This window comes from Cetorhinus maximus, chromosome 1 (genome assembly GCF_964194155.1).
Source record: "Cetorhinus maximus chromosome 1, sCetMax3.hap1.1, whole genome shotgun sequence".
NCBI classification, from domain to species: domain Eukaryota; kingdom Metazoa; phylum Chordata; class Chondrichthyes; order Lamniformes; family Cetorhinidae; genus Cetorhinus; species Cetorhinus maximus.
In genome coordinates, this window is record NC_135879.1 from 31,526,200 (window position 1) to 31,639,901 (window position 113,702).

The 113,702-nt window shown below is 41.9% G+C and overlaps 1 protein-coding gene across 1 annotated transcript; it reads right to left on the bottom strand.

Annotated features, from left to right (window-relative positions):
• Window positions 1–9,262: 9,262 nt before the first annotated feature.
• hspa4l (heat shock protein 4 like) lies at window positions 9,263–88,256 on the bottom strand. Its single transcript, XM_078539664.1, has 19 exons — window positions 87,995–88,256; window positions 80,663–80,720; window positions 72,799–72,939; window positions 71,878–72,000; window positions 65,647–65,746; window positions 55,158–55,291; window positions 49,836–50,080; window positions 49,144–49,220; window positions 46,219–46,370; window positions 44,398–44,501; window positions 42,083–42,216; window positions 28,405–28,613; window positions 20,964–21,041; window positions 20,721–20,858; window positions 19,762–19,887; window positions 17,277–17,384; window positions 16,104–16,223; window positions 11,363–11,524; window positions 9,263–9,618 (listed from the first exon to the last, which is right to left on the bottom strand). The coding sequence occupies exons 1-19, from the start codon at window positions 88,099–88,101 to the stop codon at window positions 9,418–9,420; spliced, it is 2,517 nt and encodes an 838-aa protein (XP_078395790.1). The 5' UTR covers window positions 88,102–88,256; the 3' UTR covers window positions 9,263–9,417.
• Between the last annotated feature and the right edge of the window lie 25,446 nt (window positions 88,257–113,702).

Genomic DNA, 113,702 nt, shown 5'->3' on the forward strand with positions numbered 1-113,702 from the left:
GATATGATAATTATGCATGTACCACCCTATGTCACATGATGTTTTGTAAAGACAGAGTGAAAAGCACTTTAGTTTTTAGATTGCATAGAATATACAGAAAAAGGCCATTCAGCACAACTTCTGGTGTTTATGCTTCACGTTATTTCTACCTCATCTCAGCCTTTAAGCATATTCCCTTTTCTCTTGTGCATGTTTAGTTTCTTTCTGGAAGCACCTAAACTATTTTCTGCCAAGTTGGTAATTTCTGCCAAGTTGTAATCAATGAGTTAAAAAAAAACATTTCCCTGTTGGATTTTTAATACTTATGGGCCTCTATTTTTGGATTCTCCCACAAGTACTTGCATCACAAAAACAGGCCATTTGGCCCAGCAGGTCCATGTTGGTGTTGCTCCAAATGAGCACCCTTCCACCTTTCTTCGCTTAACCCAATCAACATATTTTTATATTCCTTTCACCCTCCTGTTTATCTAGTTGCCCCTTAAATGGATCAATGTTAGATCAGCTGAAAGGATTCTAGTTCACTTCCACCCCATACCACCTTCCACCTTGCCCAGGAAAGTTGCTGTGCCATCTGCAGAACATTTTTCACTACCTGGCTGAAACAAACACACTGCACAACGGTGATAGTGGAAACATTCTCTCTGCATGTATCCTGTCTAATCCATTCATAATTTTAAAGAGCTCTATCAAGACACCACTAAGTACTCTAAAGAAAAAAGCCTCAACGTTCAAAATTTCCTGTAAACTGTAATCTCTCACTACTTCTACCATCTTTGTAAATCTTTTTACACTTCTCCAGTGCTTCTACACCCTTTATATAGTATGGCGATCAGAACTATGCGCCATAGTCTAAATGAGGCCTAACTAGGTCCTACACAAGTTTAAATTAACCTCAGTACTTTTGATTTCTGTACCCCTAGAAATAAAGTTGTTACTTTTAATGATCTGTTTACTTATACCCCTGGATGATGAGCCAGAAGCTCTGGGTTTGAGTCCCACCCCAGGACTTGATGGCCAAGGAAGATGTGTTCATAACATGGCTAAACAGGTTGAGTATCAACCTTCAACACATACCAGTAATAGTTGATAAGTGCAGGAGAGATTTCTGGTCAGCCATGTGATGGAAAGAACATTGGAGCCTCTACCATCACTATCCATAACTCCAGACTACTACATACATGTAAAAGTGCATGTTGTCACAGCAACTCACACTGCAAGTTAACTGTATTACATTACCTACCTTTGCTCTTCTTATATACAACTTATTTTCTAAGGTGTAGGTGATGTGTTCCTACTATGCAGCACCTCACATTTATCTAAAATTAATTTGCCATTTCACTGGCCAGCCCACACATTCTCTAATATTATGATGTTGCATTACACTCTTCCTTAGTGTTAACTGTACTCCCAAGATTGGCATGATTTGTAAATTCTGATATTGAGCTCCTTGTTTCCAATTCACTTATGTGAATTATGAATAATAATGGTCCAAGCTCTGATCCTTGTGGAACATTTCTTTCTACCTTCCCCAACCTGAATAACTACCTTTATTTCTTCTCTCTGGCTAAAAGAAAATAGAAAGCAATGTGCTATCCCATTAGCTATTTGCCCCAACCTTCAGCTTAATGTATGGAACGTTATCAGAGGCTTTTTAAAAATCCAAGTATATGATATCTACTACATTAACCTTGTCTACCCTTTCCATTACCTCTTCAAAGTTTTATCAAATCAGAAATAAAAACAGAAAATGCTGGAAATACTTAGCAGGGCAGGCAGTATCTGTGGCGAGAAAAAGTTAATGTTTCAGGTCAACAACCTTTCAGAATTGGGAAAAGTTAGACATGTAATTGGTTTTCAGCATGTGAGAAGGGAGATGGCAAAAAAAGAACATAAGATCTGTGATGGGTGGAAGACAGGACAGGTTAAATGACAAGAGTTGGTTGTGCATGGCCAAAGATTAGTCAGTTTATTTGGAAAATTATATATATTGTCTCCAGCTGCTCTTCTATTGCATCTTTAGATATTGATTCCAGTACTTTTCCTATCTCTGGCCTGTAACATTAGCTGTCTGGCACTCTTCTGCCACTACCAACACTTCATTGGAATTTGTATATAATTAAAATAAACTAATGCCTCTTCCAGCTCCTCCCTGGTCACGTTGGCCTTGCATATCATTTGGACCTGGGATTTTATCCTCATTTAGTTTTGCTAGTTTGTCTATTATTTTTTCCTGTTCTATCCCACCTGTATTAATATTCATTTTTTATCTTTCTCTAGTAAAGTGTCCATTTCACTATCTTTAGTGGAAACTGAGTCAAAGTATTTATTCAATACTTCTCATTATCTTGAGTTTATCTCAATCATCCTTTAGTGACTATATACTTTAAATTTCCTTTCGTTATATGTGGCTATTGAACACTTTTTAAAATCATTGATGATTTAACGTCATAATTTTCTTTTTTTTTTAAGCTTCTCCAAGTTCTTTATTTTCCCTTTGGTATCCAAGCACTTGCATCGTTTAGATTCAGATTTCCCTTTTATGCCTCGTCATCTGTGGTGCTCTACAATTAGCTTGTTTCCTTTTAGCTTTGTGTGAACTTTTTAATTACCCTTTTAAAGATTTTTCATTGCTTTTTTTCAATTTTCTCCCAGTTTACCTTTCATTCCACCCTCAATTTGCTTTCTTCAATCCCTTAATCTTTATCCCAATTAAGTCACTTGATCCTAGTCTTGTAACTTTCTGTATTAAGATGTTCTTCTACTCTTAACAACTTTGGTTCCTGGTTCATTACCCATTACAAGATCCAGCAGTATTTCTTTTCTTGCTGGACTTACATATTGAGTGAGAATGGAATTCCGAATACACCAAACTCGGTTCCCTTCTCTCTACCAGCTGACTTGGAGGCAGTTGAAATCTTCCATGATTATTAATATGCCTACTATTCACCTCTTAGATTTGCCTACATATTTCATCCTCTAATTCCTGCCCATTGCTTGGTGATCTGTAGTATAACCCACTTGATAAAAAACCTCATCTAATTCAATCCATATAAATTCTGCAGGTTAATATTAGTTACATCCTTGTTTTTCCATTGGTGCAGGCATTCACTCCTCTCTCCATCCTAACTGCGTTATTTTTCAGTACAAGATCTACCTATTTACTAATTGTTCCACACAATGATGTTTACTCTTTATTATAGAATAATTTCACTGCACAAGACACTGGTATCTGAGCTACCTGGTGCTAAATTTAGAACATGGCAACTTCTCACCTCATTTGTACAGGTCCAAACCAATTTAGTCTGGATGTTTTCCTAAAGGGGGAAGAAATACTTACATCTCCCTTCGAACTTGTATTCTGTTTAAGTGTCTTTTTGGTCATACCTCTCCCTAGCTGTGACCTCCTCCAGCCCAACCATTCTCTATATTGAGTTGTGGTCTCTCTGCCTTCCTAATTTCCATCTTTTCCCTCCATTTGCAGTTGTGCCTTCAGGTGCTTAGGCCTCAAGCTCTGGTATTCCCCTATCCACCCCTAAACCCCTTTGTCCCTCTCTCCACATTAATATGGTTCAGTGTCAAATTTTGTTACAATGCTCCTGTGAAGCACCGTGGGAAGTTTTACTTGGTTAAAGGTGCTATGTAAATGCAAGTTGTTAATGTCAAGCAACGCCAACACCTAGGCTAAGAAACCACCCACCACCCTGGAACAATTCTCTTTGAACGTTTTCATACTTCCTGGGCATACGGTGTGAAGATTGCTCCAAAATCAAACAGCTCCAGAATATACACCATCCGTAAACTAATATGGATAATCATGTTCAGCATCTACAGAATTTTAAATATTATAAATGTATGCTAGAACTCTTGGTTTGGGCGGTGGAAAAAAATAACTTTTCAAACCTAAACCTGCCTATGTCAAATTGAAAATTTGATTCAAATTTAGATTCTATGCTCTACTTCTCAAATCACAAATAGCACATCCCCCAAATCCATACTCATTGTACTTAAGCCTAAATATTCCATATGCATTTGGAATATTATGTAATTTTAAACATTAAAAGTCCACGCAACTCCCTTAACCTGTATTGAACTCCTGTTTCCGAATGTTGAAGCAGTGGTTCACACAAAGCATCACTCTTTATTCTAGCTTCCTTCACCATTCAAATGTTGCAGGTGAAACTGACCAGACTACTGCATACTTTAGTATTACTGAGGCGGTCCCTCAATTCAAGGATGATGTCTACTCAGGATTGCGAATTTTTACCATTGGTCTTCATGTGACTGAACAGGTCACTTCTTGGTCTGCAATCTTTGGGCACATGGGGCACACCCCACGAGGTAAAGGGAACCTGGAGTGCAGGATTTGCTTAGTTTTCTTTCCTTCTCTGTGCCTGCCTCATTAATACTTTGGGACTCAGTATGCTGCAGCTTGGAGAAGTTGTTACCATTCTGAAGGATTGGTAGCAAGCTCCTCCCAATAATTAAGGTTAGTGCCTTTGTGCTTCAAGGAGAGCTTCAGTGTCTTTACAGAGTTGAGAACAGGACCTGGCAGGGGAGGTGGTTTTTAGCTATCTGAACACAGTGCCCAGTCCAAAGTTGATTTTATAAAGCTTTGCCTGAATGCTTGTGGAGCTGGCTTCACGGACACTGGCATTTGTTGGATGGCCCTCCCATTGAATCTGGAGGATGTGGTGAAGGCATTACTGTTGGAATTTCTCTAGCTTTGTGTATCACTGACACAGTACAGGTCTCACTGCAGTACACGACTGTAGTGACAACTGCTCTGTACACAAGAATTTTTCTCGACTTGCCGAGGTCTTGTTCTCAAATACTTGCAGTGGTTTGCAGAAGGCTGAACTGATGCAGCTGATCCGGTGTTGGAATCCTCATCAATGCTGGCCTTTTGAGACAGGTAGCCAATTAATGGGAACTACTCAACATATTCCAGAGTCTCTCCTTCAACACCAGGCGAAATATGTGGCTGACCAGGTGTGGGTTGATATGAGTTTCATTTTGGCAACATTCAAGTCGTGCAAGTTTCTTGTATGCGGAATTGAGATGAAGTATGGTTTGCAAATCTGGTGCAGAGTAGGCAACAACACTGCAATCATCTGCAAACTATAAATCTTGTATATTTATGGTGGTCAGCTTAACCCCTTGTCACCTCTGTGCCAAATGCCATCTACATTGATACCAGAAGACAGTTGATCTTTAATGAGGTTGCTAGCCACTGTCGGGTAGTATTGGGGTTATCTCATAGCCTTGCTTGACCCCATTCCAGATTTAGAAGGCATCAGTTTCAGATCTTTCACTCAAGACAGTTGCAGTCATATCATCATTAAGCAATTGTAGGATTTTATTGAGGTTTCTTGGGACATCCATAAATTTAACGCACAATCCAGTCTTGCGATTTTAAAAAAATCATTCATGGCATGTGGGGTTTGCTGGCTGAGCCAGCATTTATTGCCCATCCCTAGTTCCCCTTGAGGTGGTGGCAAGCTGTCTTCTTGAACTGCTGCAGTCCATGTGGTGTAGGTACACCCACAGTGGTGTTAGGGAGTTCCAGGATTTTGACCCAGCGACAGTGAAGGAACGGCAATATATTTCCAAGTCAGGATGGCGAGTGACTTGGAGGGGAACTTCCAGGTGGTGGTGTTCCCATCTATCTCCTGCCCTTGCCCTTCTAGATAGTAGTGATTGAGAGTTTGGAAGGTTCTGTCAAAGGAGCCTTGGTGAATTCCTGCAGTGCATCTTGTAGATGGTACACTGCTACCACTGTGCGTCGGTGGTGGAGGGAGTGAATGTTGTGGATATGGAACCAATCAAGCGGGCTGCTTTGTCCTGGACAGTGTTGAGCTGCTTGAGTGTTGTGGCAGTTGCACTCATCCAGGCAAGTGGGGAGTATTCCATCACCCTCCTGACTTATGCCTTGTAGATGGTGGACAGGCTTTGGGGAGTCAGGAGGTGAGTTACTCATCGCAGGATTCCTAGCCTCTAACCTGCTCTTGTAGCCACAGTATTTATATGGCTAGTCTAGTTCAGTTTCTGGTCAATGGTAACTCGCAGGATGTTGATAGTGGGGGATTCAGTGATGGTAATGCCATTGAACATCAAGGGGTGATAGTTGGATTCTCTCGTTAGACGGTCACTGCCTGGCACGAATATTACTTGCCACTTGTCAGCCCAAGCCTGGATATTGTCCAGGTCTTGCTGCATTTGGACATGGACTGCATCAGTATCTGAGTCGTCGTGAATGGTGAACATTGTGCAATCATCAGCGAACATGCCCACTTCTGACCTTATGTTGGAAGGAAGGTCATTGATGAGGCAGCTGAAGATGGCCAAACTAGTCTGAAAACACCCGATCTTGTTCGATATACTGAGTCAAATGCTTTGGTCAGGTTGATGAATTCAGGAGTTCCTGGTGTTCAACATTTTTCTTGGGTTTGTCTGGCAAAAACCACCACGTCGGAGATGGAAGATCTAAAGCCACATTGTCTCTGGAAGCATTTCCTCAGCCACAGGGAGTAGGCAATTCAGGAGAATGTGTTTCAGAATTTTCTCACTATGGACAAGAGGGAAAATACCTCAGCAGCTTCTACAACATGATTTATCTCCTTTCTTGACAATAGTTACCATTGTTGCATTCCTGGGGGAGTTCTGTTTCCTCCCAAACCTGTACGGATTAATGCACGGATTCTTAATATAAGCAAAAGTCTGTCAGTTTTAAGGACCTCAGCTAGAATACTATAGGGACCGCAGGCTTTGTTAACACCTGTTTCCTATCAATGGTAGTGCACCAATATATTCTACCACAGAGTACTGAGGGATAGCCTGGAGAGTATCAGCTACCACTGTGGATTCATGGTTGAGAAGTTGTTCATAATGTTCTTTCCAGCATTTGACCAATGGCATTGTCATCCTTAAGAGGAGAAATACCATCTTATGAATGAAGGGGATTTTGTCTACTTAACCTTGGTACACTTCAAAAAAGCTTTGCATGCAATGATGATCAGCATTTTGTTGGATCTCTCAGGCCGTCTTCCCATCACATGTCTTTTATCTTCCAGATTGTTCTTTGGCGTCAGACTTTAGCTGAGGAATGCTGCCTTCTTGAGTTGCGACTTTGGGTTTTCTGACAGGCAATGAAGGCTGCTCATTTTTGTTCCAGGAAGTCACATATTCGAGCATCATTTTCATTGAACCAGCCCTGGCGATGACGATGCTTGAACCCAGTGGTCTGGGCATAGGAGTCTAGTACAACTTTTTTTTTGATCTTACTGTTCTGAACCACAGCTTTCGCTACAATTACATGGGATCTAAAAATACTAATGCACCAAGGCCTTCTTTGGGGTGATGTACATTTATTGAAATCCTGAAATATTTATATCTACTTCCTCTACTCCCATGTGTTAGTTAAAAGGATCTGGTTTGTGGATATTCACCCCACAATGCTGCTCCCTCACCACACTACAGAAAGCATGTTTCCTTGGGGTGCAGTTGGTCTCAATAACCATGTGGGGAGGGGCAGCAATCGCTCAAGCTGCTGGACCTTACTGCAGGAGAGGAGAGAGAAAAAAAGCTTTAGAATTTTAAACCACTGATTCTCTCCATATCAGAATTTGGAATAATGAAATTTGAGCTCTAAACCAGTGAAATTTCCCTGCACAAGTGCCATATGGATAAAGTTGACCATGTTTATGATTTCAGTAAATTAATTGATAAACCGAAACTAAAAGCTTCCAAAGAAGATTTTCTATTTCTGTTATTATGAATTGGGATTTGTCTAGCACTTTTTCATATTCAGCATTTGTGTTGGCCTATAATGCAAATTATCCAGCCGTAATTATTATATCCATCTTTCAATTTTACAGTGCTGGTGACCTAAATTAGAGGACTAAATTAAAGGGTTACATCTGCACACAAGCCCAACACAACTTGCGTAGAACCTGAATGAGCCCGATGAAACTGATTAACTACAAACAAGCATTTTAAACATGTTTAAAATGAGAATATTGCCCATAGTTTTCTATTAGGGTCTATTTAAAACCAGATTAAGTTAACTCTCAAGACAATAGCATTTATACTTGGACAATACTCAAAGGCCACATCCACCTCTAATTACTTCAAAAAAAACCCCCAAAAATTCAGTACATCTTTCTAAATGTTTAATTCTCCATAGGCATTTAATTTTCATACCTGCTGAGCTGAATTGTAGAATCTGACGATTTCATTTGGAGTGTTGCAGTACTTGTCTTGGACACTGTCCACTGACATTACTTAGATACACTGTCAGCCACATACACATCAAAACCAATCGTAATGATTACCACATAGAATGCCCCTCACTTAGGATTTACATTCATGGGTAACAGAACAATTGCATTCCAGGAGTGCTAAAGTATCACAAACTTCAAAGCACAACCAATTTAGCAAAAGTATCAAGCTTAATAACAGATCACATCAATGGTTTCTGTCAGTTATGAAAATAACACCTATCAGTAAATTCAAGGAGCAAAAAAAATTATAAGCAACCAATGTCCTGAGCATAAGCAGATTTTTTTTCGTGTTGTCTCTGCAAAGTTAGACATTTTCCAACAGCATTATTTGAAAGAACAAGTTTATCATTCTGCCTTTATCATTTTTTAAACCATCTGTTTGACAGAATAGACTTCACACTACTAATCATTTAAAATGCTCCCATTAACTTGCATTGTGATTTTCTGGCCATTTTATGCAACAGTATTGCTAAGCAGAGCTGAAAATGACTCAGTTACATGTATTTTTCTTTATTACAGCTCAATATTTTATAGTTTTCCGAGGGTGGGCAGTATGGATGTCCCAGTAGTTCTTCAGAAACATGTACTTAAATATGTTTACTGGAAGGTATGATTCACCAGCGCTATGAAAAGGATGCTTGATTGCACAGATTCTTGCATGTTAGAAGGTTAGAAGGGGAAGGTTATCAAATGAAACAATTCATTCCGTAGACCCAAAAAAACACTCCCTGGTGTTTTTGTAATAAAACAGCTATGTTCAAACACTACAGTTTTCTTAGCTGTTACTTTTCACTTAATATTGTGTATATGACCTATCATGTGATGCCAATTCAAAGAAGAAATAATTTAAGGCATGGAGTTACAGAAAAGCTAGTGATTGTTCAAGTGCTTGTAAATTGGATAGAAAAAAACACTCCCAGAAAGATTGTAGAATATAGATCTGCATCTAACAGCACTGCTACATTCAAACAAATTTTGCAGGATTCCTGTTTCCACCATTTTAATACTAATGACACTGAACTAGGTACATTTGAGAATAATTGAATATGTGCCACGTAAGCTAGACATACAACAGAAACTGTAGTCTTGGATGATGGGCACAAAGGACTTTTTTTTAAATATATAAAAGAGGCTGTATTCAATCCACTTCCATTTCTGTGCCCTGGTTTTCTGCTGGCTTTTGCTGTTTGGTATTGTCTCCAGCTGCAGCATTAGATTCAGACTTTGGATCAATCCCTTCCCTATTAAATGGTCCATTGGCTTTCTCCTCCTTTTCAGGAAGTGGTTCCACTTTGGGCTTTGTTTGGTTAACAATCGGGTCACAAGCTGTCTCCAGTTCCTAGATGAATGGGTAAATGGTGAATTTAAAAACATTTTAAAAACTCCTCAAATCCAGTTATTAGGACAGATGCAATTAATGGATTCTCACTGTGCTATTAATTTTCTGTACCTAGAAAACACCATTTATGAATTTCAAAGTCTTTTTAAAAGAACATTTTGTAAATTTTAGCTCAAATCAAAATCATAGAATACAGCATGTTACTCAGACCATTGTTCCTGTGCCAGCTCTTCGAATGAGCTATCCAAAACCAGTCTGACTACAGCCTGCAATTTTCCCTTTTGAAGGATTTATTCAATACCTTTTTAATCTTGTCATTTAATTTGCTTCCAGCACCCTGTCAGTGCATTCCAGATCATAACTCAATGTACAAAAAATATTTTCATTTCTTAGTTCCTTTGCAAATTACCTTGAAATTGCATCCTCTATTTACAGATCTCTCAGCCACTGCAAACCTTTTCAACTCATTTATTCTATCAGAACCTTTCATGATTTTGAACATCCCTATTAAATCTCCCTTTAACCTTTTTCGCTTTAAGGAGAGTAACCCAAGCTTTGTTACTCTTCACATAAATCCCTGCTCCATTCCAGAAAACCTCCTCTGCACCCTCTCTAAGATCTTAACATCCTTCCTAAAGCATAATGCCCAGAATTGGCCACAATATTCCACCCGAGACCTAATCAGTGTTTTTAAATGTTTAACATTTAATCCGTGGTTTGTACTCTATGTCCCCATCTATAAAGTCGAAAATCCTGTACGCTTTACCAGCCATCTTAACTTGTCCTACCAGTTTCAAAGGTTTGCGTCTATACACTTCTAAGTCTCTTCAATTCTGCACTTAATTTAAAATTGTACCATTTAGTTTGTATTTTCTCCCTAGCAAAATGCATAACTTCACACTTTGTTCAATTTCACCTCCCAAAGCTAAAAGTCCTGGATGGGTGAAGATGTAGAGGTTATATGAAACCAGTAAAGAAGTACATGATATGGATGTCTGGCTTGTAATACAGGTCCTCTTTCACATAAAAATTAGCCATCCTCCATTTGAGTATTTTTCGCATTTGATTGCTCCTTGTCCTTTTTCAGAACCACTCTAAATGTAATGATATTTTGATCACTTCTTCCCAAACGGTCAACTTAAGTTCCCGGAACCAAATCCTGTGCTGCTACCTTCCTCATTGGGGCAGAAACATACTGGTCAATTTCTCCCCTTTTCCCATGATAACTGTTATGTTCCCAATAATTGAGTCTATCTCTTTTCATTACTGTTTTTCCATCTGACAATTACTCCTTTCCTTCCAATAAATGGTGGCCCATAGTATACAACCGGCAGCATTAATAGTTCCTCTACTATTCCAAATATCTTTGAACCCTGAAGGACATCATCCTTTTTCAGTGCTGCAACTATTTTTGAGCATTATTATCTGCCACTCCCATTCTTTTTCTTTCCTAAATACTTTGTAACCTGAAATATTAGGATCCCAAACTTCACCTTGCTTCAGCCAAGCTTCCATGATTGCCAAAATATCATAATCCAATGTAGCAACTTGCACCTGCAGCTGACCAACCTTACTTATCACACAAACACAAATTACGATCACTTCTTTTGATGACAAACTGTGCCCTTAAGCTATAAGACATACGTGATTCTATGGAAAGTCAAACTTGCTAATACTTGGGATCCAATGTAGTTTCAAGACAATTTTGATTAGAGTCAAAAGTAGATTATTTCTTTCTGCTTACCTTTAATTTATTCCTTATCTCAGCTGCCTTCACAATAGGGTCCTGGAATAGCATCTGCTTGTTTTGTGCAATCATTCTGCTGTTCATCCAATCCATGGCACTACTGGCACTTTTTTCAACTTTTGCCATCTCTGCTGCATCGATATGTTCATAGTTTTCATCCTAAACATAAAAGATGCATAGTTATGCCCTAAAAATAGACAGCTTCAGGATATTAGAATTACAATCCACTCAATCAAATTACTAGATAATTCAAATATTAGGCATAAAAACAGCTGAATTATCACTAGAATGTTATACACAGCTGCTTAGGAACATTACTCATTGTAAAAATTTTCCATGACAGTATATTTGGCTTATACAGGTAGAGTACCTCAAGTCTGGCTACCCGAAAACCAGTGGTGTCCAGACATTGTTTCTCCCTGCATTCCAGTGAACCTTGACCCCACCTGACCCAGCTTAGAAAAGTTAAAGGAATTGCCGAGTACTGATCGACTTTGCGCGCCTGATGTTTCCCACGCTGCAGCGAACCTTGACCTCATGCAACCCAGTGCTGATGTGGTAGAGACAGTTGAACTCACCCAGGAAGAGCAAAAGACTCTTGCAGAATCCAATGAGGTAGAATATTTTGTTATATATTTGGGATTAGGACATATGCCTGTTCCTGCTACAGTACAGGATACCTATATTGAGTTTTGATGTCATTAAGGCCACCCAAATGGAAGCCCACAGGCCTAAATTCAAATATTGCACCTGGATTCCCAAAAGCCTTTAAGCTCCATGGGCACTGGTTGTGGTCTTGCAGATGGCCCAAGTTAGCTCAAAGAGAGTTATTAAAGAGTACAGTATAATCTTACTTAAAAAAAAAAGTTCAGTTACAACTGCAGGGTGTTATAACATTTCAGCCTGATTGCTCTTTTCTCATTTTAAACAGAGTGCACTGATGTAGGGAAGTGGGAGAGGCATGAAACAGTCATTTACTCCAATGGCTCAGAAGTAAATTGATATCCGCAGCAACGTGGCCAATAACCTAAAGTGCTTTGCAATTAAATCAGTTGCTTTTCCCACCCAATCCCCTCAAGTCCCCATTCACTGAATTAAGATGTCTGATTTTCTCCCACCCAAAAACTAGGAAGTTCCCAAATCCGGCATGGGCTCGGTCCCAAGGTTGCCAGATTTGTGACAGTTTACAAGTACTTTGAGTGATGTTTAATGATTCCTTAATGTTGCTAATGTGTAAATTTTCACTTTTCTGCAGAGGCTTTAAAAAATTCATTTACAAGATGTGGGCAATATTATTAAGCCCAGCATTTGTTGCCCATCCTCAATTGCCTGAGGTGATGGTGAGTCACCTTCTTGAACCACTGTGGTCTGTATGGTGCAGGTTTGCCCATTGCTGTTAGGGAGGCAGCTCCAGGACTCTGAATGAGGAATAAAGGAAGGAACATTTGTGATAAATCAGGCTGATGTGCAACTTGAAGGTGATGGCATTCCCATGCTCCTGCTATTCTTGTCCTTGTAGATGGCACAGATCAAGTGTTTGGGAAGTTCTATCGAAAAAACCTTGCCAAGCTGCTGTCATGCATGTTGTATATGGTACATACTGTAGCCATGGTGCCTGGGTGGCAGTGTAAGTGAATGCTTAAGGGTAGATGGGATCCAGGCTGTTTCTGACTTACATCTTGTAAAATGGTAGGAAGGCTTTGGGGAGTCTGAAGGTGAGTCACTCTCAGCCTCTGACCTCCGATCTCCTCGTAGTCACAGTATTTGTGCTAATTACAGTTAAGGTTTGATCAATGATTGAGGGGATTTGACAATGGTTATGCCATTGAATGTCAAGGAGAGGTGGTTAGGCTGCCTTTTTGGAGATAATCACTGCCTGGTGTTTGTGCCATGTGAATATTACTTGCCACTTTAGTTGTCCAGGACTTGCTGCATGCGAGTACACAGCCATTGAGGGATAGCAAATGGAACTGCACACTGCAGTCATTTAACATCCTCACTTCAGACCTGATAAGCTCATTAATGTTGGATTCAGGGCATTTGTTTGAGGAACACCTATGGCAATATAAAAATACCTGGAAAAACTCAGCAGGTCTGATAGCATCTGCGGAGAGGAACACAGTTAACGTTTCGAGTCCGTATGACTCTTCAACAGAACTGTTCTGTTGAAGAGTCATACGGACTCGAAACATTAACTGTGTTCCTCTCCGCAGATGCTGCCAAACCTGCCGAATTTTTCCAGGTATTTTTATTTTTGTTTTGGATTTCCAGCATCCGCAGTTTTTTGCTTTTACGTATAGCAATATGTTGTGGCTGAGATGATTGACCAACAACTGCAGCCATCTTCCTTTGTGCTAGGTATGACTCTAACCAGTGGAGTTTATCCCCTGATTTTCATTGACTTCAATTCTACTAGGGCTCCTTGATGCCACACTTGGTGAAATGCTGCCTTGGTGTCAAGGGCAGTCATTCTCACCTCACCTGTGTAACACAGCTGTTTTGACCATGTTTAGAGCAAAGCTGTAATGAAGTCTGAGGCCAAGTGACCCTGGCAGAATCCAAACTGAACATTATTGGTTGTTACTGGTGATTAAATACCACTTGATAGTACTATCCATGGCACCTTCCATCACTTTGATGATTGAGTGGGCTGATGGGACAGTAATTGCCCAGTTTGGATTTGTTCTGCTTTTTGTGGACTGGGCATACAGGGGCCTTTCTCCAGTGTTGGTGGATGCCAGCACTGTATCTGCACTGGAATAGCTTGGTTAGAGGTGCGACTAGCTTTGGAACACAAGCCTTCAGCACTAAAGTCAGGATGTTGTCAATGCCCTTCACCTTTCCTATATCCACTGTGCTCAGTTGTTTTGATAATTGTGAATTGCATTGGTTGAAGAATGGTTTTTCAGAGTAAGCCAGGCTATATCATACACTTGGTTACTTCAGGCCAAGAAGGTTGCAAGTGCTTCAGCCTTTTGTCCTTGGTACTCAAGTGCTGGGGTCTGCCATCATTGAGGATGGGATGTTCATGACCTCTTCTTTTCCCCCTGTTTAACTGTGCATCACCATTTACATCTGCATGTTGCAGGACTGCAAAGCTTTGATCTCATCCATTGGTTGTGGGAACACTTAGCTCTGCATATAGCAGACTACTTCTACTGTCTAGTATGCATGCAGTCATGTGTTATAGCTTCATTAGCTGGGCATCTCATTATTAGGCACACCTCATGCTGCTCCCAGCATGCTAATCTACATTTCACATTGGATCCCTTGCTTGAAGGCATTGGTAAAGTGAGATCAAAGATTTGATGTAATACAAGTCTGTTGTTGCTGATGATAAATGGTGCCTCACGGAGGTACTGTTTTGAGCTTCTAAATATTTCTGAATCTATCCAATTTAGCATTGTGGTAGTGCAAAACACAGTGGAAGGTATCTTCAGTGTAAAGGTGGGACTGCATCTTCGCATGGAGAATGCAGTGCTAACTCCTATCAATAGACTGCCATGGACAAATGCATTTGGAACAGGTAGAATCGAGGGGACAAGGCCAAATACGTTTTTCCTTCATGTTGGTGTTCTCAACATCTGCTGTAAGCCTGAAAGCTATGCCCATCAGGACTTGGCCAGTAGTGATGCAACCAGACCACTTTTGGTGATGGACATTGAAGTCTCCACCCAGAATCCTTTCTGTGCCCTTGCTGTTTCTTCCTTGTGGTATTTCAAATGAAAAAATGCAGATTCATCAGCTGAGGAAGGGCAGTAGGTGGTAATTAGTAGAAGGTTTCATTACCATCCTTGTCTATGTTTAACCTGATGTCATAAGACTTCATCAGGTCTGGAGTCAAAGTTGAGACTCCCAGGGCCACTCCTTCCCAACTGCATACCACTGTTCCACCACCTTTGGTGGATCTGTCTTGCCAGCAAGATAGGACAAAATCAGGGATGATGATGGAGCAGTTGGTGAAGTTTGCTGAAAGGTACAAATCTTGAGTTTAACTGTCTGCCTGTTGCTTGACTAGTCTGATACAGCTCTTCCAATTTTGGCCCAAGTTTCTAAATGTCAGTGGGGAGGACTTTGCAGGGTTGACTGGACCTTGTGCGTCTTTGTCATGTCCAAATTTGATGTCCAGGTTGACGTCAGGTGGTCCATCCAGTTTTCTTATACGAAAACACTACACAAGGTGTAAAGGATTGGCTTATTAGGTCATTTCAGAGGGCAATTAAGAGACAAGGACTTTGCTATGAGTCTAGGGTATCATATAGGCAAGTCTGGGTAAGGACATCAGATTACATTCCCTAAAGGATATTAGTGAATCATATGGGTTTGTTTTTAGGAAAATCTGGTAGTTACATGGTCACCATTACTGATTTCAAGTTTATTTCATAACGGAATTTAAGTTTCCCCCAGTTACCATGGTGGGAATTGCCTAATGTCTCCAAACCATTAGTCCATGCCTCGGAATTACTGGTCCAATGAAAACCACAATGTTACCGGTCCTGGTGGTGTTTTTACTTGCAGAAATTGGATCCATAAATGCATTTTCGGTCTGCTAGACTTAACAAGGAAAGTTCATCTCCTTTTACCAAGTCATCCAAGGAATTTTGAACCTCTAACTATTTCTACATTTGGTGAGAATCTTGCAAGGCAAAATGCAATATTCTCCTCCAATGTTTTATTTATAAATAAAAATTGTTAGTGGCATATTTAGGACAAAATATCACTTGAACATAGTCCTTACCTTATTTTTATATGCTTCTACAGTCTTCATGAAAAGCTGAATCTTTTTACCCAGCTCATCAAATGCTTTTGGTCTCTCCTCATGCTCCTTGTATCGGTTCTGAACTGGCTGACCAAGTTTCTACGGAAAAGGAATCCAGCTTTTATTCTCTGAAGGGGGCCCATTAATCATACCTGACCTCATCCAGCTTCATTGGCTCAGTTGCACAAACAAAATCAACATAAAATCCCTGCCCTCTTTTGACACCCTACATGGCCTCACACCATGTCACCTTATTTAGGAAATCTTCAAGTAAACCATTCCTGCACATTGTTATTTTTCCTTACCCACCCTATATCTCTTCCTCTGTGCCTTCAGTCTTTTCACTACAAGAAATTCCATACGTCTTCCTCAGTGTCACAAGCAATCATTTTCTCGTGGAGCACTAAATAAATCTCTGACTTTGAAGTAATTGTAACCTGAATCCAAAATGCTTTCTTTAAATAGAAAGTGAAGTTGGCATTAGATCTTCAATAGATATATGTAGAGTAGATACAATACAACAGATTTTCACACAAGTAATTAAAAGTTCTCCAAACTAATAAACTATCTCGGATGAATCTTTGGTTAAGGCTACAAATATCATTGCTGAGGAAAAGCATGCTTTTTAGAACCGAGTGAGCAGCATTATCATGAATAGTGTGTCCAGTGTAGCAAAATGTTTTCAATGGTCAAAAATGCACCTTACTTTCAACTTTAAAGCAATATCTCATATTACATCAATGTGAACTTTTCCATTTCTAAACCTCAGAGGTAATATTGTGATGCTGTACATTGGGAGCAGCCACAGATCTGTTCAACTGCCAGTCTAAAGCCATTCTGTGCAGGGGAACAGACATTAGAAAGAGAACATTTCCCACGTCCTCCCAGGCAGAAAATTGATTACCATTGACAGTGCTCCAGGAATATGCCACTTATCAACTGTCACTGATGAGGTGAGCATGTGACAAGTAGATAAACATGAAAGTACTATAGCATCCACGAAATTTCGGATACCATGGATGCTGACCTCTATATAATTACCAATACACAAAATTAGACAAGTTTGAGTTGTGGTTTGTTTAATCAAGAACCATTGTGAACAACTTACAAGCATTATCAGAAATACTTTGTATGGAGGGTCAGTAGCTGTACCTTTAGGTCATTCAGTTTATCAAGATATATTTGTTTAGGCTGGTCCTCTCCATCTTCATACAACCAGTTTTCTGTTTCTTCCAACAACAATGTGAACTTTTTTTTGTCCTGAAAGGGAAAGATGCATTGAACTTAATGATATTTTGCGTTAGGTGCCCCAATATAGCAATGGCATGAAATTACAAATGAACATTATGATTCATGAAAGCTCTCCTGGTGTAGTGGTTAACATTTATCCCCCAACCAGCATTAAATACTGATGATCTGGTCATTTTTTGTTTCATTGCTATCTGTAGAGCCTTGCTGTGCACTGCAACAGATGACTACATTTCAGAAGTGCTGTTTAGAAGTCATGAGGTTGGGAAAGGTGCTAGAAAATGCAAGTTCTTTCTTTCATTAAACCACTTTACATAACTATCAGGCTCTTGCATAACATCTATATTAGATATATAGAATGCTGGTAACATTGACTTTAACTTTCTCATATCAACTTATATCTTGCATAGCACTCACTACACTTCAAGGAATATGTGACATTCTTTGACATTACTCAAAGACAGAAGTGTTACATTTAAAAACATATAGGATATATACTTCAGCTATTTTTCACCTCATTTTATTCCAAATTCATCCCCATATTCAGTAGGTAGAATATCTTTAGAACTTTCTATGTTGAAAATTTTTTTCACTGATGAATTCTACAATTTGCATTTCTGTACTATTCCTCATATGCAGGGACATATATAGAAAGGTTGTACATTGAATGAAACCACAGGCATAATTTTAGGAATCATTTTTACCACCTCTAATAGGGCTGGAGCTACAAGTGCAACATCCACAAAGTGTTGTACATTCTCAGGATATCACAAACCAATGGATTACTAGTAAAATTAAATCACCATAATGTATGCAAATGTGGCAGCCAATTTGCACACAGCCAAGTATCAAAGACAGCATTTAAGGTCACCAACCAGTCCTCCCTCTGTTTTGGCTGTGTTGGTTGAAGGATAAATTTTAGCAGGCCAGAACTTTCCTGCCCATCTTCCAATAGTGCCAAGGAATATTATATCCATGAGAGGTGTACAATAACCAACTTGCATTTAAATTGCACCTTCAGCGTAGAAAAACATCCAAAAGCACTTCAGAGGTATAATGAAAAAAAATAATTGTGCAAAAGATTCAAATGGTGACTAAAATATTAGTAGGAGATGTCAGGACTTTATCCAAAAGATGTCACCTCTTCAGCACAGCACTGGTTATGCAATTACAGTGAGACTTGAGCCCACAACTAAAGTTCTGTGTCCTGCTAAAATTTATCCCTCAACTAACATAGCCAAAACAGAGGGAGGCAAGAATATTATCACTGAGCTTAATGGACAATAAACTTAAGAATTAGCAGATCCCCTGAATGCAATCAACAAAAGCAATTTCAAAACAAAACAATCTAAATGTATGATCTTTAGTAACAGACTTTTGGGGTGGAAAGAACAAATACTTAAATGTTATACTTGCAGGAAGTATTGTCCTGGAATGGAAGTATAGACTTTTTCTCCTTTTGCATTTGTACCATCTACCTGTTACAGTATTAGCTAAAGCAGATTTTCTCTTGTAACATGCTTTTCAGCAGTTTTAGAAAAGCACCACCTATATTGCACCAGAATGATATTCATTTCCCACCTCGGACATCAAAACCTCCAGTAAAGTGGCATGTCTGCTTAGTGCCATCCTGTATGAAGTAAAGAACTCCTATGTGGGAAATTACAAGCTATGTTGATTTTACAATTCCACAATATCTAGTAATACCTCCAACTACCACAATCACAAGAACATTTAGAAAGCCAGTTGAGCTACCCTTGTGGCTCAGTGATTTTACCAAGCAAGAAGAAAGCAACAGGCTAGGAAACCTCAGATTTACTCCCCAATAAGTACTAAGTTAGCAGACTTCAGTGGTCTCTGGCTGGGATGGTGAAAAGGTGGTTCACTTCCTGCTTAATCACTATCCAATAATCTATGCTGCGAGTGGAAGTCTGAATGTCATGCAAGGAAAAAATTAATTTGACTCTTGCATTACAATAATGACTACTTGAATGAGAAACAGAAGGATGCTGTTATTTATTTTTTGGAAACTGCTCTGAGGAAAGAAATAATACCTTCAGCACGGAAGCAGGGAATTGTCAGGAAGAAAAAAATCCAGTTCTGTATGAATTTATGCAAAAGATTTTGCATTTTAATTCTGTCCTTTGATTTAGGTTACCACCTTATCACACTATAGAGAAACCAAAAAGGCAAACCATTCCCAGATATCTGCTAGTATTTCCCGGAGGCCACTCGTATGCATACTTGAAGGATTGACAGACTATTCTTCAGCTCATTTGCCAGGCCAAGATCAGCTTTATGTAAAATAACATATGAACCATTCTTGCCACTCTGGTGCACCAATGCTGCACATTAACTTACTGACCAGCTGATGGAATAAACTACTTACTGCCTCACTGATGAATTTTTCATAAATTCCACACAACTGGTCTCTGATCTCATACACATATTCTTCTACAGCATTTTTGGCATCATTTCTCTCTTTTTCCAGCTTGTCCTGCATAATCATTTTCCCCTGGAGAAATAAAACAAGACGTTAAGATTCATACCTTTATTCTTAAACTAGTACCAAAAATCACATCCTGTACAAAACTGTTCCCCTAAATGTCAAGCAAGTCATTTTACTGGTACTGTGTTTACATAAAACCCTAGTCAAAAAAATAAAAGGCTGGACTGCTTTCTCTACATTCACTGGCTAGTACAAACCTGCGTACAGTTTGCCCGTCTACCACTTCCAAAGACAAAACTAATTACTGCGATACTCTCTCGTTCCCCCCCACCCCATCACTCCAATCACATGCATTCCTCCAACTCCACCCCCTGGCCTGTGTCGCCTCTCTCTTGGGGTGCACACTCCTTGACCACTCCCCCACCCCCCCTTTACCCCCTCTCTCCCAGCACATGCTCCTCTCCCCTCCACACCCCTCGCTGTATGTGCCTGCCTTTGCGTTGGGGCCAGCAGTACTGAGCCAGAGTGAACATGAAACTGTCAAGATTGTCATAAAACCCAAACTAGTTCACAACTATCCCTAATGGAAGAAAGCTGTTATTCTTACTGTTTTTATGTGACTCCAATCCTACATTAACATGGTTGACACAGTTATCTTCTGAACTGGTCCAACACACTTAGTTTCATTTAACCTGCAGCAGTTCAAGATACTCCATCAACCTTTGAGGATGGAGATTAGAAGATGATCTATCTACAGCCAGAGAACAAATTTAAAAAAGTACCAGACCATCATCTTATAACCCACATTCAACAAGTATTAAGTAGTAAAAGGGTTAATGTAGGAATCTGGATAATCCATTTCTTCTTAATGATGGTGAAACACTTGACAGGGCACGTACCTCAATTTCAACATAGTTGTTGAGAAGGTCCTGAGCAAGATGTTGGGGCAGATCACTTTGGATTACCAAATCCACACTTTTCACTTTTATTTTGGGTTTTGTGCTATTGTCGTCTTTATTTTCTGCAGCTGGATCATTCTGTAGAGTATTAAAGTTATGAAATACAAATCTCAAACTGAAGCTTTTTTGGTAAAATATATGGCTTTGCCAACTTTTCTTTAATCCAGTATCAATGCTCAATACCTGAGAAACTTCATTCTGCTCTTCAGATTGGTCTTTTTGCTGTGAATGTACTTCCTCCTGATCAACTTGCATATTGCCCTTAAAAACGAAAACGTATCATTTTTTTATTGATACGGCAAAATGAAGTACTGCATATACACAGGTATATCTGTACCAATGTTTCAATGGTTTTGAGTACATTGGTAAAAAGGTCCCTCCGGTGAAGGGACGAACTTTTCATTTCTGGAAGCCAGTACAAATAAATATAATTTGAAAAATAAGATGTCAATGTTATCACCTAACATGAACTATAATACCTAAATATGAATCTCAATTTATTTTTTAAAAATTCTTGGATAAATTTTAAATGCAAAGACAAGGAATAGAAGGCACGCACTATGATCGTCAGAAATTTTTAATTTGGATTAAACCAATTTAAATGATCCTGCAAGTGCCTATTTTGTTTCCTAAAATGGTTTATTAACTGAACTGTATGTTTTAGTTTCATGTTAAAATGTGCAACAAATTCAAAAGGCGGCTAAATAGAACTGTGGATTAGAATACTGCCTTTTTATCCCTCTTCAAATTCTAATGGGGTAAAGTTTTTTTTTAGCAAAGATTGAATGTGAAATAAGCACAGATAATTTAAAATGAATTAAGTGCTCACAATCCTTACTTTGCAAATTTCAGCTTATGTACTAAAAATGCTATTGCAATCAGACTACACAATTGTGAGAATATCTTAGAAATACTTCCTTCGCCATTTCTTACTTTCCAACTTCTATTGCTCACTATCTAATCTTTTCTATGCTATTTCTAATTTTTTTCTTCGAATTTTACAATATTTCCGGCCATTGTGAAACTTGCAAAGTGTGTTTCCTTTAGTTAATAATTGGTTTTAAAATCCCATTCAAGCAGAAAAAAACCCTGAATTTGAATATCAATGTAAGAGACATGATAGTATCAGCAAGCAAGTCAAACACAGATGGGACCACTGAATAAGCATGGTAGCTGCCAGAGCCTTAACGATTAAACTAATTAATGTTGTTAAAAGTATTAACAGTTACAATCTCCTAATAGTTTCAATTTAGAGAAGGAAGATTATTTTAACTTCTAATTGGTTCAGAGGACATCTGATCATGTGGCAGATACCATACTGCACATAAAACCATTTTCAAACTACTCTGAGGCAACTGAACTATAAGGGAGTTCAAGAAAAGACTGGCTCGTTTCAAAAGTAAATGACTTAACCAATTGAATAAGAGATATGCTCTAAAATGTTTGTTGCATATATAGACAAAACAAGAATTCCTAGACCTCGATAACTGTTGGTATCAGGAAACAGTACCCATATGATATCAGCTAGTTATTCTTATGAAACCACTGGTCAATCAAAATGAGTCAATCTTCTTTATACTTCTATTTCTGATTCCCTGATGCACTTCCTCGTTCCCTCCAGATTGTCCACCTTCAGCCAAGATGGTTTGGCTCCCAATTCCATCATATTTGAGTGCTGGATAGGTATTTGATCAATGTCAGAATAGCTTTCTCTGCCTCAAGAGATGGAGTACCAGGCATCTTGTTACCAACTTTTCCATTTGGAGAATCAGGTTTGAAATCTCGACCTATAAGTTCAAAGGCAAAACGGCATCGCCTGCTCTACCAACTACTGAGTCATCCTCATTTTAACCTTTCCAATAACATTTTTTAAAAATCGTAATTAGATGTGAATTAATTACATCACCTGACAATGAATTTACTTTTATGAAACACCTTTTACGAACTCAGGATATAGAGTGCTTCCAAGTGTAGTTATGCCAGAAGGCATTCAATAAGGTGCCGCACAAGAGATTTGTTAGAAAAAAGGGGAAGCACACTGAATCGGGGGTAACCTTTAGACAAGGTTGATGTGACGTGTGGCGTGCCATGGGGATCAGTACTGGGGCTTAAATTTTTTACAATTTATATAAATGACATGGATGAAGGGACCAAAGGAATGGTTGCTAAATTTGCTGACGACACTAAGAAGAGGACATAAGGGGGCTACAAAGTGACATAGATAGGTTAGGTGAGTGGGCAGAAATCTGTCAAATGGAGTATAATGTGAGCAAATGTGAAATTGTTCATTTTAGCAGGAAGAATAAAAATGATCTAAATGGTGAGAGATTGTAGAGCTCTGAGATTCAGAGGGATCTGGGTGTCCTAGTGTATGAATCACAAAAGGCTAGTATGCAGGTACAGCAAGTAATTAGGAAAGTTAATCGAATGTTATCATTTACTGAAAGGGGAATTGATTACAAAAGTAGGGAGGTTATGCTTCAATTGTACAGGGCACCGGTGAGACCACATCTGGAGTATTGTGTGCAGTACTAGTCTCCTTATTTAAGGAAATATGCAAACGCATTAGAGGCAGTTCAGAGAAGGTTTACTAGACTAAGGCCAGGAATCAGCAGGTTGTCTTATGAGGAAAGGTTGGACAGGTTAGGCTTGTATCCACTGGAATTTAGAAGAGTAAGAGGTGATTTGATTGAAACTTTTAAAATCCTGAGGGGTCTTGACAGGGTGGATGCGGAGAGGATGTTTCCTCTTGCGGGAGAATCTAAAATCAGTGGTCACTGTTTTAAAATAAGAGGTCGCTCATTTAAAACAGAGATGAGGAGAAATTTTTTCTGAGGGTCGTGAGTCTTTGGAACTCTCTTCCTTAAAAGGTGTGGAAGCAGAGTCTTTGAATATTTTCAAGGCAGAGCTAGATAGATTCTTGATTAACAAGAAGGTGACAGGTTATCAGCAGTAGGTAGGAATGTGGGGTTGAGGTTACAATCAGATCAGCCATGATCTTTTGAATGGTGCAGCAGGCTTGAGTGGCCTACTCTTGCTCCTAATTCATATGTTCCTATTCAAGGGTAGGGAATTGGTTAAGAAGTACAGAGTAGAGATAATGGTGGGTATGTACTGAAATTGAGATATGACCAGTGATATCTCCTAGGTATCTTGCTTTATAAGTGATAGAAATGAAGCAGAAAGGCAGCTGTATATCCAAGCTTGCTGACAACACCAAGTTACATGGTACAATAACTAACATAGATGGGTACTAGAAGTTACAAATGGATATTGATAAGTTTAGGATTTAAAAGGATATGAAGGAATTGGAATGGAAGCAGAGAAGACTCACGAGAAAGGTTCTAGGGATAAGGAACTTCAGTTATGAAGATAGACTGGAGAAGTTAGCACTGTTTTCCTTAGAGAAAAGGTTGAGAGGAAATTTGATAGCAATATTCAAAATCATGAGGGGTCTGGGCAGATTAGATAGGAGAAACTGAAAGAAGATTCGAGAGTGGGAGGGCACAGATTTAAAGAAATTAATAAAAGCAGCAAAAGTGATATATGAGGAGGAACTTTTTTTAAAGCAAGTGGTTAGGGTTTGCAGTGCACTGCCTGACAGTATGGAGGAGGCAGGGTCAAATGAAGCATTCAAAAGTGAATTAGACTGTTATCTGAAAAGGAAGAATGTGCAGAGTTATGGCCTGTGGGGGGAGGGAGAGAGAGAAAGGGGAATGGTACCAAGTGAGTTGCTCATTCGGAGAGCTGGTGCAGACATGGGCCAAATGGCCTCCTTCTGCGCTGTAACAATTCAGTGATTGTGTAGAGAGTGGGCAAAATTGAGGCAGATGGGAGTTCAAGATAGGAAAGTGTGAGGTCACCCACTTTGGATCCAAGAAGTAAAGATCAGAGCATTATCTAAATAGCAAGAAGCTAGGAACTGAAGAGAAGAGGGATACACGTACAGAAATTACTGTCATAAATGACAGATGAAGGGACCAAAGGAATGGTTGCTAAGTTTGTTGACGACGCTAAGAAGAGGACATAAGGGGGCTACAAAGTGACATAGATAGGTTAGGTGAGTGGGCAGATATCTGTCAAATGGAGTATAATGTGGGCAAATGTGAAATTGTTCATTTTAGCAGAAAGAATAAAAAAGATGATCTAACTGGTGAGAGATTGCAGAGCTCTGAGATTCAGAGGGATCTGGGTGTCCTAGTGTATGAATCACAAAAGGCTAGCATGCAGGTACAGCAAGCAATTAGGAAAGTGGGCAGTTAAATAGAATTTAAAAAGCTAATGAAATGTTGGCCATAATCTCAAGAGTACTGGAATGTAAAAGGGTGGAAGTTGTGTTACAGTTGTATAAAGCTGTTTAGACTGCTTCTGGAGAATTTGATCAGTTCTAGGCACTGTACCTAATTCTACCAGGGCTAAACTGGATTGAAATATGAAGACAGGTTGCATAGACAAGGCTTGTGTTCCCTTGAGCATAGAAAAGGGGAGGGGTGCTCCAATAGAGGTGTTTAAAAGGATTGAATGATTTGATAGGCTAGAGGGGGACATAAAAAAAACTATTTCCTCCCATGGAAAGTCCAGATCAAGGAGATATAACCTTAAAATTAGACAAAGGCCATTCAGGGGTGGTATCAGAAGGCACAAAGGGTAGTGGAAATCTGGAACTCTTTCTCCCAAAAAGCTGCTGAGGCTGGGTCAATTTTTGAGAATGAGATTGAAAGAATGTACGTCTGGCAAGGTCATTAAGGGATTATGGAACCAAGGTGGGTAAATGGTGTTGAGATACAGATCAGGCATGATCTATTTTAATAGGCTCAAGGTGCTGAAAGGCCTACTCCTGTTCCGATGAAACACAGTAGCCAATTTGCGCACACAGCAAAATCCTACAAACAATTAATCAAAATCAGTTATGGATTAGGTTTATGGCACAAATATGTTCATTCTCCAATGGATTAGTGTTACTGGAAGTGGCAATACCATAGCAGAATGAGGTTATTACATTAAATCTGAGACTTATTAGTGTTAAACTGCTAAAATGCTTAGAATATTTTAATTGTACAGTTTAGGCAAAGACAGTAACTAAGAAAAATCAAGCTTCAATGTTATATGATCAACACAAACCTCCTCCGAACTAAAGATGTCATCTATTAGCAAACAGCAAGGCTGGCATACAGCAAAAGAGGAAACAAAGTTATTGGAAATTTTAATAAAAGTTAGCACAATACTCAAAATAAATAAGCAGAAAAATCAAAACATGAAACTAGCCATCTTGCAGGTTAATTTCTCCAGAAAATGCTGTGTTTTTATATAACAGTTGTTGCAACAAATTTACTAAAATAAGATTGGTTCTTCAAAACTTATGTACGTACGAATTAGGAGCAGGAGTAGGCCACTCGGCCCGTTAATCCTGCTCCGCCATTCAATAAGATCATGGCTGATCTGAGTGCAACTTCAACCTCACATTCGGAGGTGTCAGCTGTGGCTCAGTTCATAGCACCCTCGCCTTTGAATCAGAGGGTTGTGGGTTCATGTCCCACTCCCGGAAACCAAGAACTGTGATTGTACTCGAAAGAGTTGCAATCTGTGACTGTTGATAACTCGAAAAGAGTTTCAACCTCACATTCCTACTTATCCCTGATAACCATTCACCCCCTTGTTAATCAAGAATCTATTTAGCTCTGCCTTAGAAATATTCAAAGACTCTCTTCCACTGCCTTTTGAGGATGAGTTCCAAAGACTCAGAACCCTCAGAATAAATTTCTCATCTGTCTTAAATGAGTGGCCCCCTATTTTTAAACAGTAACCCCTAGTTCTAGATTCTCCCACAAGAGGAAACATCCTCTCCACATGCACCGTCAAGACCCCACAGGATCTTAAAGGTTTCAATCAAGTTGCCTCTTACTCTCCTAAACTCCAGTGAATACAAGCCTAACACGTCCAGCCTTTTCTCATACGATAACCCGTCCATTTCTGGTATTAGTCTAGTAAACCTTCTCTGAGCTGCTTCTAACGCAGTTACATCTTTCTTTAAATAAGGAGACTAGTACTGTACACGATACTCCAGATGTGGTCAATGCCCTGTCCAACTGAAGCATAACCTCCCTACTTTTGTAATCAATTCCCCTCACAACAAATGATAACATTCTATTAGCTTTCCTAATTACCTGCTGCACCTGCATACTAACCTTTAGTGATTCATGCACTAGGACACCCAAATCCCACTGAATCTCAGAGCTCTGCAATCTCTCACCATTTAGATAATCTTTTTTATTCTTCCTGCCAAAATGAATAATTTCACATTATACTCCATTTTCTAGAACGTTGCCTACTCATTTACATTGTCTTCGCAATTTACTTTCCTACCTATCTTTGCGTCATCAGCAAATTTAACCACCATTCCTTCAGCCCCTTCATCCAAGTCATTTATATAAATTGTAAGAAGTTGAGGCCCCAGCACTGATCCCTGTGGCACACCACTCATCACATCCTGCCAACCAGAAAATGACCCATTTATGCCAACTCTCTGCTTCCTGTTAGCGAGCCAATCTTCTATCCATGCCAATATGTTACCCCCTACATCGAACTTTTATTTCTGCAATAACCTTTGATGTGGAACTTTATCAAATGACTTCTGGGAATCAAAGTACAGTACATCCACTGGTTTCCCTTTATCCACAGCACATGTGACTCCTTCAAAGAACTCCAAAAACCTGGTTAAACATGATTTCCCTTTTACAAAACCATGTTGACTCTGCTTGATTGCCTTAAATTTTTTGAAGTGCCCTGCTATAAAAACTTTAATAATAGCTTCTAACATTTTCCCTATGACAGATGTTAGGCTAACTGGCCTATAGGTTCCTTCTTTCTGTCTCCCTCCCTTTTTGAATAAAGGAGTTATATTTGCTATTTTCTAAACTAATGGAACCTTCCCCGAATCTAGGGAATTTTGGAAAATTAAAATCAGTGCATCAACTATCTCACTAGCCACTTCTTTCAAGACCTTAGGGTGAAATCCCCCTAGACCTGGGGATTTGTCGGCCTGCAGCCCCAACAATTGTTCAAACATGTTGCTATTGTTTCATGCACAATATACTACAATAGATATCCAAATGCATCAGCTTAGAACTGGAGACTATGTCCATTCTCCTGGTCTGTGCTGTGGTTGGAAGTAGGGGCACAATTGGCTTCAATGCTTCTGAATTAGGGAAAAGGAGGAAAATACAGCCCATCACTATCCAAGCGATCTGTACTAGAGCTGAACTTGCGCATCAGATGATGACAGCAGAACCAAATCAAGTTTGCTATGATACCCCCCTATTGGGAATATGCTGCTGCCAAATATTTGGGAAGTAACTGAGGCATAACCTAGAGAAAGAGACAGATATTCAAGTGAGACTGAGTAACCTATTAGTGCAGATAATTTTAACTTTAAAGTATGTAACACCAAAAAAGTGCAAGGGTCACTGCAACAATTTGTTTAAATGGGTTTCTACTTGATCGAGAGATTCCAGGGAACAAAACACCAAAATGACAGCAAAGAGTGCCTCAGAATTTGGAAAGTTTATAAAGCTTCAAAAAAGATACACCTTTGGCCTTGACATATCAACTATTTTGTATACTATACCTGATCATCCATTTTTGCATTTGCTGTGCCCCGAGATGAGTGGCCTGTTTCCATTGGAACATCTTCCTGACCAATCTCTGGTCTCGGTTTCTCAATCAGTGATGCACTGGACACATTGAAAATACTATGGATATTGACTCTAACTTTGACTTTGATTTTTGAACTTTCACCATCATTTTGAGGAACCACATTTTGAATAGTAAACCGACCTGATTCAAAACACAAGTTGTATTTTAATTAAATAAAGCACTACAGAGGTTATTTATTGAATAATCCATTTTCATTCTCCAAAATATTTGTCCCAGAATTGGCTGAAAACCATAAGGCATTCATTGACAATTTGGAAAAGTTACAAATGGCTACAGTACAAATATAGCCATATAAAATGAAACAACAGCCTCTAACAGCTATGCAAAAATGGTGCGATACCAGTTATTTGCAATATTTGAATGTGTTTTATTTGTTAAATACCTCAATAAGTATTGTTAATCCATAATCTTTGAGAGAAGTTCAAGCTTCCTGTACATGGAGATGACTAATAATATCGAAATCAATAGTAGGAATCCAGGCTAGAACTTTTATGTAATACAAACTGTCAGCTGATTGAGAGCTGATAAGCACCCAAGGATTACAAACCAGGAAAGTTCTAGGTTTAATTTTTACTCTGTGCTGACTAACTGATGCTAGCTAAAGTGGTAGTTGAGGTGGGGGAATCCAAGGTTAGCTGCAGTGCAGTGTTTGGGTAAGGAAGAAATAAAAAAAAGTTTTGCAATCCTCATCTTGATCCAGTGACCCCTGCTGGAAGGGCATGTTTGTAGAGGCCAATTAAGGACAGGTTTGTTTGGATTCAACTATGACGTTTTTGTGGTCAAACAGCCCACTAGCATTTACTGTCTATGACTATACATGAAAAATCATCATGCTACTGCAGGGTACTCAGTGGCTGTGGAAAAATACCTTATTTAGAAGACTAATTACTTCATATAGATGATGGGACTGGTGGAAAAAAGGTAAATAATTTCCCTTAAAATACTCATCTTTGTCAAAAGACTGCAGCTAAAATATTATTTCTTCATTGAGAAATATCACAACATGATTTTGCATGGCTCCCATTTGCTGCAGAGGCACTAATGTTTATTGCTTCAACCATTCAGGTACATTAGTTTTTTAAAATTTATTTGTTCATGGGATGCAGGTGTCGCTGGCTAGACCAGCATTTATTGCCCATCCCAAATGGCTCTCGTGGTGGTGGTGAGCTGCCTTCTTGAACCATTACACTCCATGTGTTGTAGAAACACCCACAGTGCTGTTAGGGAGGGAGTTCCTGGATTTTGACCCAACAACATTGAAGGAACAGTGATAACTAAGTCAGGATGGTGTGTGGCTTGCAGGGGAACATGCACGTGGTGGTGTTCCTATGTACCTGCTGCCCTTATCCTTCTAGGTGGTAGAGGTTCTAAGTTTGGAACGTGCTGTTGCAGGAGCCACGAATTGCTGCAATGCATCTTGTAGATGGTCTGCACTGCTGCCACTGTGTGTCTGTGGTGGAGGGAGTGAAAGTTTAAGGTGGTGGATGGGGTGCCAATCAAGCAGTTGCTTTTTCCTGGGAGGTAATCGAGCTTCTCAAGTGTTGTCGGAGCTGCACTCATCCAGCCAAGTGGAGAGTATCCCATCACACTCCTGACTTGTGCCTTGCAAATGGTGGTCAGGCAGCAAATCCTGAGTCAGGAGGGAATACCACCATCTGCAAGTTCCCCTCCAAGCCACACACCATCTTGACTTGGAATTATATTACTGTTCCTTCACTGTTGTTGGGTCAAAATCCAGGAACTCCTGAACAGCACTGTGGGTGTTCCTACAACACATGATCTGCAGAGGTTCAAGAAGGCAGCTCACCACTGCCTCGAAGGCCATCCAGGATGAGCAATAAATGCTGGTCTAGCCAGCGACACCCGGATCCTGTAAGCAATTACTCACCACAGAATTCCCAGCCTCTGACCTGTTCTTGTAGCCACAGTATTTATATGGCTGGTCCAGTTCAGTTTCTGGTCAATGGTAACCCCTAGGATGTTAACAGTGGGGGACTGAGTGATGGTAATGTCATTGAATGTCATGGGGAGATGGTCATTGCCTGGCACTTGTGTGGTGCAAATGTTACTTGCCACTTACAAGCCTGAATGTTGTCCAGGTCTTGCTGCAAAAGGACATGGACTGCTTCAGTATCTGAGCAGTCGCGAATGGTGCTGAATAAGCTGACGACTGCACAATCATCCCCACTTCTGACCTTATGATGAAGGGAAGATCATTGATGAAGCAGCTGAAGATGGTTGGGCTGAGGATACTACATCGAGAAACTCCTGCAGCGACATCCTGGGGTTGAACTGATTGACCTCCAACTACCACAAACATCTTACTCTGTGCTAGGTATGACCCCTAACCAGCGGAGAGTTTTCCCCGATTTCCACTGACTTCAGTTTTGCTAGGGTTCCTTGATACCCCACACTGTCAAATGCAGCCTTGGTGTCAAGGGCAATCACACTCACTTCACCTCTGGAATTCAGCTCTTTTGTTCCTGTTTGGCGCAAAGCTGTAATGAGGTCAGGAGCTGAGTGACCCTGGTGAACACAACTGAGCATCAGTGAGCAGGTTATTGCTGAATAAGTGTCACTTGATAGCACTGTTGACAACACTTTCCACCACTTTGCTGGCGATCAAGTAGACTGGGGCAGTTATTGGCTAGGTTCGTTGTCCTTTGTGGACAGGACATACCTCAACAATTTTCCACATTGCTGGGTAGATCCCAGTGTTGTCACTGTACTGAACAGTTTGATGAGGGATACAGCTAGTTCTGGAGCAGGTTGTCTAATGAGGATAGCTTGGACAAGCTGTGCTTGGTTCCACTGGAGTTTAGAAGAGTGAGGGGTGACTTGATTGAAGTATAAAAGATCCTGAATGGTCTTGACAAGGTGGAAGTTACAAGGTAGACGTGGAAAGGATGTTTCCTCTTATGGGCGAGTCTAGAACTAGGGGGCACTTTTTAAAATTAGGGGTCACCCTAATAGGACAGAGATAAGGAGAATTTTGTTCTGAGGGTTGTGCGACTTTGGAATTCTCTGCCTCCGAAGGCGGTGGAGGTGGGGTCATTGAATATTTTTAAGGCAGAGATAGATTGATTCACTTGCTTAACAAGAATCTAAGGTTATTGGGGGTAGATGGGAATGTGGAACTCGAAACAAACAGATCAGCCATGATCTTACTGAATGGTGGAGCAGGCTCAAGGGACCAAATGGCCTACTTCTGCCCTTATTCGTATTTCTGGAATGTTTTCAGGGCCCATAGCCTTTACATATCAATAAATGGTTGAAGGCACTGGATATCACGTGGAGTGAATCAAAGTGGCTGAAGACTGGCATTTGTGATGCTGGGGACCTCAGGGGACGGCCAAAATGGATCAGCCACCTGACACTCCTGAGTGAAGATGGTTGCAAATGCTTCAGCCTGGTCTTTTGGACTTATGTGCTGGACAGCCCCATCGAGGATGGGTATATTTGTGGAGCCTCCTCCTCTTGTTAGTTGTTTAATCGTCCACCGCCATTTACAGCTGGATGTGGCAGGACTGCAGACCTTAGATCTGATCTGTTAGTTGTGGGATGATATGGTTTCCAAAATGACCTTGTAGAAAGTAAGCTCAAGTGTGCAGAGACAGCATCATGCAGAATCCTTATACTGGCAAAAACACTCAATGTACTTTAAACGGTGACAATCATGTTAAGCATTATTCATGAAGACAAGTATTCATCTGGATCGAAGCGCAACACCGGCAAATATTGCTTTTCAGGTAACACATCCCAAAAGTATATGAATTGCTTTGTTCCAGTTGTCACATTTATATTGAATGTTAATCTTTAAAATGCATACATTAAACCTTTAATGCATACAAAACAAAAAATTGAAGACAAAAAGTGATTTCTTTTGTGTCCCTGTCATGAAGCTATTAATGTACATAATATTATTGGAAAACATTTTTCTTTTAAAATAGAGGTTTAGTCTGTGGGTGTGGCTTAATTGGATTAAAGCCAGCCAGTCTGGGTGCTTTGACGTGTACTCGTTTTGATATGTAAGAGAGATAGAGTGTATTTGCATTTTTGAATAGAGCATTCAAGGAGTGGGGTGAAAACTACCACCTAGCTAGCAAATACAAGCAATATGTTTATATTACTAATAAAATTGGTACTATGAGCTGTTAAAAGGTAGAGTTCAAAGAGGCTGGTGATACAATGAGAATTTACATTCAATGAGCAATGCTAGGCATAACTTCAGCAGTTTTGTGTTTGTAGGGCAGAGGCAATGTAAGATAACAGCAGCTGTAAGCCTCCAACCGTCTCCACAGGAACCAAAATGAAAAGAACCTCATTTTTAATTCGTAAGGTGAAAATGCTTTGCCTGGTGTCAGGTTAAGTAATTGGGTTGCTGTTGCCTTAATGGAGATTAGTTTGGGAACTTGTTAAAAGTTAAGATAGTAGTAATTTGTAGCCATGTATATATATTTTAACCTGTGTAAATTAATAAAATATTTCATTTAGGGTAATTATATTAGGTGATTTCAAATTTCCCAACATTAATTGGGATAGACATAGTATTAAGGGTTTGGAGGGAGTGGATTTCTTGAAATGTGTACAGGAGAACTTTTTAGGTCAATATGTAGAGGGTCCAACAAGGGACGGCGCAATGCTGGACCTAATTCTGGGGAATGAAGCCGGACAGGTGGCTGAGGTGGTGGTGGGTGAGCATTTTAGCGATAGCAACCACAACATAGTACAGTTTAAGTTTGTTATGGACAAAGAAATCGACAAGTTGCAAAAAAATGTTTTGGATTGGGGGAGAGTGCATTTTAGTAAAATAAGGCAGGATTTGGCCCAGGTAGACTGGGAACAGTTACTTGCAGGGAAATCTACAGAGGAACAGTGTTCAAAAAGGAAATGGAGAGGGTACAGGCTCAACATGTTCCCTCTGGGTTGATAGGAAGGAGTAACAAGCCCAGAGAACCATGGATGACCAGAGATATTCAGGTTACGATGAGAAGAAAAAGAGAAGCTTTTAGCAGGTACAAGGGAAGCAAATCAGCAGAGGCATTAGTGGAGTACAGAAAGTGCAGGGTGGAGCTTAAGAAAGCAATTAGGAGAGCAAAGAGGGGATATGAGGAAGCTCTGGCTGGTAAAAGTAGGGAAAATCCCAAGATATTCTATAAGAATATCAATGGGAAGAGGATAACCAGGGAAAGAGTAAGGCCCATAAGGGACCAAGAGGGCAATCTATGGGTGGAGCCAGGGGACATCACTAGAGTGTTGAATACTTCACATCCATCTTCACCCAAGAGAATGAGGATGAAGGTACTGAATTCGGGGAGAGAGACTGCGAGGTTCTTAAGCAAATTGATATAGGGAGTGACAAGGTTTTGGAGGTGCTGGCAGGCTTAAAAGTGGATGAATCTCCAGGTCCAGATGATTTGTGTCCCAGACTGCTGAGAGAGGCAAGGGAGGAGATCGCAGGGGCTCTGACCTAAATTTTTAATTCCTCTCTGGCCACAGGGGAGGTGCCTGAGGACCGGAGAACAGCTAATGTGGTTCCGCTATTTAGGAAGGGTTGTAGAGATAAGCCAGGTGAGTCTCACGTCAGTGGTAGGGAAACTATTGGAGAAAGTTCTGAAGGACAGTATCTATCTCCACTTGGAGAGGCAAGGTTTAATCAGGGATAGTCAGCATGGCTTTGTCAGAGGGAGGTCATGCCTAACGAATTTGATTGAATTTTTTGAGGAGGTGGCCAGGTGTGTAGATGAGGGTAGTGCAGTTGATGTAGTTTATATGGATTTCAGCAAAGCCTTTGTCAAGGTGCAACATGGTAGACTTATAAAGAAGGCACATTGGATACAGGGTAATTTGATAAGGTGGATTCAAAATTGGCTTAGTTGTAGGAGGCAGAGGGTGATGACAGAAGGATGCTTTAGTAACTGGAAGCCAGTGTCCAGTGGCGTACCACAGGGGTCTGTGCTCGGTCCCCTATTATTTGTCATTTATATAAACGACATAGATGACTATGTGGGGGGTAGGATTAGTAAGTTTGCCGATGACACAAAGATTGGCCAGGTGCTTAACACTGAGGCTGAGTATCTTGGGCTACAGGAAGTTATAGACGGGATGGTCAAATGGGCAGATAAGTGGCAGATGGACTTTAACCCTGAAAAGTGTGAGATGATACACTTTGGAAGGAGTAATTTGCCAAGGAAGTATTCAATGAACGGAACGGCATGACATAGGAAATTCTGAGGAACAAAGGGACCTTGGCGTGTGTGTCCAAAGATCTCTGAAGGCGGAAGGGCATGTTAGTGGGGGTGGTGAAAAAGGCATATGGGACACTTGCCTTTATCAATCGAGGCATAGATCACAAAAGTAGGGAGGTCATGTTGGAGTTGTAGAGAACCTTAGTGCGGCCACAGCTGGAGTACTGTATGCAGTTCTGGTCACCACATTATAGGAAGGATGTGATTGCACTGGAGGGGGTGCAGGGGAGAATCACCAGGATGTTGCCTGGGATGAAACATTTAAGTTATGAAGAGAGGTTGGGTTGACTTGGGCTGTTTTCATTGGAGCAGAGAAGACTGAGGTGCGACCTGATCGAGGTGTACAAGATTATGAGGAGCATGGACTGAGTGGATCGGCAGCAGCTGTTCCCCTTAGTTGAAGGGTCAGTCACGAGGGGGCATAAGTTCAAGGTGAGGGGCATGAGGTTTGGATGTGAGGAAAAACCTTTTTACCCAGAGGGTGGTGATGGTCTGGAATGCACTGCTTGGGAGGGTGGTGGAGGCAGGTTGCCTCACATCCTTTAAAAAGTACCTGGGATGAGCACACGGCACATCATAACATTCAAGGCTATGGGCCAAGTGCTGGTAAATGGGATTAGGTAGGTAAGTCAGGTGTTTCTCATGCGTCGGTGCAGACTCGATGGGCCAAAGGGCCTCTTCTGCACTGTGATTTAGCTTAATGTAAATCCTCGAGAACTGGTGGTCTGATTCCTGGATTTAGAGTTGCATCTCAATCATAGCGCTTAAAATATAGGTTATGACAGTTATTTAAAGTTTTCCTCTGGGATTTTTAAATAACTCAGCTTTACCAACTGCTCGGTTATCACACTCCCTACTAATTTTTTGGGCCAGATTTTGTGGTCAACGGCAAAGCAAGCTTTAGTGATCTCTTGCGAGAACTCCACCTCTATTATTGTGCACTGGTTGCAGTATTCTTTACTGGACATTCACTGGAGTGATACCATCAAGTCACCCAAGTAGCCAACCAAATTGAAGGATTTTCACAGAATTCCAAACTAAACTAAAAGCACCAAAAGAAAATCACTAATTTACTTAATTATTTATTTTACATACAGCAAATCGAAGATTGGGACATACATGGGGTGAAGTTCGAAGCCATAATATTCTGAAAAAAACTTTTAAAATTTGTCAAAAATGTAGCTTAAAAAAACCTTCTAATCATTTAACAGCAAACCAGTTTTGAAATTATTTTTTCAGGGTCAGTTCTGTTGTTCAAATGTTATTAATCACATTACCATTAAAAACCCAATTAAACTTGATCCAACAAGATGCAACTTTTTAAAATGGGTTTCAACTGGTAATGTGGAGGTGGGAAAGTTTAAATTCTCAGATTTCAATGATTGCCAACTCTGGGGGCAGGGACCATGCCAAAGCCTGTGTTGAAGCCCCAAGTGACACATCACCACTTCAAGATTTCTGCGCTAATCTACACATGCTTAATGACCTGGAGTTGACCATTTCCCACTTAATAGTGTACATTATTTTGCACAAATAGTGGACAACTGATTAGACCTCATATTATGCTATAAATTGTCCACAAGAAGCTATGCTACAGCTGTCCAAAATTACTCTCCCCATTTCCTGCTCCTGCGGGGAAGGGGTTTGTTCCGCATCTCTCCAGGCAGCCTTGCTGAAATCAAGATTTCACTCATGTTCTAAGCACGGTACCTAATTTACACTGGGATGACAAGATAAATTGAAATGCTTTTCCAATACACTACTTGCAAATAGGGTTGCACATTACAAATAAAATTTGCGACATTTGTCATTTAAGAATTCTAACTGACTTGATGTTTCAAGTATGAATATAGTTCAAATGTCCCTAACCTTTATAAAAATTCATATGGCTTAGTGGGTAAATGCATTGTAGAGTGTGCTGTTCAAGAAGATTCTAAATGTAATGCTTAGATCAGCCAAGTGTTTGCAGGGGCACTAGAACTGGCCTTAACATTCCAAGTAGAGAAGGAAGAGGGGGAAAGCCATGGTTCCTACTCCTGATCACATTGACAATGTAGACAATTGTAGACTCAGTATCTGCTCTGGGCAGCCACATAGCTTGGAAGCTGTCTAGATTCTCAGTTGGGGCAACCAGTGAAACTGTATCATGGAGTTTCCTCCTCCAGCGTGGTTAGGATGGGAGTGATGGTAATTAATCAAGGTTATAAAATGTTAGATCATTTTGGAACTAGGAACTAAATTAAAGAACAGGTCCTCAAGGGTTATAATCTCTGGATTACTACCCGAGCCACGTGCAAATTGGCATTGGGACGCGAGAATAAGGGAAGTAAACACGTGGCTAAAGGAGTGGTGCGGGAAAGAGGGGTTCCATTTCGTGGGGCACTGGCATCAGTATCTGTACCGTTGGGATGGTCTCCACCTGAACCGATCTGGGACCAATGTTCTAGCGAAAAGTGTATATAGGGTGGTCAACAGGACTTTAAACTAGAAAGTTGGGGGGTGGGGGGAGGGTAAAACTCCAAGAAGCATGACTAATGGGAAACAAAGCAGCAGGTTAGCATGTGGGGGGGGTGGATTCAACTTCATGGAAAATTATGAAAAAACTTAAAAGGGAGAGCCCAGGAGAGGCTACTAAAGTCCCCAGGACACAAAATAGGACAGAGTGTTTGGAAAGGGCTAGGAATCTAACTTCAAGCACATCAGATAAAGGGATGACAATGAGAAAGGGGACGGGAAATAAAGGACTGAAGGTGTTGTATCTGAATGCACGCAGTATACGAAATAAGGTAAATGAGCTTGTGGCGCAGATTGAAATTGGCAGGTATGATGTGGTGGGCATCATGGAGACATGGCTGCAAGGGGATGAGGACTGGGAGCTAAATATCCAAGGATATACATCCTATCGAAAAGATAGGCAGGTTGGCAGAGGGGGTGGGGTTGCTTTGTTAGTAAGAAATGAAATTAAATCAATATCAAGAAATGACGTAGGGTCAGATGATGTAGAATTTGTGTGGGTAGAGTTGAGGAACCGCAAAGGTGAAAAAACCATAACGGGAGTTATGTACAGGCTTCCGAACAATAGTCAGGATGTGGGGCACAAGATACACCAGGAGATAGAAAAGGCGTGTAAGAAAGGCAAGGTTACAGTGATCATGGGGGATTTCAATATGCAGGTAGACTGGGAAAATCAGGTTGGTAGTGGATCCCAAGAAAAGGAATTTGTAGAATGTCTACGAGATGGCTTTTTGGAGCAGCTTGTGGTGGAGCACACTAGTGAACAGGCAATTCTAGATTTAGTGATATGTAATGAGGCAGATTTGATAAGGGAGCTTAAGGTGAAGGAACCCTTAGGAGGAAGTGACCATAATATGATAGAATTTACCTTGCAATTTGAGAGGAAAAAGCTGGAATCAGATGTAATGGTATTACAGTTGAATAAAGGCAACTACAGAGGCATGACGGAGAGCTGGCCAGAATTGACTGGGAGATGAGCCTAGCAGGAAAGACAGTGGAACAGCAATGGCAGGAGTTTCTGGGAGTAATTTGGGAGACACAGCAAAAATTCATCCCTAAGAAGAAGAAGCATACTAAAAGGAGGGCAAGGCAACCATGGCTGACAAGGGAAGTCAGGGACAACATAAAAGCTAAAGAGAAAGCATACAATGCGGCGAAGAGCAGTGGGAAACCAGGGGATTGGGAAGCCTACAAAGACCAACAGAGGACAACTAAAAAAGAAATAAGGAGGGAGAAGATTAAATATGAGAGTAAACTAGCCAATAATATAAAAGAAGATTGCAAGAGCTTTTTTAGATATATAAAGGGTAAGAGAGAGGCAAAAGTGGACATTGGGCCGCTGGAAAATGACGCTGGAGAAGTAGAAGTGGGGAACAAAGAAATGGCGGAGGAACTGAATAGGTACTTAGCGTCAGTCTTCACGGTGGAAGACACGAGTAACATCCCCAAAGTTCAAGAGAGTCAGGGGGCAGAGTGGCCATTACCAAGGAGAAGGTGCTAGGAAAACTGAAAGGTCTGAAGGTGGATAAATCACCTGGGCCAGATGGATTACACCCCACAGTTCTGAAGGAGATAGCTGAAGAGATAGTGGAGGCGTTAGTGGTGATCTTTCAGGAATCACTGGAGTCAGGGAGGGTCCCAGAGGACTGAAAAATCACTAATGTAATCCCCCTGTTTAAGAAGGGAGTGAGGCAAAAGATGGGAAATTACAGGCCGATTAGCCTGACCTTGGTCGTTGGTAAGATTTTAGAGTCCATTATTAAGGATGAGATTTCAGAATACTTGGAAGTGCATGGTAAAATAGGGCAAAGTCAGCATGGTTTCATCAAGGGGAGGTCATGTCTGACAAATCTGTTAGAATTCTTTGAGGAGGTAACAAGTAGGTTAGACGAAGGAGAGCCAATGGATGTTATTTACTTGAACTTCCAGAAGGCCTTTGGCAAGGTGCCGCACAGGAGGATGCTCAGTAAGATAAGAGCCCATGGTGTTAGAGGCAAGGTACTAGCATGGATAGAAGATTGGCTGTCTGGCAGGAGGCAGAGAGTGGGGATAAGGGTGTCCTTCTCAGGATGGCGGCCGGTGACTAGTGGAGTTCCGCAGGGGTCAGTGTTAGGACCACAACTTTTCACTTTATACATTAATGATCTAGATGAAGGAACTGAGGGCATCCTGGCTAAGTTTGCAGATGATACAAAGATAGGTGGAGGGACAGGTAATATTGAGGAGGCGGGGAGGCTGCAGAAGGATTTGGACAGGTTAGGAGAATGGGCAAAGAAGTGGCAGATGGAATACAACGTGGGGAAGTGTGAGGTCATGCACTTTGGTAGGAAGAATAGAGGCATCGACTATTTTCTAAATGGGGAGAGAATTCAGAAATCTGGAGTGCAAAGGGACTTGGGAGTCCTAGTCCAGGATTCTCTTAAGGTTAACTTGCAGGTTGAGTCAGTAGTTAGGAAGGCAAATTCAATGTTGGCATTTATTTCGAAAGGACTAGAATATAAAAGCAGGGATGTGCTGCTGAGGCTTTATAAGGCTCTGGTCAGACCACATTTAGAATATTGTGAGCAATTTTGGGCCCCATATCTTAGGAAGGATGTTCTGGCCCTAGAGAGGGTCCAGAGGAGGTTCACGAGAATTATCCCAGGAATGAAAGGCTTAACATATGAGGAACGTTTGAGGACTCTGGGTCTATACTCGATGGAGTTTAGAAGGATGAGGGGGGATCTGATTGAAACTTACAGAATACTGAAAGGACTGGATAGAGTGGACGTGGGGAAGATGTTTCCATTAGTAGGAGAGACTAGGACCTGAGGGCACAGCCTCAGAGTAAAGGGAAGACCTTTTAGAACAGAGATGAGGAGAAACTTCTTTAGCCAGAGAGTGGTGAATCTATGGAATTCATTGCCACAGAAGGCTGTGGAGGCCAGGTCATTGAGTGTATTTAAGGCCGAGATAGATAGGTTTTTGATTGGTAAGGGGATCAAAGGTTACAGGGAGAAGGCAGGAGAATGGGGTTGAGAAACTTATCAGCCATGATTGAATGGAGGAGCAGACTCGATGGGCCAAATGGCCTAATTTCTGCTCCTATGTCTTATGGACAATTATACTGGTTCTAACATTTTAATATGTGCTATTTCCATATGGTGCAGTAACTTGACAACATGTTGAATGATACTTCGGTTTCAGACTGCTCAAGATAAGTCACTTGTTGCAAAATAGAAATGAAATCAATATAATGTGTTAATTTTATTCCATTGTTGGCCAGTTCAGAAAAATTACTGTACATAGGGAAATATACAACACTGAATCTTTCTGATCTTTAGTATTTAGCACAAGTGCAAAATGTTCTCTCAAAAATTGAGGGTGTCTGTTCTATACTTGCCCACTGAAAGCACTAATGTTCCTTAATGGCTGCCTGGCACTGAAAAAGTTGATGAACAATATTCATCTGACTGTAAGGGTGACTGAAAAATTAAGAGAAAACATATCAACTAAATATGAACACCAATGTGAAAGTGACAGGAGAAAGGAGTTTTGAAGATTCCACTCAACTGCTGGTGAACCAATACATAGAAATAGTACCCCACTCAACCTTGCTCTCACTAATCTACCTGTAGCAGCTGCAAGGAGTGACCAAAGTTCTCAGGAGCAGCAAATGTGTCTTCAGTGGACATTGTCATAAATAGTGATGGGCAATTAAGCTATTAACATGAAAAAGCTCCACGAACATCCTTTTTAAAATTCATTTACAGGATGTGGGTATCACTGTCTAGGCCAGCATTTATTGCCCATCCCTAATTGTCCCTTGAGGTGGTGGTGAGCTACTTTCTTGAACTGCTGCAGTCCCTGTGGTGTAGATACACCCACAGTGCTGTTAGGGAGTGAGTTCCAGGATTTTGACCCAGTGACAGTGAAGGAATGGCATTAGATTTCAAAGTCAGGATGGTGAGTGGCTTGGAAGGGAACTTCCAGGTAGTGGTGTTCCCATGTTTCTGCTGCCCTTGTTCTTCTAGATGGTAGCGGTCGTGGGTTTCAAAGGTGCTGCCTAAGGAGCCTTGGTGAGTTTCTGCAGTGCATCTTGTAATGGTACACACTGCTGCCACTGTTCGCCAGTGGGGTGGGTGTGAATGTTTGCAGAAGGGGTGCCAATCAAGTGTGCTGCTTTGCCCTGGATGGTGCCAAGCTTCTTGAGTGTTGTTGGAACTGCACTCATCCAGGCAAGTGGAGAGTATTCCATCAAACTCCTGACTTTTGCCTTGTAGATGGTGGACAGGCTTTGGGAAGACAGGGGGTGAGTTACTCACCGCAGGATTTCCAGCCTCTGACCTGCTCTTGAAGCCACAATATTTATATGTCTAATCCAGTTCAGTTTCTAGTGTTTTTAGCATATATTGGATCAAAGCATCAATCCCCATGGAGATGCCCAAGACCTATAATTTCTGGAGCACATTCACCATTCAGAAAGGAAATATGGGACACCAAGTTACCATCCTATACTTCTACCTTCTGTTCAAAACATAACCAATGGAAATTAGTGCAGTTAGAACAAATAATTTAAAGGTTAAACCATTACATAAATTATGTGGGATCTTATTTTCTATACCATTCCTCAATCCACATCCTTGCTCTCCCTTTCTCAAAGCAACAAGGCAGTATGATAGTATTATTTGGGACAACATGAGAGCTTTACTGGCATTTAAATTTGATAAGGATGCTATAGTTATGGTCACATATGCATGACTGGGTGCACTTAATTTAACAAATTAAAAGCACAAAGACTGGTTTTAACAATTATTTTCATGGTTGAACAGAAAAAAAAAATCCTACCTATTCTGGAATCAGGATATAAAATTTCCCGAGGATTACTGTAACATGCGTCCAGGTCAAAAGGCTCTTTTTTGTAGAAAGTAATGACTTTGGAGAACGGTGCTGGATGATTTTTGTTGAAAACTTCACACTCTCTGAAAGAATTCAAACATTCAGAAACAAATCTACAAGATGACTAACAATTTAATGCTATTACTTTGTTGCAAAATGTTATCTGCTGGTATTGTTACATTTTTAAACAGCTGGCTCATTCGGTTATCAATTTTATCATGTTCCAGAAAAAGGAACAAACTACCTTCTGGCAGAGGAATGTGTGTAAATGTCCTTGTTTTTTAAAATCTTGTAGTTTAGTCCAAGGAAAACTTGTTACACACCAAAGAAATCATACGCCCACACTGCACAAATTGTCCCACCTATTCTGGAATCAGGATATAAAATTTCCCGAGGATTAGCGTAACACACGTCCAGGTCAAAAGGCTCTTTTTTGTAGAAAGTAATGACTTTGGAGAACGGTGCTGGATGATTTTTGCTCCAGCATGGCCACTTTATTCAATCTTCCTTCGAGGACAAGGATGATAACATATGACAAAAAAAAAGGTTCTGTTGAAGGGTCATGAGGACTCGAAACGTCAACTCTTTTCTTCTCCGCCGATGCTGCCAGACCTGCTGAGTTTTTCCAGGTAATTCTGTTTTTGTTTTGTGATGATAACATATGAATGAGACAAGGAAAGGATTAGGTAGTCCATTGAGCCTGTTCTGTTGCAAATGATATATTGATCATGTGACACTATCTGCAATACATTAGGCCAATAGGAAATTAAAAATTGAAAACTGCGTATCAAAACTGTGTTTTATTATTTTTAAAAATTGACTTTCTGCCAAACCAAAAAGGATGGCTGCTCCAAGTCACATGACCACAGGGTTGGACCTTTGTTCTGGGAGCTACCCACAGCAGTTATGAGAAAAAAAAATCCTCCTCTCATCATCATGGAAACTCACACCCAATTGTAACGACATTATAATCATGAAACCAGGGGACTCCCAGATTGAAACTTTTTATGCCTGCAGAACTGTTAACAGACCCACCTAACACCTGGGATTGTACAGGTCAATTTCAAAACGGGACCATTGAGGAGTCAATAGACATCATTTGCACCTTGATAAGCTTAACCCTTCAGGGGAAATCAGAGGGTCTGCCTAGACAATGGCCTCAATATAGATGACAACTCTTTCAAAAGATAATGGCCAGGACAGTATCACTCCTGAAATCAAAGCCAATTCCAGGCACTAGATAAACTAGGTGAAATCCTTTGTGGAGAAAGGTCACAAGACTTGAGTAGCCATTTTGAAATCTTTGATAAGTGAGAAAACTAGTCTGCTGTTTAACATCCAACCGGTGAACACCAAGAAGCAGGACTTGAGGCTGAATAACAGTCTGCTCCTTGAATCCTATCTCTGCTGGAAGATTTCCTACCATCGATTGCAGAACTGACCCAGTCTGTGTACCAACTTCATCTTGCGGTATCAGCACTAACTGTAAAGAGAACTCTACAACTCTGAACTTCAGCCAGCTGAACTTGAGCTCCTGTGTGAAAGAACTCCTCAATGAACTCTGATAATCATGTGAACTAATATTCATTTCTGTGATTCTTTTACTGTTGCTATCCATAGTTGTAAAGCTTTCTTCTTTTTCCTATCCTCCCCTTACTGTGTGTGTGCAGTGAGACATTGTGAACACTCCTCCATGTGTTTGAACATGAATAAACCAACGTTCTGGGTTAGTCATAATGTGTGTTTGCTGCAACTTATTAGTCAACTGGATCATACAAACTGAGGGTCTAGAAAAACACACCACAGCCATCTTTAAAAATAATTCCAAAACACCTACTGCTTACAGACAGTTGGCGAGGGGAAAGAAGTTCAGTTTGCTTTTCTCTCCTGTTCGTAAAAATACAAGAATTACTATGCACATTCTGTACAATTTCTCCAGAATCTAATGAAACAAGGCAATTGCACCTACATGAGAAAGACAGTTAGTTGGGAATCTTGAAATGCTGACATAATTAGCACAAACTCACTGTGATATTATGTCACCCAACATGAGGCAGATGAACGACGGTGGAGATAAACTAGGATATCAATAGAGTTTCTTGCACTGCAGGGTATATAAAATCGATGCCAACCCCTCCAATACTATCAGTATTCCATTTAAATATTGCCCTCCACACAAGAAAAGGATGCAATGATTACAACAATTCCTTTGGGGCACAGATAAAGATGCCATCAGGTAGGTACTTTATATCAGAACTACTTACCCCAACCCTTCAGTTGCAGATTTCCATTTCAAAGTGATTGGAAAAGGAACTACATCTGTGATGGAAAACTCACGTACTTTAAATGCTGGTGAAAGAATTGCACACTGGGTGAGGGGGTAGTGGGGGAGAGAAAAATAAATGTGGTAGTACAATTTTCAATTATATCTACATTAAAAGGTATTATATGAAAAGTTTGTAAAACAATTCTCTACTGTTAAAACGCAACATGCAACTTAAACTGAATGGAGATTTGATCTTAAGACCTGTGCAAATATTATAAAAGTTAAGTGTATAAACCTTTACACTAAGTGCAGAAGTTAGCATGCAGGTACAACATGTAATCAAGGTGGTTAACAGAATGCTATCCTTTATTATGAGAGGAACTGAACAGAAAAGTAAGGATGCTATGCTTCAGTTCTACAGGGCATTGGTGAGACCACATCTCGAATGCTGCGTGCAGTTTTGGTCTCCTTACTTAAAGAAGGATGTAATTGCATTGGGAGGCAGTTCAGAGGAGGTTTACTAGATTGATATCTGGAATCACCGGGTTGTCTTATGAGTTAAGGTTGGACAGGCTGGGCTTGTTTCCACTGCCATTTAGAAAAGTGAGGGGTGACCTTATTGAAGTATAAAATGGTCTTGATAAGGTGGACATGGAAAGGACGTTTCCTCTTGTGGGCGAGTCCAGAACTAGGGGCCACTGTTTTAAAATTAGGGGTTGCTCTTTTAGGATAGAGATGAGAATTTTTTTTCTCTCAGATGTTTGTGCAACTTTGGAACTCTCTGCCTCAGAAGGTAGTGGAAGCAGGGTCACTGAATATTTTTAAGGCAGAGGTAGACTGATTCCCTTGCCTAACAAAAATCTAAGGTTATCAGGGATAGATGGGCATGTAGAACTCAAAACACAAACAGATCAGCCAAGGTCTTCTTGAATGGCAGAGCTGGTTCAAGGGGCCGAATGACCTACTTCTGCGCCTATTTCATATGCCACCAGTCGTCATTAGCTCTTAGTACAGTTATAAAGAAAAGCAATGAGAGATAACTTGGCAAAATAGCAAGCTGGATTGTTTTCCTATTGGAGCATAACTGACCAAATTTGACAATGGAAAGACAGGTTCAATTCGCTTAATGGCCTCTGTCCTACCTCTAAAACGCCAGACTACATCTTTTTCCAATACCCATATGGATTGATTAACATTTAGAATTTGATTCCTACCCCTTTTCTGTACTGGTTATTAAGGTTTTATCTAACAATCTGTAGGTCTAAACTTAGATTAGAGCTTTTACTAACATATTAGAAGAAAAGTTATTGGTAAACTAGACTGATTACAGGAATCTCTGGTAGATACTGCACTGAAAGCTATTGATAGATGCCCCCGTATTAGCTTAAAACAAAGATCACTGATAGAAACCACTTACACAATTCTTCTGATGAAGAGGATTTTCAAACCATGCAACTGGTAAAGTACTTAAATAATCTTATTGTAGCTCAGCATTTAAGCCCAGACTGTAAATGCATGATAATTTGAAATATTTCCTAACTTTCCTGCTTTTCTGAACAGGTCAGCTGACTTAAATTTCAGAAATACATTCCAAGACATGTGTTCAATTTGATAAGTCTGTTATTTACCATTTATTATGTGTGGATTATTCAATTTCCCCCATTACCAAGGCAAAGAACATGACTGAAGACATACATGATACAGTAATAACAAAAAGGATTCCAACCTCAAAAGCAGCTAAAGATGTGTTTAAGGACAAAAGAAGAAAAATCCATTTTTCATCAGTTTATACATGATCAAACATGAGCCAGAAATTTACCTGCAATGCACAACCTCGTGCTACAGCTTCATCTGCATTAAGTGTCATGCTCAAATCTTTGTGAAAGAATTTTGCAATTCTTTCTTTCACTGCTGGAATTCTTGTTGCCCCACCCAAAATTTCAACAGAGTAGATGTCTTCAAATTGCAATTCTATAATTAAAACACAGTTACTACTAACAGGACACATTTCACAGTGCACAAACATTTTACACAATGGATTAACACAAAGAAAAGTATTTATTTTCTAGCAGAGTGCACTGATCTGAGATCAACAATTATTTAAGTTGCAGTAATGCTATTTCACTAAGCATGGGCTTGTGTCATGCTCACTTTGAAGTAGACATATTATACACACACCCGAGGGGAAGAAAAGTTTTAAAATAATATCTGCATAAACACAGCGAATGCATTCCAAATGTATCTTTGGATTGTTTAGCCAGATAAAAATCACACTGGTGCTTGAAACACTGATTTTGCAGCTTACTAGTCTTTTAATTTTTGTTCCAAAGTCAGGAAATTCCTGACTCCCGAGTCAGGTTCGTGGAGAAAGCGCTCTGGATGGCCTGATCTTCATTCCGGGGAGTGGGTATTAAGAGGAGTTTGGCTCGCAGCTGCCAGAAACATTTGAGGCAGCCACAGGGCCTGCCTGTTACAGAGGTGGCTGTCTGAAAGGCTGGCCTCTGTGTTCCAGCACTTTGTCCCAGCTACAGAGCAAACAAAAAACAGCCCTCTAACCCTCACCCCTCACACACACACCACCCCCAATTCATACCAACCCATGCCACCTCATGCCCCCAACTCGCCTCTATGACCCCCATACCAAACTATGCCCCTCTACCCACCCCCATGGCCCTTTGTAGCCAATTTTATGCCAATTCATGCCAAACCATACCCAACCACCACCTTTTGCCTTTACACCCTCCATGTCAACTCACCCAGTATCCACCATGGGCAGATCTCAGGGCCCATGCTGAGATTAAAATAAAGTTCTAAGTATCTATTGTGGATTTCACAATTTTAAAAAAAACAATCATTGTTAAAAAACCAGTCATTATATTTAAATTTCTTCAACTATTTAATCCTTTATAAAAACAAACTTTTGTATTCATAGCCCCAAATCAAAGACTTTATAACCACTTGGAGCTGTCAATCAAACTGAACTGGCAGGTACCCCACTGTGATAGTGATAAGTTGTGGAATCAGTCATGCAGCACAAATCCCATACTGATAACCCTCAGGCTTATGTCAACAGACAGTGAAATAGCAAGCACTAAAAAGCTACATGCCAAGAGATTTAAATATTTGACAGCTTGACAATTCCAACAAATTCATCCGCTTTTTTACACACATTCACGTCAACTTTTAACAACCCCAAGGCTAGGCTGGACGTCCACCCACCAACCAACCACCCCCCCTCCCCCCATCCCACCAAAAGGGTAGCCTTAGTGTGCACTTTCCACCCCATGTCTCCCTTTTCCTCTCTAATCATCATTCTAACTTTTTTTTAAAGTTTAGATAACTCATCCCAAGTGAATCACTTCCTCTTTCTCGCTGCAGGATTTGGAGAAATTTTTTATCCTTTATTTTACTTAGAATCAACAAACAGACAAAACAACCATGACCCAAATTATAAATATGAATTTATTACTGTCAGCATTACTCCTTTAAAATGCTTTCCATTTTTTCTTTTTTCAATATTGAACATATTGTTACAATTTATTTGCTTTAATTATTGCCAGATTTCACTGAATTTAACTCAGTGTTATAAACCTAGTTCCTAGTCTTTGGCAAATTTGAATCCCAGATGGTTCATTTGCCAGGGCAATGTCATGCTGCCTGACTCTTGCTTGGCAGTTAACTGTCAGTCACCATCAAGTGGTGCATTCTCCATGGTAACACCTCTACCAGAGTCCACTTGTGAACCAATCAGCATTCTTCTCATACAGGATAAGTGTGTTGTTTCCCCTGATATTGGTGTTTTCTTGCAAATTGTCCTGATGAGTGCAAGATGAAATTCTTCGACACAAAAAGTATTTTTTTTCCAGCAATACTCAAGTTATGTACCACCAAATGACTATAGACTATATAGATGACTATATACTTATGCATGCTGTCTCAAGCATAATATAACTTCCATTGCTTGTATAATGCCCGCATCTTCAACAGATAATGGGTAATGACTATAGATTATTCAAATGAATTTATTCAAACTATTCTAAAGCCAAAGTGACAAGCTACCATTGTAGTTTTCAAATGGAAATCTATAAAGAGTTCCCAGAGGTTTGCATTATCAATTTACTACAAGTATTTGGGTGTCTGACAGCGCAGCAAGAGTTCAGGTGATGTGGCAGGAAGAAATTGAGAGCTGTGCCTCAAGCAAACTATCAGGATTAGAGTAGAGTTCAGGAAACATGCACCATAAAGTACATTTCAAGTAGGTTATTGTTTGGCTCTGCTGTGGAAAATACAGGAGCCTCCACGCAATTTACAATAATCTCACCCCTCCTTTACAATCTAATGCCAGATGAAACTTAAAAGGGATGTGAATGATGATGGTCCTGTCAACTATTAAAACAATTCAGGTCTATGTAGGAATAAATCTTAAAACAACGTAAATGATACTTAAGGATATTGGGAACTGATCATCCAACACTACTGAAACAACACTTCCAAGTTTAGCTTCAAAGTGCTGACAGAAGAGTGTAATAATGGCATGGTAAGTTAACATGGGCAATTTCCATTATAAAAATTAGGACAGAATACACAACTTAAATGGGCACTGAATTGCACCTTCACATCCTGATTGACTTATCCCAATCTACTATTCCTATTGCACTTGGCAAAAAAAAAATTGCTCATGACTCTTATACGTAAAGTTGAAGTACAGAGTTACAAGTTTACCAGCTTTAAGGAGGTCACTTACTGGCTTGTTCCATTATGCTTTTTAAAGGGGTCTCCACTTTGCTTAAAAATGAAGCACAAAGTTCTTCAAACTGTGGTCTGGAAAAGAAAAACAAAATATGGCTAACATATCACATTGCTGCCAAGAGATTTTAAGCAATGCATATAGGATGAATATTTTTAGTTGAGTAAAAAAATTTGAGAAGAGATGACCAATTCCAAAAGATAACCAAGTATCTTATATAGGCATCCTTTTTCAGCAGGATATATAACAAGCTAAGAAGATACTCAAGGAAATTAAGACTAAACTGCAACTAGTTAACATTCTAAATAAAACCACCACCATTACATATTCACAATGTAATTTTCTGGAACTGGTTAATTTAATTACAATACACTTCCATTATACATTTGATACAGCCACTTTTAGGTATGTTAACAATGCAACAAATTTTAAATCTGCACATAGTAGAAACTGGCCAAGATCTCACTACAGTACTGCACTCCATCCAATCTTTCCTGGCAGAGTGACTTTTGTGGGAGATGCAGTCTGTGTCAGTTATAAGAAAGGTTATGTTCAGGTTGATCTATGACAGCAGATCTAAATTCTTCAAAAATTTAATTTTATAAATTGCCTTTGCATTTCCTCCCTCCCTTCAATTCAGCAAGTACAAAATAACAGAACTCAATTTGGAATGAAAGGACACAAAATACCTGTTCATTCTACCAGAAACATCAATATCGTTCATGAAGCACTCTATGTTCATTGGGAGATCAGATGCATTTGCACTCATTAGCTTCTTCAATTTCTCACACTCCTGGTACAGGCGGAGCAAAGCTCTACCATTAGCCTTCACATTTAATTTATATTTAGTCTTGAATTCTTCACAAAAGTGATCTACCAAGGCCTCATCAAAATTCTTTCCACCCAAGTAGGGATCAAATGCAGTTCCCAGAACCTATAATTTGAGAGAAAAAAAAGAAGTCATTACAAAGATAGTGTTCCAAATGCATTAATGCTTGGCTTTCTGCAATAACTAACAGCTTTGCACAGTTACATAATATTCAAAATCATTTAGAATACTGGCAAGTTCATACAACAAATATTATACACACAGGGTGCAATACAGGTTCAATGAAAAGCTGTCTTTAGCAGTTTACTTGGAAACAGCATGCAGGAAAAAAGCTCAACCAGCACCAGGATTCAAATGCTGTATTGAACACATTGGGAAAGTTTATTCTGCAGATAACCACAGTACTGCAACTGGACCAAGAATACTATTGCTCAATTAATTTGGTCTATAGCTTCTCAAAGCAGTTTCCATGTTTGGATATCTATCAATTTACAAGTAAAATGAGCAATGTCCCCAAAAATCCCTACTCAAAGCGTTACTGAAGTAATCTGAAAATCTTCTGGAAAAGTTATCAAAGGGCAAACAAATCTCTCTGTCAATCTTCAAGGAGCTAACCTTAAAAAAAATGTAATATCAACACAAAATAAGTTCTCCCCAATTTCATGTTTCTATATTACCTTAAATGTATTTTAAGCAGACAATAATACATGCATAATACTGATTTAATGCAAGTTTAACCCAAAACTTTTGCAAGTTAATTTAGAATCATAGCTTCCTAATTGCTCAAAGCATTCAATAAGTGAGTAGTTAATCCATGATAATCAGGAAAGCCCAAGACTGATTCCCTGTCTGTTTCAAGTTAGCTGATCTTGCTCAGGATAGCAGGCATCTACCATTAGCTTCAGCAACCTGAGGGAGCAAGGAGGAAATAGAAACAGTTGTTGCTGCTGATGTTATACAGCAACCCATGCTCGAAAATCACACATGGAGAAAACAGGAAATGGGCTCAATTGCAATGTCATACCTCATCCCTGTCCCAAGATCAAATGACCTAGTAACACTCATCAAATATTAAACATGAATAATGGTCACTTGGGCAAGATACTGAATGGTGACTAGTGTCCACAGAACTGAATTCCAGTCTTTAGGAGGGCAGAGGAGAAAATTGACATTGTTTAAAGCTGACTGAAAATATGCTTAATTGGATTTAAAAATAAATTTTAAATAAAAAAATCAATCATAAAAACCTCCAAGCTAATTATGCCTACAAATCCAGTTTCAGATAACCAAGTCCTTTACAAAAAAGTACTAAAGTCTAACTAAATCTGATTATTTGTACAGCAAAAGATTTTGGGCCATTAAAGTATACAAGCAGTCTCCAGCTTGCCTAATATCACTAAGCTAAGAACCCTTAAAAATTGTCAAGCTTGGTGAAAATACGAGGTGATCTTATCAACATCCTGGGGGGTTACCATATACCAGAAACTGAACAGGACCAGCCATATAAATACTGCAGCAGTGACAGCAGGTCATAGACTGGGAACTCTGCAGTGAGTAGCTCACCTCCAACTCCCCAAAGCTTGTCAACCATCTACAAAGTACAATCTACAAGTCAGGAGTGATGGAATACTCTCCACTCACCTGGATGAGTACAGCTCCAACAACACTCAAGAAGCTCGGTACCATCCAGGACAAAGCAGCCTGCTTGATTGGCACCCCATTCGCAACCCTTAACATTCAATTCCTCCACCACCAACACACAGTGGCAACAGTGTGCAGCAACTACAGATGCACTGCAACTCACCAAGACTCCTTCAACAGCACGTTCCAAACCCATGACCTCTAATATCTAGATGTCAAGGGCAGCAGATGCATAGGGACAACTGCCAGTTCTCCTCCAAGCCACACACCATCCTGACTTGGACCTATATTGACATTCCTGCACTGTCACTGGATCAAAATCCTGGAATTCCATTCCTAACAGCACTGTGGGAGTACCTACACCACCAACTTCAAAAGACAATTAGGGATAAGCTATAAATGCTGCTCCAGCCAGCAACACACGCATGCCAGAACAAATAAATAAATAAAAGTCAAGGTAATGTTCAGGTCATCACCTAGCTTCTAGCCCCAAGCAGGGGTTCTTCTACACAATGATAGTGGGCACAAGAGGAAATGAGACATGGTCCTACAATTGACATTTTATGCAAAGTTAACCGCAGTGGATAGGAAAAAGAAAAACTGTGCACTCTTCTTGCAACTGACTCTCTACTTTTACACTAATTTTCTCTCACCATCTTCCATTCATCTTCCTTTCTCTCTTCTGATCACTGTTTCTCTCTCATCTTCTCCACCTCAATTCCCTTTTCCTTTCATTGGTTATTGGGAACTGGACAGACATTTGAGGCTGTAAATCACAATGGTCAGAAATGACCTGTGTCCATCTCTTGGAGCAGGGATGTCGTAACATGCCTTGAAGTCCAATGCAAAGTAATAGAAGTCAGAACTTGGGTTCAAAAACAAGGAGGCCAGAGCCCTGGAGTTAGCTGCACAGTAATAGTGGGATAGTGGTTCTCACATCTTTCTCTATGGCTGTGGAACATGGACAACCTATCAGTATCTCAAAGCAATTAGATGCATCCCACCTTGCTGCAACGTCAAGCAGCAGGGCAAAATCCCTAACACTGAAGTTCTTTCAAGGTGTTGCATACCTAGTATCAAGAGCATGCTCATCAGAGCTCAGTTTCACTAGGTCAGGCATGTGGTTTGCATGGAGGATTCCTGCACATCAACAGCCATCTGAGCACAGGAACCTGCACCATAGGATGCCCGAAACAGATACAAAGACATTCTCAAAGCCAATTCAGAGCTTTCAAGTTGGACCCCACAGCGTCGGGAAAAACAACAACCTTGGACAGATCCAAATGGAGACGTCTCCTTCATAAAGCAATTTTAACATTTGAGAACAAAGTCAGGCCCCTACAGGACAAGTGAGCATGCTGCAAAGCCAGTGTGTTCACCTACCCTCAAACAATTACTTCATGTGATATTTGCAAATCAAGATTTGGCTCAACATCATATGTGGGAAGACACTAACCTAGATTTTGAATAATTGGTTTCTACGGTGAATACTCATCCAAAGTGCTGGGATAATCCATCATTATAGCTGGGCTAAACAGCAAACAGAGACTGTCCCAGAGATAACATGGATAACCTGGTACAGAGTTACCCTGAAAATCAGTGAACAGAAGACAGGCCAAGTCTGTGCCCAGTGGATGCCAAATTGTTGAATTCAGGACAACATTGTGCTCAATAGCTAGAGGCTGGATGCAAACATATGACATAAGCAGGAAGCAGTACAGTAGAGACTGATGGCTCCAAATCATGGGGCAGGATTTTGCCCATGACGGGGGTGCTCGGGAAGCCTACCGCCGCCCAAGATCAGCTCCACACCACGATTTCACGCAGGTGGGTAAATTAAGGCCTGCCCTGCGTGGATCACGAGCGGCAGTGCTGCGCGCTGCCTGTGTGGGCAGGAGGATGACAACGAGCCAGGCCTCACGCACAGTTCGTGTATGCGTGAGAAAGAGCGCTTCAATCTCCGAGGCATGGAGCTGCCTCGGCGATTGAAGCGTGTTTAAAAAATTAATAAAGACAGTTAAAATTTAATAAAACATGTCCCCTCATGTGACTGTCACATGAGATGGGATATGTTTTTAATTCCAAAATAAAGTTTTTATTTAATGTTTATTTGCTTTAGGAAACCTCATCCCACTCGTGGATAAGGTTTCCTAAAAAATGTAAAGGTCGCTTGGTCTTTTCGCTTTTCTGCCAACCATAAGGTTGGATGGAGCAGCATAGATTTGAATTTAATTAGATTGTTAATGGTCTTAATAGACCTTTTAATTGTCAATGGGTGTGCAGCCGACTCTGGTGCGCGCCCGCCGAACAAAATAACGTAAAATGACGTCATCGTGCGTCATTTTATGCTCGGGTGTGTGCCAAGTGTAATATTCTGCCCATGGAGATGGTGGCGAGAGCAAGACTCAACTTGGTGGCTCTTAAGCTAGGTATTCAGTTGAAACTATTTTTCTTGCATGGCGTGAGGCCAGCCAAGCACGATACAAAATAACGAGGTTAGTGTGAGCTTGCATTCTCTTTCATGTGCCTCACAATTGGGAGAGGGGGGGTCAACTGTTGGAATGATTGGGGATGTGAAGGACAATTTTAATAGATTTTTTTTGTGGAATTGATATTCATTAAGGTGTAACAATTTTTGGACTGAAGAGAAGATGGGTAACAAGCTTTTCTGATAGCTGTATCTTGCACATTTCCTGCTGTAATGTGATTGATCTTGATAGAAAAATAAAATTGGGAGAAAGATTTTACATAATATGATGGTGGCAGCTATAGTATACAAAAGGTGAAACAGACATTTAACCACTGAGGAAGAAAACTAGCATATTACGAGAACATAATCTAATTATTTCTTACAGAAGCGTTTCTGATAACAGCCAAAGTCTGAGAAGGGACAAGGAATAAATGTTAAAGAAAAAAAAACACAAGGACCTGTTTATGCAATGAACTGAGCTAACACAAGCTATTTTGCCTATCCAATAGGCAAAACCATTTTGTGTAAAAAGTGCCCCAATAGACCACATGCAGTCAGCTGATACTTTGTCTTTGAAACCACTTTGAAATACATTCTGTATTTTTACTGTGAAGCCTCTGACTCAAAGCCTCAGCTGTAGCTCAGTTGGTAGCACTCTTGCCTCTTGAGTCACAATATTCTATGTTCAAGTCCCACTCCAGTGCTTGAACTCAGAAATTGAGGCTAACACTCCAATGCGGTGCAGAGATTTTTTGTTTTAAAAACCAAAACCCATCTGCCTGCTTGGGCGAGTGCGAAAGACCCCATTGCACACAAGAGGTAGGGAAATTCTCTCTGGCAGCCTGGCCAATGTTTATCCCTCAATCAACAGCAATATAAAAGATTATCTGGCCATACGTTATAACAATGACTACATTTCAAAAGTATTTCATTGGACTGTAAGGTGCTTTGAGACATCTGGTAGTTGTAAAAAGCACAATGTAAATGTAAGTCTTTTTTCTTTTTAATATAGGAGGATTAGTTTCTAATCTGTATCAAAAAAGGTTTAAAAAGTTTTTTTAAATGACTAACCTTGAGCTTTCCCTTGTTAAATGCACAAATAGAAGTCTGATAGGCTGAATGTCCCATATCTACAAAGACCACATTCCTTGGTTTCTCTTCTGGAGCTGGTAAGTCCTGTTTGTAAATACCATATGCAAGAGCAACTAGAAAACAGAAAACAGATCAACATCTAAGAATCCTATACGTGTGCTTGGTTTTGTACAATGTTTGTCAAGACTATTACTAAATTGCAGCAGAGAAATCATTCGTCAGCGGCACTGAGCATTAAGCTAATCAACATTCGATACTACAGTAAAAACAAAAAATGCTGGAACTCAGGTCTGGCAGCATCTGTGGAGAGAGAAACAGAGTCAAAGTCGAGTCCGTATGACTCTTTCAGAGCGAAACAGAAGTAGAAATGTGATGGATTTTGTACTGTTTAAGAGGGGGGGAGCAAGATAGAAGGTCAGGGATAGATGGGAGCTAAGGAGAGACTGACAAAGATGTCATGGACACAAGACGAAGGGACTGTTATTGGCAGTGGTAAGGACCTAAAAAAGGCGCTGATAATGGAGAATGTTTTAATAGTAGAACAAGGGTGAGTGCTCTGTGTAAGCGCAACATAGAAACAAGTGATTGGTGGCCCTGTGAGGGTGGGGGGTTGGGGTAAAAGGATAAAGGAATGAATAAATAAAAAATGAAAATAAACAAGAATAAGATTAAAACGGAAATAAACTTTTTTTAAAAATTGGATTTAAAAAGGAGTAGAGATGGAGGAGAATGTTCATGGTCTGAAGCTGTTGAACTCAACGTTAAGTTCAGAAGGCTGTAAAGTGCCTAAACGGAAGATGAGGTGCTGTTCCTCCAGTTTGCGTTGGGCTTCACTGGAACATTGCAGCAGGCCAAGGACAGGCATGTGGGCATGAGAGCAGGATGGGGTGTTGAAATTGCAAGCAACAGGAAAGTCTGGGCCATGCTTGTGTACTGAGCAAAGGTGTTCCACAACGCAGTCATGCCCAGTCTGCGTTTAGTCGCCCCAATGTAGAGGAGACCACATTGGGAGCAGCGAATACAGTAGATCAAATTGAACGATGTGCAAGTGAAGTGCTACAGAGTACTGCAGCACAGGCACACAGTCCCATGCTCACCTCGATCTGAAATACATGAAGCAGTAGTTGCTCAAAATCCATGGAACTGTCCACAGTGAACAGGAAAGCAAACAAAAAGGCGGCTGCTCTTGGCAGTACACAGAACTCCTGCTACCGCCTCCTGTGTTGTAATTTCTATGAAAGCTTGCCCATAAATAAGCCTATACTTTTGACAGCCTGGGAGTAGATCTCAGCAGTAGAGGTATCAAGTTAATTGGACAAATGAAAATACATAAAAATTACAGAAAAAAGGGAAAGGCTAGGTGAATCAGATTATTCTTCAGCCAAAGAACTGGCACAGACATGGGAGTGATAGACTGAACTGCTGCTTTTAGAGGACTAGGGCTAGTAAAATTTTAAAGTGTAATTCAAAAATGTACAATTCAACTTGCATTGTTTCATCACCAAAGGGTTTTCCTTGAAGCCCAACTGCCTCTCAAGTATTATAATTTAATTTGTAATAAAGCCAAATAAAAAGTGCTAATATTGAATATAACAATTGTACAATTTCTACATATTAGCTCACTATCACAAAGTTGTCTGTTTTTTTTTAAACAGACAATCAGCTTCCACAGAATTTATCATGTGCATTCTCAATGTCCTTTCAGGTTGTTCATCTCAAGATTTACTACTTGAAGCACCTTTTAAGTAAAGAAAGCAAACTACAGCTGAAGTAGAATGCTCTGCATGGATTGTGTCCAACAAACTGATCCCAGATACAAGACATATTTGAAAAGCAATGTTGAAACAATTCCAAGTTACCCAATTTAGGGGTAGGTCTGTACCTCCATTACCACTACTCAGGCACAATTGCTGCTCATCTTTAAAGTTGTATTTTTTTTCCTTATAGGTACAAATAAGAAACTACCCAAAAAAAAGAAAATCTCCAGGCATTTTCTCAGTAATTTGAAAAAGTTTTATGGGAAAGTGGAACACAAGTTAAAGTTGTTGCGTTTAATGGGAGAATGAAGTAGGTAAACAGGGAGGACGACTACTTTGGAGTATGTCCCCTTCCCAATGCCAGGCTAAAACATGTATACCAAGCAGACAAATTTATTTATTTTTTTTAAAGACAGATAAAAATGAATGTTAGGTAGAACAACCCAACTTGCACACATTACATAGAATGTACAACAGAAATATTCAGCTCAATTGGTCCATGCCAATAAGTTTATAAAAAGTCTTCTCCCGTCCCTCTTCACCTAACCCCATCAGCAAAATGTTCGATTTCATTGCTTTCCTCTTCATGCATTTATCCAGCTTCCGCTTAAATGCATTTATTTAACTTGCCTTTACTTACGGTAGTGAGTTCCACATTATAACTACTCTGGGTAAAATTTCTCCTCAATTTCCCATTGGATTTATTAGTCACCATTTTATATTTGGTTTCCCCCACAAGTGAAAACATCTTTCAAACTCTTTCATAATCTTGAAGGCCTCTGTCAGGCTACCCTGATTCTTCTCTTATACAGAAAAGTGAGCTCCAACCTGTTTAATCTTTTTTGATAGTCACAACAGCCGAAAATGTAGCCATTCGGCCCATCAAAACTATGCCAGCTCTCTGTAGGTCAATCCAGTCAGTCCCATTCCTTTGCGCTATCCCCATAGCCCTATGTGTTAAGCTCACTCAAGTGCCCATCCAGTTTCCTTTAGAAATAATGGATTGTCTGTTTCCACCGTCCTCAAATAAGGAGTTGCAGATCATTATCAATTGCTGCGTAAAATAATTCTTCCTCCCAAACCCCTGCACCACTTGCCCAAAACTTTAAATCAGTGCTGCCTAATCCTTGTATATCAGCTAATGGGAACAGTTTTTCCTCATCTGCCTTATCCAAACCTGTCATAATCTTGTACACCTCTATCAAATCACACCTCAAACTCCTTTGCTCTGAGAACAACCCTAGCTTCTCCAGCCTAACCTTGCAGCTAAAAATATTTCATCCCTGGAATCATTCTGGTAAATCTCCTCTGTGCCCTCTCAAGGACCCTAACATCCGTCCTAAAGTGTGGTGACCAGAACAGGATGCAACACTCTAGTTTGCCTAACCTAACCTTGATACAGGTTCAGCATAACCTTCCCATTTTTGTACTCAATACCCCTATTTTATGAAGCCCAAGATCCCATATGCTTTGCTAACCGCTCTCTCACTATGTCCTGCCACCTTCAAAGATCTACGCACATGATGCCCCAGATCCTTGTGCCCAGCACAAGATTTAGAACTGTGCCAAGTCTGTATTACCTCTCCCAAAGCCAAAATGCATCACCTTGCACTTCACGATTAAATTCCGTCTAGCATGTGCCTTCCCATTGTGCTAGCCTATTTATGTCCTGTTGCAGTCAATTGTTACCATCCTCACTGTATGCCACACTACTAAGTTTGGTACCACCTGCAAATTTTGAAATTTTACTAATTTCTAAATCAGTAAAATTATCTAAATCATTTGTATATATCATTAAAAAATCAGTGGCCCAGCACTGACACCTGGGGAACACCACTGTCCATCATTCATTCCCATGTATGAAAAACAACCATTTACTATGATCCTCTGAACTGATCTGAAGCTAACATTGAGGCACATGGAATAGGAAGGTCAATGTTGGTAACCAGCCTTTTGCAAGGTATTTTGTCAAATGCTTCCTTAAAGTTTATATATACAACATCCATTGCATTCCCTTCATCAACCTTTCTCCAACTGCATTCATCCATTAGTCCAGCACAATCTTCCCTTTACAAATCAGTGCTGGCTCTTCTTAATTAACTCAAACCTCTCCAAGTGCTTGTTAATTTTTCCCCCCAATTATTGTTTCTAAAACCTTGCACACCATTGATATTAAACTGTAGTTCCTAGGAAAGTTCTTGCTCTCTTGCTATGGAGAGTGACAAATGTGGCACCTATATTCAATGTGCTGGCATCCCCCTCATATCTAGGAGAGATGTTAAGATTATGGCAAGCCCTTCTGCTATCCCCATCCCTGTTGTAATATGCCTTTAAGGGATTGCAGCGTGATATCACTAGAAAGGAAGCATGTCACGCAATCTAGTTTTAGTTTCACTTTTGTTTTTGAGCAAACACAGCTCTGCTACTGGTGTCTTCAAGCTTTACACCTTTGTATAAATATTCCTAAGTGTATAGTCTCAATTAATGAGCCCACAAGTTGTTTACCCAACCCCTGAGCGACTGGTGTCTTTATCATTATAAAAACACAACATGGTGTTCCTCAGCGGCTCCTTCTAAACGATGTGCTCAGTCTGGCAGCAGTTCAAGAAGGCAGCTCAGCACCACATTCTCAAGGACAACTAGGGATGGGCAATAAATGCTGGCCCAGCCAGTGATGCCCACATCCCATGAATGAATTTTTTAAAAAATCAAGATATGTCATGCTACATGGCATGAGACAATTCTCAACATTTTGGTCAGACCACAACAGATTCAAAGCATTGGAGAGTTTTGAGAACACAGCATGCTGACTGCGGAGAAAAGCTTTGAAGACACAGTGCCAGGATAGTGCTCAAATAAACAGCTCATAAGCAGACAGATTCTTTGAGGTGAGTAGGACAGCGCGTCAAGAGGACCAGCACCGGGTTAGCTCAGTTGGGAAAGGCAAGTGACCAGGGTGTGGGCCAGATTGATAGCAAGTGAGGAGTCAAACAAAAAAAAACAAAATCAAAAATCGAGCCAGAGGAGGTTACAATTATAATGGATGGAGTCAGGAAAAGCATGCAAAAGCAGCTATAGTGACATTCATCCCAGGTTCTATAGGAGAAGGAAAGTCAAAGGGATATTGTCAAAACGTTCACAAAATACCCCAGTCTGATTTGGGAAGCAGCTAACCTAATCTCCAAATTAAAAATCTTTAAACAGCATACAGAGTTGATTCTGGTGTCACTGAATCAGACAAGCAAGCAATAAAAATTCACTTAGCAATGGGGAATAAAAGTCTACGCAGGCTGAACATGTCAGGATTAACAGCAGAAGACCTAATGGATCCCTAAAAGCTATGGACTACATTGGAAGACCAGTTCAGTATAAGGCTAACCTTCCACATTCGTCAACTAGAGTTCATGTCATTTCGACAACAGCCTACAGAAGCCATAGACCACTTCACCAGCAGATGCAGAGCAAAGGATACATACTGCGATTTTCCATACGTAGAACTAGCAGAGAGAATTGAGTTGGCGATTCCCTCCACTCACATGGAAGCGTTCCAGAAGGATGCTGCACAAGCCCAAAACATATAGCATTGAAGAACTACAAGGGTGGATGCAAGTATGAAGTGATCCTTGCAGGTCGATGAAGCTTACAAGTCTCTAAGTATAACCCCAATTGTTGACACACTTACTACAACATCTAAACCTAGCAAGAAATGTAGAAGGTGTGCCCTTCTGCATGCACCAAGGAAATGCCCAGCTTTCCAGCAATTCTGCAAGGTACCTAGGGAAAAAGGGCCATTGGTAGCAGCAGTGCACTAGAGTAAAGGCTGATGCAGTGACAAAGAACCATGCACTGAATCAAACAGACCGTACACAATGGGTACCTTGTAGCAATAAGAATGACCATCCGATACCCCGTAAGAAACACATACATGAGGTAACTGACAAAGAAGATAATGACGACAATGTGCAAGATGAGATGAAGAGTGGTGAACATGTTTCAAACCATCAATCTTGTGGAAAACAGGTACCGTCACACCATTCCAGGTGTTGGCCAAGATTCAAATTATCTGCCCCAAGAAAGTTAGTAACTACTCGTTATTGGCCAAGGTTGACAGGGGCAAGTGCCAACACACTACCCCTGCAAATTCTAAAAGACATGTATCCACAGACAAGGCAGGCCCCAGCGAAACCTCCTACTGCGCAACTTTCGGTGTACAACAGTTCACAAATTCTATGTGCAGGTTCTATAGTCCTGAAGTACAAGTGCAATCAATCCTCCTGGGTGTCACAGGTGTTCTACATTGTGGAGACTAAAGGCCCAGTGATTGCAAGCCTACCAGCATGCTATGAACTCGCACTAGTAACAATCCATGGAATTAGTTAGACCTCATACAGCAGATCAAAGTCAGAAACTACTCCTATCACCTCATTCACAACCTAACATTGAAATATGCAGAACACAAACAGAATTACCTGGAAAAACTCAGCAGGTCTGGCAGCATCGGCAGAGAAGGAAAGAGTTGACGTTTCGAGTCCTCATGACCCTTCAGCAGAACTGAGTGAAGTTAGGAGAGGGGTGAAATATAAGCTGGTTTAAGGTTGGGGGGGCGGTGTGGTTGTAGGGACAAGCAAGCAGTGATAGGAGCAGATAATCAAAAGATGTCACAGACAAAAGGAACAAAGAGGTGTTAAAGGTGGTGATATTATCTAAGAAAATGTGCTAATTAAGAATGGATGGCAGGACACTCAAGGTACAGCTCTAGTGGGGGTGGGGTGGAAAGACTGACAGGGTATTACAGTTATAGATTTAAAAATAATGGAAATAGGTGGGAAAAGAAAAATCTATATAAATTATTGGAAAAAACAAAAGGGAGGGGGAAGAAACTGGAAGGGGGTGGGGATGGGGGTGGGAGTTTAAGATCTAAAGTTGTTGAATTCAATATTCTGAAATATTGAAATATGCAGAATTGGCAGTTTCAAGGGAACTGCAACATTACATTTAAGAGAATGCAAGCCATCAATTAATCTGCCACTTAAGTGCAACACCCACTTACAAGACAAACTGAAGGTCGAATTAGACAAAACAGAGAAAGGTGGAATAATTAGAAGAGTACAAGGGCACACAGACTGGTACAGTTCAATTATGAGTGTCAAAGAAGGATGGATCATTGAGTGTATGCCTCGATCCACGATGTTTAAATGCAGCTTTGAAGTGTTGTCCTTACAAAATACCCACATTAGAAGGGTTAAATCCCAGATTTGCAAGTGCAAAATTCTTCTCAAAGCTTGATGCCAAACTTGGCTACTGGTCAGTACGTCTCATGGAGAAGTCCCAAGAGCTTGCTACATTTCATACCCCATTCAGATGATACAGTTTTTAATGACTTCCTTTTGGGCTGTTAGCCAGGTTCTCTTTTAAGCTCACATGAACCGTATTACATATACTGTGCCAGGATGCATCTGTATCGCTGGTCACTTTGCTGTTGTAGTAATGAAGTAAGAACAGGACTATAATCTGCACTTACTGATGCAAGTGGCACATAATAAAAGGACTGGCGTTCAATAGTCTGAAGTGTGCCATCAACATGCAGATGAATTTCTTTGGTTCTATTTATTCCAGTCTCAATAAATGAACCCATAACATCCCTTATGAGTGATTGGTGTCTTTATATCATTATAAAAACACAAGAATCCACACTTCTTCAGCAACCTGGGATGCAAGCCATCCAGACCAGGAGAATTATCCACTCTTAAGGACAGCCAGTATTTACAGTACATCCTGCCCATCAATTTTTACCTCATCCATTACCTCTACCATCTCTTCCACTGATAGGTATAATACCCTTGTAATTCTTTTTGCATTTTCCCTAATACTTTTATCCTATTTATAGTACAGAAAACAGAACCATTCTAACTAAGATTCTATATAAATTTAACATAACTTCCCTACTTTTCAATTCTATCCCTATAGAAATGAACCTCAGTGGTTTGCTTCCTTGTTTTTTAAAATGCTCTTTTCACTATTTTTTAGTGACTTGTGTTTCTGTACCTCTGATCCCTGTGCTCTCAACCCATATACTTGCTTATTTTCCATGGAGAATATAGCCTTATGTTTCCCACAAAAAAAATGCACAACCTAACATTTATCTATATTGCAATTAATTTGCCAATTGCACACCCATTCAGCAAGGTTATCGATATGTTGCATTTTAAAATCACATCCTCCTCAATATTAACCAAAGCTCCCAATTTGGTATTGTCTATAAATTTTGAAACTGCACTTTCAATTCTAGAGTAAAAATCCAGGTTTCGTGCACAACCCACTTTCTTCTGTTTTATGCAAAAAATGTAAACGTTTACAACTGCTGCTTTCTGACAGAACATTTTGCTGAAGGGGTTTGCCTCTCTGTTGATTAAAAGAACATACATCTCTATTTAAATGGCGCGTAACAATGGTTCCAATTGTTTTGCCAGTTTGAGTAACTAGCTCTATTCTTTTTTTGTTTTGTGGTTAGTTGACCATCCATTCTGCTACTTGTCCCTGACTCTACATGCTCTGGCTTTAGCCTCAGTCATGAGCGTACCATTGAAGGCCCTTTGAAAATCCAAATACATTAGTTCTACTGCATTACACTCATCTACACAGTTATTTATTCAGCGAATTCAGTAAGATTGGTTAAGCATGTCTTTCCCTTTTGACCTTGCTATTATAACTTCAGTTTATAGATGTTTTACTATTACATCTTCGAGTAAGATTCCATTATCAGATTCCATTATCATTCCTATCACCGGTGATAAGTTTGCTGGTCTATAGTTTCCTGGTTATGTACTTTCTCCTTCTTTAAATATAGACATCATATCATCTGTCAAGTTTTCAGCATCATCCCCTATATAATACTGTTGTGTCTTCCATAATTTTTAATATGTATGAATACACTTCATTTGGAAAAGGGTTTTTATCCTCCAAGCTTGGTTAGTTTATCTAGTTTAGTATCTCCCTCTTTCCTATCTTAAATGGCTACTCCTTTTTTGATCTTTTCTAATACTATGCCCACCTTGTTAATCTCTGGAAAATATTGAGGCAAAGTAATTATTCAATATTTCTGCCTTTCAATGGCAGTATCTGAGATTTCAATATATGCATTTACCATGTGCATCCTTTAGTGTCCTATCCCATCCTTATTTTTCTTTTATTTATGTGTCCATAGAATGCTTTTCAATTCTTTTCATATTCCTTCTGAAGTTTAAGTATTTTACTTTCTCTTTTTAAAAGAAAGCATTAAACTTTACCAGATTTTCAAATGCTCCAATCAACTTTCTGATCAACAAATCACCAAGCTGCAGTTATTGGTGTACTGTTTGAAAAACACTACTTGCTTCCTCTGCTTAGCACAGTCAGATTGGAAAAGCAGATCACCGCACACATGGTTAAAGCAAGTAAAAGCCCTGCTACCTAGAATTAAGTAAAGGCACTTAAAAAGCCAAAAATAGCTCTTTGCTACTGCTAAAAATATAATGATGATCCCAATTATTGGAATTAAACTGGGGGACCAATAAGAGTCCTACATTTGGTCTCAACACCAATGCATTGTAGGAAAACCATGATTAGTGCTCCCAATTTCTATCCTATTGCAGGTATGCATGTGCAGGCACTGGGCGTAAAGAGTTGGCTTAGCTATAAATCCCCCGTAGTACCAAAATGCCTGTCAAAATGTCAAAGCCCATGTTTGAAACATGACCATGGTATGGCACCCATGGAATCAAATTCTGGTACCCATGGAATCAAATTCTGGTAAGAATTGAACACTCTCCCAAAAGGGTGGCAGCTTACACTGGTTTCAGAAGAGAACTTCTTGAAGTTATCACACCAAAATACATTTTGACTTGGCTGCGGTTAAATATTTTACAATGTTGTTGATACAAAGCTGCTGCTTTATAGTTACATAAAATCTTCAGTATCACTGCTTTACTAGAATAATTCGAGCTAGAGAAATATGTCCAAGAGCAAATAAATTTTTAAGTTCATATTAGGGTTCGCACCACAATGGAATGATGCTGGCTCAACATTATATTGCTACAAAATGCTAAGATCGACTGCAATCTGCTGGCCTGTTCTTTAATGACCAATGTTTCAACTAGTGTTTTAAAGTTAATGCTTTGCACTGGCCCTATATTCTCCCAATATGACAAAATGCACTGTCTCCATTCATTGTTCTTTTTAAACATTCCTACTAATCTTTTACCTCCTGAGGAGGGCTTGACAGGGTAGATGTTGAGAAGTGGGGGAATCTCAAACTAGGGGAAATAGTTACAGAATAAGGGGACACTCATTTAAAACTGAGATGCGAAGGAATTTCTTCTCTCAGAAGGTAGTGAATGTCTGGAACTCTCTACCCCAGGGAATTGTGGAGGCTAGATCACTGAAAGTGTTTAAAGAGGAGGTAAGAGAGATTTTTGAAATATCGGGGAATTGAGGGCTATGAGGAGCTGGCATGAAAGAGGAGTTGAGGCCTGGGGCAGATCAGCCATGATCTTATTGAATGGTTGGGCAGGCTTTGAGGGGCCAAATGGCCTACTCCTGCTCCTGTTTCTTATGTTCTTAAGTTTTATTGAATACACACACACACACTTGTGATTGTTCAGACAACTATCAACAGATTTAAGTCTAGGAAAACACCTCAGCAACAGGCCAAGATATCATGCCTTTTTTTTTACCTGCAGTGGTGTCGTTCATCAGCCGCAGACAATTAAGTCCTGCAATCTCAGCAGCAGCAATCACAGACCTTCTTTCTGCATCGGTGAAAAAACTAGGGACCTGCCAACAGATTCGGAAAACTTTAGTTTTTAAAAAAATGTTTGTTTTATCTATAATTCAGGATCCAGTACTGCACTGACATGTTTCCAACATGACATGCCATCCTCATATCAAGTAACAGTTACATACTACAGGTGAAGAAAACTTCATCAAAATTTAAATATTTACCATAGCCATTTTACAGCAACTTAATAAAAATTTCAGCTCATACTAATTTCAGCATGTGCTTCTATACTTTCAATCAGGATTCAAACACAAAAACCTTCGCTGGATTATGTAGAGATCAGGGCAGCAAACTAGTCTCAAAAAGAATGACTGTGTTCAAAAAAAGTGTAAAACATGCATAATCGAGTCAATACCCCAGAATTTAGCACATACTTAATGCATAAAAATCAGAGAAATTTGTGATGAGAAAGAGGTAGGTTGCAAGTTGCAAATTGTCACAAATTGATTAATGATTTACACCGCTCTGCCATCAGTCTCACAAATACAGGAGCTCATCACTAACTTCCCCATGGGTTTCAAATTGATAAATTTTTATTTTATGGTGATAATGTAACTCAGCAGGTACAGCTACTATTTCACTTGCTAATGAAATGATTTATGGCCTGGATATGCCATTTAACTTTGGAGACCTAGAAAGGGGCCAACTGAAACTGTGGAAACTTGGAAATCTAAATTGTTCCCACAGGCTCTTTTCTCTCTCCTTCTTAATCCAATCTTTCCCACTTTTCAAATTTGACTTGAAATCACCCCATTTTCCTGTCCATCCATTGCTTGATTTCTTTCTCTATCTTTAAATTGGTTAATATAGACCATTATTCACCAAGGTCCCAGGTGGCCACTTCACCTTGATGCAGTATGACCAACTTGCACTTCCAGCAGCTTGTGGCACAAAAATAATTGGATCTGAAGGGCAAAGGAAAAAAATCCAATTCATGGCACCAACCGCAAGATGCAGCTCTCCAGCAAATCTGGGACATTGAAGTTTATTTGTTTATGAATTTTTATGCTCAAATTGAGCAACTTCAGTACAAATGAATTCAGATACCCAATAACATTATCAAGTTGAATATATAATGGTCAAATGTAAAGCAATGCATTTGAAACAATCTACGAGGGCTTTTGTTTCAGTTGGAATTATTCTCATTTTCTCCTTGATCCATATTTATGAAGGATCAATCTGTACCAAACTATAGATCCTCACCAACTATGAAATGTGTTGCTACTGACCACATTAATTCAACGGAGACTGTTACAGCTAGGGAAGATATTTTCATGCCACTTCGCTTGGACCAGTATCCAGACAGAATGTATAGCTAGATAGCCACAGGGCCCAACAAAACCTGTTCAGTAACCAATAAGAACCACTGCCAAAAAAGTGCAGAAGCATGGCATAGTAGCAATTTGTGTTAATGGAATTTTGAGCTCTCCAGCTACACTAACTAAATATGGTTACAAACTTGTTGCCTAAAAAGTTGATTTACTAATGACACTTAAAACCAGCTGAATTTGAATTTTAAAAATGTATTGGAATGTGGGCAACATTAGCAAGAAAGAATTTATTAGCTATCCCCAGTTACCTCTAGGTAGTAGTAATGTAGGTCCTTGAACTGTTGAAATCCTAGTGGTTATAGCCCTACATGTGTTAGGTTAGACATTCAAGGATTATGATCAAACAATAATGAAGGAAGGCTGATGTACATCCAGGTCAGGATGGTGCCAGATACGGAGGAAAACAGTGTTCTCATGAGGTTGCTACTTGTCCTTCTCTTGGATAAAGGTCATAGAACTGGAGGCATTGTTGAAGCAAGCTTGTAGAACCACTGCAGCATATCTGCTTCATAGCACATATTGCAGCTACAGTAAGCCAAACAGGCATGGATACTGAGCTAAGTGGCAGGGTGCCAATCAAATGGTCTGCTTTGTCCTCAATAGGTTTGAGTTATGTTGTGATTAGTGATGAGTATTCAAACAATTCTGGTTTGAACTTCTGTGGAAAAGATTCGAGTGGTCATACGGTGAACCACCCATCACAACACAATCAATCAGTCTCTACCCTTATTTTGGAGCCATTGGTCCAGTTCAGCTTCTGGTTGACAGTAACTCAAAACGTTTATGGTGGGGCACTCAACCACAGTAGTGCTGTCGAAGGCCAGAAGAAGTGGTTAGGCCATAGTTGGAAATCACTGTAGAGCACTTGAATGTTACCTGCCTCTTTTCAGCTCAAGTATGGATGCTGGTTGTCCAAATCTTGTTGTAGTCTGCATAGGCCACTTCATTAACAGGAGTCATGAACGGAGCTGAACACTAGAATTATCAGCTAATTGCCCCGCTCCTGACCTTATGGAAGAAAGAACATTGTTGAAGCAGCCAAGGATGCAACTCTAAGGGACCCTAGCAGCGATGCCCTGGAGCTGCAATAACTAACCTCCAAAGACAACCATATTCTTGTGCATCATCCATTACTCTAGCAATGGATTGTCGTTTCTCATTTAGCTTAGTTTTTCTAGAGCTCCTTGGAATCATATTTGGTAAAATGTTCTCTTGGCCTTAAGGGCAGCTACTCCATCAGAGAAGGTTCAAATCAGCTGCTGGATTCAAATTCGGATCAACACTAGCTAGACCTGGAACAAAGTGGCTCCAGCAAAACTGAAATGAAACCAAGGTCATTGGTGGGCTGGTGCTGCTGATATTTTTTCCCCATCATTTGACTGAGGGTTGGAGGAGCCTAAGTTAGTAATTGGCTAGATCAGATTTGTCCTGTCTTGTAGATAGGGCATACCTGAGCAATGTTCCACATTGTCAGGTAGCTGCAAGTGTCATAGTGTACCGACTAGCTTGGCTAAGGAACTGGCTATTTATTCCCAACATTTGTATTTATTATATACTCAGGTCAAGCAGACTCTGTGGAGAGGTAAAAAGAGTTATGTTTCAGGTCGATGAACTTTCATCAGAACTAGCTGGCTCTGATATGCAAGTCTTCAGCACCACAGCCCAGAATATCATCAGGATCCACAGCCTTCATTGTGTCTAATGTACTTGACTGTTTCTTAATGTCATATGGAGTGATCCAAATGTGGCTGGATAGTGGCATTTATGATGGCAGAAATTTTGGGAAGACGAAAAGTAGGGTCACCAACTAGGTACTTTTGGCTGAAGATAGTTACAAACACTTTAGCCTCATCTCCAACGGTCAAATTCTGCACTCTGCCAGTTGTTATAGAGGAAGATGCTCATGGAAGCTCCACTTTCCTTTATTAGCCCGAGTGGTATGGTTACTAGAGATTTGCTCCGGTGGCAGGACTGCTAAATATTTATATAGCCTGGTACTTTAAGTGGTTGGGTGTAGATAGCCTCATTTGAAAATGTCTGGAGCTGCTTCTGGCATGCTCCGGAGTTGACCTACTGGTGTGATGGTAGCTTCAGGTATATATGAGGTTACATATCAGGAATGGAGATAATATAAGCATGGACTGAAGATTCGTTAAGACAGAGAACAGTGGGAATAAACAGGTCAGTTTCAGGTTGGCAGGCTACAACGCGTAGTGCAAGGATCAGTGCTTGGGTCTTAGCTTTTATAATCCAAGTCAATAAGTGAGTGGAATGAGGGTAATGTATCCAAGTTTACCGAGGACACAAAAGTTAGACAGGAAACTAAGCTTGAGGAAGATGCAAAGAATATTATAAAAGAATTTCAATTCGTTAATTGTGTGCACAAGAACATGGAAGATGAATATAAAGTGGAGAAATGAAAGTTACCCACTTGGGTAGGAAAAAATAGAAATGCAGAATAATTTTTAAATGGCGAGACTGGGAAATGTTAGTATTAGGAGAGACCTGGGTGCCTTTGTACATCAATCACAGAACGTCAGCATGCAGGTACAGCAAGCAATTTGGAACACAAATTAATGCAAGTCTTATTACAAAGGGTTTGAAGTACAGGGATAAAGAAGTCTTACTACAATTGTAGAAGGTTTAGGTGAGAGACTTGAAGTACTATAGTTTTGATCGCCTTACCCCAGGAAGGAAATTACTTCCTTTACAGGGATTGCAAGCAATGATGATCAGACGGATTCTTGTGAAGGGGAGATTGTTGTAGAAGGAGAAATTGAGTAGGCCTATATTCCCTACAGTTTAGAAAAATGATAGGTGATCTAATTGAAACAAAATTCTTAAGGGGCTTGACAAGGTGATGCTGGCAGGATGTTTCCCCTAGCTGAGCTGACTAGGATTAAGGGTCACAGGCTCAGAATAAAGAATTAGCCTTTTCGGACTAAGACACGAGAAATGGCTTCAAAGGATTGTGGATATTTGTAATTCTCTACTTCAGAAATGTGGATGCACCGTCAAGTATATTTAGGACAGATTTTTGGATATTAAGTGAATCAAGGGATATGGGGGAAAGAAAGAGAGAGAGAGAAAGGGGGAGAGAGAGAGAGAGAGAGAGAGAGAAAAGGGAGAGAGAGAGAGAAAAGGGAGAGAGAGAGAGAGAAAGGGGGAGAGAGAGAGAGAGAAAGGGGGAGAGAGAGAGAGAGAAAGGGGGAGAGAGAGAGAGAAAGGGGGAGAGAGAGAGAGAAAGGGGGAGAGAGAGAGAGAAAGGGGGAGAGAGAAAGGGAGAGAGAGAGAAAGAGAGAGAGAGAGAAAGGGAGAGAGAGAGAGAGAGAGAGAGAAAGGGAGAGAGAGAGAGAGAGAGAAAGGCAGAGAGAGAGAGAGAAAGGGAGCAAAGGAGAGAGAGAGAGAAAGAGAAAGAGAGAAAGAAAGAGAGGCACAAAAAAGGACACAGAAGAGAAAAAAAGGAGGGGAGGGAGGAGTGCAATAGGTAGTAATTTTACAGCCTCACATGACCCAAAACCACATGACTACAGGGTCTGCATGAAATCTAAACTACACCCCATTACCAGTTGCTTGACCCTGCCAGTGGGAGAGGATATATGCACAGTCTTGGGATGGCAATCTAAGTCCAGCTAATGCCTGATGGGTTTGTCAGATAGCTCCCAGCATTGGTTCAAACAGTTGACTGAGCTGTGTCTTGTCTTGATCCAATGTCGGGGTCATTGTTGATAGGTCTGTAACTACATTTGCATTGTTGCTCCAATGCAAAGACAAAATTCTGTGGATGCTGGAATCTGAAACTAACAGAAAATGCTGGAAATACTCAGGTCAGGCAGCATCTGTGGTGAAACAGTTAACATTTCGGGTCAATAATCTTTCATCAGAACTCAAAGATTATTGACCTGAATGTTAACTGTTTCTCTCCACAGACACTGTCTGACCTGCTAAGTATTTCCAGCCTTTTCTGTTTTTACTTGTTTTGTAGTAGCTGTTTTACAATTAAATATTTCACTATGCCACCGCAGGAGTGGCAATAAGAATCTACCAAATACTATTGTTCAGGAGTCAGACATAGGCCTGACTAGGTGGAGGTGAATAGGTTGAGCAGCTTTTATGGACAATTTTCTGGTGCTAGCCCACAAATGAGCAGATTTATTGAATTTAATTTCACAACTGGCCATAAGATTTGAACTCACGACTTTGTGTTGCTAGTCGAGTACTATAAACACTGTGGTAATATATTGCAAAAAGCAGTACCAATTTTGCATTCATGGTAGTTAGACTTACATTAGCAAGTTTACTCATTCCTGACCATGTAAATGACAGAATAAAAAGAAATAAGATCTTGTGATTTAGATCTTAACATCTTTGGAGTGGCACATGATTCCTGTGATCTGTTAACCCATCTGCTAGGGTTTGGTCTGGGATTGCACTTCAAAACTTTGACAGGAAATACAAAGAGCTTGTTAATCAACATACCTTCAAAAGAATGAAGACAATACTTGAGAGGTACCCAACATTTTTCCTCAACTATGTACAGCGCACTAGAGCAAAGTACAGAATCTCTTGAATTTCATCTTGGCAAAAGTCAAAATGCTCATCATCTCGAGCAGTTAGATTAAGGCAACAGTTCTTTTACATAAGGATGTCCCCGAGGAAGCTACTTCTGAAGAAGAATTATTCACTACCATCCAGCGGGTAAATAACTTCCTGGCAGTTGACTGATGGTACAATCTTTATAAACTAAATCTAGGATAGTTTTGAGATTTTTGCTGGCGTTACTTCAATCCACCTACCGAAATTACACAGTCTGTCACTGGCTTCTTCAGTGCATTTTCTGAAGTCTCTTTGAGTTTAGTCAGTAACATCCCTGTAATTTGTTCAATAGCAAAAATTCGTTCTTCGTTCATGTAATGCACCTGTAAGAAAATTAAGCTGTATTATTTAACTAATTTAAAAAAGTAACTGCAGAAGAGGCAACAGTTTCATTACATTACTTTTTCATTTACATCACAGATAAATATATCGTCCATCATATATTTTTCTGTGGAGATGTATGCAGGATGCATTTAGACGTTGAGCTGAATGTTCAGTGCAGATTTAGAAGTCACAATCTGCACATGTTAATTAAACTGCTCAAAACATTCACTCAGAGGGTGGGATTTTCCAGCCCTGCTCATCACCAAGATTGTCTGGTCCCGCTGAAAGTCAATGAACTTTTGGCTGAGATGCCGAATCTCCTGCGCAGGTCCTGCCATGGCAGCATCAGAAAATCCCGGCCTCAAATCAGGTTATTAATTTTAAAATTTTTGCCCGCTCTCTTTAAAGAATCTTTTACTATAAAGGAGAAGAAATAATCCCTACAAATGTCTACACTTCAAAAATAATTTTAGTTGCAAAGCACTTTGGGATATCCTGAAAACATGAAAGGCACTGTGATTCTTGTACAAGGAGGGTCCAACAAACATTAATTTATTCAAGCATTCTCAGTCAATGACAGGACAACTGTTTAAGAATTAGCTCATATGTCAAAACAATTAATCATCCTCATACACCTTCAAAATTCCTTCATTAACAGTGTCAAATTGGCAAGGGGGAAGGAGCATCATCCCTGGCCTGATAGCTTGGTTTGAACATCAACTAACAGCTGCAATATACTTCAAAATTCTCATTTAAATTCCACTTTAAGGTACATTTCCATTTAAAATTAAACTTACTTTAATTCCAACACCATCACTGGGCATCTTCTGAAGCTCATATAAAAGTTTGCTCTTTTCAGCTTGCACAAATGGGTCATCAAAAGTTCTCCCATGCATTCGTTTAAAGCCTTGTACGGTATTCTTTGCATTGGTCACAATCTATAGATAGAAGCATTCTAATTACTGCAATCCACAGTGCAACACCATCACACAAGCACCACAGATGCACGACTTCAGAACATGCAAATCTCAGGTAAATATGGCAAACCAAACAATGGTATTATGTCCTCAACAGTTAATTTGAACTAAAGTTGTTTCTACAAAATTGCTTCAGTTTTGGAAACAAGAAATTCATCGATATGCATGCAAAATTAGTCATTGCCATTGAACTCATATTAGGGAAAATAAGTACTTAATGAGTGACATTGTTCAAACACTGGAAAGTTATTTGCTGACAAATTCAAAAAAAAATTAATTTATTGTAAGTTAATATTCAGTGGTTCCAATGGGTTAATTGTACTTGTACCCAACCCCACCACCAATCGTTTTAGAAAACTGATTCCTGAATTTTTGGTATGAAAAGATAACATCTACTATTGTGAGTGCTCCAATGTTAAGAGTCAGACTCAACTTAGTTACATCCATAATTAGATACCAATAACTCTGACAGAAAGAGATGAGGTCCTGCAGGGAGATTTTAAGGAGCTACAAAATAAATTTTTAAAAAGTAGGACCTCAAAGGATTACACTCTGGGTAATTCCCGATGCCACATACTAATGAGTACGGAAATAGGCAGATAATGCAGGTGAATGTATGGCTGGAGAGGGGGCACTTCAGATTCCTTGGGCATTGGGGCTGGTTCTGGGGAAGATGGGACCTGAGTGTAGATTCAGAAGGGAGAAGCAAAGCTGGGAATGGAAGGCAGGAAATTAGTAAGTGAGAATGGAAGACAGAGAAAAGAAACAAAAAGAATTGTTTTGCTATGTACGTTAATGGGGAGTAAGAGATGAGCTAGTGCACAGTTAGACGCTTGGAAGACTGGAGCCAAATTTCACTCTCTCTGCCAGCAGGTTTTGAAGGCGAAGGGGCTTGTAAAATCCAGCATGTGGCCTGCCTGTCCCCTACCCACCCGTCCTGGCCTGTCTCAAATTTAGAGGGGGTGTGTGTGTGTGTGTGTGTGTGTGTGTGCGGTGCTGGTGTTGAGCAATCCACCTGCCCTTGGGCCTATTGAGGCCCTTAAGTAGCCAATTGATGGCTACTCAAAGGCCTTATCCCACTCCCACCACTATTCTACCCGTAGGAGTTCTGCCCTGGAGTGCTACTTTGGGCTGCATTAGAGTGCTTAAGTTGGAGTTTGGTGAGAGGGGCTTTTAAGCTAAAGTCTAATCTTTCTTTAATTTAGATACTAAGTAAAAGTTGCATTTTGGGTAGGTAGATGGCGAGTTTTGGTCCAGCTTTAAAACAGGTGTTATACAGGCTCTGCTTGTAGCTGCAGCTAGTTAAGTAATTAACCGGTTTAAAGAGGTTTTGAGCAGCTAGATTCAGGCAGTATAAAGATAAGCCATCTACAGTGCTGCACTGGAGTGCTTCAGTTGGAGTTTAGAAGCGTGAGAGCGAGAGAGAGAGAGAGAGAGAGAGAGAGCGAGAGCATATCAGTACCAAAGACATAGGTAAAAAGAGGCATGAGGTCCTAAGAGCAGAATATAGGGAGCTAGGAAATAAATTAAAAAGCAGGACCTTACAGGTACTAATCTCAGGATTACTCCCAGTGCCACATGCTAGTGAGATCAGGAATAGGAGAGTAGACTAGATGAATTTATGGCTGGATGGTGGAGGAGGGAGGAATTTAGATTCCTGAAGCATTGGGACCAATTCTAGGAAAGATGGGACCTGTACGAGCTGCACCCCAGCAGGACCAGGACCAATATCCTTTCAGGGGTATTTGGTTGCACTGTGGGGGAGGGTTTACGCTACACTGGCAGGAGGATGGGAACCTGAGCAGGGAGACACAAGAGAGGGAAACAAAGATAGGAATGAAAGACAGAAAAGTAGACAGCAAGAGTGGAAAGCTGAGTAAACAAGGGCTATAGTAAATAGGGACATAGTACAAAAAAAGTGTAAAAATGTTAAAAAGACAAGTCTAAAGGCACTGTATCTGTACGCACAGAGCATTTGCAATAAGGTAGATGAATTAACAGCGCAAATAGACATAAACGGGTACGATATGACTGATTACGCAGACATGACTGCAGGGTGACCAAGGCTGGGAACTGAATATCCAAGGGTACTCTATTTAGCAAGGACAGGCAAAAAAGAAAAGATGGCGGCATGGCATTGTTAGTTAAGGATGAAATCAGTGCAATAGTGAGAAAGGATATTGGGTCAGAAAATCTAGATGTAGAATCAGTCTGAGGGAGCTAAGCAGCAATAAGGGGTGGAAAACTGGACTGGTTTACCAGAGACCCAGGGTAATACTCCCAGGACCCAGGTTCGAATCCCAGCACAGATGATGAAATTTGAATTCAACAACAATCTGGAATTAAAAGTCTGATGACCATGAAACCATTGCCGATTGTCAGAAATACCCATCTGGTTCACTACTGTCCTTTAGGAAAGAAAATCTGCCATCCTTACCTGGTCTGGCCTTCATGTGACTCCAGACCCACAGCAATGTGGTTGACTCTTAAATGCCCTCTGAACATTGGCATTGAGGGATGGGTAATAAATGCTGGCCTAGCCAGCAACACCCACATCACATGAATAAAAAAAAATTAGTGCAAGTTGCCTATCTATAGGCCTCCAAAGTGATAAGGTAGGGGATGGGGAATAAGGGAAATTAGAGATGCATGTAACAAAGGTGCTAAAGTAATTATGGGTGACTTTAATCTACATATAGACTAGGCAAACCAAATTAGCAATAATACTGTGGTGGATGAATTCCTGGAGTATGTATGAGATGGTTTTTCTTAAGAACATAATGTCAAGGAATTGACTAGGGAACAGGCTATCCTAGATTTGATATTATGCAATGAAAAGGGGTTAATTAATAATCTTGTTGTGCAGGGTCCTTTAGGGAACAGTGACCATAACATGATAGAATTCATCATCATTAGGGTGGAAAGTGTAGTCATCTGATCTGAAACTAGGGTCCTAAATCTAAACAAAGGAAACTACGAAGGTACGAGGCGCGAGTTGGCTAAGATAGATTGGGGAACTTCATTTAAAGGCATGACAATGGATAGGCAGTGGCTAATATTTAACAAACGATTGTATGCATTGCAACAGTTATACATTCCTTTCTGGTGCAAAAACACAACAGGAAAAGCGGCCCAATCATGGCTAACAAAGGAAATTAAGGATAGTATTAGATCCAAAGAGGAGTCATATAAAGTTAGTAGAAAAAGTAGCAAGCCTGAGTATTGGGTGCAGTTTAGAATTCAGCAAAAGAGGACCATGACATTGATTTACAAAGGGAAAAATAGAGTATGAGTGTAAACTTGCAAGGAACATACAGAAGCTTTTACAGTCCACTTTTATATATGTAAAAAGAAAAAGATTGTTGAAGACAAACGTAGGTCCCTTACCGTCCAAAACAAGAGAATTTATAATAGAGAACAAGTAAATGGCAGAGCAATTAAACAACTACTTTAGTTCTGTCTTCAGGGAGGAAGACACATAACTTCCCAGAAATGTTAGGCTACCAAGGATCTAGTGAGAAGGAGGAATTAAAGGACATCACTATTACTAAAACAACAGTGTTGGAGAAATTAATGGGACTGAAAGCCAATAAATCCCCAGGGCCTGATAATCTACATCCCCGGGTACTGAAGAAGGTGGCCATGGAAATAGTGGATGCGCTGGTTGTCATCTTCCAAAATTTTGTAGATTCTGGAACAGTCCAGCAGATTGGAGGGTGGCAAACGTAACCCCACCATTTAAAAAAGGAGGAAGAAAATAGCAAATTACAGACCGGTTTGCCTAGCATCAGTAGTAGGGAAAATGCTAGAGTCTATTATAAAGGGTATCACACCCTATCACAGCAGGACACTTAGAAAATATCAACAGGATCAGACAAAGCCAACATGGATTCATGAAAGGGAAACCGTGTTTGACAAACCTACTGGAGTTCTTTGAGGACATAACTAGCAGAATAGATAAGGGAGAAACAGTGGATGTGGCGTATTTGGATTTTCAGAAAGATTTTGACAGCGTCCCACATAGGGGGTTAGTGTGTAAAATTAAAGCATTCAGATTGGGGGTAATGTACTGTCATGGATTAAGAATTGGTTAGCAGACATAAACAGAGTAGGAGTAAATGGGTCTTTTTCAGAATGGCAGGTGGTGACTAGTGGGGTACCACAGGGATCAGTGCTTATACCCCAGCTATTCACAATATATATCAATGATTTGGATGAGGGAATCAAACGTAATATTTCCAAGTTTGCTGATGACATGAAACTTGGTGGGAATGTGAGCGATGAGGAGGGTGGTAAAAGGCTTCAAGGTGATTTAGACAGGTTGAGTGAGTGGGCAAATACATGGCAGATGCAGTATAACGTGGATTAAGTGTGAAGTTATCCACTTTGGTAGGAAAAACAGAATTATTTAAATGGTGACAGATTGGGAAATGTTGATGTACAAAGGGACCTGGGAGTCCTGGTACACCCATCCCTGAATGCAAGCATGCAGGTGCATAAAGCAGTTAAGGCGGCAAATGGTATGCTGGCTTTCATTGCAAGAGGACTTGAGTAGGGGTGCAAGGATGTCTTACTGCAGCTGTACAGGGCTTTGGTGAGACTGCACCTACAGTATTGTGTGCAGTTTTGGTCTCCTTATCCAAGAAGGGATCTACTAGCCATAGAGGGAGTGCAGCAAAGGATCAGCAGACTGATTCCTGGGTTGGCAGGATTGTCTTATGAGGAAAGATTGGGCCTGTGTTCACGGGAGTTTAGAAGAATGAGAGGGGATCTCATTGAAACATATAAAATTCTGACAGGGATGGACAGACTGGATGCAGGGATGATGTTTCCTCTGGATTGGGGGTGGGAGGACTAGAACAAAGGGGTCACAGTCTCAGGATACAGGGCATGCCATTTAGGACTGATGTGGAGAAACTTCTTCACTCAGGGTGGTGAACCTGTGGAATTCTCTACCACAGAAGGCTGTGGATGCCAAGTCACTGAATATATTTAAGAAGGAAATAGATACATTTCTGGACTCTAAAGGCATCAAGGGATATGGGGAGAGTGTAGGAGTATGGCATTGAGTTAGAGGATCAGTCATGATTGTATTAAATGACGAAGCAGGCTCGAAGAGCTGAATGACCTACTCCTGCTCCTATTTTCTATGTTTCTATGTAGCAGGGGAAACTCCATGTCATGTGGGAAGCCCGGCTGCTTTAGCTGCACAGTGTCAAACAAGGGTGGTGGGCAGACATCCTTTGTAGGATCCCTGTGCCCTTCAGAGGCATCCCTTCATCCTTCCCCCTGCCCTCCCTGGTGTCTCAAACCCATCCTTCACACCTCCGCCCCACTTGCCAGCCTGGCCCCGGCAAAAGCCCAAACGTACTCAAATCTGGGCTCCTCTTAGTCAGGACTGCCTGCAATCCCAGCAGTTGCCACTGCTCCCACCTGGCACTGCTGAGATTATAGAGCTGCTGGCCATCCGATTGGCTGTCAGCCCTTTAAGGCAGGGTTTCCTCCCAAGGTACTAGCAGAATTAACATTACTCCCAATGTTAGTGTTGACTGCCGTTCACCAGTTTATCGTAGTTGTGTTCGCCAACTACCTTTTAGCTGGGCAGTGAGGGAGGTACTCCATAAAATCCAACCAATGATATCATAGTTATTACTGAAATGTGGTTTAAAGGAGGACAGGAATTGCATCAACACTAGTTTACAAGTTTTCAAGAGGATAAAACAGGGGAGGCTCTCACAAGAAATAGGAGTAGACCATGTGGACCGGCAAGCCTGCTCTTCCATTCAATATGTCCATGGCTGAATAACTTCACACTTCCCTACTTTATAATCCATCTGCTGTCTTGCTGCCCACTCATTTAAACTGTCTATATCTCTTTGCAGCCTCTGTCCTCCCCACAGCTTACTTTCCACCCAGTTTGGTATCATAAAACTTTGATACATTACTCAGTGTGTTTTCATCTTAGTCATAACATTGGTTAATGAAATAATCACAGATGAGGCATTATTATATGCTGGAAGGGACAGTTCTGGATTTAGGGAATGAATCTTAGCAGGTGAAAGAGGTATCAATGGCAGTGATCATAATTCAGTTAAATTTATCAGTTATGGAAAAGGTTAAAGCTAGACCAAGAATAAAAGTTTCAAATTTTATTAAGCTGAGATGCGATTTACCGTAGTGGACTGCAAACAGCTATTTGAAAGTAAATCAGTGTCAGAGCAGTAGGAAGAATTCAAGGAGGAGACAGAGGGAGTTCAAAATAAATACATCCCGATAAAGAAGAAAGGTGGGACTCACACATCTAGACCCAACTGAACGTCAAAGAGCGTACAGAGTAGGATAAGGTAAAGAGGGCAGTTTACGTCAGATTAATGAGGACTCAATACCACAGAAAGCCTAAAGTGCAGGGATGATTACAAAAGCAAAGATATTGGCAAATAGAGTCAAGAATTAAGGAAGGTAATGTTTCATAACTACATTTAAAAACAAGTGAATAACGAAGGAAAATGAATGGCTGAATAGAGACCAAAAAGGTGCCTACGTGTGAAGGTGGAAGGTGTGGGCATGGCTCTTGAATACTTTGTCCTTCACAGGAGGAGTAAGATGCAGACATTTTGGTTAAAGAGAACTATGAAATAGAGTTGCCAGCAACAGAGAAATTTAGCTATTATGCAAGGTTGGATGGCTGGGGTTAGGTGTGGTATATAAAATTATGATGGACCCATTTCTCCTAGCAGGAAGGCCAATAACCAGAAGGATATAGATTTAAAGCCATTGGCAGAAAGATTTGAGGGAAGTCGAGGAAAAATGTTTTAACTCAGGACAAGAAGGGTCTGGAGCTAACTGCCTAAAAGGGGGGGTAGAGGCAGAAACCCTCATCACATTTGAAAAATACTTGGAAATGCACTTGAAGTACTGTAACCTACAGGGCTATGGATCAAGAGCTGGCAAGTGAGATTAGGCCAGATGGCTCCATTGACTGGTGTAGACATGCTGGGCTGAATGGCTTCCTTCTGTGCTTAAATTTAGTTTTCTATAACTTAATCGAGAGGGAAGTTTATATTTATGCTTAGTGACTATTGAGCCAATTACCAGAACGCCAATTCTCTTCCTTCATGTATAAGATATATAATGGAAGACTGATATCATACGTGACAAGAGTGCAGCTGTCTTAAATTTCAGGCATCCGAAGACTTGTAAGCTTGTCATCACCCAGTCATATTGTTAGGTAGGTCTTTTTTTATTTGGGGTTGTGGGTAGGAGGGAGATGCCAGCTTGTTCTGGATTGGCTTCCAAAGCTATTCATTGATGTTAAAAAGTCTGAGAGAGAATTCATATTTCAAGGCAATGAATATTTATGGTTTTCATCATGTACAATTAAACGCAGCACAGCCACCGACATTTCCATTTAGTTACATCTAGGAAAAGCAGGTGTGTGCATGATATTTTTGCATTAAATCTACACTTCATTTAAAAAATAAAGGTACTATATATCTGCCTCTTAAGCACACCAAAAATTTTCACAGACCTATATTTGACTTAAGTTTATTAAATGATGTACTGTAGTCCAGGCAAGTTACTAGTTCAGTTCTGCTGAAAATAAAAAAAACAGTCACTCTGTAAATAACAGCTGAGCTATACAGACAGAAAATAGTCTACTCGGCAGAATACAACATTACCATACCTGGGTCTTGGCAGCTGCTCCAACTGCCCGATTCTTTGATCCCAGTGATATACAAGCCCTGGAGGAAAACAAACTTAGCATTCATTAAGATAGTGCTATTTGGTTAAACAGAATATAATATTTTAAAACCCAAATTCTAAGGATGACAACAAATGGATGAGAGCGTCTTACATGACTAGGTCAATGCCCTCTCACGAAAACATTCAACTTTTCCTGAACTTTGCTTGGTTTTCCTTACTGCCGAGAGCACAACTGCATGAAAATCATTTATTCTGTTGGTGCTAACCAAGTTGTGTGGGTCTGCTATTCACTGCATTGAATATCTTGACATGCCAGCCTTGGGCTCATTATAGCAAGAGTTGATGTCAACAGTGAAGAGCTCAAATCCAGATTTGTTTTTAACCTTAAGTAACCTTTAAAACTCTTGCAAAATTTAACTGAAAACTTCAAGCTATTTTCTGTTCATTTGGGGGGGTGGTTAGGGGGAAGAGTTGAAAGAGGGTGGTTGGCAAAAAGAAGAAATTAAATGTTCAATGATAGAACTCGCACAGAGTCAGGTCAGGAGTTAAAGTCCTATGCCAGAGATTTGAGCACATAATCTAAAGTGTCATTTATGTACAGTACTGAAGCAGTGGTGTTCACCCAAATCTTCTGTGTCAGAGGAGCATAAAGATTTTTTTACTAATACTTGGAGGGGAGCTCTCTCAATGTCCTGGCCAACATTTAACTCTCAACCAACATTTAACCCTCAACCAACATGACAAACGCACTCTGGTCATTCATCTCTTGTGTGTGTGAAATAGCTGTTCCATCATAATAGTAGGTCAAATTCAAAAGTGTTCCATTGACTGAAGAGATCTGGGATAGCATATCCATATAGAAACTCAAAATATATTCTAAACATTTGTACTGTAAGGTGGTGATGATGATGAAAGGGGACCTTAAGATGTACAGACAGATCAGAGGCATAATACTCCAGTCCCGATTCAAGGGAGTTCAAAGTTAGACTTGGGTGTTGGCCTTCAACTTTGCTTTCTTTAAAGTTAAAGCTAGATTAGAAAATCAAGCAACTTTCAGAGATCTATCAATAACTGACAACATTGTTACAGTGAAGGAGGAAAGGAAAAGGATACAAAGATGCAAAGTGCCACAAGAATGATCCCCAGTTTTGAGATCTTATGAGTTGGGACTGGGGAGAGTGACTTTCTTTAGCCTTGAAAGACGATGGCTGACACCTCATCTTATAGATGTGTTTAAAGTTGCAAACATTAGGACAAGAAGTCTGTTTTTAAACCAGAAAGGCATATGGAGTGATTAATTTGTCGAATGAACAGGATATACGAGTGCGAGTGAAAATCCTGGAATTATCCAGTTAGAGATATTTAAATAGCTGGCAGTGTTAAAAGTAGAAAATTAACCACACCCAGATAGGATACTGAGGGGAGCAAAGGTGAAAACAGCAGAGGCTTTGATTACAATCTTTCAATCCTCCTTGGACTTTCAAGGGGCATTCGATAAAGTACCACAATGTTCTGATCAAATCTAAAATCCATGAGATTAAAGGAGTAGTGTGGATTTAAAAATAACTGAGACATGAAGCAGAAAATAGTAGTGAACTGTTCTTGTTAGGCTGGGGAGTGTACACTGGTGTTCCGCCAGGGGTTGATATTAGAATCACCATTCTTTGATATAATGACCTGGATTTAAGTACAGGGCATAACAATACTTACAGCTTGGAAACGTAAAGGGAGGAAATTAATGAGACTGGAAAATGGGCAGATACATGGCAAATGAAATTTGATGCAGAGATGTGATGTGATGCATTTTGGAAGAGAAAAGGACATTAAGCAAATGGGGTTCCATCCTTTAACTGGATAATTCCAGGATTTTCACTCGCACTCGTACATCCTGTTCATTCGACAAATTAATCACTCCATATGCCTTTCTGGTTTAAAAACAGACTTCTTGTCCTAATGTTTGCAACTTTAAACACATCTATAAGATGAGGTGTCAGCCATCGTCTTTCAAGGCTAAAGAAAGTCACTCTCCCCAGTCCCAACTCATAAGATCTCAAAACTGGGGATCATTCTTGTGGCACTTTGCACCATCTCTTGGGCTTGTCTCCACTGTATATCTGCAACCAGAAGCCAGTATTGATAACATAATCTGAACAGAGCATTTCAGCTTGATCATGCCATCCTCAGACTTCTACTGTTTTACCGGTAAATTTCAACTCTATCCTGCTCCCTGACCACTGAGGATGAATCAGATTGCTTGCAATCTTTGTCGTGTATTGGACCCAGAGTTGAGCTTCTTTCTACCATCCACCCTATTGCTGAGACTGCCTACTTCCACCTCTAACATTGCTCAACTCTGACTCTGCCTCAGCTAAGCTGCCACTGAAACCTTCATCTCCACTTTTGTTACCTCTAGGCTTAACTGTTTCAATCAACTCTTGGCCGATCTGTCGTCTTCCACCCTACATGAACTTGAGCTTATCCAAAATTCTGTGGCCTGTATCTCTAATTCGGACTAGCCCCTTTCGCCCATCATTCCTGTACTTGCTGACCTACAGCTCTTGATACAGCAATTTCTCAATTTTAAAAAAACATATCCTCATTTTAAAATCCTCACGGCCTCACCCCTCCTTATCACTAACTTTCTCCAGCCTTCAACCAAAACCCTTCCTTTTATTTGTTATGCTCAGCATGTTCATTTAAATGCGCTGTGCCTTAGTTTTTTTGCACAGTGGTCAGACACACATGGTATCTTAAAGGACAAACTCGTGAGCAGTCAGCACTGTGTGTTCTGGTTGCTACATAGCTCAGCTCAGAAGGAATATCTTGTTAAACACCTTCTGGAGATTTAGCTATGTTGTTTTGGGGTTTACCAGAGTCCACTTAGGATGTCATCAAAGAAGTCAAAGTTTAAGTAGGGTCTTACCCCTCTGAATCCACATTGATAATAATCCATCACATTTCTAACTTTCTTCAGCTCTGAAGAGTCATATGGACTTGAAACGTTGACTGCTTTTCACTTCACAGATGCTGCCAGACCTGAGTTTTTCCAGCATTTTCTGTTTTATTTCAGATTTCCAGCATCCGCAGTATTTTGCTTTTATTTTATTGATAATTGCATTACTTCACACATGCTTGAAGAAAGAATGGTTCTGAATTGACATATGCCATCCATCACTGAATATGGACACTAGATTAGCCAGTTTCGAATTTGCTGGCAACTCCCAGTACTCCTTATAATTGTCCACACCATGCAAGTCAACTCTTTAGTCTCCTTTAGCACTCTAGGATAAGCATCTATCCCAGAGCATTCAATTGTTTGAGGCCTTTTTGGCCAATCCAGGACTTTCACCTCAGTTATATCATTTTTCTCGGGGTAACTGTTTGGGAGGAACAAGCTGTGTAGGTCCTGCCTTTTGTATGTTTACATCTTATGCTTTTGTTTCGATGCTGGTAGCATCTTTTATACTTTCTCAACTGCCCCCTTACAATAAGTTTTCTGCAAATATACTTTTTTTGGGTCTTACTATGTCCCTTTGATCACCCTTTTAAATTTTCTTCCCAGTTCTTCTCACTGGAATGAAAGGCTTTTTTCTCCTGTATTTGGCTTTTGATTTCGTGATCCATCGAGGGCTATATCTATTTAGCTTACATTACTGATTTTAGACATGTATTTATCCTGCAAACTTAGTAACCTGCCTCTTAAACATCTGTTTTTCCCTACTTAAATGATAAACAGTACCCACAATCAAATTAATTAATTTGTTCCCCATTTCTTTGGGATTAGCTCTGAAAGGTTATACTGACTTCCTGGAGGTATTTCAAATTCCCAGGTCATCAGTCTCTGACCACTGCCCTCAGATGCCACAACTTCTATTTTTGATGGTGGTCTGGTTCATTTACAAATACTGGGTTAACTTAAGCACCATCTCTCATGTTTTATCTGATGGGTTGAATGATGAAGCAGTCGAACATTGCATTTACCACATCTGACTTTGCAGTGCATGTCGTAACGTTAATCCCATTGTACAATTAGTACAGGTCCAGGATTTTGACCCCAAAAATAAGAAACAATATTATGTCCAAGTCAGGATAGTGGGTGACTTGGGGGTGAAATCTGGAGGTGATGGTGTGCCCATGTATCTGTCGAAGATGCCTTGGTGACTTGCCCGTGTATTTTGTAGATAGTACACATAGAAGCTATGGTACACCAGTTTTCGTGGGAATGATGTCGCTGGTAGGAGGGGTGCCAGTAGCAGACGGCTTTGTCTTGTAATGGTGTGGGGCCACAAGGTATTGCAATTGTGCCCATCCAGTAAAGTGAATAGCACTCCATTTCATTCCCAAAATATGCCTTGTATTGGAAGAGCTTTGGGGATTCAAGAGGTGAGCTACTCACCTCCGAATAAACAGTTGCATTTATATAGCAACCTTGACTTCAGGAAGTTCCAGACAATTGGGTACTTTTGAAGTATAATCGTTATCTGGCACAAATGTTACTTGCCACTTAAGACCAATCCTGGCTGCTTGCAGAGATAACTGCTGCATTGAGAAATTTATATTAGATTGATTGAAGTCTCCCATTAAAATAACTTTGCTGTTCTTGTATGGCCTTCCTATCGTTTGAAGGACTACAGCATTCCCAGTGTTAGCTTTGAATTTAGAGATGTCTACACAGTGATGTGTTGCAAAATTTTCTACTTCTCATTGGAAGAATTGCTTGCTCTTCACAGCTGAGTTCATCTTTTTAACAGTCCCAGTGAAAAATCACAACAACCTATGAACAGAAGTATTCGAGATACTCCTTTACAATTTCCCCCTCAAAATTGCACAATATTGTGAAGGCAATATTGCAAGCTTTTACTAAGTTTCAGAAGTGGCAAGCCATGACAGAAAACAGGATTACACTTGGGCATGATTCTTTAGTATACAACTCTGATCTGAAATGAATGTCAACTAATCAAGGCAAATTTGATAGATGTCTAAAATTTTCAGTTAACCTAGCTTCAGCTTTTTTTGGGGAAAAAATGTGTCCCAGATTTCTCCTCCCACGTGAACAACTTTCTGACATCACCCCTAAGCCTAGCTCCAATTTTGAAGACTGTTTCCTTGCAGTGATGTCTAGGTCTACCACAAACAGGAACTAATTCTTTCTCTACAAACCCTATCAAATCCTTTGGGCATATTAAATACCTCAATTAGATCAGCCCTTGATCAATACTCTCAAAAGCCTAGTCTGTCCAACCAGTCGTCATAATTAAATCCTTTTAGTCCCAGTATCACTCTGCAAGGCCAATATATAACCCACCACGTACAGTGACCAGAATTGAATGCAATTCTCCAAATTAGGTCCAACCATAGCTTTGTATAACTGTAACATGGCATCATTTTTCCTGGACATAGATGACATCAAACTTCTGTGATAAAAGCAAAATACTGCAGATGCTGGAAATCTGAAATAAAAACAGAAAATGCTGGAAAAACTCGAGTCATATGGACTCAATGTTAACTGTTTCTCTCTCCACAGATGGTGTCAGATCTGCTGAGTTTTTCCAGTATTTTCTGTTCTTATTCAAACTTCTCTGCAGAGTTGTCTACCAGTTTTACCAACGCTCACCAGCCACACCCCCCCAACCCGATCTGCCCATTCTCCAGAAGGATATCAACAGTTAAATACCGATGGCAAGCTGCATAAACATGGTTTCTACTTGAGTGAACGAATTAGGTGGTGTTTAAAATAAGGATTCAATTGCATGGATAGAGAAACTATGCCCTCTGGTGGGGGAATCTTACAAGGCCGACGATCAATTCAGCCACCAAGCAAAGTAGAAATTAGGAATTCATTGCCCTAAAAATCTATGGATGCTAGGACATTTGAAACTTAAAACTGAGATCAACAGAATTTTGTTAGGCAAAAGTAAAGAACTGGGATAACAGGCAGCTAAATAGATTCGCAGTATAGATAGGGTGGTCATTGAATGTAGAACAAGATTGAGAATCTCAATCAAAAAAGTCATACGGACTCGAAACGTTAACAGTATTCCTCTCCGCAGATGCTGTAAGACCTGCTGAGTTTTTCCAGCTATTTTTGTTTTTGTTTCAGATTTCCAGCATCCGCAGTATTTTACTTTTATCTTGAGGATCTCAATGGTTTACTCCGTTCGGTATTCCGTTCCGGTTTTCAAGCACATGCAAGATAACTTCACTCAGGTAGAACAATTTTGATAGGTGCCAATCACCCTCCTGCCTAACTCCAATCAAAATTTTCATATTCTTTTCGAATGCGACACAGTTCCGATTATGTACGAATAGTTACAACGAGGATTCTGATGAAGGGATCGCCCAAGTTTACGTTGAAGAATCGGTTCATTAAAAAATAGAAAGCAAAATGCTGCGGGTACTGGAAATCTGAAACAAAAACAGAAAATGCTGGAAAAACTCAGCAGGTCCAGCAGCATCTGTGGAGAGAGAAACAGAGTTAACGTTTCGAGTCCGCATGACCCTTTCAAAAAAAAAACTCAGCCTTTAAACTGGACAGATTAATAAAAGAGGGGCGGGAAAAGAATGATCAAAACTGCATCGACAAAAGTGAACGTGAACGACATATCCACTTAACGGATGGGAATAAATCCCATTCAAACGCCTCATTTTAAGAAGTGAAACAGTCCGCACGCAAATCGCATTCAACCGTTCGATGTGATGAAGAAGCAGGCTGGAAAACAGTGAGTGAAGGATGTCCCTTCGTGTCATTTCGTGATGACCAGCGAGCTGGATGATCGAATGAACAGGTCCCGGTGTTAAGGTCAGGCTCACGGCCAACCGTGCAGTCGTGAAACTCGGCGCCCACGGAGGCCAAAAAATGCACCCTCATTAATAAAGCGACCGTTTTTTTTTCTCTCTGCAAGGCAAATAAAATGGGTCCAGAAGGGCCGCTGAGGAAGGAGGAAACTGGCCGAGTCAGTTGCACACCTTGCTGCAGTGAAGAGGGCGAGATCAGAGCGGCAGCTTGTCCCCTCACCGGGGCTCGCTCTCTTCCCCGCCCCGCCCCCCGCCGCCGCCACCACCACCACCAACAACGACAACATCTTGGCGCAGGCGCGAGCTGAGGATACCCGTTTCTTCACATTGACTGAGCGGGGATGGGAGGAGGTGGGAAGACAGGCCCAACATCTGGCAGGCAGCGTGGAATCACTTCCCTATCCCGCCGCCGATCAAACCTGGCAGGTTAATGACCACCACCCCCCCCCCCCCCCGGTCAGTATAACATCCCGGAGAGCCGGCTTTAGACCGCGGAATCTCCGCCGCCGATACTCACGGTGTACACCTGTCGCTGTACTCATTGGCGATGGTCTCGATGCCTCCGCTCCTGGCCACCGCTATGTAGCAGTTCTGGAAACCCACATCAAAGCCGACCACCGACATGACGGCCCCCCCACCTCTCACTTAGAATTTAAACGGGTTTAAAATCGGGACGAGCAGGCCCGTTAATTTGGCACCGCTTTAGTCTGACAAACGTACAGAATAACCCCTCCGCCTCCCTCCTCACTCAACCGGCCGGTAGAATGCTCCAGAACACCGCAGTCCTGACGCATGACGTTCCCTCGAAGTCCCGCCCACCGACGGCGCTGATTGGTCGGCATATCCGCCCCCTAGGGTTTTGGAATCTGTCAATCAGACGTGACGTTTGATTGGCCGTAGCGTCACAAAGAACAGAGGAGGGAGGCGTTAAGGCCAACGTCAGAGTCACCGAGTAGTTTATGACATTGCACATCCCTGTTATCAATCAGTCAGCTTCACACCCCACCCTAAAAAAATATTTGTGCTGTCTGACTTTGAAAAAAAGAAGGCAATCCACAATCATAATGCAGGAAGGCATTGGTAAACTTGCAGAATAATCCTGTAATGGGAACATGAAATTCAATGTAGACAAGTGTGATGCTGTACATCTTTGTACGAAGAATAAGGAGGCCACATACTCTTTGGAAAATAAGTGCCTTAATGGGGAGAGGAACAGAGGATGGTTAAAGGGATAGGTCAATAGAGATGCAGTGGTGGACAATTAAGGGGATATTTCAGAATACACAGAATAGATACATTCCAACAAGAAAGAAAAATTCCAAGGAGAGGACCCACTATCCATGGTTAACTAAAAAAATTAAAGATAGTATCAAACTTAAAGAAAAAAAGCATATAATTGTGCAAAGATGGGTGGCAGGTCAGAAGATTGGACAGAATATGAAAAAAAACAGCAAAGAACAACCAAAAGATTGATAAGGAAGGAAAAATTAGACTATGAAAGAAAGCTAGCTAGTAATATAAAGACAGAGTTTCTATAGATGTTTTAAAAATAATCAACAAAGTGAGCATTGGTCTTATAGAAATTGACCCTGGGGAAATAATAATGGAAAATAAGGAGATGGCAGAATTGAACTGGTATTTCACATTGGTCTTCACTATAGAAGATACCAGTAACATCTCAGAAATAGCTGTAAATCAGAAAATGGAAAGGAGGGAGGAACTCAGGAAGATTACAATCACCAAGGAAGTGATTGTGTTGAATTTCATGTGCCAGTTACAGGCCTGTAGTTTCCTGCTTTCTGCCTCCCTCCCTTTTTGAGTAAAGGAATTACATTCATTATTTTCCAACCCTAAGGGGAGGTGGTGGTATCAGTGGTATTGTCACTGGACTGGTAATCCAGAAACCCAGAGCAATGCTCTGGGGACCTGGGTTTGTATCGCACCATGCAGATGGTGAAATTTAAATTCAAGTCCCACCAGTGAATTTGCATTGTACCCTCATAAAAGCCTTGAAATCCTTCCTGTTGCGTGGATCCAAATACTGCACACAGCAATCAAATTGAGGTTTCATTAAGGATTTATATAGGCTCATCATTACCTTGACTTCTATATTCTATATCTCTTGAGATAAAACTTAAAATTCTATTAGCTTTTTTATTAACAGGCTTATCAGCCTGAGTTGCTGCCTTTAATATTCTGAGAAATTACAAGTCCCTCTACTCCATTGCACTGAGTTTTCCATTCCAAATATAATAACCAGCCCTATTTTCTTTGCTAAAATTTCAACATCTCATTTTACTGACATTGAAATCCAGTTAATATCCCTTCTAAGCTGTATGGTCACATTCCTCAACTTTATCTCAATGGGCAGTTCATGAATCACAATCCCCATGTCTAAAACTCTGTGGATAATTTTCTAGTCTTGTTATTACTTGAACACAAAGTCCTGTTTGACTTTGCAATATTGTGGGAGGCTGCTGTCTTTTTGATGAGTCATTAATTTGGGCTTGTATAGTATATTCAGGGAGCTGAGAGTTTTTCTGGTACGTTGACCAACATTCGCTGTTCAACTAATATGACCAAAAAAAGACTATTTGGTCGTTAGTCCATTTCTTGTTTATGGGATTTTGCTATCTGAAAACTGACTGCTGTGTTTGCCTGAATAGCAACAAGAACCATTCAAAAACTAGTCAATTACTTGTAAAGCACTTTGCATGTTATGACATAGTCCTCCAACATACAGCTCAGTGACTTTGTATTTGTCCCAGTCACAGTAGGATGTGGGTGTAGGTTAACCTGGAAGGAGAATTGGAGAACTAGGCTGCAAATATTAGCTGTGCAGTGCTGCTGGAAGGGGATGCATCGGAAGCATGCAGAGTGGGCAGATTGTGAATTCAAACAGCATCTAAGGCAAACTTGATGCATGTTCTGCCAATTTGGGCAAAATAACCACCTCTCATAATCATTCACTGCTGGAGGGAGCCAGCACGAGTGTCAATTAAAGAGCCAGCTATCCAACTTGCAGATGAAGTACTTTTGAAATACCTTTGCAGTTGGCAAAGGTTGTGGAAATAATATATTGGGCGGAATTTTATGGCCCTATCGTGGCAGGGGTGGGGCCGTAATTTGTGGTGAGTCATTCAAAAGTCCATTGATTTTGGTGGACCATAAAATCCTGCCGGCATAAAATTCTGTCCAGTGGGGGAAATTTCTGTGCCCGCTGATGTAGTGGGTGCTTGGCGGCGTGAGTGGACAGTATGGCGAGAAGACCAGAAATCAGTATCATGATGGCGTTGCCCACTATCAGATGTCGGGAACCTGATTGTAATACATCTGCATATCATTATTAGGCCAGCCTGCCAGAATCTGCAACGCCCCCCCCTCTCCCAACCGTCTGTCCACGGTCCACGTCGGCAAGATTGCACGCCGGTGCAGAACACGTCTTGACAAGTGTGATGTGCAGAAGCTGGGATGTACTGCCAGAGCCTTGCTCACATCGCGGACATCCGAGAAGCAGAAGATGCTAGAGCCCAACAGCAACGGCACATTGGAGGAACGTCCATGGCATACTGGGTGGATTCTCATGGACACGGCTCTGCTGCAAAGCAGCCCACGGAAGTTGGAAAGTCACTGTTGACAGTCTACTCACAACAGATGATGGTCGAGGGGACGGAGAGGAAGGTCCAGCTGTGTTTGGGAGAGGAAGATGTACCGGGGTTTGGAAAGGAAGGTCTAGGATCAACTGGGAGAGGAAGAGGTGAGACTGGGAGGGGGAGAATGAAAGCATCAGGATGGGGTGAGGTTGGGAGGGGGTAATGAAGGTGTCAGGATGGGGTGAGGCTGGGAGTGGGGGAATGATGGTTTTGGGGGGGCGGTTGGGAGTATGGGGAGGAAGGGGTAACGGGGAGAAGATGGCAACTGGGGAGGTAGGTGTAAGGTGGGGTGGGTTTTGTAAGGAAGAAGTTTGGAGGTGGGAAGGAGTGTGGAGAGGGGAGATAATCTGGGTTGGGGGGGAGAAGGAGTGTGGAGAGGTGAGGGAGTCTGTGGGAGGAAGGAGTGCCTAAAGGGGAGAGAGTCTGGGGGAGGAAGGAGTGCGAAGAGGGGAGGGAATCTGGGGGAGAGGAAGGATTGCAGAGAGGGGGGTAGTCTGGGGGAGGAAGAAGTGCAGAAAGGGGAGGGAGTAAGCCTGGAGGAAGAAGTAAAGATGCCTGAAGGAATCAGGGAGGGGGAAGGGGTAATGCTGAAGGAAGAAGTAAGGCTGGAGGAAGAAGTAAGGCTGGAGGAAAGAGTCAGGAGGGGGTAAGGACTAAGGGTGGGTGGCAGAAGAAGTAAGGGTGTCTGAAGGAGGCAGGAAGGGGGAAGGACTACGCGGGGTTGGAGGGGGCGGACCAAGCAGAGGAGTCCGGGGCAGGAAGGCGTTCCAAGGTGGGATGCGGTTCCAAGAGGGGAAGGGGTCCAGAGGCGGGATGTCCAGGTGAACGTGCAAGGGAGGGCTCTGATGGGTCCATGACTGCCTCCTGGGGAGCAAACTGAGGGAGGGCGTGGAATGAGGGAATGATGAGAATGACCGAGGGCAGAGTGAGGTGATTGGGTGGGAGGGTGAGGGTTCGATGGTAGTGGTAGAGGGACGGCGAGGGTGGTTGGTGGGGACTTGGAGGCAGACACAGGCCCTGAGGGTGGGAAGGAGGAGGTCGGGGAGGCGAATGTGGATGGGGGTGGGATTTTTGGGAAGGAAGGGTACGTGCACGTTCACCTGGACATCCCCAAAGGAAAAGGGTATTGGTTGACAGGTCATGGAGGGGAGGTGGAAAATCATGCCGGGGAGTCAACAGTGATGAGGTAAAGGAAATGGGTGACTGGGGGAGGGGTAAAGACAGGGGAGCGCATGAAAAACCGAATCAAGACCACGCTGTCTAAACTGAAAGTGAAACAACAGTCATGGTGGGCAAGATCAGATGCTGCATGGCAGTGTGATCATTGGGTGGCCAGAGATGCAGGTCAGCTCAGATGGACAACTGAAAGTGATCCCCAGTAGGCAGCACTGAAAATGCTCAGGTCATTGAGGCAGGTGTGATAAGTGAAGGATCCACATGCGTGTGAGAGTGCTTGCACGAGGCTCCGAAAGGCTCTGCCACACACACTTCTCCCTCCAGAATCACTCGTTGACCAGCTGCTCCTTCTGCAGTGACAGAGGATGAGGTTGAGGGGCTCACAGGCAAACGGGACGCGGAGGGAGAGGACAGCCTCTGAGATTCCTGAGTGGATGACCCAAGGAGCTGCCGCTCCTCCTCCCTTCGGGTGCCTGGGGGCCCCGGCCTGACTCCTGGAGGGAAACGAGCACCTGGAGGAACATCGAGGTGCCCCATTTCCCTCTCGCATTGCCACTGCAGGAACTCACCCATGGCTCCCGAAATGGAGGGCAGGTCTGCACACATCTCCGCGTTCTGCTGGACCAGGGTCTCCATGGTGTCCGTCATCCTCCCCATGGAGGTCTCCATACATGCACATGTGGGCACCACTTCATCAGAGAGCAGGTGGACGCACTCCTCTGACTCACGTGCCACTCTGTTGAGAGCTTCCAACAGCTCTGCATGATTTTCCCCCGCCTTCTGCTGACTCTTCAGGATGAATTGGAAGGCCAAATCCAGAGGCTCGTCATCTGACTCGGACCTCACAGATGCCTCTTCTGCAGCAGTCCTCCGACTGGGGAGCTGGGCTGAACCTGCCTCCTCCTGATGCAGACATGTGTACATGTGGTGACCACCAGATTGTGCACCCAAGCCTGCTCTAAATCTGGGTCCCACCGAAATTTGTGCCTCTGCGCTGGTGCAGGGTGTGGGTAAGCACTGTGACGGGTCTTCCAGGCTGCTTATTTCCAGCTCTTCATAGAAGGAGGTATCCTCTTGGCTGGAAGTGAGGACCTGGCTGGAGGTGAGGACCTGGATGGAGCTGAGGGCCTGGCTGGCTGAGGGTGTCAGTCGCTTGGCAGAGCTCCCTGTGAACCAAAGTAGAGATAATTAGTGCATGGTAGCAATGTCAAAAGCAGGAGAGAGAGCACTCACAGTTGTGTTGAGAGAGGGATGATGTGGTGCAGGATCCTCACGAGAGTGTTTGCCACCGACCTCACCGTCGCAGCAGGCATGTTCCAGATCTTCACCAGTCAGCGTGATGGCAGATCCTCAAAGTGAGTGAGGGACTTAATGCGGGCCATTCCATCACTCCCCCTGTCTGAAACCTCTCCCTGCTGATGTCAGCTGGCTTCTCCTGCATGGAAACAGATGGAGAGAGTGTGAGCAGGATACATGACACTGCATGGAATGTTTGTGTGGTGACATAGATGGGATGAGGACATGAGCTCGAGACGATATGAGCCTGATGGAGATGTGAGTGTATGTATGAGAGGTAATAGTGTTGTCCCTTGAGGAGTGAAATCCCTGTGGGTGTATGATGGGCTTGTGAGTGTGAGTTGAGAGTGATGAGAAGAGTGACTTACCCTGGTGGAATGGATGAGACCATTCATCCTGTAGTGGCACTGGCTGGCTGTCCTCTTTTGCAGGGCATTGGCGCTGACCACCACTGCCACCGCCTCCCTTGCTGGATTTGTGATGCTGCTGTCCATCCTCTGGCCACAGCGGGAGTAGAGGACATCACGGCGGGCCTCCACGGCATTCAAAAGGCGCTCAAGGGACGCATCACTGAAGCGGGGGGCTGCAGTCTTTATGCTTTTTGGGGCCATCCTGTCTTCAGTGCAGCAGTCCTGGGTTGGAAGCACTGAGAGGTGTGTGTGCGGCTGCACTTTAAATATGGCGCCAGGCGTGTTGAAGCGATGAGGTGATGGTGTGGCGGGCGAATAAGAGCCTGCCCGCCATCAAAATGGCGTGTTTCCTGGGAATGTATAATTAATGTGCTGGGTTTGGGACGACATGGCATGAGAAGCCCCCATTGTAGTCGGTGGGTAAAACGTCACTTTACCAGCCCGTTACCACACTTAGTGCAAACCTGGGACAATTCCACCCATTGTGTTCTTGAAGAAGTTTTTGTAACTTGTTGGATTTTGAAGTGAGAATTGCTGCATCCTGAAAAGATCAGAGGAGGTTTTTGCCTTGACAACAGAAAGCCTGTTAGCGTGCTGGGGGTTATAATTGCAGTCCTTCTTGGGCTACAAGACGTCAAGGACATGGAGCACTGGCCATAGAGAGAAGCTTTGAGCAGAGGAAGGAGAAGCATCTTCAAGATGCGCTTCTCCTTTCTCCATCTCAGTCAGGAGCAATGTTTGAGGTGCTTACAACTCAGCAAGGAGGTGGTCATTGGACTGTGCCATCTCCTTCAACAGGACCTGCAGCCACACAGAAGGGTGAGGGCAGCGCTACCAGTGGCCACCAAGAATTCCATCACCTTCAATTTCTACATATCCAGAGTCTTCCAGATGGGAGCAGGCGAAATGACAAACATTTCATAGTTTTCTGTCCATTGCTGCATCAGGGAATTGGTATAGATCTTGTATACCAGGTGGGGAGACTTCATCATCATCTCTCTTTCCAGAGAGAAGCAGAAGGAGCGGGCACTTGTCTTTGGTAGGCTAACTGGATTTCCAATGGTGCTGGGAGCCATTGACTGCATGCAGATGACTCTTGGGCCCCACATGTGAACATGGATATGTACCAGAACCATAGGGGCGACCATTCCATCAAATGCACAGTTCATTTGCAAGCATGCACAGTACCTCATGTTGGTGAATGTCTGCTATCCTGGCAGCAGTCACGACACCTTCGCCCCAAGATAGTTAGCGCACCTGCCATCTTTGGGTCATCACAATGAATCAAAGGCCGATTGTCTGGTGACAAGGATACCCACTGTACACATAGTTCATGACTCCCCTCCTCCATCCAATCACAGGAGAGCACCGCGCCAATAGCGAGAGCTATGCAACCACAAGGAACATCATGGAGCAAACCATCAGCTTCTTGAAGCAACAGGTCCATTGTCTGGAAAGCTTGGTGGCAGGGGTGGGGGTAGTGCGGCTTCCAGTACTCAAGAGAGTGGTGTCCAAACTCATAGTGGTCTGCTGCATCCTCCACAACTTCATTATCATGAGGGCACACCCCTTCTCAGCAGGTATTCAGAGGCCACCCCAGGAGGAAGAGGAGAATGAAGAGCGGAAGCAGGTCTCCTGGACCCCTTTTTTCCAGGAAGGCTACATATGAGCAGTTACTGAGATTCCGGTTCCCCTAAGATAGTATCCCATCATCAACATTGCTCCACAATTCCCCACCTGTCAATCCATCGGCAATGTACCATCACATTGTCCTCTTGGCTTGAAATAAAAACCACTAACAAAAAAAAACATTCCATAACATCTTATCCAACAACACATCCAGAAATATATTCAAACTACTCATCTTTGTGCAACCCATTAGTGCCTGTTTGGTAAATGCCTTTGCCTGGCCTATTGCTGCTAGGAAGTACTACACTAGTGGCTGCTGCATGTCCTGTGGAAGGCTGCTGACTGTCAGTGGGAGAGGCTGGAGATGGCCTTACAAGATGACCTTTAGAAGCTCTGGGCCTTGAGGACTTGGCTTCGGACTGCACCACCTCAGCATGGGCAGCAGCAGTTTGGATTGGCTGGTTGACAGGCAGCAGCAAATGCAATAGTGGAGTGACAGTGGTGGGAGCACAAATGTTATCACCTTGAGAGAGGACAGCAGATTCATGCACCACTGAGCCACTGTCATTCCGCTGGGGCAGCACCTCAGAAATCCTACTATTCTGCTGGAGGACAGATTGCTGGACTGTTGCGTGAGCATGCACATCCCTTTGAACACTGAGATTTGCAGTCATGATGGCAGCAGTCTGCCTTGGATCTCATGACACTCTGAGCATTCACTGCTGCAGAGAATGTTTGATGGTTTCTGTCTGTGCTGCAATGGAAACTGACATATCAACCACCTGATGCTGCATCACATGTGGGGCTGCAAATGCTGCCATGGAGTTGACCATCACTCTCCATGCTGGAAAGGATGGGTTCCAAGCTCTCTGTGAACCTGTGCCAAGTTGAGCTTACTCCTCCATGCTCTTTGACAGTGACAAGTGGATCTGTGGCAGGCCTGACAATGTACCAAGCACCTCGGTGTGCATGCCCATCAGTGTTCCTCCTTACATTGCCCCATCGAAGTACTCATCTGAGTCCCCTCCAACAGAATTCATCTGTGATCTTGACCTCTGGGAGCTGGCATACAAATGCCCCTTTTCCTCTGGTCTGGTTGAAGTCCACTTGTGCCTGGTGACCCCACGTGCAGATCCTGACTCTATAAGGTACGCATAGTGCCAGTATCTGAGCTGGTGGCTGCAAGTGTCAGATCACTTCTTTAGAGCTTCTTCAGAGATTTGGTGCTGCTATCACCCTCCCTCATGAGGATGCAGTTGATAGTTCTTGGGCATCTGAAAGCATAAATACGGAAGGCTGGGTTTGTTTTTTTGGAACACAGGAAATTTAATGGAGTGGCTGGCATAGGGTGGATAGGAAGGATTTTTTTCGATTAGCAGAGCGATCAATAACCAGTTGTCGTAAATTTAAAGTGGTTGGTACAATGATTAGGAGAGAGTTGAGGAGTTATAGAGGGTGGGGTGAGTCTGCCATTTTTTATTGGTTCATGGGATGTGATCGTTGCTGGCAAGGCTAGCATTTATTGTCCATCCCTAATTGCCCTGGAGGAGGTAGTAGTGAGCCACTGCTGCAGTGTAGGTACAACTACAGTGCTGTTAGGGAGAGATCCTGTCCAGGATTTTGATCCAGTGACAGTGAAGGATCAGTGATATAGTTCCAAGTTAGGATGGTGTTTGGCTTGGAATCTGCAGGTGGTGGTGTTCCCAACGTATGAACAAACCTGTGAATCAGAAGCAGGAGTAGGCCATTAGGCCCCTCAAGCCTGTCCCGCCATTTGATAAGGTCATGGCTGATCTGGTTGTGGCCTCAACTCCACTTTCCTGCCTACCACCTATATCTTTTGACTCACTTGTTAGTCAAGAATCTATCTTCGTCTGCCTTAAAAATATTCAGTGACCTGCCTCCACCGCTCTCTGGGGAACAGAGTTCCACAGGCTCACAGCCCTCTGAGGGAAAAATAAATCCTCTCATCTCTGTCTTATATGGGAGACGCCCTAATTTTAAACTGTGTCCCCTAGTTCTAGTGTTGCCCACAAGGGGAAACATCCTCTCAGCACCCAACCTGTTGAGACCCGATAGGATCTTACATGTTTCAATAAGATTACCTCTCATTCTTCTAAGCTCAAATGGATACAGGCCCAACCTTTCAAAATTTTTCCTCATAAGATAGCCCCTTCACCCCAGGAATCAATTAAGTGCACCTACTGTGAACTGCTTCCAACGCAAACATGCCCTTTCGTAAATAAGGAGACCAAAACTCTACACAGTACTCTAGATGCAGTCTCACCAACACTCTGTACAGCTGTAACAAAACATCCCTACTTTTATATCCAATTCTCCTTGCAATAAAAGACAACATTCCTTTTGCCTTCCTAATCACTTGCTGCACCTACATACTAACCTTCTGTGATTCATGTACTAGGACACCCAGGTCCCTCTGTACCTCGCAGTTCTACAATCGCTCTCCATTCAAATAATATGCTGCTTTTCTATTCTTTCTGTCAAAGTGGACAAGTTCATATTTTCCCACATTATGCTCCAACTGCCAAATCTTTGCCCACTCACTAATCTATCTATGTCCCTTTGCAGACTCCTTATGTCCACTTCACAACTTTCTTTCCTACCTATCTTTGTGTCATCAACAAATTTAGCAACCATACCTTTGGTCCCTTCATCCAAGTTATTGATATAAATTGTAAATAGTTGAGGCACCAAGACTGATCCCTGTGGCACTCCACTTGTCACATCTTGCCAATCTGAAAATGGCACATTCATGTCTACTATCTAATTCCTGTTAGCTAACCAATCCTCTATCCATGCTAATATGTTACTCCCTAGGCCACGAACTCTTATTTTGTGTAGTAACTTTTGATATAGCGCCTTGTCAAATGCGTTCCGGAAATCCAAGAATACCAAACCCACAGGTTCCCCTTTATCCACCTTGCTTGTTACTTCCTCAAAGAACTCGAATAAATAAGTCAAACACAATTTCCCTGTGACAGAACTATGTTGACACTGCTTGATTGCATCAAGATTTTCTAAGTACCCAGTTCTGACCTCCTTAACAATAGATTCAAGCATCTTCCCCTATGACAAATGTTAAGCTAATCGGCCTGTAGCTTCTTACTTTCTGTCTCCCTCTTTTGTTGAAAAGAGGAGTTACATTTGTTATTTTCCAATTTGATGGGACCTTTCCAGAATATTGGAAATTTTGGAAAATTAAAATCAGTGCATCTACTATCTTCGCAGCCATTTCTTTTTAGAGCCTTGGATGAAATCCATCAGAGCCTGAGGACTCGTCACCTTTTGGTTCTAATAATTTTCTCAGTACCCTTTCCCTGGTGATTGTAGTTGTTTGAAGTTTCCCCTTCCCTGCTTTCACCTCTTGTTTTACAATTATTTCTGGTTTGTCATTTGTATCCTCTACATTGAGGACAGATACAAAATATCTGTTCATCCACCATTTCCGTATTTTCACAGAATCACAGAATTTTAACGGCACAGAAAGAGGCCATTCAGCTCATCGTGTCTGCACCACCTCTCCAAATGAGCATTATGACCTAGTGCCATTGTCCTGCCTTTTCCCCATACCCATTGTTTCTATTCAAATAATCATCTAATGCCCCCTTGAATGCCTTGATTGAACCTGCCTCCACCACACTTCCAGGCAGTGCATTCCAGACCCAAACCACTTATTGTGTGAAAAAGATTTTTCTCAAGTCACATTTGCTTCTTTTGCAAATCATTTTAAATCTGTGCCCTCTCATTCTTGATCCTTTTATGAGTGGGAACAGCTTCTCCCTCTACTCTGACCAGCCCCCTCATGATTTTGAACATCTCTATCAAGTCTCCTCTTAGCCTTCTTCTCTCCAAGGAGAACAGAATCCCAACTTCTCCAATCTATCCTCATAGCTGAAGTTTCTCATCCCTGGAACCATTTTGTAAACCTCTTCTGCACTCTCTCCAATGTATTCACATCCTTCCTGTAATGTGGCGCCCAGACTCATTCTCTGGAGGATTAATGCTCACTTTAGTTACTATTTTTCTTTGTAAATACCTGTAGAAACTCTTACTATTTTTATATTTCTAGCTATTTTTCTCTCATACTCTAATTTCTTCCTACTTTTTTTTTAGTCATTCTTTACTGTTTTTTCATATTCTGTCCAACCTTCTGATCAGCCACTAATCCTTGTGGAATTGTATGCTTTTTCTTTCAATCTGATACTATCTTTAACTTCCTTAGTTAGCCACAGTGGTGCATCCTTCCCCTAGAGTCTTTTGTTCTCACTGGGATGTATCTTTGCTGAGTGTTATGAAATAGCTCCTTAAATATCTGCCACTGCATCTCTATGGATCTCTCTCTTAACCTAATTTCCCAGTTCACTTTAGCTTGCTCTGCCTTCATACCCCAATAATTGCACTGATTTAAGTTTATAACACTAGTCCTAGACCCACTCTTCTTTCTGTCAAACTGAATGCGAAATTCAATTATGTCACAATCACTGCAACCTAGGGCACATTTACTATGTGGTCATTAATTAATTGTGTTTTATATGTGAAATATATATATCCTCATGGCTAACTTATAAATATTTTAAAACTGGACAAAGACTTTAAAATTACTGAAGCCATGCCTGGCTGTGACTTTCAAACAAAAGGAATTTTCTGGCGGTATCAGAGATGCTGACACCTCATTATCTCTGAAGAGATGCTAACGATGCTGTGAGCTGCAAAATCAAAGTTAAAGGGAATTATACAGAGGCCATCTACATTTCCTAAGCCAGGTCTGGCCAATGGAGACTACTAGTCCGCTAGGACAAAGGACCCTGCAACCTCCTATCAAACTCTTAATGGTTGAAACATTAACAATCTCAAGAATCCAGATCTAGACAAAGGAATATAATCCTTTATCAAAGCCAAAGTGAAGAGGTGTGAGTCACATGAACCCGCTAGCTGGGAGAGCCAGTTACACTGTCTTGTTGTACTGCCAATCAGTCTGCCGTCTTCATCTAGCAGCTCAGCACAAGGGCTCGGACCAGGTGAATGCCTGGCCGCCATCTACACTGGTTCTACCAGGACCTCGGAACTTCTATACCATTTCCTGTAAGACTAATTCATCTCTATATGCCTATCCCATTGTGGAAGTCATCTCTACTGGAAAGTGTATTATCTGGTGTCAGTCTTCAACCTGCCAACCTCTATGAAATAATACACTATTGGACCTTTAATTCTGGACTCTGGACTCACATGAAACATAATTCTTTATTCTGTGGTCCTTGTCCTTTGAATCTTTCTTTCTCTATCCCCCCTCTTTTTTTATATGAGTGCCAAAGGAGGCTACATTTTGACCCTCCTCTCGTGTTTGACTGTGTACAAATAAACCAACCCTCTGAGTTTACCCTTTCTCAATTATTGTTGTGGGGTTATTAATAAAAATTGGATCACACCCAAACTGAGGGGCTGGGAAATACGCCACTGTTTATAAAAGGGAATATCAAAATCAAAACACCTTTCTTTTTATGGACAGGTGTTGAAAAGAGAAATCAGAGCTGTTTAATTTAAACCCCCTCTTGTCTGTAACATAATCATGTCTCATTGTGCATTACAACTCTAGAAAAGCCTGCTCTCCAGTTGGCTCTAGAACCTGCTGCTTTAAGAAACTGCCCCAAAAACACTCTATGGACTCATCTTCCAGGCCAATCTTATTCGTTCAACCTTAAAATTACCCATGATTATCACCGTAGCATTCTCGCAAACCCTCATTATTTCTTCCTGTATACCCTGTCCTACAGTGTGGTTACTGTTAAGTGGTCAATAAACTATTCCTACAAGCAACTTCTTACCTTTGCTATTTCTTATCTACTGATTCTACATCTTGATCTTTAGTACTTAGGCCATCTCTCTCTATAGAACTAATATCATCCTTAATTAACAGAGCTACTCCTCCCCTTTTCCTAGCTTCTTGTCCTTCTGAAATGTCACGTACCCTTGAATCTTTAGGTCCCAGTCTTTGTCATCTTTTTACTTTTATTGCAACATCTAGCCTTACCTGCTGGGGCACTCTCAAGTTTGTAGGCTCTGTCCCTTCCTGCCACGCTCTGATTATCATTACCTTTATTGGTACCCTGCTCTCCTGCCTTACCCTCTCCCTTTAACTTATCACAACTTCCCCAACTTAGTCCCTTGCCCCCACTATTTGGTTTAAAGCCCTTTCTACACCCTAGATATACAACTCGCCAGATCACAGTTCAGGTGAAGACCATCCCAACTGTACAGCTCCCACTTGCCCCATGAATCAAAACCCATTTCTCCCACAACAATCTTTCAGCCACGCATTCAATTCTCTAATCTTAGTTACCCTACAAAAATTTTCTCATAGCTTTCTGCTTCTTAATTTAGCCCCTACGCCACTGCTTATAAACGGGGAAATCAAAATCAAACACCTTTCTGTTTACAGACAGGTGGTGAGAGGAGCAATCAAGGCTGTTTAAATGAAATCCCCTCCTGTCCATAACTAAAGGCGGAATCGTCCCAGATTTGCAGAGTGCAGTAGCGGGTGGGAAAAAGTCGTTTTACCCGCTGGCCGCAATGGTGGGTTTTCGAGCCGTTTCATCTCATCCCCACCTCATTAATTATGCAGCCACAGGAAACATGCCATATTGCTGGCGGGTGGCCTCTGATTTACCCACCACATCGTTACCTCGCCACTTACAGGGTGTCATATTTAAACTGCAACCGCATGCACACTTCTCAATGCTTGCAGCCCAGGGCTTCTCTGGTGAAGACATGGCCCCAAGAGCCAAGAAGGATGCAGCCCCCCCCCAGTTCAGTGATACATCCCTGGGGCGCCTTCTGGAAGCCATGGAGGCCTGCCATCATGTTCTCTACCCCCGCTCTGGCTGCAGAAGTCTCACCACTCCGGCTTGGGAGGCAGTGGCAGAAGTGGTCAATGTCAATGCTGCACACAAGAGGTCGGCCATCCAGTGCAGAAAACGGATGAATGATCCCATCCATGCCACCAGGGTATGGCAACCATCTTATCACGCTAAGCTCACACATTCACAAGGCCATCCCATATTCACTGGTATCTCACTCATTGTCAGCTCAAGGGACATCACCACTCACTTTCTCACATTTCTATCTGGTCTCATCTCCTCAGGAGACTGCCTCCTGAGCCCTCACCATCTTGAGGCCACTTGCACAGATCAACATGTGCCCCCCCCAACACCCTGAGATACCCCTCTTCCCCAGTACAGCCCTCGCCATGCAGCTTCGTCCCTTGCCTGAGGCAACTTCTCTGCCTTCCCCAAGCAAGCACTAGCCCTGCAGCCATTGAAAAGCCACCCCCGCCTTACAGCTGGTCTGGTAGGTAAAGGCCTGCCCGTGCACCCCCCTAAAAGTGATTTGGTGCTGCCTGTGAAGCCTGACGCTGATGACCGCAATTGCTGCCCGAAGCAAGGTGGCAAACAAATCTCAAAGTCCCGAGTGAAGTACAGCTTGCCAGGTGCACATCACCTATGTACAGTTGTGAAACTCGTCGGCGTAATTGATGCCCGGATGATCCAATATGGGGGGATGATTCTGATGAGCAGGGCTTATAATGAGATGCTAAAGTTTTGAAATTAGGCTCCTAGCGTGCTGTTGCAGGAAGCACAGCCAGCTATTGACAGGTGGAGTGGACAATCGCAAACTGGCTCCACAATGGCGTGAAACCGATTTTTGGTCATCACGCCATATTGTGATTGCACCACCGCCCCCTCAACCCACCATGATGCTGACATCAACGGGGCCAGAAAACTCTGGCCATAATCCTGTCTCATTGCACGTTACAAATCTAGAATAGCTTGCTCTCTGGTATGGCCACACTCCCCAACCAGAACCTCTTTCCGAGTCCTACCTATTTTGCTGGTGCCTACGTGAACCACGACAACTGGATCCTCCCCCTCCCAATGAAAGTTTCTCTCCAGCCTAGAGCAGATGCCCTGAGCCCTGTCACTGAGCAAGGTACATAGCCTTCTGGACTTTCGCTCTTGGCTGCAGAGAACCATGTCTATCCCCCTAACTCTACAGTCTCCCACTACCACTACATTCCTATTAACTCCCCCTGCTTGAATGGCTTCCTGTGCTACATTGCAATGGTCAGTTCGCTCATTGGCCAGGATTTTCCAGCCACAGCATGGTGGGTGGGACCCACCATGGGAGATTTGGCGGCCCAGCCAAAAGTCTATTGACTTTCAGTGGGAGCCAATGATCTCAATGGCGGGCAGGGCCGGAAAATCTTGCCCATCCGCTCTGCAGCTTCCACTTTCGGCCATACAGACTGCAAGCATCTTGAACCTGTTGGACAATTGCAAAGGCTGAGGGTCCTCCATTTCTATCTTCTCCAACCCCATATTTGCTACATTTGCAGTCACCTTGATCATGGATCAAATCAGATGCTCCTATCCTAAGGGGGTGGGGTGACTGCCTCCTGGAATAAAGTATCCAGGTAACTTTGCCCCTCCCTGATGCATCACAGTGTCTCCAGCTCAGCCTTCAGCTCAATGACTCTGAGCTGAAACTCCTCAAGTTGCAGACACTTACTGCAGACATGTTTGCTCTGGATCACACTGCTATTCTACATTCTGCAGCTGCAGCACATAACTTGCCCTGCTGTCTTTATAACATTTTAATTAATTAATTATTTTACTGATTAAATTTTAACTAATGTCTCTAGTCCTACATGTGCTTGTGTTATTAGTTCAATAAATGTTCTACTTACCACGATTGAAATTCCCTAGCTAAGATAAATAGGAAATACTAATCAACCAGTCACACACCTGCTTCCTGTGATGTCACACCTCAATTTTTCTTACCAAACACGGATTCTGACTGGCTCCTGATTATATGCGGCAGCGGCTAGCCCTGCAGGTCTCGCTGATTCTCAGAAGGGAAGTCCCCGCTCTCTCTCGCCACGCTTTAAGCCCCACTGCTCTCGCTGATTTTCAGAAGAGGAGATGCCATGCATTTGCTCCCTTGTTCTTCTAGGTAGTGGAGAAATTGGATTGGGAAAGTGCTGTCAAAGTAGCCTTTGTGAGTTGTTGCAGTAAATTTTGTAGATGGTACATACTGCTGCTACTGTGCACCAGTTTTGAAAGGACTAAATGCTTAAGCTGGTGGATGGGGTGCTGATCAAGCAGGTTGCTTTGTTCTGGAAGTTGTCGACCTTCCTGAGTGCTGTTGGAGCTGCACTCATCCAGGCAAATAGAGGGCATTCCAATACATTCCTGACTTGTGTCTTGTGGACAGACTTTGCAGAGACATGAGGTGAGTTACTTGCTACAGAATTCTCAGCCTCTGGACTGCTCTTACAGCCATAATATTTTTGGTGAAGGGTAACTCCTAGGAAGTGGGGGAATTCAGTGACGGTAATGCCATTGAATGTCAAGGGAAGAATCTGTCTTTTTGGAGATAGTCATTGCTTGGCATTTGTTTGGATTGAATATTACTTGCCATTTATTACCCCAAGCCTGAATGCTGCCCATGTGTAGCTATGTGGGCACAGACTGGTTCATTATCTGGAGAACTGTGAATGGAACTGCACTGTGCAATCATCAGTGAACAACCCAAATTCTGACCTTAAGATGGAGGGATTGATGAAGCAACATAAACTGGTTGGGTTTAGGACACTGCTATAATGCAGCAATGTCCTGCGGTTGGCTTCAAACAACCACAGCCATCTTTCTTGTGTTAGGTGTGACTCTGGCCAGCATTTTACATCCTGATTTACATTGACTTCAGTCTCACTAGGGGTCCTTGGTGCCACAGTTAGCCAAAATGCTGCCGTAATGTCAAGGACACTCATTCTCACCTCACCTCTGAACTCAGTTCTTTTGTTTATCACAAAACTACCATATTTTTCATATTATCGTGGTGCATTGTAAAGTAGGCTTATGTTTGTGTGTGTGTGTGTGGATGCTTCTGTCTGTGTGGCTGATTTAATTGAATTAGAGTCAGATAGACTGCAAGGTTGAACTTATCGAAAGAGTTAGGTGTAAAAAGGATATTTGAAATGCTAATGGATGAGCTAGGATAAAGACAGTAGATAGGATGTGAATGAAAGTTGTATTTTAAGATACGTGGAGAGGTTTTTGGCTTTCAGAGAAACATGATAAAGTTTTACAACTGACAAGATAAATGGGGCAGGGCTATTACGTTTATTTTTCCCAAAAGGAAAAGGCCGTATTGACAACATGAAAGATTTTTATAGTATGAGAAAAGTAAATTCCAAAGACGTATGGTAAAAATGGGGTTTACAAATTAAAGAGGAAGGAATATATTTAAAGGAGGAGGGAAGGTTGTATCGGGGTGGTCGTGTAAGATCTAAAAGATACACCGTGTGAAACAGACTTGGGGAAACAGCCTCTAGCCACTTTGTAGAAGTCTGCTCTTCTAGTAACCAAGTTGTGTTAAAAAGCCTTTGGAATTCCAGAGCTCTGAAGAGTCATGCGGACTCGAAACATTAACTCTTTCTCTCTACAGATGCTGTCAGACCTTCTGAGATTTTCCAGCATTTTATGTTTTTGTTTCAGATTTCCAGCATCCACAGTATTTTGCCTTTATATTACTTTGGAATTGCACTGTTGAGTGGGTGCAGTGGTAAACTTGCTGGATTGCCTTTCTACGTTTAAAATCTATTTTAGATTGTTGCCTTAAAGGTAGTTGGGAGTCAGGTTACTTAGGAATTTTGGGATTTGTTATAATATTAAGTAATGGTGTAACTGTAATCTTGTGTATGTGATTTAGTTCCTTTTTTTGCTAATAAATGTTTTAACTTAATTTTTAAAATCTCTAAAGGCGTTAGCGGACTCATTACTTCTGAATTCAATGCACAAATCTTCTCGTAATAAATACAAATAGAAAAACCATTGTGATAGTGTGGTCACGATTCCCTTGTGGATTTGGTCAGCCTGGCAAATACCACCTGCCGTGTCATAATATGTTCATGTTTGATTCAAAATTGTAATGCAATCTAGAGCCGAGCGATCCCGATGGAACTCAAGCCATGCATTGGTGAGCAGATTATTGGTGATTAAATGCCACTTGAATGCCACTGCCAATGACCCTTTACATCATTTGCTGATGAATTAGAGTCGGCTGATGGGGAAGTAATTGGCCAGATTGGATTTCTTGTTCATTATGTGGACAGGACCTACCAAGTCAATTTCCCCACTTTGTTGCATAAACATCAGTTTTATGTATTGGAATAACTTGGCTTGAGGTGTGGCTAGTTCTGGAGCATAGTTCTTCAGCATTACAGCTGGGATGCTGTTGAGGGTCTATAGCCTTTGCAGTGCACTCAGCCATTTCATGATATCACATGGAGTGAGTCAAATTGCCTGAAAACTGGCATCTGTGGCATCAGTAGGAAGCCAAAGTGACTGCAATGTGTGCCATCTAGAACTTGCCCAACAGCAATTTGCCAAGGCTTCTTCAACAGCACTTTCCAACCTCATGACCTCTCCCACCTAGAAGAACAAGGGTATCAGATGTATGGGAATTCTATCTACTGTAAGTTTGCCTTTGAGTGATGCACCATCCCGAGTTGGTATTATATTACTCTTCCTTCACTGTCTCTGAGTCAAAATCCTGAAACTCCCCTGATAGCACCACACCATGTCGACCGCAGAAGTTCAAGAATGCGGCTGACCACCACCTTCTCAACCACAATGTAAATGACCATGGGTGGAATGCCCTCCCTTGAAAAGATATTCAAAATGCTAAACAACTTGTGAATTTACACCTCCTATTGACCGGATTACTTACCAAAATTCAAAACTTTCCCAAACTCGATGTCTGCAAGAGGTGCGGAGACACAAGCAGGTGTGAACAGCCGCCATTCTCCCCATATTGTGTAGCAATGGCTTCTAACTTTAAATCCTTTGTGTGCACAATAGAAGTAATGATCATTTGGGCACATGATTGAAGCTGACTTCAGATAACAAATCGTATTACTCCAATAAGCAGCCAGGGACAGGTCAGTCTGGAAACCAACAGGACAAAAGGGACCAATGCTCCAGCAAGAAGATTAGAACCCTACTGAAATAATTAGTCAAACCAGGCAGTGAGAGAGAGGGGCTAATTTGTTTTCACCTGCAAAGATGTGTCTCTACAGAACCTCACCCAGGACTTTGTCTGGAAACCAAGAGGCTTCCAACTTTCATTCATCCAAAGAACAAGACAGAATCCATCCAAATCTGCAGCACTTGCATCTTAAAGTACTAAATTTAGACACATGATTTGCTTCTTATATTTCTGTTAAGAAACTAAATGCATGCTTCATCTCTAGAATCTATCTTTACTTTTGTGTGTTGTGTGTGTTTGTGTCTGTGTGCATGAGGGAGCGAGTGTATTTTGTTTTGTTTACATTTCGGGACATTGTGTGAAAAAGTATTATTTTTCTTCTAATTTAAATTTACCCGAAAGTCTGTTTTGTGTCTATTATTAAGTCACAACAGTCAAAAGGTTTAAAACATTCTCTCTAAACAACCAAGAGGTGAGGAGAAAGGAGAAAGGCATCCCAACATCTTTCTCCCATGTGTAACAATCTTTAGCTTTATTAATAGCAGCACAGAATACAAAAGCAAGGGTGGGGGGGGCGGGGGTAGTTATGCTAAGCTGTCATAAATCCCTAGTTAGGCTCCAGCTGGAATAACATATCCAATTCTGGACACACAATCTAGAAAAGATATCAAGGACTTAGGTTGCAGAGGAATTGTTCATGAGATCTAGGTATAACTGGTGAGACTAGAATTTATTGTCTATCCTTCATTGTGCTTGAGAAGTGAACTGTTGGGGACCACATGGTGTAGTACTATTAGGAGAGTTTCATGATTTTGATCCAGAGACAGTGGCCGGGATTTTCTGTGCCCACTGGCGTTGGTCATGTTTGGTGGCTTGAGCGGACAATATGGCATGATCAGTTTCATGATGACATGAAACCAGTTCATGATTGTCCACTCAACCTGCCAATGGCAGGCTGCATTTCCCGCCATCGCACATCGGGCACTGCATTGTAATACAGCTGCATATCACTATTAGGCCAGCCTACCGAGACCATCCTACCCTGCTGGATTGTCCTTCCCCGCTGGATCTTCTGTCCATGTCGGTGGGAAAGTATGCCGAAGTGTTTCACAAAAGCATATAAAAGGCGTGCAATGGGCAGGCTACATTTTGAGGGGAACTTGAAGGTGAGTACACAGCAACAAGCTCGCCAGGGTCGCCTGTTGGACTTCAAGCTTGAGTAGCATTGCCGGGGTTGGTGGGGTGGGGGGGGGGGGGCGTCAAGGGCAGCCCTGCCGTTGAGGCGATTTGTTGGGGGGTTGGTCAACGGCAGCCATGCTGTTGAGGTGACTTGTGGGGGAGGCGTCAAGGGCAGCCCTGCTGTTGAATATAGCAAACAAGCATTCGGGGTGGGGGCAAGGGAAGCAGCCACACATTAGAGACACCTGTATAAAGTGATCATTCCTCTGCAGCTGAGACAGTTCAGGTGCAACCACATTGATATGATTGGAGTTGGGTTTCTAGCTTATCTGCCCACTCAAGTAATGCAGAGGCATCAGAGTGCCACCAAGTGCTCCAGAACTTTTCACCCCTCCCAGCACAGACTGCAAAGTAATGAGTGTTTTGTGGGCTACAAAACAGTTGGACGACTGGGCACGTTGTACAATCTCCTCGCTAAAGCTGGCCATGGTGCAGTCACTGCTGGAGGTGCTCACAGCCCCTTGCAATGTCATCATCCCGGTTTGGACCAGTCTACCCCATGGTTCAAGCTAACAGTGCAGCTTTGCAGCGCAGGTTAGGAGAATGCCTGTGCCTGAGCTGAGAGCACAGCATGCAGTCCACTGGGCAAAGCTGCAGCCAATTAGTTGGGTAGAGTGGGGAGGAGGGTGGGATCTCGGGAACCATGCAGTGCACCCCACTCTCTAGCCATCCAAGCGGTGATCAGCACTGTCTGGGAAGCGTTAAGGGGCCTTCAAACTTAATCAGGACAGGTTCTTAGTACACCCAAGATAGCCCTGCAAGAGCTAGTCCTGCAAGAGGAGTACATCAGGATCATGGAGCCTGTTGAACTAGCTGTATGCCTGATTGGCCTATAGAGAGCAAAGACGACAGAGAAGAAAGAGTGACTTAGGCTCCTGGCTGTGCAGAGGCAGGAGCAGCAACCTCAGAAAGAAGGGGCGGCTGGGGCTCACATACACGGCACGGAATAGCCACAGCGAGCTGTCACTGGTCGACACCAAGCGACACCCAGAGTCTATAGACGCTGCCTTTCATTCCTGCAGATAACCGAGAACCAGTGTTACCAAAAACTGCGCATATCTAGGGACCTGGTCGGTCACATCTGCCACCTGCTGCAGGATTTGGTGCCACAGGGTCATGGAGGGCATCCAATGCCAGTGGCTGTGAAAGTGAAAGCAGTGCTCAATTTTTACGCCAGTGGCTTCTTTCAGGGCTCTACAAGTGATCTCTGTGGGATCTCACAAGCCTCCACCCACAAATGCATCCATGAAGTCACGGATGCCATCTTTGCAAGTGCACACAACTTTGTGCATTTCGCCTGGGACCAGGACAGAGCGATTGAATTCGCCCAGATCTCGGGTTTCCCACAGGTGCAGGGTGCAATTGACTGCACTCACCCAGATCTCCAACACAACATGCAGTGAACTACATCAACCACGAGGAGTTCCATTCGCTGAATGTGCAGCTGGTGTGTGAAAACCAGAAACGCATCCTGCAGATCTGTGCACTGTTTCCAGGGAATGTGCACGATTCCTAAATCCTTAGTCGGTCACAGATCCCTGAAGTCTTCCAGGGTCCACAGAAGCTGCAGGGATAGTTCCTCAGGGACAAGGGTCACCCGCAGAGGTCGTGGTTGGTGACACCCGTGCGGCGGCCTCAGGCTGCAGCAGAGCGACGGTATAATGAGGCTCATGCTGCAACTCGCAACTTGGTGGAGCAGACTATCGGGATGCTGAAAGTGAGGTTCCGGTGCCTGGACTTGTCTGGTGGAGCCCTGCAATACAATCCACAGAGGGTGTCATACATTGTCATTGTCTGCTGCGCCCTTTACAACTTGGCGATCCAACGGGGAGAGGAGCTGGCTGAGGGGCTGGAGGTCTCCTCCGATGAGGAGGATGCTGACAGGGATGGGGGTGAGATGGTCCTCGAAGGCAAGGATGAGGCCCTTGCACTGGCTAGAGGAGGCAGGTGTGCTTGGGAGGCACTCATAGCTGCTAGATTTGTGGAGGATGACAACGACATGCCGTGAGGAGACCCCATAGATCCTCACATTGCATCTGTGAACGTTTGACTCCAATCTGGCTTATGGCAGCGCGCATACCCTCTGTGAGAATGCTCCTGTCATGGAGACGCAGTGGAGGCCCTAATAATCGCTTGATTGTAAGAGGATGATGATGGCATACAATGAGGACACTCCATAGGTCTTCACATAGCCTCTGAGAATGTCTGACTCTTGTCTGGCTGAAGGAAGTTCGCTTGCGCTCTGTGATCAGGATCATATCATAGGGACGCAGCCATGAACTTTAGAAGCATCTGATCCTTTGTCTATCTTCAGCACCCTTCAGGAGCACAGCATCAATGGTCACAGATGCTGAAGAGATAGGGACCAGCCCCACATTAAAGGTGCTGTGAGCACACAGAGAGAATGAGGAAACACTGTGGTGCCTGCCAACAACATTCTGGCAGCAATGACAAGCACCGCCGAGGTGCAGGCATCAGTAATGTGTCCAGGGAGTGTGAGGCTGGACCATCACTTTGGACTGAAGGCTGCACAGCACCCAGGGTAGAGGCCCTGGACTGGCTGCCTTTATCTTGTGCAGAAAGATTTCACATCTGAGTGACAAGAATGTTGCTCATCAGAACAAGGAGCCACAGGCAGGGAGACATTCTTAGGAGTTTATTTACAATAGTGAACAGTATGTACAAGTGATTAACACCCATGCCCAGGCTGTGCAACTGATTCTTCTTAACTTTCCTAACCCTGCAGCTACGTCTTGGGGCTCCCTGGACATTCACAGCAAAGGTGGAGGCAGCCTGCTGAGTGCAAAGCCCTGTCTGTGATGACCTTGGAGGGCAACCTCTTGGAGGGCCCCAGCCTGCTTTTGGGGTCCTGCTGTGTGACCCTCCTCGGCCTGTGGAGCTGGAGCTGCTGAGGTCACAGGAAGAGGAGAGTCGGATTGGCCGACACTCTTGGAGTCACTTGGATGGATGGGCCCAGAATGTGCACCTCCTGATTCTCCTCCCTATGGGTGCCAGGGGCCCCAGGCTGACTCCTTGAGGAGCAGGGGTAGCTGGAGTGAGATCGAGCTGCTCGGCACCCCTCTTGCATACACACTTGTGAAGGCCAAATATGGCATCAGCGATGTAATTGAGCCCACGCAGCAGCAAAGTCCTGGACCAAGTTCTCCATGGCGGCTGCCATCCTACCAGTGTTGACCTCGGTGAGTGGGCATGCCGGCGAATTCACCTCAGCTTGAAGGCACACGGACTCCTCCATCGTGCCTTGCAATCTGAGGAGTGCAGCGAACATCCCTTCCTGATGTTCCTGAGCTTGCCTTTGCAGCTCCAACGACTGTGACGTGATGGAGTCCAGAGGCTCGTCATCTGACTCGGACTCAGCAAATTTCTGGACTCCAGCAGCTCTGAGTGTTGGACACCTGGGAAATCCCTGCTGCCACCTGCTGTGGATCGGACAGTGCGACGTGCTCACCAGATTGTGATCCTGAGGCTATTCTAAAACTAGGTCCCAACGAGGTGTGTGTCTCTGTGCTGGTGGAGGATGTGTGTGAGTGCTGTGATGGGACTTCAAGGAGGGTGCCTGCAGGTTCCTCTTCAGAGGTTTCTTCGAGGCTTGATTGGAGGCCCTGGGTCGTGGACTCCATCGGCTGTTTCCCAGATGTGCCTGGGGAAGCAAGGGGAGATAATTAGTGCATGGCAGTGGCCTGTGAAATAGGACACACCACTCACAGCATGGTTGTCTGATGGATTTTGCACTGCTGGATCCTCACTTGGTAGAGATGACCTCACCATCAGCACAGGACCAGGCCAGATCCTCGCTGGCCAGCTGAGTGGTTCTGTTTTCAATGTCCTTGAAGACCTTGATTTCAGGCATTCCTCCACCGGTCAGCGACCTCTCCCTCTTGTTGTGTGCCAGCTTGAGCTGCATGAATAGAGATGGAAAGGGTGTAAGCAGGACACCTGCCAGGTCAGATGATAAGTATGCCTGGCTTGTGTGGGTGGTGAGTGTTTCCTTGGACAGGATGAGAACAATGAAGATGTGTGTGAGAGAGTAAATGGTGACGTCCCTTGAACTGGCCGTGAGTGAGATCCCTGTGGATGTGTGATGGGTTTGTGAATGTGTGAGTTGAGAGTGATGAGAGTGACCTACCCTGGCAGAATGGAGATAATTCATCCTCTTGGTTGAGTTCGCATGCGCCAGATGACCTTGTCCTTCTAGGTGGGAGAATTTATGAGTTTTAGTGAACACCTTTTGAAAGTCAATTTCCCCAACATTAAATGCATAACCTGATCCACCCTCTCTGTGACTTCATCAAAGGGCCCAACCCAACCAGTCAAACACAATTTGCCTTTGATAATTGTGCTGACTTTCAATTATTCGCTCAACTTTTCCAAATGCCAGTTAATTTTGTCCCAGATTATCAGCTCAATAAGTCTCCACAACACCGACATTAGGCTAACTGGCCTGTAGTTGATGAATTTATCACTCTCCCATTTTTTTACTGAAAATGCTCAGCAAGACAGGCAGCATGTGGAGAGAGAAGCAGAGTTATGATTTAAGATCAATGATCTTTCATCAGAACATGAAATGGTAACTGTTTCTCTTATTTTCTCTTGCTGCCCAATTGCTGAGTGTTTCCTGCACATTATGTAAGATTTCTAGCAGCTTCAGTGCTTTGTTTTTGAATCAGAAGAATTATAGTCAGAATCAGCAATAGAGCTATTGGGTAACACTGACACATTGCTGAGTTGTTCACCAGGC

Coding starts and splice junctions, on each gene's coding strand:
- hspa4l (XM_078539664.1), bottom strand. CDS start 88,101: ATGTCGGTGGTCGGCTTTGATGTGGGTTTCCAGAACTGCTACATAGCG. Junction 55,292..65,646: donor GATGAACGACACCACTGCAG/GTAAAAAAAAAG, acceptor TCTGTTTTCTAG/TTGCTCTTGCATATGGTATT. Junction 46,371..49,143: donor AAGCATAATGGAACAAGCCA/GTAAGTGACCTC, acceptor TTTTAATTATAG/AATTGCAATTTGAAGACATC.